At 41.7% G+C, this 144,179-nt stretch overlaps 3 protein-coding genes and 2 long non-coding RNA genes across 6 annotated transcripts in view; 2 read left to right on the top strand and 3 right to left on the bottom strand.

Annotated features, from left to right (window-relative positions):
* LOC128108993 (uncharacterized) overlaps positions 1-1,785 on the bottom strand; it is a 15,264-nt gene extending 13,479 nt beyond the window's left edge. The window contains exons 1-2 of one of the 2 annotated variants that reach the window (XR_008217629.1): positions 171-1,785; positions 18-56 (exon numbers count right to left, since the gene is read on the bottom strand). This is a non-coding gene — a long non-coding RNA (uncharacterized LOC128108993). The remainder of the gene's footprint in view (positions 1-17; positions 57-170) is intronic. The other variant, XR_008217628.1, reaches the window with a different exon arrangement.
* Positions 1,786-47,091: 45,306 nt separating this feature from the next.
* Nxf3 (nuclear RNA export factor 3) lies at positions 47,092-61,060 on the top strand. The gene is made up of 19 exons (XM_052749111.1): positions 47,092-47,107; positions 53,007-53,187; positions 53,376-53,532; positions 54,484-54,567; positions 54,672-54,776; positions 55,052-55,157; positions 55,318-55,406; positions 55,814-55,923; positions 57,423-57,459; positions 57,781-57,849; positions 57,920-57,975; positions 58,119-58,226; positions 58,352-58,410; positions 58,650-58,765; positions 58,868-58,910; positions 59,482-59,554; positions 60,053-60,196; positions 60,579-60,639; positions 60,746-61,060. Exons 1-19 carry the CDS (start codon positions 47,092-47,094, stop codon positions 60,797-60,799), a joined length of 1,668 nt encoding a protein of 555 aa, XP_052605071.1. The 3' UTR covers positions 60,800-61,060.
* A 6,528-nt stretch (positions 61,061-67,588) lies between these two features.
* Bex1 (brain expressed X-linked 1) lies at positions 67,589-69,215 on the top strand. Its single transcript, XM_052746261.1, has 3 exons — positions 67,589-67,721; positions 68,072-68,142; positions 68,576-69,215. Exon 3 carries the CDS (start codon positions 68,581-68,583, stop codon positions 68,968-68,970), a length of 390 nt encoding a protein of 129 aa, XP_052602221.1. The 5' UTR covers positions 67,589-67,721; positions 68,072-68,142; positions 68,576-68,580; the 3' UTR covers positions 68,971-69,215.
* A 1,126-nt stretch (positions 69,216-70,341) lies between these two features.
* LOC128108986 (uncharacterized) lies at positions 70,342-130,246 on the bottom strand. The gene is made up of 7 exons (XR_008217626.1): positions 129,983-130,246; positions 124,386-124,469; positions 88,929-89,128; positions 87,902-87,955; positions 85,525-85,676; positions 81,700-81,815; positions 70,342-74,114 (listed from the first exon to the last, which is right to left on the bottom strand). It is a non-coding gene; the product is annotated as an uncharacterized LOC128108986 (long non-coding RNA).
* LOC128108974 (signal peptidase complex subunit 3) lies at positions 104,275-106,012 on the bottom strand. The gene has a single exon (XM_052736003.1). The coding sequence runs from the start codon at positions 105,686-105,688 to the stop codon at positions 105,146-105,148; it is 543 nt and encodes a 180-aa protein (XP_052591963.1). The 5' UTR covers positions 105,689-106,012; the 3' UTR covers positions 104,275-105,145.
* Positions 130,247-144,179: the final 13,933 nt, after the last annotated feature.

Raw genomic sequence — 144,179 nt, 5'->3', positions numbered from 1 at the left:
AGTGGTAGAACACTTACCTAGCAAGTGCAAGGCCCTAGGCTCAATTCCCAGTACCACTAAAACAAAAAGATAGAATCAATTATTTTTGTCATTCCTGAAACTTGGTGGCAGAAACAAATACTAGGAGCCTAATTCCATTTAATAAGATACTTTGTATCCTTCTGATTTACCTTTATGTTAATCATACTGTGGCAGGAGAATAGAGGTTTGGAGAAAGCTACCTCAAGACTAGCACACAAAGAAAGCCTTTTGACAGAGAAAGACCGCAAGCCCTTCTTCTGAGCTTCATTGAACAAACAGAGCACACGGCAAAAGGTCAGCGTTCCAATCAGATAGGAGAGCAGGGTGCAATGTAAATATGCCACAAAGGGTCACATGGCTTCATGCTCCAGCACTTTTGGGGCTCTACCTGCAGCTCACTAGCTCATCCTCATTCTTGTGTTTTTCCTTTGTAATAAATAATCTCCATTTCTGCTTCTAACTTTATGTCCCTGGTCGAATTCATCAGCCTTGGAACAAGAACTAGTATTTCAGCAGGTGCCTCTGGACTCAGATCTACTACTATCACAACAGAAATCTATTTTTCTTTTGAGCTCTTAAAGTACAATAGAGGAACCAGACTGGTAGATCTGCAAGGTTAATGACCACCAGAGAGTACACTTTCAATGGGGCAGCTAAGGGAAAATGTTATTGAATGAAATAACAATGGGTCAAAAGCGTGGCCTTATTGTCTAGATCAAAGCTCCTCTGTTGGTCATTATTATAACCTATTATTTATTGGTCATGGTATCTTAGGTGAGAAGGCAATACCGTCAATTTCAAAAAAACGTAATTCTTACTAATAATACACTACTTTGTGCTACAAAATATTTCTCTTCTCACTAGCACACTAGAGGTAGGTACTGCTAATATACCCATTGTTCAGAAGAGGAAGCCAGAGAATTGCAATCTTATTTATTTACAAAATGCATGGTCAGAACAAGGGTGAGTGGAGATTCCAACCCAGAAATTATGTTTCCGTAAATGCCCTGCGCGCCAGGCATGCAGTGAGTTAGGCATGGAACACAAAATACAGAACATTAAAAATTACAAATTCAAGGCAAACACACCAAAAACGGCACACCGAGGACCGGAATTGGTCCAGCAGCTTATATGAGTCACGATAAACTATTCACACAAGAAAATGAGTTCCCACTTCAGAATGATTGATAACCTTGTGAGTCAACCTCGAACAAAAGAGAAAGAGGCAGGTCAGGCATTGTATGTGTTTTGGCATAATAGACGCCGGGCTTCAAGAATGAACTGGCCTGCCAATGCCCAACAACTCCCGGGGTCAAACCCTGGTTGGAGGTTGGAGCCGGCTGGGGATGCTTGCTGTGTGTTACTGTGTCCGGTGTGGTCCCGGAAAGATGCGGCGAGATTCTGGATGGCTGCGACCTTCGCAGAGGCGTCTGGGACTAAGCTGGTGTAGCTACTGCCACCGCCGCCGCTGCTCCCGGAGGCCGGAGGGGAGAGGGCTAACGGGGGAAATCACAGTGCGTTTTCCTGGCTCAAAACCAGAAAGAGGAAAAAAAGGGGAAAGGGTAGCTACTAGCGGCGTGGAGACAGGAGACTGGAAATGGGTACGGACCACGAGGAAAAGGGAGTAAGAATAGGGCTGAACTGCAGGCGACCACTGATGACGTCGGGGGGGCAGGGGCTTGTCGCTGTTTCCGGTGTGTTGGGGACTGGATTGATGGTCTTTTATTTGTGGCGGGCGAAGGACGGCATCTAGGATTGGAAAAGATGCTTGCAAGAAACGTGTTGCCTAACACACACACACACACACACACACACACACACACACACACACACACACACACACACACACACACACACACACACACACACACATCTCTGTCTCTCACATACACACCACACACGCGTACCCTCGCGGGTCTCTAGTAGTGGATTTTCTTGGTCCCTAGGTTCGGATTCAGCTCCTGGTGGGATCACTGTTTGGCACTGAAGATAACTGCCATTCCTGCTGTGTTTTGGGGATTGCATTAGAGGTTCGTTTTACCGTTTACATCCTGCCTGTTGCCATCAATCCTGCAAACAGGTTTTGACAACACAAGGGCTTAGTGATGCTACCCAGAGAAAAGAGTCAGCGATCAGCCTTCCCTAATGTAAGGCTTTAACATTTTTTTAGGAGGAAAGAAGGGCAAAACTTTCTTCTGCAGGCAATTCCCCCTGGCACATTTCCACCCTGTTTTAGCTCCAGGTGCAACAGCTATTTGGGGAGATGAGTAGCACATGTGATCCAAACTAGTGCGTTCTATAGAAAGGAAGAACTTATTCGGGAGAATCAGCCTTACTCTTTGTGAACAGCAGTGCGGCATGCATGGGTTTTGCTGGCTTGAGTATTTGATAGGTATGTGTACCAATTCTTTGTTATTTCTAGCCAACACAATACACAGCAGGAAATCTGGCACCTATCAGAAAACTTAAGCAAACATTAAAAAACCCCAACCTGCCGGGCGGTGGTGGCGCACGCCTTTAATCCCAGCACTTGGGAGGCAGAGGCAGGCGGATCTCTGTGAGTTCGAGGCCAGCCTGGTCTACAGCGCGAGATCCAGGAAAGGCGCAAAGCTACACAGAGAAACCCTGTCTCGAAAAACCAAAAAAAAAAAAAAAAAAAAAAAAAAAAAAAAAACCCCAACCTTTTCCTCATTAAAAATGTTATTAAAGTGTATAGGTGTTTTGCCTGCATGTAGCTCTGTACAATACATCCATGCAGTGCCCACAGTGGCCAAAGAGGGCGTCGGATCCCCTGGGAATGGAGTCGCAGACTGTTGTGAACTGCTGTCTCATTGCTGGGAATTCAATCAGGGTATTCTGGAAGTGCCCTGAACCGCTGGGCCATCTCTCCAGCCCCACCAAGTAAACTTAGTGCTTTAGAACCATCCAAACTGTTGCTTTGTTAATCGAGAAACAATATAGCATGTAATACAAGTCAGTAGTTTTCAGATTTCTCTGGGCATGCCAATCATCTGGAGGAAGACTTGTTAAAGCAGAGTGCTGGGTTGAATCCATAGGTTTTTTTTTTGTTTTGTTTTTTGTTTTTTGGTTTTTTTAGTTATTATGGGTTGAGCTTCAAAATGTAAAGTCTTCACAAGTACCCAGGACATGTAAACACCACTGGCACCAGGACGAGTCTCAGAGAAGTGGTGTTCTACACAGAACCTGATTTCTGTTCCAAATTACCAAGTTTTGTTTCTTCTGGACTGGGTCTGAAAACTTTCCTCCTTCCCCTCCCAGTATGCATTAACAAGAAACAAAACAACAAAAATTTATACATGCATGTAAAACTAAATCCACAGTTTTGACCAAAAGTGGGAAGAGAGAAACTCTCAGGCTGTTTACGCTTTGCTCCTAGAAATGTTACAATTTACGGAAAATATTAAATTTTGGGAAACATGTCCCTGTAGGTAGAGCTATGGACTCATATTAGCCAAAATGGGAAGTAGGTCTTTCCAATATCAGGTACTGTTGGGATGGTTCATTTTCATTCCTGACAAGACACTTCCTGAAGGAACCCTAATTCCCAGGACTCCTTACTAAATTTGGAAATTAGTTATGAAGTCTAGGCACACTCCCAAACGGATTCTGTTTATGTATGATATAGATAATATTCAGTTTTATTTGTATTTTTTCTTGTGTATTGACAAATTGTCTACAGTTATAGGCTACAGTGATATTTTATGTATGAATGTAATGTGGAATAATTAAGTCAAACAGATTAGCATATGTATCACCCAAAATGAGAGAGGCTTACATTTGCACTAGTCACAGTGTTGTCCTTCTAATACAAGTTATAGTTGTCCTTGTCTCTGCCAGGCCACTAAGAAGAATTTCTGCCCCTCCGGCCCGAGTGGAAATGGTTTGAGATCATTTAGTGCTCCCCAAGGCTGACGGTAGGAAAACATTCAGGGCAAATTACCTGGAAGTGTTCTAGTTAAGGCTGTGCCTCAGGAGCCAGAGTGGAAAGGTTGACTCATATTGGCTCCTCAAGGCATCCTTATTGAGTCCCAAACTGCCTGGCATGCCAATAGGCAAGTTAGCTGTTTGATCAATTGTCTTTTAGCTCAGCCACAGTAACAAGGAAGAGCCCAACAGCTGCCAGTTAGGGAATCAAGTTGCTCCATGTGCAAAGGACTTTGCTTAGGTAGAGGAAAATGCATATTACAGTGTTTCCAATAAGAACTCAACTTCAGCAGGGACACCAGGCATCTGCCTGCAATTCCAGCATCCAAGAGACTGAAATATCTTGGAAAGTGGAAGTCCACAGTTCTCCCTCACTCCCCATCTTGACATCTTCCTGCCACCCTGTAAATGTCCAGGACACATTTTCAGAAGTTTTACTAATTACTCTACACTCATGTCAGGTTGCTTCTGAAATACCTCCCCAGGAAAGTTACAAAACAAAACAAATGAAACCCCAGACCAAATAAAGAGACACATATCACAGAACAATAAACATGACCTGCATCTACATGCATCTTCCCAGAGGGCCAGCAAGATATTAGGCTATTGATAACTTCCCAGGAATAAGGAAACTCACTGGAAACACCAAACTAGCAGGGAAAAGTCCTCCCCAAAGAGCCTCTGTATACAGTTGTTGGGAACAGAGGGCCATACGGGCCAATGCACGTTTAGGCAACATGGTACAGACAAGAATATCTGGTACGAGTCAGTTAAAATATGATGGTATGTGACAGACACTAGACTATGATTATGAGTGAGCACAAAATGGCTGGCACCAGAAGTCTGGGAAACCCCCAAAGTAAACAGTGATGTAATTTGTTATAACTATTTTTGACAGAGTGCCACTTTTATGTGATTCTGTATAAATATGGTCTTGAGGTCAGGGGCCTGAACCTTTGCCTTTACCAGGCTGTTTCTGTGTGTTTGTAGCTCTATATGCCTACCACCATGTGGCTTGTGTGTCACAGGCCTGTGTATGTATCCTTTGTGTGCCAGTGGTTACCTGACTAGCAGCCTTTGTCGGGAGTGAATAAAGTATGTCTTATCTTTCTATGACTCCTCAAATTCTCTCATGATTCTCCTCCTTACCTGTACCTAGAACTCACAGCCTCAGCTGCAGGGGGGAAGTCAAGAGGTGGACTGGACCTCTGCCTCTCTGGGAAAGATTCCTAAGGTCCTGGTGAGCATCCTGATGACAGAGGAGTGCAGACCGAGACTGAGAAAGTCTACTGGCTATTTGACTCCACTAAAAGCTGGCTCTGAGGACATGTAGAGGTGAGAAGTCAAAGTGTGAGAGCTGTGAAGGAAAAACTTAAAGTTCAGCTATGTGATTTAGGGCATGGTAGACCCTTTTATTGAAAGAGAAGCAATACAGAGCCCAGAGGATTTGTTCCCTGTTCCTCTGAGTTGACAGGACAAATGGCATTTTACTGATGGTAAAGAAGGGGGACAAGTTAGCCTCTATGACCACCCACCTCACTTAAGGCAATGCTGACAGGTCTTAAGATCACAAAATCCTTTAAAACACTTGCTAATGTGCTAGGTGATAGCTGGAGCCCATTGCCGGCCAGCCTGCCTGTGTTTGACTATAGGCCTGTCTGTCTATGCCTGTATGGACTGCGTGTCTGTGTTGGCCTCTGTATAGCATTTGCCTGAGTGCTTGCCAGCATCTCTCTACATAGTAGCCTTCATCTAGAGCAGTGGTTCTCAGCCTTCCTAATGCTGCAACCTGTAGATGTAACCAACCTTCTTATTAAATAAGAAACACAGAACCAATGCAAAGAAGAAAGCCAAGAGGCCAGAGCTAAGAGCTAAATCCTTACCCTTCCTCCTGTGGTGGTCCTACCTCTCCGAACCAGAGCTACCCCTGTGTTAAAGTCTTTATATATAGTTTCTGTTCTGCCTTCTCATTGGTTGTAAGCCCAACCACATGACCGCCTCCTCACGGCCTGTCTGTATAGGCCTCCAGGTTTTCTATGATTGGTATTGAGATTAAAGGCATGTGTATCCAATGCTGGCTGTATCCCTGAACACACAGAGACTTACCTAGCTCTGCCTACCAAGTGCTGGGATTACAAGCGTACGCCACCACTGCCCTGCTTTCCTATGGCTTGCTAATAGCTCTGACCCTGGGCAACTTTATTTATTAACATACAAATAACATTTTAATACAAATAAAATATCACCATAGCAACCTTTTAATACAGTTCCTCACGTTGTGTTGACCTTCAACCATAAAATTATTTTCACTGCTACTTCATAACTGTAATTTTGCTATTGTTATGAATTGTAATGTAAATATCTGATATGCAGGATAGCTGATATGTGACTCCTGTGAAAGAGTTGTTCAACCCCCAAAGGGACCACAACCTACAAGTTGAGAACCATTGGTCTAGAGTGCATAAAGTATGTCTGTCTTAGTTGCTTGCCTTTGCTGTGATAAAGACCATGATCAAAAGAAACTTGAGGAGGAAAGGGTTTACTTCATCTTAGAGTTTATGGTCCATGTGGTGGTGTGAATTAAAATGGCCCCCATGGGTTCATAGGGAGTGGCACTATTAGGAAGTATGGCCTTGTTGGAGTAGGTGTGGCCTTGTTGGAGGAAGTATGTCATAGGGGGTGTGCTTTGAGGATTCAGAAACTCAATCCAGGCCCAGTGTCACTCTCTCTTCCTACTGCCTGTGGATCCAGATTAGAACTCTCAGCTCCTCTAGGATCATGTCTGCCTGCATGCTGCCATGCTTCCTGTCATGATGATAATAGACTAAACCTCTGAACTGTAAGCCAGCCCCAATTAAATGTTTTCCTTTATAAGAGTTGTGGTGGTCATGGTGTCTCTTCACAGCAATAGCAATGGAAACCTCAACTAAGCCAGTCCATCATGAAGGGAAGCCAGGACAGGCACTCAATGTTATATCCTGGAAGCAGGAACTGAAGCAGAACCATGGAGAAACACTGCTAATTGTTTTTCTCTCTATGGTTCTTTTATCCTGCTTTCTTTCTTTCTTTCTTTTTTTTTTTTTGGTTTTTCGAGACAGGGTTTCTCTGTGTAACTTTGTGCCTTTCCTGGAACTCACTTGATAGTCCAGGCTGGCCTCAAACTCACAGAGATCCACCTGGCTCTGCCTCCTGAGTACTGGGATTAAAGGTGTATGCCCAGCTTAGCCTGCTTTCTTATACAAACCAAGACCACCTTCCCAGGAATGTTACCACTCACAGTGGTCTGGGCCCTCCCTCATGGATCATGAATCAATAAAATGACTTACAGACTTGCCTACAGGCAATCTGATGAAGGCATTGTCTCAGGTGAGTGTTCCTCTTCCCAAAAGACTTAGCTTATATTAATTTGACACTCCCAAGGAACCCACAAACCTCTAGAGGAATAAAAGTTCATTAACATCATGACAGGGAGGAAGAGCAGCAAGAGGCAGACATGGTGGCTGGAGCAGCAGACTGAGAGCTCACATCTTGAAATGCAAATGTAACACACACACACATAGGCACACACATGGGGCAGGGAGAATATGAGAATATTAGGAATGGTAAAGACCTTCGAAACCTCAAAGGCCACCCACACTATTGTACTTCCTCCAGAAAGGCTACACCTTCTAGTATTCTCCAAAAAGAGCCACCAACTGAAAACCAAGTAGTAAAATTCATTAGTCTATGGGGGGACATTCTCATTAAAATCACCACATTCCACTTGCTGGCCCTCATATTCCCATGGCAATATCATAATGCCAAATGCATTTAGTACAACTTCAAAGTCTCCATATTCTTTCTTAGTCTTAACAGTCCCAAGTTAAAAGTCTCTTCTGAGACTCAAGGTGCTGTCTTAAATGTAACTGCTCGTAAAATAAAAGAGCAAATTACATACTTCTAACATATCATGACATAGAATATACATTACCATTCTAAAAGGGATGGATTCCTACAGTGGAGAATTCTGGAGCAAAGCAAACCAAAACCCAGCAGGGCAAACACCAAATTCTCTAGTCCCATGCTAAGAATCCACCCGATCATGTCAGGAAGACGTGGTAGCAAGTGGCAGGTATGATGGTTGGAACAACAGCGCTAATATCTTGAAATGCAAGTATGAAGCAGGGTAAGGGCATGGTAGCACAAGGCTTTGTACTTCAAAGGCCACCTGCAGTACTGTACTTCCTCCTGCAAGACTGGACCTCCCAGACCTCACCAATCAGCATCACCAGCTGGGGACCAAGTGCTCAAATAATAATCCTATGGGGGCAATCTCATTCAAATCATCACTGATGGATAATCACAATAATTAATACCACATTTTCCTTTGCAAAACAAGACGGGAAATTCTGAGGTGGATGAGATGGTGGGAGCAGAAATGTTTTCTTGAATGTGGTGTGAGCAACTGCTGAACCAGATAGATTTTATGTCTCACAGGAGAAACTTAGGGCCCTGAATTCCTGAAGTCAGGTTGCCCTTTGGTCCTGTGATCATGCTGCTGGTTGGACAGCTTTTGTCACTGTTACCAGAACAATCTTTGTGCATCTGAGGATGTAATGAGGAAGAAACCTAGGGGACCGTGGTTTACATAGTATTATAATGAAGCTGAGGTTTTCTTTTTACTCTGCAGTGCCTTAGTTAGTGCTTTCATGTGGGGAAATGTCCTGATAAATTAGTTTTCATAAAACAGGAACAGCCTGTTACTGGCCTAAGGAAGATTCAACTACAACAGGGTATCCTGACCACCAGGGGACTCAACTTCCAAGATACACCTGTAGTTTTCTTGTTACCTCGTATCTGATCCCTTTTTGATACCACTTAGGATTTCTTGATTGCTCTCATGAATGAGGGTTTGTGCCTAGGGTTATTGTAACTTGTTATGCCATGTTTGATTGATATCCCTGGGAGACCTGCTCTTTTCTGAAGGGAAACAGAGGAGGAGGGGATCTGGGGAAGAGGGGAGGTGGGGAATTTTGGGAGGAGTGGTGGTGGGGGAACTGTGGTCTGGATGTAATGTATGAGAGAAGAATAAATAATAATAATAATAATAATAATAATAATAATAATATAATAATAAAGAAATGTTGCATCTGGCTTAGGACCATTGTTTTTTAATTAATTAATTAATTAATTTTCGTTTTTTGAGACAGGGTTTGTCTGTGTAGTTTTTTTGGTGCCTGTCCTGGATCTCACTCTGTAGACCAGGCTGGCCTTGAACTCACAGAGATCCGCCTGGCTCTGCCTCCTGAGTGCTGGGATTAAAGGCATATGCCACCACTGCCAGGCACGTTGTTATTTTTAAAATGAAGACTTTATTGTGAAAGTTGGGGCCAGAATTTTACAATAACTTGTCAGGTTGTACAAATAGAAAGAGGGATTGTATATCATCTAGGTCTCCTCCCAGTTCCGTTGCTTATGTCCATATTTTAGTTAACAGTAGCAGCTTTTTCTTATAAAAAGTCCAACAACTCAAAGATATTGCAATGGTGGAGTCAGTAAAGGAAATCATGGTACAACCATATACTGGAACAATATTCAGAAGTGAGTAAACCAGTAAAGATTGGTTGCAGGACACTTACTTATTAACCTCGGAGCACTGTGGTTAATAACAGCATTTCAAAGCAAACACGAGCCTTGCAGAGTGGTTCATGCTTGCAATCTCAGCAATTGGGAGGCTGAGACAGGAGAATTGCCATGAGTTCTAGTTCAGCCTCAGCTACATAGTGAAATCATTGTCTGCCTGGGCTACAGTATAAGACCCCATCTCAAAAAATTGAATAAATAATACCATATGACTATGTCTTGTGCAACACAGAACTATGTACAATTAGCACATACAATGAAAGTTTAAAAAATTAAAAATGGAGTCAGTAAATGTTTAAGTATGTACCAGTGACATACATAACAAAGATGAATAGATATAAAAACACTCTAAATGAAAGAAGCTAAATCAAAAGCCCAAAATCAACTAAAGAATGTCACTCAGTGATGCTGTGGGATGTCTTTCTGTCTGCTGTGAATATGTGTCACTCCCATTGGCTAATAAATAAAACTGCATTGGCCTATGGCAGGGCAGGATGGAGCCAGATGAGAAAATCCAAGAGAGACAGTGAAAGGAGAAACGAGAGTAAGGAGAGACACCAAACTGCCTTCCAAGGAGCAACTTGTAATGGGATGCAGGTAAAGCCACAGAATATGTGGCGATACATAAATAGTTATGGGATGAGTTAAGTTGTAAGAGCTAGTTGTAAGATGTAGGCAGATCTCTGTGAGTTCGAGGCTAGCCTGGTCTACAGAGCTAGTTGTAAGAAGCCTGAGCCAATAGACCATATAATTTGCAATTAATATTAAGCTTCTGTGGGACTTATACTTAATTATAAGCTGCTGTGGGACTGCAGGACCAGGCAGAACCGGAGAAACACAGGACCATGGGACTGGGCAGGACACAGAAAAACTTCTGACTACACAGTAATTCTACACAAATTTCTAGGAAATGAATCCTGTAATAACAGAAGTGCCACACTTGTCTATAGACAGGTCATCTGGAGAGCCATGATACTGGGTACTACAGAACTGAAAAATGTTATGTCCTGGGAAATAACACTGAAGGTTTTTTGGTTTTGGGGGAACATAGCTGAGCTTGATTGTAATAGAGCAAATTACATGACAATATTTTAGAGATGAGCCAATTTTGATCTGATATTTTTAGCTACTACTTGATAAATCCCAGGCTTTGTTTCAAATAATTATTACCAAATGAGTAGAAAGTGACAAAATAGAGCAATGCATATTAGAACTTCATGGTTTTGTTTTTTTTTTTTTTTGGTTTTTCGAGACAGGGTTTCTCTGTGTAGTTTTGCGCCTTTCCTGGAACTTGCTCTGTAGACCTTGAACTCACAGAGATCCGCCGCCTGCCTCTGCCTCCCGAGTGCTGGGATTAAAGGCATGTGCCGCCACCACTGCCCTGCTTGAACTTCATGTTTTTAGGAAGATCAGCTAATCAACTGTTTGCTTAAAAATTTCCTGAGATATAGGCGAGATGGTGGTGGTGGCCCACACCTTAAATCCCAGCACTTGAGAGGCAGATGCAGGCAGATCTCTGTGACTTCGAGGCTAGCTTGGCTAAGAGCAAGTTCCAGAGCAGCCAGAGCTACACAGAAAAACCTTGTTTTGGAAAAAAAACTATGTATATTATATATTATATTATACTATATATATTATACATATATAGTTCTGAGGTGTATGTGGACATCAGTGAGGACTGTTAAGTAGGAGATAGCACTAAAGGTTTTGGAGATCCTATGGGTGAGCATTCTCATCCCCACTTCACAGAGGGACTAGCTGGGCTGAGAAGGAACCATTCCCTGTCATCAGCCCATGGACACCCAGCTTATACAAAGAGAGTAGGTTCAGAATACTTGGGAGCAGGATGTTGCACAGTCCCAAGAGATCCCTCAGAAGATAGCTTGGCCTGTAGCAGGAATCAGCTGACTTGCCTCTAGACTCTCCAAATGTCTTTACTCCCTAGGGAGGTTCAGCTCTCACCACTGAACATCTTCACCCTCAACTGAGCCCAAACACTTGCAGATAGAACTTTGTTCTTCCCATTAGCTTACAATAGCCTCCTCCCAAAAGTCATCATGAAAGCCATTATGAAATAAGTTTCTATGAGAACCAGGATGCACAGACTGTTTCCAAACCTGAAATAACCTCCACATCAACATTTCTCCCTTGCCCTTGTCTTTTACTGAAAGCAAAACAAATTCAGCCTGCAGGCCCTGTCAGGGATGCAGGCAATTGGCAGACTTTTGCTCAGCCCATGAGAACAAAGCACATTTGTGTTGTTAGCAATATTGTTTTCTATAAATGTGACTTTAGGGGAGTATTATTTACAGATAACCAAGGATGTCTCCCAGGACTCTTTGAATTTAGCTAGCCCTTTGAGGGGGAAATATGTAAGAGGATACATGTTCTACTGTGCAGTTAACCATCTGTTGAAGAAAACTAAGAGATTGTCCTCAATCACCAATGGAGAGACCAAAGGATACAACAATACCATTTTGAGGAATCTCACAGTTATTTCATGGATGGAGGCCTAGAATAATATGGTCTTGTAAAATCTTGTAAAAGGCAGAATCCTACTTGATTCAAACATATGTTGGTTTGTCCTCAGAAATGTATAGATAGAGACAGGCATACAGCATACAGCCACAGTCTTGCTAGGTTTACTTGCTCATATCGGAAGGAAAAACAAAAGTGACAAAGTTCAGACTCTTTCTCCCATCAAAACTTGGTGTCAGAGTACCTTTAAAGGATGCTTTATTTTGCTTTACTCCACAGAGAAGGGTTTTAGAATGGGTCCATCCTCGTGTGTGTGTGTGTGTGTGTGTGTGTGTGTGTGTGTGTGTGTGTGTGTGTGTGTGTATGCTTTTATAACTTCAATCCTCTCTGTTTTTACTTCATTGTTTGTGCCTTTAAAGGCACCCCAAGATGCCTTCTTGTTTCTAATAGAAATTGTACACTAACTGGAACTGTGACTAAATAATAAAAACATTATGTTGACTTTATTCCTTATAAACACGACTGAAGAGTGTAAATTTAAATTTTCTGTCAAGTGGAATTCTTGTAAATAGTCCCCCGAACTGGACAGATTTATCCACTCAGCAGTGCATCAGTGGGGCGGTCACAAGATCTCAGACTTGAGCGTAGGTCTAGCTGGTGTCTACTGTGTGTATGTGCCTATGGAAAAGTGATCTTTTTTTAAGCCTGGGCCAGGAAGCAAAGTTTCAAGGTAAGTTCTTTGAGAAACATTTGTCAAGGTGAACAAATATTACCCAGTTCTGATTGTACAATCACCAAACAAGTTAGGAAAGACCTCTCATCGGTTGGGAAAGCAGTTTGTAAAGGTCTCTCATTGCCTTAACTCAAGTGATTGCAATGAAGGCGTCCCTTTAGAGGACACTGGAAATGTTTAAAATTTCAAGAGTTTGTAAATGAAAACTTCTGAAGAAGCTGTGTTTGCAAAGACTGATTGACTGATTAGGATTGCAGTATTGTGGAGAGATTGGAATGTTGCAAGTCCAGAGGCTAATCTCCTTATCTTGGGCTAGTTCTAGCTCTCTGGAACAGCCATTCCTTGTCCACCTCTGTGACAGAAATAACATCCTGTGACGAAGAGATAGCAATTCTCTGGAATCAATTAACTAAGCAGACCACCAGCTTCCACCAACCCAAAAGCTAAGACTGTCATCAGATCATCTTGGGCCCATAGGAAAGCTTCCCCCATCTTGCTATAACCACCTCTCCCATGTACCCACCACTGTATTTTTGACTTGCCTTGATTTATGACTTTCTTCATTCTGTGAATCTATAAAACTTTATGAAACTGCTTCCACATTGGAATATGGAATTTGGGGTGACCTAAATCTGCATTACCTGGTCATGGTCACGCAAAATAGCTCCAAAATCAACTATCTCTTATTCCCTTTAAGGTGAGAATTGGTTTTTGTGTCAACAGTTGAAAAGCACATTTCATGAAAATTTCCCTGGGAAATCTCTTAAGAAATTGAGAAGAGTTCAGAAACACATTCATATATAAGCCAAATACACATTACAGTTAATGTGTAATTCCTGGTGAGGCTTAAATAAAGGTTCATCAATTTCTACTATTTTCAGTGTGAATAAAATCAGATACTTTTATACAGTAATGTAAAAATAAAAATTAGCTAATTTCAACGTTATGTTAATATAAAATATTATAGTATTCCTGTGTTTAAGAAATTTAGAGAATTAATAAAGAAATACAAATGTATCTGTTTATATATAAATAAGATTTTACATAAACTACTCTTCATTATGTAAACTATGGTAAGGGAATTAATTGTTCACCAATATACTGCTATTCATATAGTGAAACACCTAGACAATACAAAAATTAAAATTCGGTGTAAATTATATGTATTTGCTACAAGTAAACCAGGCCACAAAGGTGAAGGCTCCATATTTGCTAATGTAAGTCTCCAACTATTTATTCAGAAGTCTAAAAATGTATTTTAAAATGTTGAGGCTGGGCAGTGATGGCGCACTCTGGGGGCAGAGGCAGGCGGATCTCTGTGAGTTCGAGGCCAGCCTGGTCTACAGAGTGAGCTCCAGGACAGGCACCAAAACTACACAGAGAAAGCCTGTTTTAAAAACAAAACAAACAAACAAACAAAAACCCAAAAATGTTGAAATAATTGTTCTTCTCACATAAACATTTTCAAGCATAGAAACAGGCTGAAAATTATGTAATAATACCCAGTGTACCTTAATATCCTACAGATGCTGGCTTACCCACTCCGTTTTCTAGAAAGCTCTTTAAGGTGAGATTGAACCACATCTCCTGCCTCTTTACTGCCTGAGTGTTCAAGCTGCAGTTCAGGATTCTTCCACGAGGTGGCGCCAATTTATCTCAATCACAAACTCCACAACCAAGCTGCAAGGTCTATAAGGAGAAAAACAGACAAATACATGGTGTCTAAAAAAGATGACTGTAAAATAATATTTCCATGGGTCGTGCATACGATGAATACCAGGTAGCAGGGACAGGGCAGTAAGGGGGGGCATCTGAGGATGGGAGGTCTGGAGCAGAACATCCCTAAATTGAAACAACTAAGACTTGTGCAGCATCTGCAGAATGGAACTAACACGAGGAGAGGAAAGACAAACACGAAGGTAGTTTTTCACCATCATAGCACACTTTTATTGTTGATCTCCTCCTAAAGTGTGTGGTTGTGCTCACTGCTTGCTCCACTTCATAACAGTTTATTGACATTCTCCCAGACTCTGGTTCACACTAATCCCCAATGTCCCATTCCCCAAATCTGAAAAATCATTCTGTCCCACAGTTATTCATCTAAAACATGGGGATTAACAGCAGTCTCCCCCTTATAAAGGTGTGCTGAGTAGAAATCACACAATGAGCTGAAAAATCATTTGATACATACGGAATTGTTGCCAGCGTTTGAGTTAGGCATGCAAAGTGGCTCATGCCTGGAGCCCCAGCTGCCAGGGAGGCAAAATCAGGAGGATCATAATTTGAGGCCAGTCTGGGCCACGGGCAAAACCCTAACTCAGATAAACTTTAAAGGAACCTTGGTGCATTGCCTCATGCTTAATATTCCAGCACTCAGGAGGCTGGAACTTGATGGTTGCGATGAATTTAAATGCAGCCTGGTTACAGAGTGAATGAAAGCCTGGCCTGGGCTATGTTAGAAGAGCTCTTGTTGATGACCTAAGGGCTGGGGGTATAGATCAGTGGTACAGTAACTTCCTAGCCTGAGCAAGGCCCTAGGTTTCATCTCTAGTCCTGCAAAGAAAAGTTTGGGGGTGTAATTCAATGGTAGAGAGAAAAAAGAGGAGGTAAGACTTTGGGGGGAGTAGAGGAGGTGAGGAAGAGGAGGAGGGAGAAGAAGAAATAGAAACAGAGAGGAGCTCCAATATAAACAGTGCGCATTTGAAAGTAATCTAATCTAAGGTATATTTAGTGACTTATTAATTTCATATATTTTCCCATTTCATCTGCTATGAAACTATCCTGGTTTGGGCAACGAAAAGTAAGTTGAATAAGAAAACACAGCAAAACGAAACGTCACTACCATTCCCATTGGAAAACGGCTCAATGACAGAAGAGAGAGTACCTTGAAAACAGTGGAACTTGGTAAAAAGATGGGGTGGCTCTGACGCTGCTTCCTCATGCACCAACAGGCCAGGCCTGGGTGGGTGGCTTAGAGAAATCAGTTACCTAGCAGAAGGGCGGAAGCTTCTCTAGGATGGACTATGCGTTTAGCAATCAGAGCATGTCTCCTTTTTCTGGATTTCAGAAAAGGCCACAGATGAAAGGAATTTCCGGGCACGCTTCTCCCTACACTCCTAAACAAAATCCACTGAATACACAACAGACTTCTCTGTTTACTCACATAGTTAACCCAGCAATGAATTCACATAAGAAGAAATGAGGAGGAACTGTGTGGCAGGACCCTTTGCCCAGCTCCGTAGCTTCCAGATGGGAGCAATGCTTATACAACAGGATTCAGGGTAAAAAAGCTGAGTCAGAACAGCTTTGTAAGATCCGTCAACACACAGGAATCAAAACACCTCTGCAGAACTCACCTTGTGTGTCTGAAATTAATAGGAGAAAGGAAAATGCACACATGCCAATTCTGTAATGGAAAAGCAGACCACATTCTAAACAGGCCTTATCTCCTAAACAATGGCAGTCAGGACACAGTTGACAAGTAACTTCTGTCAACCACTGTTTTTACCGGGATGCATTCTAAATTCTAGATGCATCGAGCAGGCTTAGATGAATGTAATGAAAATGAAAGACAGACTTGGGGCTGGGAAATAGAAGGTGTTTCATCTTCAATACACTAAGACATTGTTTACGGCTATCTGAATTTGAACATATTGGGGGGCAGTGATTTCTCCAGCATACTAGATTGCATTACATAGGAAGGGTACATGTAATTTATCGATTAAATAAAAAATAAAATTCCAAGTGAATGACCAATGGTTTGGAAAGTAGATTCTGTAGAATCTGCTAGTGGTCCAAATGGTGGAAAAATCTGAAATAAAAAGGCAAGTGAGTAAGTGAGTGGTTAAAACAAATTGTGATGTTGCCATGTACTGAAATAGTATACTGAAATAAAAAAGAGTGATCTGAGGCCGGGCGGTGGTGGCGCACGCCTTTAATCCCAGCACTCGGGAGGCAGAGGCAGGCAAATCTCTGTGAGTTGGAGGCCAGCCTGGTCTCCAAAGCGAGTTCCAGGGAAGGCGCAAAGCTACACAGAGAAACCCTGTCTCAAAAAAAAAAAAAAAAAAAAAAACAAAAAAAAAGAGTGATCTGGGTTGGAGGTACAGGGTAGTGACATAGCATGTGCCTAATAAGCTGCAGGTTCTGTACTGTACTTATGGAGGGAAAGTTCATTGGGGGGTCAGGGAGGCTAGGTACTACAGAACAGGAAACCTCATTTACTGGGAACTAATGATAATAGTGTGGAGGTCTAGCTAGTTATTTTAGAGGACACAGTTGGCTAATGATATAACAGACCAATATGTATGGTTTTACTATTTTTTTTGTCTCCCCCCCCCCCCCGGAGCTGAGGACTGAACCCAGGGCCTTGCGCTTCCTAGGCAAGCACTCTACCACTGAGCTAAATCCCCAACCCCGGTTTTACTATTTTTGAAACTGCTTAATTTTGGTGTCTGACATTTTGACAACTTTAGCTAATGCTCGATAAATCCCCTAGCTTCGTAACAGTCATTAGAAAATGATTTTTTCACAATGGGAGGCTGGTGAGGTGACTGTCAAGACTGACTCCTAAGGTCATCCCAGGGACCTGCTCCACACACAAATAAATGTAATAAAATAGTTTAAAAGATGGTACCACGAAATAATACATATTAAAATCTTAAATATGCAAACAATGCCATAACTCAGTAACTATCTGGGATATACAAGAGAATCATTGACTACTGATCAAGTAGGTGTCCTGCATCCTGTGAGTGAGTGTTCTGATACCTAGTTGGGGAAGCTGAGCTGGGAACAGAACTGTTTCTTGTCTCATCTTCCTGTATTCCACCCACCTGGAAATGGAAAACGAGCCCAGGACAACCTGGAATATGACAGCACATTATTTGGGGGCCAAGAGGACCCCACTTCTCTCAGGAGACAATACATGACTAAGTCCCAAAGTGGAAAGCAGTTGACTTGGTTCTGAAATCCTTGAGCCTCTCAACTATTCAGAGAGGTTCAGCCACCACCATGGGGCACCCACACCTTTAGCAGAGTCCAAACATCTGCTTTTCTCACCACATTACATAGGTCTCCATCAAAATAGCATGTTTGGTTGCTATATTGACGTCAGGTTTCTATGACAACCGTGATTCACAGGATGTTCTAGAAACTGTAAATGTCTCTTTGTAGTCCTCCCTCTGTGCCCCTGCATTTCTCAAAAACAAAACAAAGCAAAACAAAACAAAAACACTGTCTCCATTCAGCCCACCTGAGAAAGCATATTCATTAGAGATATTGGGAAGGGAAGCAGATAATTAGCTGAAGAAATGCTCCAGGTTAACAAAGCATTTCCCTGTAAGCGGAGCCCTGCTCTTCTCGTCAAATCACCTTGCTCTCCATTAAGTGTTCTGGTTGTCATGGTTTCCTTGCTTCGGTCGTTACTGTGGCAACCATGATGAACAGGCTTATTATCACATAACTCTCCCTGTCTCCCTTTCACGACCCCCACCTCTGTTTTGAAAGCAAAATGTCTTCGCTCTGCTGACAGCTGTGTGAGAAGCATAATGGGAACGTCTAGGAGGAGAAGTAGGCAACTGACAGAATACTCTGGGAAAGCAGAATGCCCCTTTTATGAGGAATTTTGTTTGCTGTAAAAGTGACCTTAGTAAGTTCTATCTGTATACATTCATTCAGGAATATCCCCTCAGACTTTTGGAGATGAGGTAGCCCTTTGGGGGAGTGTTTATAAGACATACAGTTCAAACTGTATAGTTTGATATGTGTGGCTGAACACTAAAAGACTACTTCTAATCTTTGGACTACATGAACTAGAAATATTTTTTAAAATGTCATTTATGAAATCTCAGACTTATTTCAAGAAGGGTTGGCGCATTATCCTTATTTCATATGCAGACGCTTAATTATTCAACTGAATCATATTGGATTGTCCTGGGGGATTTCTCTATTGCCCTCATCTTCCCTTTAGCAATACATACACTCTTAAATTGCCATCCAAAGAGTCTATGATAGGTATATTCAAACACTCCACATAACCTGGAGTTGTAAAAACCTAATGTTACATACATAAGACGGAATTGTGGGAGGCTTTAGTAAATACAACCATGAGAGACCAGAATAGCAATGGTGAACATTATTTCTTTTTTTATTATTTTTTTCCATTTATTTTACATCTCAACCACAGTATTTTCCCCCTCCCTCCTCTTCTCCTGATACCTCTACCCACCTCCCCTCAGCTCTCCCCCATCCCCTCCTCCTCTGTTTCTGTTCAGAAAGGGGCAGGCCTCCCATGGATGTCAACAAAGCGTGGCATATCAAGTTGAGGTAGGATTAAGCTCTTCCTTATGTATCAAGGCTGGGCAAGGCAACCCAATGTGGGGAATAGGTTCCCAAAAGCCAGCTCAAGTGCCAGGGACAGGACCTGATCCCACTGCTAGGAGTCCCACAAATAGATCAAGCTACACAACTGTCACCCATATGAGAGGGCCTAAGTCGGTTCTATGCAGGCTCCCTAGCTGTTGGTTCAGAGTCTGTGAGCTCCTATGAGCCCAGGTTTGTTGTGTCTGTGGGTTTCCTTGTGATGACCTTGACCCCCCTGGATGGTGCAATCCCTCCTCCCTGTCTTCAGCAGCATTCTCAGAGACCGGTGCTTGGCTGTGGATCTCTGAATTTGTTTCCATCAGTAAATGGATGAAGGCTCTCTGATGATAATTAGGGTAGTCGGCATTATAATTAGAGGAGATGGATAAGTACTCTATCCACTATTGCTAGGAATCTTAGGTGGGGTTATCCTTGTGGATTCCTGGGAGTTTCCATGGCATCAGGTTTTTCTCCAACCCCAAAATGTCCCAATCCATCAAGACATCTCTTTTATCATTCTCCCCCTCCATTCCACCTCCAACCCACCCAACTCAATCCCTCATGTTCCCACCCCTCCCCCAGTTTACCCAGGAGATCTCTAGATCTCTTCTATTTCCCCTTCCTAGGGAAATTCATGCATCCCTCTTTGGGCCATCCTTGTTACTTAGCCTCTCTGGGTCTGTAAATTGTAGCCTGGTTATCATTTACTTTACAACTAATATCCATTTATGAGTGAGTACATACCCTGTTTGTCTTTCTAGGTCTGGGTGACCTCACTCAGGATAATTTTTTCTAGTTCAGTCCATTTGCTTGCAAATTCCATGATGTCATTTTTTTAAACCTCTGAATAATACTCCATTGTGTAAATGTACCACATTTTCTTTATCCGTTCTTTGGTTGAGGGGCATCTAGATTGTTTCCAGGTTCTGGCTATTACGAATAATGCTGCTATGAACATAATTGAGCAAGTGTCCTTTAGGTATATGTCCAAGAGTGATATAGCTGAGAAACTATATTTTCTGAGAAACTGCCATATCGATTTCTAAAGTGGCTGTACAAGTTTGCACTCCTACCAGCAGTGGAGAAGTGTTCCCCTTTCTCCACATCCTCTCCAACATAAGCTGTCATCAGTGTTTTTGATCATAGCCATTCTGACAGGTGTAAGATGGTATCTCAGAGTCATTTTGATTTGCGTTTCCCTGATGGCTAAGGATGTTGAACAATTCTTTAAGTATATCTGGGCTATTTGAGATTCTTCTGTTGAGAATTCTCTGTTTAGATCAATACCCCATTTTTAAATTGGATTATTTGGTATTTTGATGTCTAGTTTCTTGAGTTCTTTATATATTTTAGAGATCAGCCCTAGGTTCACATTATTTCTAATGGAGAAATAGACGCTTTTAAATAACATTGTGAACAACACATATTAGTAGTAATACTCTGAATGTATTGTACCAATGTATAATAGTATATTTCATGGTTTTGAAAGAACATTTATGAAAAAATTGTTGTAAAGCAAATATAAATACATTTGTACATATATGGGAAATTGTATTAAATTTCAGTTCATAACATTAAACATGGACAATATTTTTTAATTGATCTTAAAATTTTATGTACATAAGTGTTTTTTGCTTACATATGTACGTGCTTATATATAAGTTTTGCTTGCATGTGTACATGTGTACCACATGTATACCTGGTATCCTTGGAGATTCAAAGAGTGTGTTGGATCCCTTGGAACTAGAGTAATGGCCAGTTGTGAACCACTATGTGGGTGCTAAGAACCAATCTTGGGTGCTCTGCAAGAGCAGTAAGTACTTTTAAGTACTGAGCTATCATTCCAGCTCCAGGAACTAAAAACTTATTATTACAATAGATTAAAAAAAGGAGGAGGAGGAGAAGGAGGAAGAGGAGGAGGAGGAGGAGGAGGAAGGGACCTAGGAAGATGGCTCATCAGTAAAGTGCTTGTTGGGCAAGCATAAAGACCTGCGTTCAAATCCATAAAACTGTGAAAAAGCTGGCCATATCAACAGTGTGTGCCTATGATCCTGGAGCAGGTGAGAAGATATGTGAATCCCTGATGATTTGTGGCAGGCCTGTCTAGCCCAATTATTGAGCTCCAGGTTCAGTGAGAGACCTTGTCTCAAAATACATGAAGGATAAAATCAACATCAACTTTTGGTTTACACACACACACACACACACACACACACACACACACACCACACATGAATATGTACACACACATACCACACACACAAGCAGAGACTGATACTGAAAGACATTAGGTGTCAAATTCTGGTGTCCTCATGCCCCTGCACATACATGTATACACATATACAATCTGATTCACACACACACACACACACACACACACACACACACACACACACACACAAAAGAGAGAGATAAAAAGAAGCTAGGAATGCTAGTAGCTCCTGTAATTCTAGCCTTTTGGAGGTTGAGACAGGAGAATATGAACTTCAAAGTTAATCCAGGATATAGTAAGACCTTTTTCCAAACCCCAAACAAAACAAAATGAAAAGGAACTATAAAGAACAATGGAAAGCCAGGCAGTGGTGGCACATGCCTTTAATCCCAGCACTCAGAAGGCAGAGGCAGGTGGGTGGATCTCTGTGAGTTCAAGGCCAGCCTGATCTACAGAGTAAGTTCCAGGACAGCTAGGGCTACACAAAGAACTCTGACCTCTGACTCAAAACAACAACAACAAAATAAACAAACAAAAACAATAGAGATGCGTATCATCTGGGGGTTTGGAGGAAAGTTTGCGGCTTTGAGTGACTCATACCAGGGCACAGAGAAAAAGGAAGGGGAATAGGCTGAGAGTGTTCTGCACTTGTTGAGCTAATGGGAGGAATCCTACTGAAACTATCACAGGAACATCTGAAACAGAGATTACCTCCTTCCTCCCATCCGAAATAAGATGAAAGTGCACCTGGCAGTGCTCAGGGTCCCCTCGGGGTTAAGGGATGGACTCCGGCCAACCCTGCCACACACCTGGAGATGAGCCTGAGCTTGTTCATCTGTGAGAAAGGACAGGCCAGGCTTTTCCTACAGAGATGCCCCGAGGGGAACGGAGGAAATGTTCCCAGTGTGCATGGCACAGAGTGGGACACAGCAGCAAGGTCTGGCTAAGTTTTAAATCTAGAGCAGGCACTGTAAAATTTATTATTCCTCTGTTCCTTGCCTGACATCTACAGTGATGAAGCTTTCTGTCCTTGGGTCTTCATAATGTGACAAGAGATGTTTCACAGCTTGCTTCCAAACAAATCCAAATCAGGCCCCGACCTGGGAAGACAGGGCCCATCTATGCCTTGATCTGAGGAGCTGACTGGTGCTGGGTGGGCCTAGTGGCTGCCCCAGAAGTGTATAGCATGTTAGTAACATCTGTGTATAAAAATGCTGGACCTGCCCTGCTATCACCACATGTTAGTAACATCTGTGTATAAAAATGCTGGACCTGCCCTGCTATCACCACATGTTAGTAACATCTGTGTAGAAAAATGCTGGACCTGTCCTGCTATCACCACATGTTAGTAACATCTGTGTAGAAAAATGCTGGACCTGCCCTGCTATCACCACATGTTAGAAAAATGCTGGACCTGCCCTGCTATCACCACATGTTAGTAACATCTATGTAGAAAAATGCTGGACCTGCCCTGCTATCACCACATGTTAGTAACATCTGTGTAGAAAAATGCTGGACCTGCCCTAATCAGTCCTTGGATCTATCCAGACACATCACACCACGTGAAAATTTTACCTATGTCCTGACTGTGCAGGGACAAAAATTCAAGACTAACAGGCATTTATTTGACACACAATAGTCTGTTTTTTCATTTCTCAGCAACTAAATATTTCTTGAACACAAGACTTACACTGTTCTATTAGAGGTGTTCCACTAATTCTCTAGTAAATACAAAAGAAGAGGGATGATATGTGTGTGTGGGTTTTCGGTCTAAGATGAGCTCTCTCTCTCTCTCTCTCTCTCTCTCTCTCTCTCTCTCTCTCTCTCTCTCTGTGTCTGTCTCTGTCTCTCTGTCTCTCTGTCTCTGTCTTTCTCGCTCACCTTCAGCCCAATTCTCTCTCTAAGGTCAGAAATTTTCTTTTTAACACGAGATACTGTTAATTGTTTATAGAAATATGTCAACACATTAAATATTATTTTAATGGTGTTTTAACATATGCTCGATTGTACAGACCATTTCTCTCCCTTAACAATAAGTCTTTGACAGTTCCTCAGGCTCTGGAGTGCGATGTTCTGAGTGCAAATGCAAGCTGTCCTACTCTGTAACTCTGCAGCCTTGAGCACTGTCCTTCTCCTCACTGCCCCGTAGTGTTTCATCTATGCTGTACAAAGATGATCAGCAATGTTGCCCATCTTGGAAGTGTGCTCTGAGCAGTATATAATTTAATACTTTTAAAAGATAAGGACTTGAGGGTGTAGTTAAAATGGAACATGTACTTAACATGTGCAAAGCCCCAGGTTCAATCTCCATTACTAATTAACAGTAAATGATATGGTGGATAAGAATTTTTCCAAGTTTTATTTTTCACATTGCATATCTATCTATCTATCTATCTATCTATCTATCTATCTATCTATCTATCTATCTACCTATCTATCTATCGTCTATCTATTATTTATTCATGTGTGTGTGTGTGTGTGTGTGTGTGTGTGTGTGTGTGTGTGTGTGTGCAGGGTGTACATGTGGAGATCAAAGGACAGCTTTCCAGGGTCTGTTCTTTCTTTCTAATGTGTGGGTCCCAAGGGTTGAATGTAGACTGTAAGTGCCCCTACCCCCTGAGCCATCTCACTAGCCTAATTTTAAAATTTGTTTTTAATGTAGTGGATGTTACTTTCCTTTTGTGTAACAGTAAAAGTGGCTACAGACTGATATTTGTTCACAGTTAATGTCATTTGAGATATGTTGTTAGTAGTCTCATTCATTTCCTTTTCTTTCCTAGCTTTTGATCTTTATGGCACCATAACTCCAATCTGCCTCCTTTATATGGTCTTTTTCCATGCAATTTGGTACAAGAACAGAAACTGTTGAATTTAAAGCTTACCCTAAATCCACCTTCTCATGTCAAGGTCTTCAATCACGCACAGATTCCATTTCAAAATGTTTGCATCCACAGATACTAGAGATCCAATTCAAGGTCTCTTGCATGCTAGGCAAGTACTCTCTCATTGAACTATGCTCTCAGGCCAAGCTTTAACATTTCTGTTGTTATTACCACATTATTTGACCCTTACCATTATTTTTTGTTCTTTTGAGACAGGGTTTCTCTGTGTAGCTTTGGACCCTTTCCTGGAACTCACTCTGTAGCCCAGGCTGGCCTTAAACTCGCAGAGATCCACCTGCCACTGTGTCCTGTGTGCTGGGATTAAAGGCGTGCGCCGCCGCCGCCGCCGCCGCCGCCGCCGCCGCCGCCGCCGCTGCCGCCGCCGCCGCCGCCACCACCACCGCTCGGCTTGACCCCTTACCATTTTTGCTACAATTTTATTATTATGTGGACATATTATATTATTATGGTTGACATGGATAAATATTCAAGATGTGATTATTGTCATAAAAGGAAGTTTGTAAGGTTGTACATAGGGTGTTAGCTCATTTGTACTCTTTTGGTTGAGTTTTCATTTTTCAGACGAGGTCTCATGTAGCACAGGCTGAGCTCAAACTCACAATTGCTTAGAAGTCCTAATCTTCCTGCATTCTAGAATTATAAGGCTACATCATCACATCTGACTAATTTCTATTCTTATATAATTATGTTTACAAAGTAAAAAATTCTGTCCAAGTACATGCAGGAAGAACTCTGCTCTACTCATCTGGCCATGGAAGTTGTGATTAAAGAAGTCATCAAAGTCACCATAATTACATCACATTTCTATGGGAACTGTGATGTCCAGGCTGTTCTGCAAACTGGAAATGTCTCTGTACAATTCTCCTTTCTATGACTTTACTGGTCCCAGAAAGAACACTCCACCTTTCAGGTAACTTCGGAAAGCATGCTCATTGAAGAAGCTGTGCAGAGATGCAGATGATTGGCAGAACTCTGCCTCCCCCCACCACACACACTTTGATATCACAGTAAGCCCTCACCACCAAGAATTTTGTTGGGATTTACAGTGAAGGATAATGATTATTGTCAATATTCAGAAACACAGGGAAATATCCTAGGGCTCTTGTAGAAATGATAGCCTATTGACAGTTAACTTGTGCTGCTTGTGGTTCCCCTAGGAGTCCAACGTGCTTGGCTAGCCCTTTTCCTGTGTCTTTAAGACACATGGCTAGTTGTACTTGCTGTCTGAAAGCTTGTTCCACCCATTATAAAATTTCCCATGGGCACTTTGCCTCATGATTTCTGCACTCCCTGAAGATTTCTAGAATTGTGTTTCGCTAAGATCCACAAAATTCAACATTTCTGTCTTTGTTGATTAGGTGGAATTTCTATGTAAAAGAAACATTATTGCATGAGCTATTAGATTACATTGGCAATGATGTGCACAGATGAGTACATGGAATGATTAGCTATTTTTCAGTATTGCCACTTTTCAGAAGTCTTTTACTAAAAGACCTCCAGAAAATGAGCAGTGACTTTCCTTTGCATTTCTTTTGAATTTCTTTAAGCATTCATAGATATTTATATAGATCATGCATCTTAATTAAACACAGTCATATTATTCAGTGATCACATTGTTCTGTTTGGCTACTGGGAGTTCCTTATGCATTGTATATGCTTTTAATGATTTTATCATTTTTCTTTTAAAAAATTTTTAGTTGATTCATAAACATATGGTACATACTAATGGGGTTTCATGATTTTTCATGCTGGAATATTGATGGACGTGATCTTTTGCAGGTTTTACTCAGGCAACCCTAGCTGCTGTGTGTTCGTGAGTACAGCAGTTCTCCCACGTCCAGAAGATCTATCTCTGGTTCTTGCAAATCTTTCAACCCCATCTTCCATGATGTACTCTGAGCCTTGGCGGGAGCAGTGATCTGGGGACTCAAGTACTCAAGATGTGGATGGGCCTAGGAGTTACCAATAAACGTGCTAACACACCTAGTAGTTCAGGTATATTTATTGGAAACTTCTTGACTTGAGTTCAGTTTTACAGATGACCATGCCCAGGTTCACAAGAACCTAAATTATCCATCTAGGTAAGTGGATTGGAAGAGGTTTTGGTATTTCACTAGGGGAAATGTAACGGTCTCCATGTTAACAGATGGGCTTCCAGGCCTGAGGGATATCAGATGGTGCTACCCTACTAATGTAGCTGCAGAAGTCCTCATCTACAGACCCTTTTAGTGATGAGCATGGTACAGGAGAGGAAATCCACCCTTTGTGTCAGGAGACTTGAATATAGGACCCCAATGAGGTAGCTGATCCTTGGGACAAGTAAGTGAGAGGAAAGTTGTACTGAGCTACTTTGGGTCAATGCACTTTATATATCACCTGCTTTCTTCCTAACATCCATTCAGGTTATTGATTGTGATGAAAATAGTTTATAACCGAGTGCGGACTTTAGGTGAGTTTATGCAAGTCAGGTGAAAACGTTGGTGTCTCCTGGTCAACAAATAACCTCGGAATTATAAAAGTCTTTCAACTTTGTTTTTGCTTCTGTTGTTTATCATTATTATTTTATATTATGACATGCACAGTTTAGGAGCTACAATATTAATGAAATATTAAAAATATGTTGGGATTGAAAGCAAAAGTACTGGGGGATAGAGAGCTTGATCAGTGGTGAAGACCACCGACTGCTTTTGCAGAGGACCTGGGTTCGATTCCCAGCACCCACACAGTGGCTCACAGCTGCTTGCAACTCCTGTTCCAGAGGATCTGATTCCCTCTTCTGACCTCCATGGGAATCAGGCACACATGTGGCAAGCAGACATACAGGAAGGCAAAACATTCATACAACAAAAATAAATAAAGATATAAAATTTAAAAAGAAAGCAAGAGTACTGACACTGAGAATTGTGTGACAACCAGGGAAAACCTTTTTAAAACTGCACCTTATATATTGAGATATTATTGATGGTTTGTTTAACACACTTGAAGAGATCAATAAGTAGTTTCTACAGAGAATTAAAATAAAAATATAAAAGGAGAACGATCACCTTGACTATGCTCAAGTCAGATGAATCAATGAGATGCAAATACACACCCTGGGATGTGCATAATACAAAGAGAAAATGAGTACAATAATTTCACGTTTGGAAAAGACTGTGTGTAGGTATCGATATATACATTTACTTCACATAATGAAGTATGTGTAGAGAATATGTACGATTATATAGACAAGTGACTTTGAGTTGTAGGGTAAGAGTTGGGTCATCAAGAGATACAGAATAATTTCAATTTACAAATATATTTTCAAATACTATTTGAAGTTTTGCATTCTGGAATAGAATGTATTATTTAAACTATGAAATTGTAATAATTTATGTTAACACATCCAAAATATTATGAAAAGTACTCATTTCTCCACATATCTGTGATAGTGTATATGGTTACTGTAGCTAGAGTTTTCCTGCCTGACCCACAGTCAGGACAAATCTCTCTCACCTGCCAGTCCCACAGCCACTCAGACCCGACCAAGTAAACACAGAGACTTATATTGGTTACAAACTGTATGGCCATGGCAGGCTTCTTGCTAACTGTTCTTACAGCTTAAATTAATCCATTTCTATACCTTGCCACATGGCTCGTGGCTTACCGGCATCTTCACATGCTGTTTGTCATCGTGGCAGCTGGCAGTGTCTCTCTGACTCAGCCTTCCACTTCCCAGCTTTATTCTCCTCTTTGTCCCGCCTACACTTCCTGCCTAGCCAATGGCCAATCAGTGTTTTATTTATTGACTAATTAGCAACACATTTGCCATACAGAACATCCCACAGCATGTGGAAACATGTGAGAAACAAACAATACTGTACCATTGTTATTATTAAACTTTCCGGACTAAGTGTGTTGACAAAACTAAAGGGCTATAAGTCCCACCCCTACCTGGACTACACAGTGAGCTGCAGGCCAGTACAGTTATACAGAAAGATCCTATCTCAACAACAAGAAACAATAGAAAACGCCAAACAAAACAAGATAAAATCCAAAATTGAAATAAATATTCTTCTGTTGTCTTCTAAAATTCACCCTATGGCTATGAAAAATCAATTTCGCAGCCTCTTATTGTTAGTGTTCTGATATTGCTATTGTCTATACTGTATGTACAGGACCTTTTCAGATTCTGTATACAGTTATAAGGCACAGATCATGGTAGAGCTAATGTGATTGCAAGATGAGCTTAGTATATACTCTTTGAGACCACAAAACTGGGAGTATAATGTTAACAAAACATGCCTTGTACAGGTGTGTGTGTGTGTGTGTGTGTGTGTGTGTGTGTGTGTGTGTGTGTGTGTGTGTGTGTTTGTGTGTCTGTGTGTGTGTCTGTGTCTGTGTGTCTGTGTGTTTACATTCTTTGGCATTATGGTTTTGTTTTCCATTTGATCTCCTTCCTAAAGCCAAGCTATTAAGGGAAAGGAAGGAATTCTGAAAACGGAAATCTTTATAATCAGAGCCATGTACATATCCTTCAGTATGTCCTGAAGATAACTTTGTTATAGGAAAGTTGTTGGTATGAAGTACTGCCACAATGAAATATACAAGAGTCAGATTCCCAAGTAGAGTCTGATGAGAAGGTCTGGAGATTTGTGAAGACAGTAATAATCCTGAAATCATGTTACACAAGGGAGGCTCTGCACCCTCTTGTGGACCCATGCTTGGGGCATTGCCACAGTCAGAAAAATATAGAAATAAACAGAAATATGTAGAATTTTGCACCCAAGTGAGATCTGAGGTCACATGTGGGATGTGGAAGGAAAACAGTTACTTAGAGGAGCACAGAATATAGACTTTGTAGAGCTTGGCTGTAGCTATCTTTTTTTTTTTTTTTCCTGAGACAGGGTTTGTCTGAGTAACAGCCCTGGCTATCCTGGATCTTGCTTTGTAGATCAGGCTGGCCTCGAACTCACAGAGATCTACCTGCCTCTGTCTCTCAAGTGCTGGGATTAAAAGTGTGTGCTACCATCACCCAGCTCTAGCTGTCATTTTATACACATTCATGGTTATTTAAAACATGTACATTAAGACCTCTTTTTAAATAAAAATTTCTGGTATAATGAGAAAAAGAGAACTGTATCACATTTCTAACAAGTTAACTGGGAAATATTTTATAAACAATAAATTCATACAACACATTTGATGATTTTTATTTTTTAACTTATTTTTATTTTATGTGCATTGGTGTTTTGCCTGCGTGTATGTCTGTGTGAGGGTATCAAGTCCCATGGAACTGGAGTTACAGACAGTTGTGAGCTGCCATGTGGGTGCTGGGAATTAAACCCAGGTCCTCTGGAAGAGCAGTCAGTGCTCTTAACGGCTGAGCCATCTCTCCAGCCCCCATTTGATGATTTTTAATAACTAGGTAGAGTTGTACAACTATAACTTTTAAGTTTCAGACATTTTCACCATTATCTGGTTTCTATAGTTATTGAAAACAGTTAATCTTACACTCATACCTGACCTTGAACAGCTACTGATTTGCCTTTGATCTCTATTGTAGTGGGTAGCCATTCCAGCTTTGATCTGGAAGTTCCAACCCCCATTGAGACTTCGGCAACTGTCACGCCTACAAGGCGGGGCCAAGGGAGGCGCCTGGAGACCCGAGATCTGGATCGGGGAGCTCGTGGAGTGGCCTTAATAATTTCACCAATACTCTATGATTTGCTTGTTCTCAGCATTTCAGATTAATGGGAGATTGAGCTGTTTCTGCCTTGTGACAACTATAAATAATGCTACTACAAACTTTTTATGTACTTTTTTTTAAGTTCTGGGGACTCAACTTAGGTCCACATGTGTGCTAGGCAAGTGGTCTTTTGCATGACACTCTAGCCTTTTGTTTTCTTTATTAAGAATTTTTTTATTCATTTTACCAATCACAGATCCCCCTCTCATTCTTCCTCCTGCTCCCCCCACAGCCTTCCCCATCAACCCACCCATCATCCCCTCCTCCAAAAAGGTAAGGCCTCCAATGGGGAGGCAGCAAAGCCTGGTACATTCAATTGAGGCAGGTCCAAGCCCCTTCCTATGAATCAAGGCTGAGCGAGGTATCCCATCATAGGTAATGGGCTCCAGAAAGCCAGCTCATGCACCAGGGATAGATTCTGATCCCACTGCCAGGAGCCCCTTAAACAGACCAAGCTACATAACTGTCTTGCTTATGCAGAGGGCCTAGCCCAGTCCCATGTAGGCTCCACAGCTGTGGGTCTAAAGTTCATGAGTTCCCACTAGCTTGGTTCTATTGTCTCTGTAGGTTTCCCCATCATGATCTTGATGCCCCTAGCTCATAGAATCCCTCTTCCCTCTCTTCAGCTGCACTCCTGGAGCAGGGCCTGGTGCTTGACTGTGGATCTCTGCCTCTGCTTCCATCAGTTATTGGATGAAGGCTCTATGGTGACAGGGTATTCACCAATCTGATTACAGGGGAAGGCCAGTTCAGGCACCTTCTCCACTATTGCTAGTAGTCTAAGCTGGGATCATCTTTGTGGATTCCTGAGAACTTCCCTAGCACCAGGTTTCTCCCTAACCATGATGTCTCCCTCTATCAAGACATCTCTTTCATTGCTCTCCCACTCCATCCCTGTTCCAGCTCAACCATCCCGTTCCCTCATGTTCTCATCCCCCATCCCCTCCCATCTATTGTCCCCCCTCACCCCCAGTTTACTCAGGAGATCTTATCTATTTCCCCTTCCCAGGGCGATCCATGTGCCCCTCTTAGGGTCCTCCTTGTTTACTAGCTTCTCTGGAGCTGTGGGTTGTAGTCTGGTTATTCTTTGCTTTACATCTAGTATCCACTTATGAGTGAGTACAAACCATGTTTGTCCTTCTGAGTCTGGGTTACCTCACTCGACACTCTAGCCTTTATGTACAAGATTTGAAACTGTCAAATAATATTTTTGTTTCTTTTGAGTGTAAAAGTAGGAATGGAATTGCTGAGTCATGTGGTAATTCAAAGTTTGAGATGTCATAATTTCAGATAGTCATCTATATTCTGTACCTGGAAATGATTTGAGGAAAAGAAACAGAATAAACATAGATAGAGGCTAGTGAATTATCATTAAATCTCTCTGTCACAATGCTAGAAATTAATTTTCAAAATTATTTTCAATGAAGCCAAAGTGTGATAAATAATATGGGAAAACCTTTATTATTGAAAAGTACAGTATATATAGAACTCCTCATGAAGCCCCAAGATTGTACTGAACTCAGGATCCTGCTGCTTCAGGCTCCTGAGTGCTAAGATTACAGGCATGTACCATCACAATACGATGTCATCAGTGGCAACCCCAGTGTGGGTCTTAGAGGTTCCTCTGATTTACTGTGCACATGGTTCTCTGTACTAAATAACTAAGGTGGCCTATCTGTGGCTTGAGGAATGTGTACTTTCTGGGACTTACTTAGCTATGGGGAGGCATGCTAGCAGACTCTTATAGGTATCCTAGCAGATACTTATAGGAAAGTCCTGAGAAGAGGGGACTTTGATATAAGAGATAAAGGAAAAGTGTGGTCCTGAATCAGATAAGTCTGGTATGAGCTATGATGCCCAGTAATGAAGATGGTGCATTTCACCTCCTTGGAACCATCTGGAATTCCAGCCAAATCAGAGAGTGAAGCAGCCATGTCTGTGTGCCTTGGAAACTGGTTCTTGACATTGTGAGGATGGGCAGCATTGTTGTTGTTCCCATTTGGGGATGTTGAAGGTGGTCGTAGGGAGAGTTGACTCTTTTGAAGGACACAGGAAGGCAGGGCTGCTTTCAAGATTCCATTGAGATGGGACAGAACCTCTTGCTCCAACTTAGAAGAAGATAAGAGATCCAGCTAGGTGGACAACAGGTGGTTCTTAAGCAAAGATCTCTCACTTGTAAATAAGAACCTGGATCATCAATCATTTAATTGAGAGGCTGGCCTAGGCGCTATGCTTCTAAATGCTTCTAGAAAGTAGACACTCAAGGCAAGCCTGCAGAATCTCAGCATTGTGCTAGCTCCATTAGTTACTCTTGGGAAAAGGCAAGCCTGGTTCTCACCATCTTAGAGACATAGTTTTATGATCCATGACAAAGAATGGGATTAAGACCACTCCTTCACAGGGTGGTACTGAAGGTGGAATACCACTATGCTGGTACTGAGTACAAGTTCTATTCAAATGTAACCCCTTCTGTGGGTGAGATTCTGAGATTTTCAGAAAGTGGAGGGATAAAAAAAAAATGGTACAATTCACCAAGAACAGAAATTGCTGGACCTAATGGGTTAGGAACATGGAATGAGAGGCTTTGGTAGGAAGAGGATGTGGGCTGCTTTTAAGGCTGTTTTGGAGATATGCTTTGTTTACTTTTCTAATAGCATTGACATTACCTGGGGCCACTTTTCCTTCCAGAGTCTATATTTGACGCTGAGCCTCTGTTGCTATGCAACAGCCTGCCTCTGAACTCAGAGAATGATGCAGGGAAACTGGTCTGGGCAGCTTTGTCTAGAGCGTCCTGGAGACCGGATATTAGAGAGGGGGTGGGAAGAATGAGTGGGTAGCATGGACAAGGATGTGATCTTGGTGTGTTAATGAAATTCTTTCCAGAAGGGACCATCTCTGCAATGTGGCCATATTAGCTAACATTATGAGGAACAGCAGGAAAGCAGATGGTCAATGAATAAAATATATGATGCTAATAGCAACAGGATCTAATGTTTATGCTTTTAACACACATGGGAAATTTTGAAGCAGGACTGGCTGTAGATACTCCTCTAATTATTTTGTGAGTTAGTATAAGGATTGTTGTGAATTCTAATTTCAAAAACTAGGAGTTTTAATTTTTAGTAAAGAAGAACCAAAAGAAAAATATATAAATGACCTTTTGTTGGTCACATCCAGAGTGTCTCATTTGGACACTTTGTAGGAGTGACAGGGAAGAGATAGGGATTTTGGTATGGTTCTGTGGAATTTTCTACCCAGGAGAAGCAATCTTATTCCCATCACTTTTTTTTACATCTCTAAGCTCCAAGCCTGAGTTCTGACTAAGAGATGGAAAACCACACACCCATGAATGTGTGTCTAGGCAGACAGAGTTTTAGATCCAAGAACACAGAATACACAGTTTTGTTATATTTCAGCTACAGAAGCAGCATATGTGTACACACAAATACACACATGCACCTACTGTGTCAAAGGCAATTGTTTTAACCTTCTTTCCTCAAACTCTGTACTTCGCATCTATTTAAAAATCATTGGGTATGTATTTATGGCAAAGAACTCTCCCTAACCAAATTTACACCGGTTCTTCTGAACTTTTTTTCTTTAACTGTATATTATCTTTGTGTTCTATGTTTTGGCCTCCCAGAGTAAGTTTTAGCACAGAACTTTGCTCATTTCAACTCCTGACAATCTGATCATTCTTAATGTGTGATTGATTCATTTCCTCTATCCTCACCCTTGATTCCTGATCATATTGTCTTAATTTTATCAGGAACCTTGTTAAGTCAGTTTAGCAAGAATCCCTCTACCCTCCAACTCTGCTCTTTATCAAAAAATCCCTACTTATCTTCATATTTAAAATTTGAGCTTGGTTATGAACTAGTCTCTTTCTTCTATCACAACAGTAACAAGTGGAATGTCCTAAGTGCTTTAAACTAGTGCCTAACTGCACATGAGCATTTACTTGTGTCAATCCAATAGTAAGTTTGTTCTCTCTAAATTATTATCTTGATAGTTTCCCAAATACACTACATTGTAAAGAATAAGAGGATACTGTTGTGCGAACTTTTGTTGGGGAGAAGGATACAACTGTTTAGTCACTCCAGATAGGGAGCTGACAACAGACCAAAGTAATAATTCCACCCATCTTGGCAAAACAACATTTTTCTTGGACATATCTACAGAGCAGAGGTAAACATTACTTTAAGGTGTATGGGAGACTCCAGAACAATTGCATAACCATAAAGTCCTATGCAAATACAGATGACGACCTCGTGGAAGCTGCATCATGGAATCTGTCCTTTAGAAGTTAATCTTCTACTTCCTATGTACTCTAGCATTTCTTCAGATCACTTGCAGCAGGGGGACTGTAAAAGTCAGTAATAGTTGGAATCCCAGGTGAGAGTCCCATGACACCTCCCTTTCCACTAGTGTCAATTAACATTATCACATGGCAACTTCAAGATGATGATGGGGCAACTCTATTATGCACAGGGAAAAAAGGGTCATGTTATAATAAATGACAGGGACATAATGATAGGGGCACTTCGAATTCTATATTATAAGAACATATTTGTATTTGTTCTATAGGAAAGGATCCACATGCACACACTGAAAATGGTTTGTTTACTTTGAGTTAACCTTCAACGTGGATATCATCCAAACAGCTGGCTCAGGAGGAACGCTTAGTGACTTTGGTGTTTGTGAAACCCCCACCCCCTACCTCCCTCACTCTTACCCCATCATAGAGAACAGAGGAGGAGGAGAAAAGCACACACACCAAAAATCTCAGAGATAAGACTGGCCTCCTGATCAGAGGGGCAAGTCTAAGCTTTGGAATGATTGGCTGTCTTTTCTCCTTTCTGAATAGTCTGCTGGCTGAAGATAGACAGAGGGCAGATCCTTAGGCTGCTTCTCAGATTGCAGGCTCTCTGAAAAAAAAAAAAACAAATTAAGGATTTCATTCCTGGAATTTGGGCATGTCAATGGGGCCTCTTACACAAATACATATCTATAAAGTGAAATTACTTTGTATCACCTCCCCTGTTGATGTTCATTTGAAATAAGGCCTCTGTGAGTAGGTTGGTACATATTACTCAAATTGATTAGTCTTTGGATGGAAAATTAATTTGTATTTGTATATTTACAAATTTATATCCACATACACATATTCAAACTTATAATCACATTATGCATACTTATCTTTAATTGCCTTCTCATTGAATATGATTTATCTCAATTATTATTTACACTTCATTACTTCTTGTGAGCTTAAGATTTCTTTTTGGTGTGTGCATAGCTTTAAGTGAATTCTCTTTTGTCCATCTTTTTGTTAATGAATGTGTTTCATATTTGAAACATGTCATCCTAATATCAAAACTGTAATTTCCAAACACCATAGGCAGAATTTTTACACTCCTATAGACTTTGCATTTGTTTTGAATTGGAGGTTTTATCCTTGTGTGGTTTTGTAAACAGGGTCTCATCACGTAATCCATGCTGAGCTAAAACTCACCATCTTCTTTCCTTAGCCTCTTGTGTGTGGGAATTTCAGGCAATGGCACCACACCAGTTGAGAATGTGTTTTTAAATTGTTGTAATCATTTTATTTACATATATAGTTCATCATAATGGGAATTGAGCAACACTCTAGGGAAGTGCCCGGGAAATTAGAGCAGTATGAGCTGTGGAGGCTTCAGGGCACTGTGGGACAAGCTTTAGAATAATTCCAGATTTAATTACTTGTAAAGAGTTTTCAAGGCTGTTATTTTGAGGGCATTTGCTTGTAAGGTATAGCTACTGGCTTGAAGAGATAAAATTTAACCTAGATTTTATTTATAGTAACTCTAATATTTTTTATGAGTTTGCCCTTAAGAAAGCAATAACTGCACTCTCTGGGTCCTGCTCACTGCCTCAGAAATCATTATATGCATGTAATATATGTGTGTGTGTGTGAGTGTGTGCTAGCCTTTCTTCCCCAAAGGTGGGTCTTTATCTTGGTACCTGGTGAAATTCCAAATATGTTTTTATATATCTCTTTTTATTGTTTCTAAAATTCATAGAGATTACTTGAAAATCATAAAGATCATATAAGTATTGCTTGTTAATTCTGAAATGTTGCAAAAATTCAAAGCTATAGCAAATAATGCAGTAGCTATGAGCATGGATTAAGACATAAATTATTTCAACCACCACAGAGTCCTTAAGTCTACCCTCTTTTCATTGCCCCTTCCCTTCTTGCAGAGCTAGCAATTCTATTGGAATTCATAGTTATGATTTCTACTTTATGTGTATGTGTGTTCATGTTTGCATACTTGGGGGATGCATATATTTGTAGCTGGGTATGTGCATGCATGTGTGCGTGTGTGTGCAGGCAAAAGGTCACCCTCAGGTCACCAGATGCTGTATACCTTTGAACTTTTTTCTTAATTTGAGCCAAGTTCTCTCATTGGCCTGGAACTCAGCAGTTATGTTAGTTAGACAAGGCTAGCCTCCACTATGCTGTGATTATAAGCTTGTACTACCATGCTTGACTTTTTATCGTGTGGTCTTTGGGGATGGAACTCAGGTCCTCATGCTTGCCCATTAAGTACTTTACCTAATGTGTTATGACCACAGCTTTATAATCCATACCTTGTATACCACTGATTATATCCCTAATTAGAACAAAACATTCTTTTGCATAGCTTTAAATCTGTCTTTGTGTTGGAGTACTTTGTATAGATGTCTTTGTCTCTCTCTTGTCATACTTTGTATTTTACTCAGAGTCCTATATATGCTCCATTTATTGAATAATTGGAGAACTACTCCATTCATTGAGTGGTTGGAGATCTACTCCATTCATTCCCCATCGTTGTATGTGATTCTCTTGAATGAATATATTATAATATATTTTTAAGATAATTTACTAGCAATCATGTTCCTGCAGGTTTAATAAAACAAACAGTGTGGTAGTGAATGTTATTTCTCTTTTCTAGATTGAGTATCAATAGTGTAACTGTAGGGTTATTGTATAGGATCACTCTTAGTTTTACCAGATATTTGCTAGGTGATGCTATATTGCTCTCCAGAGTAGTTGTACACTAACCAGTGGTACATGCCATTTCTCCTTGCTCTGGTCAGGCTTCTGAAGAGGAGGGTTTTCTCTTGTATCCAAGTCTAGGCCGTAGAGTCAGAAAAACAAATACCTGATAATGGTAATCTCCCATTTCTCTGCTATTCTACATTTAATAGGGGTGTTACATTTATTTATTTATTTATTTATTTATTTATTTATTTATTTATTTATTTATTTATTTAGGTTTTTCTGAGACAGGGTTTCTCTGTGTAGCCCTGGCTGTCCTGGAACCCACTCTGTAGACCAGGCTGCCTTGAACTCATAGAGATCTGCTTGCCTCTGTCTCCCAAGTGCTGAGATTAAAGCCATGTGCCATCACCACTTGGTGGGATGTTTCTTCTTAACTTCAATAGCACCACTGTACTTCGGGTAAGTATTTGGAAATGTAAGAATTAACTGACAAACACAGCAATCTCTACAAATGGAATTGTGCCGTCTCTGTGATATACAGTGTAATCATTTGGACTCCGGAGGAATCATCACCACCTCAATTCTTTTGTTCCTGTTCTCTGTCGTGGCGTTTTGTGATCATAACAGGAGTGTAAATGATCTGGGTCTTATTGGAGCTCTAAGCAGAGATGGCCAGGTCTGCAGGAAGGGATAGTAGAGCTATAGGATGGAGATTTCCCTGAGCCCCAGAGTCTGAATTACCCCAGGATTATCTTCTTTTCTGTCTTAAACTGCTTGGTCACATACGTGTTCACTGAGCATCTTTCCCACTCTGCACCTCCAGTAGTCAATGGGGTGAAGAGGTCATAGTAGTCATATCGCTTAGTCCCTGGGGAAGTTGTGATAATCTCTGCAGAGCCACCTTAATACAGAAAAGAAGGAAGGCATCATTGAAGTCATTAGAGTTTCTTCAAAGAGGAGCTGGGCCTGGTGACAGGGTCAGGACTGATGGAAGTGGTTGGAAAGTGGGGTAGGGACAGGCAGTTCAACCTGACTAGAGTGAAGAGTTGGGGACTTGCAAGGGAGTAGTCCTGAGGTAACCAAATGGCTTTCCTTAATTTAGGCCAGAACTGTAAATAAATTAATTTTATATGTTAATGTCTTTTGCTATTTTCTCTAATGTAGGTGACTTTGGATTCATAACCAAGCTTTATATCTCAGGGGCTGTAGTTTCAGAAAGATGAATCCTTTCACCATGGCAACTATTTGCTCTCTTTGTCCCAATCATTCCTTTTACTTCACACTCCATACTATATCATAGATAATCTACCTGAAATTTCATGCAACTTTCTGTAACAGATTCTGTCACTCATAGATTTTTGATAAGCAATGAGTCCAGGTCCTGTGCAAACAAGGAATAACAGGATTTAGGAAACCCTGTGTGGCCACTCCAGGATGGCCAACCAATTGACAACAGAGTGTCTAGACACATGATCATCAAGAACACACCTGCAGCCAAGAAAGTGAAGACTACTGATTGCAAGAAGAAAAATGCACACCATAGAGAATGACAGAATGTCAGGCGGTGGTGGCGCACACCTTTAATCCCAGCACTCAGGAGGCAGAGCCAGGTGGATCTTTGTGAGTTCGAGGCCAGCCTGGTCTACAGAGCGAGATCCAGGAAAGGCGCAAAGCTACACAGAGAAACCCTGTCTCGAAAAAAAAAAAAAAAAAAAGAAGAAGAAGAAGAAGAAAAAAGAGAATGACAGAATGTCTCAATAAGATGGTATTGGGGTGACTTAGGGAACTTGAATTTGTGTCAGGTGGTTTTGGGGTGAGTTTGAAAAAGGTAGACAGATTGCTTCTGACTGAGGCTGTCAGTAAGTACCATTAATCCTCTGATTTGCTCATTAAATTTTGTCTAGGAGAGAAGAATACAATGAGTCCAACGCTGTTGTTAATAAAAAGCAAGAGTCACTTTGAATCTTTAGAGTGTGTAACCTAAAGTAACCATAGAAACCTGAAAAGTAGAACAGAATCATGGGAGAGGGAGGGAAAGGAGCCCTAGAAAGGGGTTCAGACACAGACACTATGCAGGGTTAAATAGGGCAATGAGAGAACTTTAACTGGGGAGGAGACTGGACAGAAATACAGAGGCAGAGGAAGGAAGGAGAAATAAATAACAATAAAAATGTTTGAAAAAGCCACAGGGACACATCACACACACACACACACACACACACACACACACACACACACACACACACACACACACACACACTGTTTACACCACATGGGGTGATATTGATTGCCCAAGAACCATAGCCTATCTAACAAAAACCCTACTACCAGGCAAGCGAAACCTCCCTTCTAGTTGTTGGCCAGAGGAGTCTAAGGGACTCTCCAAACAGTGTAGGCAATTGCAATTGCCCTTGGCTGCCTTCAATAACTTGAAGGTAAGATCCCATTGCTGAAGAAACCACACAGTTCAGACACAGGACTTGAAGTAATTGAGCTGGAACCAACCTGGAAGGCTCATTCCTGAGGACTAGTAGCTCTCACAGTATCTGAAGGTGCTATGCAAGGGAAAAACCTATAAACCACAACAATGACCAGTCAAGCAAGGTGTCTCCAGTGGTTCAATAGTGGCACTATTATCATAGAGATAACCAACAGTTGTCTAGTTGGACTGAAGGCCTTCACAATAGGAGACAACCCATGCATGTTATTGTAAACCTAGCAGAGGACCCATGGCTGGAAAAGTTGTAGACCCTAGAGGAGAACCCCTACTGCCACTTTCCTAAACCAGTATAATTCCTAACTGCATTCTAAATATGTATGTATCCTCAGATCCACAAAGAAGTGTAGCTCCTCATCAAAGAGGCTTCATTTTTGTGTGTGTGTGGTGGCTAGAGACGACTAGAGATTCACCACTGGCCAAAATAAAAAGAACAAATGACCATGAAATTCCCAATCCTAATTGATAGTATCTTCAACACAATCTCCTACATCTAAGGTTCAGGGGAAAATTGCAGATAGATTTTGGGAGCCAGAGGACCAGGATGCCTGCTGGTAGATAGTATCTTCTAGACATGACAGGGATGCTGTATCCCATGAAATCTCAATAATATTGTTGACTAAACAAGACCGGTATAATGACAACACTAGTTGACATCTTAACCTGGATGTGCGAAATGTCCCAAGGCTCCACTTATAGATAAAGAGCTACAGGCAATTCGATGGTTGCTGAGAGAGGGAGAATAAGTTTTCTATCGGAATAAGCTCCCTATATGTTATAGAGTCCTAAGTAGTCAACCCAAGTAGTCAACCCTAAGTACATATACATATGAGCAATAATAAAGATTCTGTATGGTGTGTGTGTGTGTGTGTGTGTGTGTGTGTGTGTGTGTGTGTGTGTGTGTGTGGAACAATAACAATTATAAAAGAGGCCAGCCAGGCATGTTGGCACATGCTTTTAATCCCAGCACTAGGGAGGCAGAGGCCCGTGGATCTTGGTGAGTTCAAGGTCAGCCTGTTCTATAAAACAAGTTTCAGGAAAGCCAGAGCTGTAACACAGAGAAACCCTGTCTAGAAAAACCAAAAAAACGAGGCCATGAACTTGAGAAGGAATGGCTTGAAGTAGTCAGAAGGGGGAGAGGGAGGGTGGAAATGATGTAAATGTAGTACTCATGTATGAAAGTCTCAAAATAAATAAATAAATAAATAAATAAATAAATAAATAAATAAATAAATAAATAAATAAATAAATAAACTGAGTCGTTCAGATTACTCAAGATAAGAATGGTCATTTCTGATTTTCATTGTCTTGGCTTCATTTTGCTCATTTCATTGTGGTTACAGAATGGCTGATGTTGATGTTGTCTGTGAATGTTTGTGTTTAGTAGAACACAAGAAACCAGCTGTCAATGCTAGACTATGAGTATTCTCAGTAGACCAGTGAGACAGTGCTAAATTTGATGAAGTCAGGTAAAGAGGGAGTCAGTAAAGATGACTAGATCAATAATATCAATAAAAGTCTTACACATTTTTGCTTACCTTAGTGCAATCTTGGACAATTTTCTATTTACTGCTGTCATAGAGAGAGACCAAATCTTAATCTACTTTACTGAACATGCTCCTAAACACCGAGATTTTGTGGCATCCTCCTTTACTAGAGAGTCCAGCACAGGAGGAGATATTCCACTCCATCAGGACACAGTTTTTGCTATAACAAAGTGAAACAACAGATGGATTTTAGACCGTGGCAGCCAGTTTTAAGGCTGAGAACTTCAAAGGTAGAGTTAGTGAAGTGTGGCTGCCTACGCTCATAAGAACACTACTGCACACACCCGGGATTTCTACAGGCAAAAATTGTCATGAATGAAATGTTCAACCTTTGATTTCTCATCCTGCTTTAATTCAGCATTCTAAACTCTGAATTTATACTTTTGCTAGTAAAAAGTCAGTGTCTCTGCTGTTAAGACATTTCTGTCTATACCTTTAACCATGACCCTGTACTCCTACAATTCTACCAAATTGTTTATTTTCTCAACCCCGGAAGTGGATTTTCTCAACAAGAGGGCAAAGATTACTTTGCCTTTAGGTATATTTATTTAATTAAAGAAAATAGTGGATAGTACTCACATTGGCTTCTGTATATCACCAAATTATTTAGATTTAAGTGTTTTTCCAAAAGTTCCCATGATGCTGAATGGAAGTATCTCAATTTGATATTAATTTCTGTACTTGTCTATGAAGAAATATGTTTTATGTAAATTTTAATTGTGCATTAAAGTGAGTTTTTAAATTTTATGAAGGTAAACTTTGACAATTATTTTGCCAGGTGCTACCAATGATATTTTTCAATAGTGATTAAGCATTGCTTTCCTTCTCCGGTAAAAAGTAGGAACTATGCAATGTGTCTAAAACCACAGAACTAAAAACTAAGATTGTCCCAATTATCATGCAGTGAAGCTAGGCTTTCTTTTGTAATGTCAGAAGGAAGCATCAAAAGGTTAACTATATTTGGGACTAAAGAGTGATTCGGTGTTTTAAAGCATGTGTTGCTTTTACAGAGGACCCAGGTTTAATTCCCAGTATTCACATGGTGGCTCACAACCATCTGTAATGGGATCTGATGTCCTTTTCTGACCTCCTCTGAGACTAGGCATGCACCAGCACATACATGTGTGCAAAACATTCATACACACAAAAATAAAATGCATCTAAAATTTTTAAAAAAGTTACCTCTGTTTGTCAGTGGTGTAGCTGGCTATTCGAATATTCCCTTTCCTCCTTCTATGTACTTTCCACTTTGTCTAAATTGGATGAGAATTCCTGTTATGGTCATAAAGAAAACTTATAAAAGTATACTCTAGTTAAAACAAAGACAGTTGAAGTAGTAGAAAAAAATAAAGGTTTTGATCACCAAATAGTTTCAGGTATCACTCTTGGTTCTGGAATATGTACTGTAGAGATGCTTAGGATTTCCAGACTCCCTGGTTCTCTACTCACAGAGGACTATTCCTCCTCTTATTTGGATTTGTCACATGATGTTAAAATAAAAAAAAATCCATGAAGATCACATAAGAGATATGACCTCATCCTGCCTGAGATGTGATGCTGTTTCCTCATCTCTAATGAAACACTTTATGCAAATTATGGGGCTGTAGAGATGCTTCAGCACTTAGGAATGCATACTGCTCTTGCAGAAGACCTGAGTTCAGTTCCCAGCATTCAGTTCACAACCATCTGTTAATCCATCTTCAGACTTATCCAGTACCTCTGGCTTCCACAAATCCTCTGCATACATGCATGCACACAGATATGCACAATTAAAATAAAATAAAGTAAAAATTAAATATATGTTATAATGTAGAATAAATAATAAACTATTGTGTATTATAAAGTCAGTGATAATTTAAAGAATAATGATTCCTAATCGAGGCTAAGTTTTGATTGCCTCTTTAATTTGTCCTCTTTTTCAAAAATAAAATTGAGGAGTCACAGAGATTGCTCAGTGGTTAAGACCATATGCTGCTCTTCCAGAAGACCTGAGTTTAGTTCCCCAATCTATGAGAGGTGTCTCATAACCACCTATAAATCCAGCTCCAGGGAATTGAATATCCTCCTCTAGTCTTTGAGGGCACATATATACACACACTCACACATACAAATGAATAAAAATAAATCTTTAGAAAACTTAAATATTTTGGAAATGTATTTTAGTAGCTATTCCATAAACTAAACTTTTTGAAACTTTCAAGCCTGTATTCTACCTGTAGAGACTATGTATGGACTTTGTTATACCAAACAGTGTCCACTGTAAAGAAGTTTTTCATTTCAATCTCCAAGAATCTTTGGAGGAGAAAGCATTGAAGTGTTGTGTTACCATAATGAAATACCTGGACAACAAACATAAAGAGTAAAGGATCATTTTGCCTCATAAGTTTAAAGGTCAACTCCATGATGGGGCAGGTTCATTGCTTTGGGCCTCTGGTGCAAGTGCTGGATGACAATGACAGATAGCCTCTGTTGGATCAATATGTTCATCTCATCAGCTAGGAAGCAAATGGCGAGAAGATCCTGGTACCCTAAAACCCTCTAAAGGGCTTATTCCTGAGCATGCAAGAACCTCCCACTAAGCCCCATTTCCCAAATTTTTGTACCACCTACCAATAGTGTTTTCATGTAATAAGGAAAACAGTACGTCTTTACCACATGAACCTTTGGGGTTCATTTAGACTATACATAGTAGTCTTACTTCATTTAGACCATACATAGTAATATACTATAGTAGACTATATGTAGCACGAATCTTGAAAGGTCTTATTAATAAAAACAAACCTGGAGCAGGTATTGGGGTGAATGCTGGAAGATCAGAGAAGCAGAACAAGCCGCAGCCACCACACCTTGATGATTCCTCAGCTGATCCTGTTTCCTCAGACTGGAGGCCTTTGAGTCCTTATCCAAATGGATCTCAGCTGAACTGCTTCTTGAAAGCCTGAAGCTTAACCAGGCTAAAAGATTAACCAGCCTCTAGTTCCTGGTCCTCATGCCTTATATACCCTTCTGCTTTCTGCCATCACTTCCTGGGATTAAAGGCTCTTGTTACCACGCCTGGCTGTTTCCAGTGTGGCCTTAAACTCACAGAGATCTGGATGGATCTCTGCTTCCCAAGTGATAGGATTAAAGGCATGTGTGCCACCATTTTCTGGCCTTTATATCTAGTGGCTGTTCTGTTCTCTGACCCCAGATAAGTTTATTAGGGTGCACAATATTTTGGGGAACACAATATCACCACAACTATACATAGTAGTTTGCACCCATTTAGACTATACCATAGTAAATAAACAACTGGAAAATGTTACTTATAGGTTTTATAAGTTTTTATAGGTTGGGGGGATTTTGTAGATTAAAGGTGTGGAATAATTTCACTCTTTTTCTTTCTTTTGAAAGAAATACTTGAATATAACAAATTGACAAAAAACCCTTCATACATTTGATGTAAAGAGAAAATTTTTTTATGAAGGATGGTAGCTATACTAATCTGTGGGTCTAAGGATAAGATTCAGAATGTATTTAGGAATTATGCTAGTCTAGCAAAATGGTGGCAATAGAGTCTCTTCTAAGATCCATGACCTCACTTGCTGTGGGAATTTGGCTAGGTGTCTAGTACCAGGCATGATTTCCCTCCTGTTGAGTTGGCCTTAAGTTCCATTAGACCCCTGTTGGTTACCACCAAAATATGAATGCTACTTACTGGACCTTTATGGATATCTTATCATTTGGGTCATTGTTGTGGGTCATAGGTTCCATGGCTGATAGGTCTATTAACTGCTTCTCTCCCTTGGCAGCTTGCATAGTATTTTCTGATACCACTGAAGCTAGCCCACAGGAAGGAGGCTCTCAGATTAGATCCAATTCAAATCCAAGTCCTGTTTCCTAAATGTGTGGTATGTTCAGCAATAGGGGCCCACCCTCAAACTCTGAGAAGCAAGCAAGGGCAGTTGCCATAGTCTGGTTTGCTTGGGGGTCACTTGAACTTCCCTGACAAACCATTTGAAAGGAGATTTCTTATACCTGGTACTGGAGTTTTTGTTAGCCTATAGTTATTATGGGGAACCTTGTCAGCCCTTGTGGCACAACTTCCTTTAGTGCCTCTCTCTCTCTCTCTCTCTCTCTCTCTCTCTCTCTCTCTCTCTCTCTCTCCCTCCCCCCCCATTTGCACTTACATATATTGTGTATGATTTTAGGGGAATGTAAAATAATGTTTCCTTGAGGCTTTATCAAACAGTCTCGGTGGTGTTATTTGTTCTCTCCTGTACTGACCTCCCACACTCTCCTCAGTTGGAGCACCCATCCTATTTTTCCATTTCTTGTTTCATATAGCCTGTATCCTAATATTTCCCTCTCATGCTCTCCAATGGTCCATTTATACTTTTTATTTCTGTGGTTACTCCATGTTGTATACTCAATCTGAAGATACAGAGCTAGGAACCATAGATGAAAGGGGATATGTGGCATTTGCCTCTCTGGGGCTGGGTTACTTCACTCAGACTCAGTACAATCTTTCCGAGGTCAATCCTCTTACCTGCAAATTTTATAATTTCATTTTTTTTGCAGCTGAACAGTATTCCTTGTATATGTGTACCGTGTGTGTGTGTGTGTGTGTGTGTGTGTGTGTGTGTGTGTGTGTGTGTGTCTGTCTGTCTGTCTATCTGTCTGTGTGTCTGTGTCTGTGTCTGTGTCTGTGTCTGTGTGTGTGAGTATGCACACACGCACCAAGTATGAGTCCTTTATTTAAGCCAGTGACTGACAGCAGGCTCCTGCCACGAATAACTCTGCTCAAAGAAAGCTAGAATAAGGTTTTTTTAAATGTACCAGCACATTTCCATTATCCATTCATCTGCTGAAGTGCATTTAGGTTTTGTTTCCATGTCTTAGCCATTGTGAAGGAATGACTTTGGGGGTTCTTCATACTGATTTCTAGAGTGACCGCACAAATTTGCATTCCCACCAACAGTGAATGGAGATTTCTCTTTCCCCCATAACCTCACTTGTTGTCCATTGTTTCATTGCTCTTGGCTATTCTGGCTGGGTTAAAATGAAACCTCAACTTTGAAAATATTTCCATCTCCCCATTTGCTAAGGATGATGAACACTTTTTGTGGTATTGATTAGCCATTTTTATTTCTTCTAGTGAACTCTTTATTTAGATCCCTAGTCCATTTTTCAATTGTGTCTTTTGTCTCCTTGACTCTTGTTTTTTTGAGTTCTTTATATATTTTGAGTATTAATCCTCTGTCAGATGTAGAGCTGGAAAAGACAATTTCCCATTCTGTGAGTTTCTTCTTCACTTAGTTGTTTCCTTAGGTGTACAGGAGCCTTTAGTTTTATGAGGTCCCATTTGTTGACCTTAATTCTGTGGCTAACGGAGTCCTGTTCAGAAATTCCTTTTCTACACCTATAACTTGTAGGGTACTGCCAATGTTTTCTTCCAGTAGTATTGTGTGTGTATGTATTTTAGTGTTTCATATTTCAAAATAAGGTATTTGGTCCACTTATATCTACTTTTTGTACAAGGTAATAGACATAGGTATAATTTTATTCTTTTATGTGGGCATCCTGCTTTCCCAGCACCATTTGTTGAAGATGACGTCTTTTCTCCAAGTGTATGTTTTATTGCCTCTGTCAAACATCAGATGGTTATAGTTACAAGTACTAATATTTGGATCTTCTAGCTTGTTCCATTGCTCTACATGTCTGGTTTTGTGCCAGTAGCATATTATCACTATAACTCTGTAATATCTCTTGAAGTCTGGAATGGTAATCCCTGAAATATTCTTTTTCCTTAGGATTGCTTTGACTATCCAGGTTTTTTTTTCTGGTTCCATATAAATTTTTGAACGAGACCATGACAGAATACCACAACTGAACACAATGTAGTAGAGATCAACAGATCATGGTGAGCCCAGCCCCAATGGATACATCTACATTACAGCTCCTGCACTTATGGCTCAGAAAACATCAGTGAAGAGAAGGTTGAAAATTTATGTTATAGGCCATGAAAGAAAGCTACAGACCACCATGGATATAAGACCAGGTATGAGTCCTTTATTTAAGCTGGTGACCAAGAGTAGGCTCATGCTACAAAGAACTCCTTGCCAATAGAAAGGCAGGGTAGGCTTTTTAAAACCTCAAATCACAATCACATCATACTAGAGGCAATTGGGGGTGTGGTCAAAAGCTTCAAAGGTTTCAATTAAGTTGTTTAAAACAATTTCTTTTATGTTGTAAAACAGTGGACCTCAGAAAGTGGTAGGTGCTCAGCAGGGTGTTCTCAGCAGGGGACTAGGAGCAATTGGGTGAAGTTAGTTAAAACTGGGACAAAATGAAGTTACTTTGGGCAGTTTAATTTTAAAAGCCAGAGTAGCAGGAAGTCTGTTATGAGACTGCCTCTCTTAGAAATGGCTGCATAAATAAGATCTGAAGAATGGCATTATCAATCAACATGCTAATGCAGAAAAGGGAAAGCCTCACGGAATTGCACCCCTGGACAAGGAAGTATAGGCAACTGACAGCTGCTAAGAGAAGGAGAGTCATCCTCTCCATGGATGAGTCCACTAATTGCTTGTCCCGTACAAAGTGGTCAGCCCTGAAACCATATACACAGCAAAAATAGCCTCAGCAGGTTATATTTATATATTTGTAAACACACACACACACACCACGAGAGAGAGAGAGGGGGGGTCTATTCAACTCATGCTGTGGCTGGGGTTCATTTCTTACAGCATACAGACCTAGACTGGACTGCCAAAAAGTTTGAGGAGAGGAGTTTCAAGAAAGTTCTGTTGATGCTCTTGAATCCAGACCCCCCTTCCTTTCCTTGTCTTGCAGAGAGGCCTGGCATGCTTGGAACTACATTTCTGTCTCTAATCAGTGAGACATTTATCCACATTGACTACTTTCACTCTAGTCTCATTGAAACATCACAACGATCCATAAACTTTGCTTGTTCCTTTATCTCCTCTCTTTGGTCTCTCCTCACCTCCCTCTCCTCTCCCCTCTTCCCTTGACGCTCTCTCTGAATGTTTGTGTGTTTTCTCTCTTGAATGAGCTAAAGGCAAATTCCAACCACTTGATGATTTTCAGAACATTTTGTTACTTTGTTCTAACTCAAGAAAACAAAGGTTGTTACATGAGTGTAGTCAAACTGGGCAGAAAGGGCTCAGCCTATGGCATGGTTCTTAGTTCTACTCGGTTTCCCAAGGTAACAGCTGAATGTCTCTAGACAAAACTTGTACCCCATTAAGCCTCCACAACTTCAGAGAGCTGGTGATTCTGAGATCAGATAATTTCTTGAGGAGTGGGGGAGGGGAGAGGAGATCTGATGTAGCAAGTACAGAGAAGTACAGTGCCTGGTTTACAGTGGTCACTCGGAGCTCTCAAAAAAATAAAGAACGCAGTGTAATGTAACCAATACAGAGCTGGGAACGCAAACTTCCCTGCATTTGTAGCAACAAGTACCAGAGTCCCAAGCTTTCAAACTCTAGTTGGCTTCTGGTGTAGCGGCGGCTCAGTTTGAAGCAGCTTCCGGGGTGTTTGACTGGTAGAAACGTTAGGCGGCAGTAAGAACAGGAAGTTAGTCTACTCTGCCCAACCCAGGGACCTCCTCTCTATGCTCTACTGGATGAAACTTCCTGTAAGGACTTCCATCTTGTAGCTGACGTTTGGAACCTGCTGTCATCTTTCTCGGCAGCTTCCCTCAGGTTTTCAGCTCTAGACCACACAGATTCTCCTCAGAAGAACACAGGACATTTGTGACAAGGTACTTCAGGACCTTTCATGGGTGAGTTGACCAGCATGAGGTGTTTGCCCAGTTTTTCTTAGGGCAGAGGTGATACTGCCCTTTCCTCTTCCCATGTGGCCCTTTGGTGACCTCTTTAGGAACAGGGTAGGGGTAGGGTGGCAGGGACCCTCAAGCTGTTTAGTTTCCACTCTCCAGAAGACAAGGTGAGTACTGAAGTGATTGTCATGTTTCTTTATGGAAAGCCTCCCTTCTTGTGGAGGTGAAGTGAAGTCGTCCCCCCCCCCCCCCCCCCCGCACCCCCCCCCCCACCACCCCCCCCATTGAGAAGAAAAACCTGAGCCTTAGCTCATCTTGGGTCTAGGAGTTGAGAAATAGGAAATATGACCTAGAATAGGGTTTGGTGGAAATAAATATTCTTTGGATTCACACTAGGCTAGGGGTTAGAAGAGGAACAAGGAAGCAACCATTAGTACTGAATCTATTCCAGTCATTCAGAACATCACATTATCCTTATAGAAGCTTCTAGATACTTGCTTTATGGCCTATCATGTGAACTATTTTGAAGTTTCTCACATATGTGTAGGGTTCCGTGTTAATTAAGTACATTTGTTATCTATGTATATATAATATATAAAATTGCTTTTTACATACATATGCCTATGTACAAAAATGACATCTCAGGCTGCCCTAAACTCTTGGGCTAAAGTGATCCTTTTGCTGTAGCCTCCCAAGCATCTAGGACTACAGGCATGTGATACCATGCCCGCTTTGTTTCTCAAAATGTTTAAATCTTCCTTGTGCAGATGAACTACTGTCTGATAGATTTATCTGTTATTTAATGTTGAAATTTTCCCCAAATTGTGTATTTGTCCACTTATTTTCCCTCCAGTCAATTTTCTTTCTTTATATTAAGAAATACATGCTAATGCAGACTTTAATACCATCTTCTTGTTTAATTGAACCTTTTATCACTATGAAATGTCCTTTCTTCTACTATTTCATTCTTCCTCCCTAATCTCTCCTGTTTGATACAGTGTTTCATGTAGCCTCAGCTATGAACTGTTTATGTAGGCAAGGATGACCTTGAACTTCTGCCTCTTCTGCCTCCACCTCCTGAATACTGGGCTTACAATCGAGTGCCATCACCCCTATTCTATCTATGCGGTGCTGGCCATGGAGCCTACAGTTGTGTGCATGTGAGGAAGGCACTCTTATCAACTGAACTACACCCCTGTCTCATAGAATTTCTTTCTTTAAAATGTACCTTGTCTATTTCCAATACAAACCTGCAAATATATATAAAATTATTGTTAACTATAGCTACTCCACTGTGTAGTGGAACATTAAAAATTGCGACTGGAGAGATGGCTCAGTGGTTAAGAACACTTGCTGAGCAATCATGTCAAATCGTGTTTTGGTCCTAACATTCATGTAGCAAGACAGGCTTCCTGCAAACAACTGTGACTCCAACTCTGAGGGATCCCAATGCTATTTTCAGGCATCTGTGCATGCATGGAAGTGCTTGTACACAGGTGTGTGCATATACTCATGTAGACAGACAGACAGACAGACAGACACACACACACACACACACACACACACTTGCACACACAAATCTTTTTTCTTTTTAAAAATTTAGCCTCAGGCAAGTTCTTTTTTTTGTTGTTAATTTTAAAATTTATTCTTCTCTCATATATTACATCCCAACCACAGCTTATCCTCCCTTCTCTCCTCCTAGTCCCTCTCCCTGACCCTTCCTTCATCCTCTCCTCCTCCATTTCCCTTCAGGAAAGGGCAGGCCTCCCTGGGATATCAACCAAACACGGCATATCAAGTTACAATAAGACTAGGCACAAACTCTCTTATTAAGGCTCGAAGAGACAACCCAGCAGGAGGAAAAGGGTCCCAAAAGCAGGCAAAAGAGCCAGAGACAGCCCCCGCTCCCACTGTTAGGACTCCCACAAGAACACCAAGCTCCACAACTGTCACATATGTGCAGAGTGCCCATGTCAGTCCCATGCAGGCTCCCTGGTTGTCGGTTCAGTCTCTGTGAGCCCGTGTGAGCCCAGGTTAGTGGATTGTGCACATACACAAATCTTAAGAAAAGCGTGTTAGGAGTTACTCCTCCTACTGTAATGGGTATCCCACCTTGTACACATGAATTAGTCTTTCTTCACCTCCTCTTCCACAGCTTCTAATCTCTGCTAACCACATCCTACTCTCTATTTCTATGAGGCCAACCTTTTAAGCTTCCGCATATAAGTGAGAATATTTTGCCTTTTTATTTAAAACTTTTATAGATAATTAGATTTTATGTGTTTAAAAGAACATTTGAAGAATCTTTTATTTGTTCTCAGACAGGGTCTCATTATGTAGGCCAGTCTGGCCTTGAACTCCCTAAGTAGCTAAAGCGGGGCTTGCATTTCTGATTCTCCTGCCTCTGCTTCCCAAGTAGTGACTTTCAGACATGTTCCACTATACCTAGCTGATGGAATTTTTTTTTTATGTAATCAGGCTCTGTCTGCCCTTCAATGAAATCATAGGTTTAATTTGGTACAAATATCTATTTGTTATATATTTATTTTTTATTCTTTTTTTTGGTTTTCATTACAGGGTTTCTCTGTGTAGTCTTGGCTCTCTTGAAACTCACTCTGTAGGTCAGGCTGTCCTCGAACTCACAGAGATCCACCTGCTCCTGAGTGCTGGGATTAAAGGCTTGGGCCGCCGCCGCTGCCGCCACCACCACCACCCAGCATACACTTATTTTTACCTGTCCTCAGACAATGCATGAACCTTGCACCATTATGATTCTATTTATCCTCGCCTGATTTGTCATGCACTTTCATTATACATGAGATATGAATACCACATCTTCTTTAATATTTCCCTTCTCTTTTTTCTAGTCTTCATTACAGTATCTATCCAAGATATGCATATGCATCCCAGAAGAAGTATTGTATTGTATACTAACTACTCAGATTTGCCTACAAATTTATCAGTGTCATTGAGTCTTTTTTACTGCATAGATGATTGTATATAGACCGGCTTGACCTTGAACTTGTGACAGTTTTCTTTGTCTCCTAGGGGCTGGGTATTATAAGTGTGTGCTGCCAGACCCCAAAGGGATATTTCTGTTTTTAAAACATTCATTCATTCATCCATCCACTCATTTATTCATTCAGTGTATGTGTGTGGGTACAGGTTTAGAGGTCACAGAACAACAGGAAACTTGAGGAAAACAGTTCTCTTCATCCACAATGTGGGTTTAGGGAATTGAACTCCAGTGGTCAGGCTAGGTGGCAAGTTCTTTACCTGCTGAGCCATCTCATAGCCTATTTCTGTTTTAGTTTAACTTTTTAAGGTTTATTTCTTTCATGTATGTGAGTGCTTTGCTTGCATTTATGCATATGCACCATGTGTGTGCCTGGTACTTGAGGAGATCAGAGGAACACATCAGATCCCCTGGAACTGGAGTTACAGATGGCTGTGAGCCACCACGTGGGTGCTGGGACCTGAACTCCCATCCGCCACAAGAGCAACAAGTTCTCTAAACTGCTGAGATATCTCTTTTTCTCAATGTACACTTTTGTTGTATTCTATTACTGTTTTTACTTGAACTTGATGTCTTTTTTAATGTGGCAACTTCTCAGCTAAGATATGTTAGATATGTTTACCATATTTCCTTTAACTTCTTCCCTTCTCTTTTACTAATCTTCACAATAATATTTGAGCAAGATACAATGTGCATATGTTGTTTTGCTTTATGTATCACTTGTCTAGCTCCCTTCTTTCAGGCAGGGAACTTGCCTGTGATCCTTGAACCATAAAAAACCTTCCAAGATAATTTTTACTATCTTCAAACAGGAGAGTCAAGATTGAGGAATGAAACATAATTTGTCTCAGATCATTCAGCCTGAGCAGGGTAAGACAGTTAGTAACATCATCACAGACCAGTTATTGAGCCCAAACCTTTACCTCTGCGTTTGTTCTCTCCTTAGCCATGAGTGCTCCCTTCCTTTCTCTCATACCCCAGGAGGTGGAAGCACAGTGAAGTCTTCCAATATTTTTTCACACTGCTTACAGATATTTTTTAGGGGTGGATTATAATAACTAACAACCTTCATTTGCCATTATATTTTCCCAGAACCTTCTTTTTGGTATTTATATGTTGATGTATTGATTTTAATTTAAGGGCACAGCTCCCAAACTAACCCTTTTCAAAGAAGAATGAAATGTCGGGGTATTTTCCGAGGGAGATTTCTGAACTCTACTGAACACATCAGAGATACAATGCAAATGCGTACTTCATTCTACCAGCAGCAAGATGGACAGCCAGCAATGAGTAATTCTCCCATGTACACTCGAAGAAGATAGTAAGTGACCAGTCGGCATGGCTGGAATATACTAGCTAGAGAAATGCATAACACTGTGGTTAAATATGTCATTTATATCTCCAAGTGGTTGAGCAATCTTTTTTTGTAGCATTGGTACAAGTGGGGCAAATGGTCTATTGGAGAATTTCTAAGTATATGTGGACTACTTTTACTTCATTTTCCAACAGCACTCCATATGGTATTCCATCCCGGCATCAGAGAATCAACTTATATAAACAAAACCAAATGCCTGTTAACAGGGAGGAAGAGCCAAAACCTCCAGAGAGAAAAATGCAGAAGGACAAGCAAGATGATGACACCTCAAAGAACTGGTTCAAGGTCACAGTAAGTACCCCAGCAAAATGGATTTAATGCTCAAAAGAAGGCGATCAGGAGGAGTTGTGTTGGACTTGTGTAGAGTCATTGGGTGCTTTCCTGGGTACAGTGGAGTTGACACCAGAGTCCACATGCTGGATAAATGAAGGGGAAAATCAGAGAGGCAATATAAAGAGAACAGGGTGACTGCAGGGAGAAGTCAGAGCATTGTGTATAAGCAAAGGAAGAAATCAATGCTAAGAAGGTAGGACAGCTCTACACTAGATGCCTCAGTTTTGCTAAAACTATATGTGTGTGTTGGGGAGGTTGTAGTTAAAGCGTCTTTGGGGTCCTTATTAAAGAGGAAATCTAGGTCTGCCATAGGTAAAAATCCCTTATTATGGCTTTATAAATGAACTTATGTTATAATCTCAAAAATCAGAGAGATAATAAAAAGTAATTAAAAATTTTTAAAAAGTTTATTTACATATCTGGAGTTTATTATTGAAGGAACCAACCTGAATGAAAGGAAAGGAGAGTCAGGAAATCCATAGGTGATATAAAAGAAATCATCAAATTTGTGCCATCTTTAGAAATTGCTTTAAAGCTTAAAAACAAGTATTTTACGGCTTCCTATTTTCTGGCTTTCTTGAAGAAAATTGACAGATAGTAAGTCCCGTGTTTTTAAAGTACATAACTTAACAACACGTGCCTGCACAGCCCTGAAACCATTATCACAGTCAACATGCCGGTCAAACACATCAGGAATCCTTGTCTCCCTTTACAGTGGCTCTCTTCCATTCTTTCCCCATATCACTGTTTTTCAAGCAACTCTTAATTAGTTTTCTACCCCAATAGATTTGTTCACATTTTCTAAACTTTTATGTAAACAAGCTCATGCATTATGTTATGGGCTAAACACTTTTGTCTGATTAAGTTTGACTTTAAATTCTAATGTGCCAATCTTTTCTCCTATCCTAGATTCCCTCTGGCATAAAATACGATAAGAAGTGGCTGTTGAATTTGATTGAGAGCCAGTGCAGTATCCCTTTCACACCAGTGGAGGTAAGAGAGGACATGGTGGGAGATGAGAGGAACCAGGACAGATGAAGGGCTCTATTAACCACGACATTTGCCTGTGTTCCATTTCTCTCACCGTATCCACACAGTTTCACTATGAGAAAATGCAGGCCCAGTTTTTTGTTGATAATTCCGGCATTGCCTTTGAACTGAAAAGTATCAGTGACAAGATTTGGGATGAGTCTAATAATAAGGTATGTGTCAAGAGTGTGACTGTGATAAAGTGCAAGCCAGGGTCAATATCATTTATGATCCTAGGGCTTCTCAGTTCTTAGTGTCAACACAGACTCTCATGTGTTCACTGCAGATAGCAATCTTCATCAGCCCCTGTGATGAACCCCACTCGGTGACAGAGCTGAAGTCAGAAAAGATGGATCAAACAAAGGTAATGTAGGCTGTCTTACAGTTTATATATCCACAGCTGGACCTATGTCTTTCTCCCCATCTGTTGTCCCTTTTATCACTTCAGCCTCAGAGTCACAGAACTCCATCTGTGATTCTGCAGCTGGCTATGAACCTACAGGTTGCTACTTCTCAGCAAGTTCTTAACATGCAGAGACTCCCCTTTGACCAAGGCATGACTGACAGTAGTAAGTTTGAGGAGATGAGGGAAGAAGAGGCTGGCTGGGGTGGAAATTTAGGAATTGTAAATTGAGGAGGGGTTGATGCTGACAACCCCTCTTTACCAGCCGGCTGCCTCTTAGCCTTCCAATTCTCTGTTCTTGCTTCCTGAAGATTTGATGGCCCATCCTACTGACTTGGCACTGAAACCTGGAAGGTACATGCCTCCTTCCCTGGATATCCATGAAGAGGACATGACCCAGGTAATACCTTACATTTGGTGCTGTTTTGAGAGCAAGTTTGGTAGAGATTTCTAGTACTTAGATTGGTCTCAAGTATTCCCTGTTGTATCATTTCACTCTGTTTTTTTTTTTTTTCCATCACCGTAGGTTTTGTCCTTGAACCAGAGTTACAGCAAATCATATCAGCTGTTCGGCTTGCTTGATACTATGGCAATGGCCCCTCCTGTTGATAACCTGAATGTCTCTAAAAATGAGGTGAGGCATAATACTGAGATATTTCTCTTGTGAGAAAGTAGAAGTGGTCATCAGAGTGTTGACAAGAGGCAAGGAAGTGGATTTACTGGTAGGGGAGCAAGGGGAAGAGCTAAGGGTTCGGGAATCTTCTGCTTCTCTTCCCTTGATCCATGTGTTAATTCTCATAATTGCAGGTGAAGTCTGCAGGGGAGAGAGTCAAGGGGCAAGACCCGAATCCAGAAGAGATATGTGCAGACAAAAACTCTCTGAGTACTACCATCCCGGATAAGCCCAGTAACATAAAGTCAGTTGTATCTTCAAGAAGAGCAGCTCTGCCCCTTTGGGAGGACCAGAGACCTCACCCTTCCCTCTGTCTGTATCCTCAGCTCTCCCCACACTACTCCTTTCCTTCTGACCTTCTCCTCCATTCACATGACTTGAGGTGTGATTCCTGTGGCTGAGCACCTAGTCTCCTCCAGCCTGCCCTCCCGCGCCTCAGAAAGATGGCACTGGACTCCTCCCCTAGCCTAACTGGAGCTCTCTTTTTCTTACTCTTATAAAGTCCCTTCATCTTTCTCAGGCTGCTCCGAAGGCCCTGTTACCCCAGGATGAGGTCAGAGTTTCTGGATGATGGTAACATTATTTACTTTGGGCCACAGTTGGGGACTTATTCCTCCTTGGAAAGAAACATGGGCTCTCTGAACTAAAGATATAAAAGTGGGCCAATGCCAAGGAGCAGAGGGCTTCCTGGAGCAAGAGGGTCATGTGGAGAACCAAAGAGGCTTCCATCTCTTCTGTCTTCCTTATCTACGAACTTACCTACCTTCCTCATAATCCTACCAAATGTAAAAGAGGATCCCTGCATAGCATGAGATAAGCAAGTTGATTCCTTGGATTAGACCCCTACTCAGACACGCACAGGTAGAGAGGAACCTCCAGGAGAGAACATAGTGACCAGAAGAGAGAGCTGCTTCTGGGGAATGTCTCCTTCCTTCAAAGAGGCTCCTTGTTCCCAGAGTGAGCCCAGCCAGCATAGAAAGAACTGTGAGCCTGAATTAACAGTACCTAATACTGTAAAGTCTTTGTTTCATTCCTGCTTTGGGTCCTGGGAACAGTCTGGAGAAGATGAAGTAAAGGACTGCTGCAGAGGATCCCTTTTCTCCTCTATTACCTGTGACCTCTGAGCTTTAGCACCAGGCCAGACAGAGCATCTCCCATTCCATTTGTGTGGCCTCCTTTTTCTCCTTTGCCTTTACCCTCTATGTCTCCCCCACATCTGCCTCATCTGCTTTCACTCCCTTTCCATTACCATCCCTATGCCTTCCTCTTACTGAGTCCTGAGCCATACCTCTCTTACCTCCCTGCCCCAGAGTCTCTAGAATGGTGGGCACTAACAAGGTGACAGACTCCTGGAATCCCATGCCATGCCTTGCTCCCTGCAGAGCCTCCCATAGGGACTGTGAGGAGGGGAAAGGAGTCCTTGGAGCCAGGCTCCTCCAGTGTGGATTCTTGAGCCTGAAGAAAGGGATTAGAGAAGTGAGTGTAGAAGGTATACAATAGGAAGAAGAGAGAGGAAAGCAGTGGGGAAAGACAACTAGGTCATTCCATAAGGAGGGTATTTTCACTTTCAATTATTTTTGTATGGTTTTATCTGTGTTCCCATATTTATATGTCAACAGATGGATAAATGCATTACAATGTAACCAGACATACTATCTAACATATATAAGGGAGTGCCATGCAATGTTTATATACACATATACACTGCATAATTCTTAATCAGGTTACCTTTTTTTTTGGTAGTTCAATTCTGGAATTGTTCCCCAAGTTATTAAGCCTGGTAAGTGTATTCCTTGATTACTGATTTCTCTAACTGGGGCTCTCACCACATCTAACCTGCTCTGAAAGCTAATAGGTCTTCCTTATGTTAAACTTTTTGAACTTGTCCCTTTTGCCTCAAAGAGATAGGGAGAAGCTATTCAGACTCACAGGAGAATTTGCCAAATGGCAAGTCATGATCCCGATTGCATTTCTACCAGGGACATTTTTAGGGCCCTTCTCACACCTGACCTCTGACCTCTTCCATTCTATGAACCCATCCCTTTCCCTCATCAACCAGCATCACCTGCCATCTCTGCACTGATTTTCTTGCCTCCCACAGGATGGACAGGAATCACCTAAACCAACACTCTGTGGCCTTGAAGACCACAAGAGCTTACCAACTTGCAAGGTGAGGAGAGAGGTTTTAATTTGTGTATAAAAATGGGTCAACACTTACATTCTGTTTGCTTTTATTTCAGGGAAGTTTCTTTGGGTCCGAGGCTGTAAAGACTCTGGTCCTACAGTTCCTGCATCAGTAAGTACCTCCAGGAACCTGATGAAGGGGAGAATGGGAGAGGTGGGGCTATAGCATTATAGTTCGACTTGATGAAACTTTGAACTCTCATTTTGGGCCCAAACCAATGTGATTATCCCATCCTATCACCCCTTCCCCAACAGGTATTACTTCATCTATGACAATGGAGATCGGCAGGGACTCCTTAATGCCTACCATGCTGAGGCTTGCTTCTCTTTGACCGTGCTCTTCAGTGCCGTGGACTCATCCTCGTGAGTAGCACAGTCAGCTCAAGCTCTGACCTAGAGCACTGCACCCCGCTCCCCAGCAGATGCAAGCAGTCCCTTGGAATCATTGCACTGGCTTGACCACCACATCTGTTTTCCCTCTCTCCTAGGAGCAGCTTGTGGGAGTACTTCAAGTATAGCAGAAATATGAAGGTTCTCAAGGATTCTTGTAAGTGTGCGGTGGATAAGACTGAGCAAGATAAAGGGGGGTAGAGGGCACAATCACAGACGCCAGAGGCTAAGACTGTTGTTGCCCTCTCCATTCCTGCCACACTCTCTTGACTCCAAACCAATCCTGCTTGTTCCTAAACCCTTTAGCATGTAACTCTGACTGGGGAATGCTGTGTGAGAGTGTAAAAAGTATATGCAACTCCAAGGACACATATCTTTCTCTCTCCCCCTTTACAGATATTCGGAGGCAGCTGCTGAAGCATAAAAAATGTGACATTATTTACTTTCTTCGTACATTGCCCAAAACTCAGCATGACCTCACCTCCTTTGTGGTGGACATATGTTTCCAGACAGTAAGTACCTGCTCTTTTCATGGGCCACATCACATACTCAGAAAGCTGAGGGTGAGTAGAAAGTTATGCAGGACCTGAGCTCATGCCTTGTTTCCCTTTTAGGAAACAATGATTTGCTTCTCTGTTAGTGGATTGTTCAAGGAAGGTGAGTGTCTGTAGAATCCCCTCTTCGGACCCTATCCTGCTTCCTGCCCTGGATGTGCACCCCTGAGAACTCCCCCAGCTCCCCCAAATGTGTGCCTTTCCTTCTTGTCCCCCTTTGTGCTCTCCTGCCCACAGACCATCCTGGTCTGCCCGAGGGCTGTGCCTGTCTGCCCCACAGCTCAGGAGTGAGGGAGGATAAGGGAGCTGTGGGGTTTGTGGCTCTCATTCCACATTCTTACTCTGACTTTGGGTCAGTTGCTTAACCTCGGCATTTCCACATTTGCAAATGGTGCTAATTAAACTCCCCCTCCCCACCTTAATGGAAAACAGACCAAATGAACATTGGAAGGGATGTTTCCCAGGGTCCAGCATGTGATAGGGGGCCCATCAAGGGGAGTGGATCATTTCCATGGTCACCAGCCCTCTCCATTCCTGCCACATTCCCTTAACTCCAAGCCAAATATTGAGTGGTTCTTGGCCCCTTTTGGTAGAAGACCCTGACTGGGGAATGCCCTTGGGGGTCTGAAGTGGTGACAACTCTAAAAGTGCATTGTTGTTTCTTGTCCTTGAAGTGGAGGGCAACTCGCAGGGATGTGCTCATGCCTTCACTCGGACCTTCATTGCTACCTATGGCAACAGTTCAGAGTAAGTGCTGTGCTGTGGATGGGCTCTCCACCCCAGCCGAGGGCCAGCAGTGTGACAGTGCTGTGCCCGGGGTATTACCAATATTGTGGAAGGCCAATGGGTAGATTCAAGGAGCAGTCTAGTGTAGTGGTTAACAGTGTGGACTTTGGGGTCAGACTACCAGCCTCTTCCTTGCTTATTTCAGGCTTATGCTGTGAATTTAGTCAAGTCACATTGCCCATTTGTAGTTCTGTCTTGTAAAAATGTTGATTATACTGTCCACTCTTTTTAGTTGATAAAACCATTTTTAATTAAAGTTAAACCTGCCATTCTATTTATATAGACAGTCTCCAACAGTGTGCTCCTTCTCTGGGAGTGTTGTAGATAACCAGGGAAGAAAAGCAGGGCAAAGCAGGAATATGAGAACAGTCTGGTTGCTGCACAGTGAGAGCGTGACAATTGTTGGGAAGTATATTTTTGTCTCTTTTCCCATCCATCTCAGGAATGTTTTTCCTCCAGCCTTCATATCATCAATGACAAGCTGTTTGTGAGAAACGTCCAAGGGCTTCCCAGTGCCTCCATCCCTGTGGCCACATTGCCTGCCCTCTCTCAAGATCAACAGAAGATGGTGCAGTCTGGGATGAATGCTGAGGGATCTCCGAAGTGAGTGTTGGGTGTACCCAATGATGGAGTATGAGGTAGGACAAGGAGAACAAGTTCTGGAACATACAGGCTTCGCTTCTTCATTTCATTCATTGTCTTACTGAACAGTTTCTTCTCTTCTCGGTAGACAGTAGGCTAACTAACCATTTTAAATAGCTATTGGATGATTCCCTGAAATCCATGGACTCTTCTGTTCATTTAATGAGAGACCTTTGGATTTTCAGGAATTTTCCCATATTATGGCACAAGTGTCATCTTGCTGAATGTCTTGAAATACACGTAGAGGCATGTTTCTGTCACACAGGTCAGGAAATGCCTCTGTGTCGTCAGTGTCTCTTTTCTTGTGTCTTGATGGATGCTGTCTGCTCATCCTCTATCACAGGTGCCTTAATGATGAGCAGTGTGATTACAGCAAAGCCATACAAAGCCTGGCTTTACTCAAGGTGAGGTTTGGTAATTGAAGCCAGGTGAGAAATGCCAAGTGGCCTGGAAATGATGCTAGTTTCTTGGATCTGCTGATCTCCCAACTGTGTCCTTTACTTCCTCCAGGTAAAGGACGTGAGCCCAGAGGATACCTCCATACAGCCAGGTCCAGGATCCTAAGAACAGCACACCAAGAAGAAATCCCTGGGTGTCACTATCTTATTTCCTCAAACCTCTGTTGTGATTTGGTTCTAGTACAGTAATTTCCATTTAAATGAATTGGGACATCTAGTTACATCCTGGAAGCTAAGGCCTAGCTTGTGAATCTAACTTTCATGTATCTAAATGACCTGTGGTTTGTGTACTTGCCACATATTTCAGGATCCTTGTTTCTTATATTTTCTTTTATTATCAATTTTATTAAATTTGTTGAGCATTTCATGGTTATGTAACACATTCTGGTTACTCTCACTCCTCCTCACCCTGCACATCTCCTTCCTACCCCTCCCTCTTCCCTCTGCGTCCCTGTCTCACACTCATGTCTTTTGTTTTGCATTGTGCCCCTCTGAGTATGAGCAGGGCCATCTATGTGGCCATGTGTTTGGAACTGTCCCTTGGCCTCACCTGTGGGTACATGAGTAAAGACAATGATTTCCTTTCCTCTAGAATCCATCAGTAGCCAATAGGCTCCATTCACTGACTAATGAGAGGTCTAGTCTTGTGCAGGCCCCGAGGAGGCAATCTCAGTTGCTGGAAGTTTGTGATAATTGTGTCATGCTCAGAAGATGCTGTTGATGTTGTCAGTTATGTTAAATCCCTTCAAAATACACTGGAGGCAGACCATGTTATAAGAATGAGTACCTCTAAGGAAGAACTGCTGTAGAGACTGAAGTCTAAACCCAGTCTTAGGCTGTACATTTATGCTCCTGTGGGCTATATGGCTTCCTATGTTGAGCAGACTCTCTAACCCTGTTAAAACTGAGTACTGATGTTCTATGTGCCTAAAGTATTCATCAAGTATTTCATGCAGATAACAATATTCTTCTATTAGCTATACAAATTTATTCAAAATTAAAGCCAGCGTAATTGGTAGGATATAACATTAAAGGACACATAAAAGCTTGTGAAGAAAAATAATTCCCATATATGAAAGTGTCATATTATAAAAATCCTTGATATAAAAAGAGGCAAGGGTAAGGAAATTATGATTAACTTTGTATTTTTATTAAAAGAAATAAGCCAGGTGGTGGTGGCGCACGCCTTTAATCCCAGCACTAGGGAGGCAGAGGCAGGCAGATCTCTGTGAGTTTGAGGACAGCCTGGTCTACAGGGTGAGTTCCAGGACAGCCTGGGCTGTTACACGGAGAAATCCTGTCTCAAAAAAAAAATATCCTGGAAACCTATGAAAATATGTTTCACCACTAAAAGTACAAAAGTAGCCACAAATACTGAAATGATTTAGAAAAGGAAAATAAAGATGATGATGATGATGATGATGATTATTTGGTTTTTCGAGACAGGGTTTCTCTGTGTAGCTTTGCGCCTTTCCTGGAACTCGCTTTGTAGACCAGGCTGGCCTCGAACTCACAGAGATCCGCCTGGCTCTGCCTCCCGAGTGCTGGGATTAAAGGCGTGTGCCACCACCGCCCAGCTAAGATTATTATTTTAAGAAAAAAAAGTGTCCATCTGTCTGGTCCCAATGGAGCCAGGCAAGCCTGTGGTTTTCTTTCCCTTACAGGGCAGCCGGCCCTAGGCGGGCGTGTAGCTAGAGAAACTTGCAGGCCTGCCCAGTGCCATTAGGACCAGACAGGTGAGGGTCACCTACATGCCTGCCTGGGGCCGCCTTCCCTGGGCAGGGAAGAGAAACTGCAGTCGGGCACCATTATGCTGAGCAAATATATGGTGGAGTATGGGAGAGAGAGAGGGGAGGGGAGGGGAGGAGAGGGGGAAGGAGAGAGAGGGAGAGGGAGAGGGAGAGGGAGAGGGAGAGGGAGAGGGAGAGGGAGAGGGAGAGGGAGAGGGAGAGGGAGAGGGAGAGGGAGAGGGAGAGGGAGAGGGAGAGGGAGAGGGAGAGGGAGAGGGAGAGGGAGAGGGAGAGGGAGAGGGAGAGGGAGAGGGAGAGGGAGAGGGAGAGGGAGAGGGAGAGGGAGAGGGAGAGGGAGAGGGAGAGGGAGAGGGAGAGGGAGAGGGAGAGGGAGAGGGAGAGGGAGAGGGAGAGGGAGAGGGAGAGGGAGAGGGAGGAGAGGGAGAGGGAGAGGGAGAGAGAGAGAGAGAGAGAGAGAGAGAGAGAGAGAGAGAGAGAGAGAGAGAGAGAGAGAGAAGAGAATGGTTCATGTCCTGTGGAGAGACGCAGATCTGAAGACGGGAAGGTGGTGAGGAACGGGCTGATGTGGGAGGCCTGCTTGCCATCCGTGGTCAGGGTGACCTCTGGGCCTGGGCTGCTGCCAAGGGCCATGTCTGGGTCTGTTGCCCTGCAGCAGCTGAGATTTGTGTTGATGTTCATGGCTCCTGCTGCCACCCAAGGCTGTGAGGATGCTGGGATCTGGGCTGACATCTGAGGCCATGTTGGTATCTGAGGGTCATGCTGCCACGGGGGCCATCTTGATCTGGGTGGCTTGCACTGCCCCCAGGGCCATGGAAACATCCAGGCCTGAACTGCAGCTGAGGGCCATGTCTGGGTCCGTGGCCCTACTGCAGCAAGGTTCTGTGTTCATGTCTGTGGCTCCTATTACCACCAAAGGACATGCAAATGCTTGGAGTCTGTTGGTATTCGAGTATCATTGTGCCACTGGGGCCATACAGATCTGAGTGCCCTTCGCTGCTACCCAGGACCATGGTAGCATCTGGGCTCTGGCTGTGGTTGAGAGACCTTGTCTGGGTCTGTGGCCCTACTGTAACCAGGGTCTGTGTTAATGTCCGTGGCTCCTGATACCGTTGTAGGCCATGCAACTGCCTGGGTCTGGCCACCTGGGGCCATGTTGGAGTCTGGGGACCATGCTACTGATGGGATGCCTATGCAGATCTGAAAGTCTTGTGCTGCCACCAGGGGCCTATGATGACATATGGGCCCAATCTGCTGCTGATAGCCATGTCTGGGTCCTTGGTTCTAGGGTAGTTGGGGTCTGTGTTGATGTGAATTGCCTGTGTTATGACAGGGACCCATGTGAACCATGCGTTGAACCATGTGTTAAAGTATAAGGGCCATGCAGAGATGTCTGTGACCCTTACTGGCCAGATGAGAGCTGACTCCACCCCTCACCACAGGCATGGGAGGTCTTGCTCTGCCCCTAGCCTGAAGGGGGTGTTTCTAGAGGCCCAGACTGACCAGCTTGCCTACCATCCAGGCCCACCTGCAGGGCTTTGAATGGGCACTCCCAAACATCTATCCCATCTATGACCTGCTAGGTGCATGAAGGGACTGGTCCTGTGGAACCATAACTGCATGATCTCCATGATTCTGGGCAACAGCAGGATATCTGGGAGGAATTTTGATGAGGGACCAGTGATGATGGTGTGCCAGAGGCCAGAGGCCTTGAACATGACCAACAACATGTTGGATAATGAACATTTGCAAGTAAAGCTGTTTGGGAAAAAGGGTATATATACTGCATGATACACAGCAGCTCCCAAGGGCACTGAGACAAATGAAGAAGCCATGGAGAGGCGGGAAAGATGAAAGAGTAAAGTGAGTTTTGTTGTTTGTTTTTTTGTTTGTTTATATTTGTTTGTTTTTAATTCATATTCTTATTTGTATTATTTATTACTTATTTTTAAGTTTTCCTTTGGGGGGGAACGCTACAAGGGTGAAGGGCAGATATGGAGGGACTGGGAAATGAATGGGATGGGGTGCATGATGTGAAATTCCCAAAGGATCAATACAAAATTATGTTTAAAGAAATACTTGTGTACATATGTAGGCATACATAAGTGTGTATCTTTATGTGGGTGTATATAAAGTATGTACTGCACACTGGGTAGTTTAAATCTACAGAAATTTATTTTCTCATAATCTGGAGGTCATAAACCTCAAACCAATGTATTAAAAAGACCATATACACCTTGTAAGACTTTCTTTTTAATGTGAGGCTCTTTTAAATATACAATTGTGTTCTCTGTGAATAGGGATAATCTGACCTCTTCCTTTCTTTTTAAACCCCTTATATCTTTCTCTTGCCTTCTTCCCCCAGCTAAGACTTCAAGAAATCTATTGATTTAGGAGTGGAGAGAGTAGGCACCTTATATTCTTCCCAAATTTGGAGAAAATGTTTTTTTTTTTTTGCCACATTTAGTATAATGTTGACTAAATGTTTGTCACAACTCGCCTTTATTGTTTTGATTTCTGTTTTGTCTAGTGCAAATTATTCCAGGACCTTTTTGTAACTTCAAGCCATCAGTGTGCACTATTTCACCATAAGAACTTTGGGAGACTAATACATCACTGTAGAGACATATGCCTGTACATGCATATACACACTGACATTTTTTTCTGAAAATAACATAATTTTTCATTTATAAATTAATAATTTAATGCCCCCATCTTTGTGTCCTCTTTTAAAAATTTAATTGCTCATTCCAATTTGTGTTGACCATATGCTTCTCATTATAGAGGCATTCATGGAGTGTGGTTGACCTACCAGGAGCCTCACCCTTAAATAACTCCCCTGGAAGCCATCAATTATCCATAGTTCCTTAGTTAGCAGTGGGGGCTCAAGATCCCTTTCATGTGAATGCATCCGTCCCTATTGGTTGAGAAAATTTGTATCTATGTTCATCCAGGAAATTGGCTTGTAGCTTTCTTTTTCTGTTATGTCTTTATCCAGACCTGATGTCAGTGTAAGAACTGGCTTCCATTTCTATTTCGTACAACAGTTTGAGGAGTATTAGTATTAGACCTTCCTTTAATGTTTGATAGAATTCATCAATCTGTCCAGTTCTGGGATTTGCTTGGTGGAGAGACTTTCAATTACTGTATCAATTTCATTGCTTTTTGTGTCTTTTTAATTTGTTTATAACATCTTCTGCATTTAATTTTAGCAGGACATACGAGTTTAGAAATTTATTCATTGTTTTTAGGTTTCCCATCTTTTTAGGATAAAATTCTTCAAAGTATTCCATAATCTGGACCTCATTGAATTCTGTTTTAACAACTCCCCTCTCATATCTGATTTTATTTATTTGAGTTTTCTCTCTCTTTTGTTAGTTTGGTTAAGATGTTGTAAGTACTGTTAATCTTGAAGAACCGACTCTTTGATTGGTTGGATGTATTGTTATTTTAGTTTCTATTTCATTAATTTTTGCCTTGATCTTTATTATTTCTAGCCACATGTTACTTTTTTTTGGACAGTATCTCAGCTGACCTGGCACTTGCTGTGTTTACCAGTCTGGCCTCAAACTCACAGAGATCTTCCTGCTCAGTGGTCTGGAGGTGAAGCAATTATGATAAATATCCTAGCAGTCCACACCTCCAATGCTCCATAAGAGTTAACAAACAGAACACAGACAGGATGCTACCCAAGCTGGGTGCAAAGAAGAGCAGGCAGTCTTAGGATTCCTCTTTCCCCTCACTCAACAGACACTTGTTATTTTACATGGAATCTACAAAAGTTTAGGATACCTTTGTGGTTTCCAGTACGGTCACAGACCTCTATCCTATGCTAGAAGGTAATTCACTAGGGAAGGACTAGAAATCCAAAGGTGATTTCTCCATGTGACTTGGAAATATGCAACAGGACCCTGAACATAGGAAATTAGGGGCTCTGGAATTTGGTGGGAGGGAAACCAGCACCTTCTTAGCCTCTTTTTAGAGCAGAGATGATCTATCTTATATCCCTCAACTTGCATGACTACCTCACAGCTTTTCCCCTTTGCTTAGATCCTTAAAGTCACCCACAGTAATAGCCATTAACTTTCAGTTGCTAGCAAAAGCCTTTCTATAGTTAAAAATGAAGGTAATCATAGGATAAAACAGAACAGTATTATTCAACACTTGGTATTGGTTCCAGAAGGGAAATAGATTCTGCTTTCATAAAATTGCTATGCTCTAACAACTGAAGTTGTCTCTTAAGATGCACTTAACTGATTTTAGAAACACAGATTGTGTTCAAGGAGATTCTGTTTAAAATTTTTTTTTTTTTTTGGTTTTTCGAGACAGGGTTTCTCTGTGTAGCTTTGCGCCTTTCCTGGAACTCACTTGGTAGTCCAGGCTGGCCTCGAACTCACAGAGATCCTCCTGGCTCTGCCTCCCGAGTGCTGGGATTAAAGGCGTGCGCCACCACCGCCCGGCTAAAATTTTTTTTTCCAGAGAAACATTCAAGCAAACTAGAATGTTCTAAAAATAGTTTGTGGCAATTGAATAAATGCATTGCATCCAGCACAGGTGAACATGTTGTGTGTGTGTGTGTGTGTGTGTGTGTGTGTGTGTGTGTGTGTGTGTGTTACCGTGCCAGTTTCAAACATTGGGTTCAAAAATAAAATTTCCTGCTTTTCAAAAATTGAGGTATGAAAATTTGTTGTTTTGAAAGAGGGTCTCATTCTGTGGCCCAAAATGACTTGAAATTTACTATGTACTCCACACTGGTCCTAACTCATGGTGAATCCCCTACTTCAGCCTCCCTAGTGCCATGATTTCAAGAGTGAGGCACCAGTTGTGGCTGAGATTCATTAATGTTTAAAAAGAAAATAAAGATAAATTAATAGAAAGAATCTATACAGATGTAAAGAACGGAGAAAGGAGAACACCAGGGTGAGGGTGTGGTGGTGCTGAACCAAGGAGGATGGTGTCGACTCTCCCTGGTAACAGGGAAGGGAGAAGTCCAACCTCCAGACGGTGAGGCCACTTGTGGGTACTCAGATTGGCGAGGATCTGGATGAGTGACGGGTGGGGCGTGACTTGCGCGCTTGTGGCGGGGAGCTGGGGCGGGGCCTCCTGTCGCACTGGCCTCCTGAGCAGGGGAGCTAGCTTGGCAGTGACGCGGGGCCCTCACGTGACCCGGGGCTGCAGAGCGACGCAGCCTTGGGTGCAGTCGTCACTTGCGTCTGGTCTCCGGCTCCGCGCTTCCCTGCGCAGGGCGGGCTGGCATCGGGCCCTGGGCGAGCGGCGCAGGTAAGGGGCCCGCACGCAGCGGCCCTGACGGCGACAGCCTCCCGATGCGCCGGAGCGCGCTGCAGGACGGCGCGGCGGCCCCGCGGCTTTCTGCATGGCAAAGGGAACCGTGGCTGCGCCCGGGGAAGGGGCGCCCCTGCTTGCGGGCGGGGATGGCGGGGGTCTCGGGGAAGGGCCGGCTGGGCCGGCTGGCAGAGGCCAGTGCTAGACCCAGCCCTGGAGAGCATGGAAGGGACGGGCTGTTGGTGGCTGTGGGAGGCGGGGAAGGATGGGCAGTGGGGGTGCGGGCGGAGGAGGGGGTGCGGTACTGAGCTCCGCGCTGAGTCGCTCCGATCCCACCCTGTCTGCAGGTCTGCAAGCCGAGAGTCGCGGCGGCGAGAATTGAGAGGAGGACTCGGCGGGCGGCGAGGGATAGGCCCAGGTCGGTTCAGGGCAGTGTGTGTGTGTGTGGGGGGGGGGGGGGGGCGGAGTGGGGGAGGGGAGGGCTGGAGGAGCGTGCGGAAAGCCCTGTCTGGGACGTCAGCCCCCCTCGCATCCATTCCTTCCCACCTTCCATCCCATCCCCCTCGTTCTACCTCCCATCTCCCCCACCACCTCCCACCATCCCCATCCACTAGCTCCATCCTCCATTTTGATGCCTGCAAAAGCCTTGGAGATAGATCAACGGGGAAAATGGTGGGTTGTGGGGAGAGGGGATGGGACTGGGGGCCCTCTAGAGGGCGTGTTGGGCCTTTCAGGTAGGAAAATAAAATTTGAAAAACAAAGTAAACATATGGACACCCAAAATAGTGAATGTTGGAAAATGGGCCTCTGTCCTCGGTGCTGAACCTTTCAACAATTCCCTTGTCTTCTAGGAGAAATGGAATCCAAAGAGGAACAAGGAGTAAAAAATCTCAACATGGAAAATGATCATCAGGAAAAGGAGGAAAAGGAAGAAAAGCCACAAGATGCTAACAAAAGGGAGCCGCCTGTGGCCCTGCCTTTGGAAACAGGCGAATACAGCGTGCCTAGAGGAAGTCGCAGACGGTTCCGTGTCAGGCAGCCCATTGTGCACTATAGATGGGACCTGATGTATAGGGTTGGAGAGCCCCAGGCAAGGATGAGACAGGGGAACATGGAAAGGTTTGGGGAGGATGTGAGACAGCTCATGGAGAAGTTGAGGGAAAGGCAGCTGAGCCATAGTCTGAGGGCAGTTAGCACTGACCCCCCTCACCGTGACCATCATGATGAGTTTTGCCTTATGCCCTGAATCCTGAAGTGTTCTCTGAAGATAATATGGGGACCCCTGCTTCTAAAACTTACATGTTTGTGATGTACTGTTGTAAAATTTTTGATGTTACTTGTTCCCCATGGGTCTCCACTTCCCGCCAGCTTCTAATTGAAACTTGTGTTTTTGATTCAGTCTTAAAATTTTTTTGTTAGCAGAATTTATCTAATGCATGGAAAGATGCTCATTATATATTGTGGAGCTAATAAAGCAGATTTAAAAAGCAATCTTAGTATTTATTATTTAACGGCTACTTATATATACCACACACAGTGGGAAAGTGGGTGGAATTCAATTGTAAAAGGATTAATACTGGGACTCATTTCTGTGAGAGTAAGGCAGACAAACAAGAGACATTTTAGTACCCTGGGGGCCCCCATTTGGTTTTGGTTATACCCATCGCCCCATGGTATAATAATACACTTTGCAACCTATTCCTTTCACCTGTGTGTGGTTTATGCACTTCCTTCTCCTCACAATGCACCCAGAAATACCTGAACCCCTTCAGGCCCTCATCTGCATTCGTCATGGTACACATCCTCCCATCTCTGAACAAACAATAGTGTGTTTTCCCACTTACCCCTGGTAACAATCACATTTAGATCATTTCTATTTAAGTGAATTCTCAAGGTATCTGGGTGTGGAGAATAGAAGGGCTGGTTCTTCTGGCTTAGACTGGTTTGGGGGTACATGCACAGTAAGGCAAAATTATATCCTGCAGTAAAATTTTAAGTATAACCCCTTATTTACCATTGTATGCCTATATATAACTGGGCATGCATATTATTAAAATCAGATGCACGTGGGAAGGGACATGCGTATTAGGGAAAATTAATGTATGACTTGATCTGTCAGCCAAAGTAAGAGAATCACCCAAACAATGCCCCATAGTAAACTTCCCTTAAATCCCATAAAAGGAAGCCCTGAACTATAATGGGAACCTTCAGTGTTCTTGATCATGTGGCTTGCTATCAATCCTGACAAATGTATCCCTCTATAACCTACACTATTACCTTGCTTTGAACAAAATTCATCTTGCTTCTTTAGTAAATTTGTGAGCCCTTTTGGTTAAGAAATCTGGGAGGCAGAGCCAGGCGGATCTCTGTGAGTTCGAGGCCAGCCTGGGCTACAGAGTGAGTTCCAGGAAAAGGCGCAAAGCTACACAGAGAAACCCTGTCTCGAAAAACCAAAAAAAAAAAAAAGAAATCTGGGACCTGGGAACTCTTTGCCCACATCCCAACCAGTACCAAAAAAGCTATGATCTTATACGTTTTGCCCATGTTGTAAAATACCTGTTATGAACAACTCAAAGAGAGAAAGAATTTATTTTAGTTCCTGGTTGCAAATATTTCAGCCTATCATTGTGGGGAGGCTGTTGTACAACAGAGTGAGTAGCTCACAGCACGGTGGCTGGGCTGCGAGTTGGGGGAGGGAGAGAGAATGAGCACCACTGTTTCTCTGCTTTTATTCTGTCCCAACACCAGCTAATGGGACCATGCTGGCTTCCTGAGGGGTGAGATTTTCCTGTTGTTAATTTCACTTTCGTAGAAACAGAGGTCTATTTTAGCAATTTTCTAGGCACTTCTCAATCCAATCAATTTGTTGTGAGAAATATAGACTGACAGACTTGGTGGTTTATTTTTCTCTGTACTTGGGGGAAAGAAATACAATACCTTTAATTGCTTTATAAAAGGAGAAAGGTCACTTAATACTCATTAGCAGAAACTGAGTCTCATAGCCACACAGATAAGCCAAGAAATTTTTTACCAATCAAGAGTGACGTTGCTTTCACACAAGTAAAGCAAGGTCACGAGGGTATGGTTTACCTAGTTTTCACCCGGCCTCACCTACTAGGCAAGAGCCCTACCTGCATATCATTCTCTTTAGGTACTAAGCAGTTTCGGAGGCCAGGTCGCAGTAGTCTGGCATACCTTCTATGTCCTGATCAAAAATGCAATGTCTGCTGATCATGCTATGATTTCTGCCTGACTAGAGCAGGCATGTTCAAAAGGAGAAAAATAACGATGGAATCTGGAGCCCTGTTTTTTTTCTTTTTTCGATCTGAGTACAGTTGCTAGCTAGAAAAATAACGTTGAATGTATAACTTCCTTTTATGGAAGAGATTGCATGCAATTTCTAAAAGGACATTGAACTTATTTAGAAATGTCTAAATGCTCTTGGCAGTATGTGAATTTGTTACTGGTACAAGAATCACTTGGAGTCTATTAAATTATGGATTTATACATGGATGTAAGGCTCCACTCCAGGTTCACTAAATAGGACTTTCATTTTTAACAAGCATCTTTGGTGATTCTGCTGCACATTAATGTCTGAAAGATTACTGATATGTATATACTTACTATCCCCATTCTTAAATAGGAACTATAATTAACTTCAAGTGCTTTTCTGTGGATCATATAGTGATTAAAAATAATATGCTTATTACAATCACCTACCTTTCTTATCCATCATTGCTCAAGCACTGTCTGAAGAGATACAGACACAATCTTTCCACTGTAAATCTGTATTTGTAGAAATACTATCTTAGTTGGATTTCTACTGCTGTAATAGAATACCATGACCAAACATAACTTGCGAACAAAAGATTTTATTTCACCTTATAAATTGTAAGTCCTGAGGGAAGCCAGAGCAGGAACTCACGGTAGGAATCTGAAAGCATAAACAGATGCCCAGACCATAGAAGAGTGCTGCTTACTGGCTTACTCTATGGTTTACTCATACAGCTCTCTTATATACCCTAGAACCACTTGACCAGAGGTGAAACCTCCCACAATGGGCTGTAAAATGCTAGGCCTGGTCTACATCTCCATTGCAGCTTTGTAAAAGACCTTGAGGCAGAGGACTCAGATAAATCACCCTGGACTTCTGACTTAGAATCTTTGGGATCATAAAGTCATATTGTTTTACATGTTATGTTCGGAATTAATTAGATACAGAATAGGAAATAAAACATGTTTTTCTTTTTATGTATATGTAAATATGGGGGTTGTACATGTCTATGTGTGTGTGTGTGCGCAGGTGTGTGCAGACATATGTATGCATGTCTGTGGAAACCAGAGGACAATCTTGAGTGTTGCTCTTCATATAATGTCTACCTTTTTACTTCTAATTTTATTTAATTATTTTACGTGTATAGGTGTTTTGCTTGCAAGTATGTCTGTTCACTATGTCTGTGCCTGGTCCTGAGGAGGCCAGAAGAGGGCATTGGATCCCCTGGCACTGGAATTATAGACAGTTGTGAGCTGATTGTGGGTGCTGGGAATTGAACCCAGGTCCTCCAGAAGAGCAGCCAGTAGTCTTAAGTGTTGAGCTATCTCTCCAGTTCCTATCATCTTCATTTTTAGGATAGGGTCTCTCACTGACTTAAACTCATCAAATAGGCTAGGCTAGATGCCCAGTAAGGCCCAGGGATTGATCCATCTCTAGTTTCCCAGCACTAGGTTTACAATCACTTGACATCATGTCAAACTTCCATATTTCAAAAAACATTGGCTCTGATGATAAAACGCAGGTCCCCATTATTGCAAGGCAATTTCTCCATCCAAAACAGAATATTGCTTATTAAAATAAAATAAAAAAACTAGAAAAATATTTTTGCATATTAAAATTAACAATTAAGTATTCAAATTCTCAATAGTCTCATAAATTTTAACCCCAAACATATAAATTAATATAAAATAAATTATGTGTCTAAGGAATATTTTTCGCCTCATCAGATTGTAAAATAGCAGGAGCAACCTATGTAAATATTTCTACTAATTCATAACTTTTTCTATAAAATAACATGTTTTAAAAGAGCTGTCTCCAATTTAATATAGACCTGGAGCTACAGACTCGGAAAGCAGTAAATTCTAGGAGAAAAGCCAATGTTATATGCAATGAAAAGTAAGGATCTATTGCGTGTCAGTGAGGGGTTTCACATATATAACAGAGTAATAAAAAAGATTCTTTTGAGCTAGTGGTGGTAGCACATGCCTCTAATCCCAGCACTCAGGAGACAGAGCTAGACTAGTCTCTGAGTTCGAAGCCAGACTGGTCTACAGAACAAGTTCAAGCCAGCCAGGGATACATAGAGAAACCCTTTCTCTAAAAATCAAAAACCAAACCAAACAAACAAATAAAAATTTCGCTTTATAATATATCTTATTTTGCCAACATTTGATAAAAAAAACCTTATATTTAACTAGATTTCTTAAAATAGCCTGTTTATCCCTACAAGGAGAAAAGAATTGCTAGAAGGCTGGGCGGTGGTGGCACATGCCTTTAATCCCAGCACTCGGGAGGCAGAGGCAGGCGGATCTCTGTGAGCTCAAGGCTAGCCTGGTCTACAGAGTGAGTTCCAGGACAGAGAGAAATTATGTCCTGGATTTCTGTTACACAGAGAAATCCTGTCTCAGAAAAAAAAGAAAAGAAAAAAAAAGTTGGATATAAAATATAATATTTATATCACCATAAGAACAAACATATAGGCAAATAGAATGGTGTATTTTTAAATATTTATACTCATCTTCAGTCACACACAAAAAATCAAGGGGTGCAAAAGCATTAAGTAAAGAAAAATTTAACTATGGAGCTTCAAATAAACTATTTGTAGTGTTAACCTATCTGCACTGTGTAAATACTGTGACAGCTGACTTCATGGTAGCAATATGGTATCATTTAGTAGAGAATTGAGAAGAAATGTACACAGTTATCTATCAGGAGTACACCGTCAGCTTAGCAGCCTCCCACACAAAAGGGATGAAAACAGGTCCAATACCATGCAAGGAAAAATGAGTGATGAAGATGAGAAAGTGAAACAGCATTTGCAAAGGAGATCTAGGATAGGCTAGGGGAAACCAGATCAAGCCAGACCGGCAGACACCAGACGCATGCCACAATCTCGGAGAAGTGGCCACAAGAAAGAGCACAGGGTACATGGACAAAGTGTGTGTGATGGGGGAGAGATTACACAGACACAGCAGTCATTTGAAGGTGTGTTTGAACAAGCATAGACTTTGGAGTGAGGAGGCAAACCATAGCTCAAATATTGACACCGCCACTTACAAGTCCTATGACTCGGAACAAAGTTGCATAACCTCCTCCCGTAGCTGCCGTTTTCTTACCTGTAAAACAGAACATGTTCATTGAGATGCATATCATATGTCAAGTTCTAGTAAATCTTAGCTCTTAATATTATAAAACATGCAAAATGAAAGCAAAAAGATTTCATTCACTAAAATGAGTAGCTTAATGTTTAAAAGTTAAGAAAATTTATGGGATTTAAAAAGTATTTATTGATCCCAGCTGTAATAATTTGTCTCACAGAGTGGTGTACATTATTTGAGTCATTGATGAACTGCTTAGGAAAACTGAGATTTTTGTGTCTAGTTCATATCAGTTATAATTATCAAAGTAAGGCAGTGCTTCAACAAATGATTGAAATTCAGACTGATTAGGTATTCAAGATATTTTCCCCCCCAAGTCTACAGTGAGCATAAGCCATGTGTGGCTATTGAGAATTCAAAATGTGTATAGTAAAATTGGAGATGCACTAAAAGTGTAAAATGTACACAAAATTTCAAAGCCATTACTATCTTGTTGATAGTTTTTCATTAATTATTTGTTAAATATCATGCCATTTTGAATATTCTGTCAAAATTTATTTTTCTTTATTCTTCTCTTACACAGTACATCCCAACTGCTGCCTCCCCCTCCCTCCCATCCTTCCATGCCTCTCCCCCTCCCCCAGATCCACTGCTCCCATGTTTCCCTTTAGAAAAGAGCAGGTCTCCCTGTGATATCAACCGGACATGGCATAACAAGATGCAGTAAGACTAGGCACAAACCGTCATATCAAGGTTGGATGAGGCGACCCAGTAGTGGGGGGAAGGGTCCCACGAGCAGGCAAAACAGTCAGAGACAACCCCATTCCCACTGCACAAATATAAGGTATATGCGGAGGACCTAGCTCAGACCCATGCAGGCTCTGTGATTGCTGCTTCAGTCTCTGTGAGCCACTACGCGCCTTGCTAAGTTGAATCTGTGGGCCCTGTTCTCCTCTCTACGAGTGTCCTTGACCTTGCTGGCTCCTACAATCCTTTCTTTGCCTTTGGGTTCTCCTGACTTTGCCTAGTGTTCGACTGTGGGTCTCTGCATCTGCATCTGCTCCCATCAGCTGCTGATGATGATTGGGCTAGGCACCGATCTATGAATATAACAGAATATCATTTGGAATCATTTCATTGACTTTTTTGTCAGTTGTGTTTGGTTCTACCATAAGTCTTTGAGCCATCCAGCTTCTGATTATTAAAATTAATTTCACTTGAATACCTATACCTTTAAAATCTGTTCATACCACAAAACTCAAAATTAGACATGGGATTCAAAATATATTTCTGTTGAACAGCCATCAGCCTAAATCATTTTAAAATATACTATATTTCAAATTATTTTTTTTAATTTCCCACAAGATGAATGATATACATTCATTTTAAAACACAAAACAACATTAAGGAGAAAATACTAAAATATTAATATTAAAATCCTAAATTTTGCTAAATATTCCAATTTCTTTTGTGGTAAACATAATTTTATTGCTGAAAAAAATCTCTATTTTTCTCTTTGTATTATATATTTCTTTGTTGAGATTATATTTACCTTTTCCATTTAAATTGTTTATTTTTTTCAGAATATCACATGTGAGTAGCATACTTACATCATTTCTATCATTCTCCTCCCTGCCAACTCTTCTCATTCCTCCCACTCCCTTATTGACTGCCCTTCTTCAAATATTTTATATGTACACACATATATACATATATATGTGAATACAGGGTCAGTTTAGTTTTGCTCATGTATATTTAGGGCTGACCACTTGGTATTACCTAACTATCATTAGTCTTGCCTCTAGAGAAAATAGGTTTTCCTTGTCTCAGCAGTCATTAATTGCTTGTAGCTCTTCATCTATGCATGAGGTCCTGTGGTATTTCCCCATTCACAATGGCATGCCAACTGATATGGTCATTACGCAGGTCTTATTTAGGTGAACACATTGTTGAGATTTCATGGATGAACATATTCATGAGGTTTTATAGTTTCCCTGTCATATCTAGAAGACACTATCTAGCAGCAGAAACCCTAGTCCTCTGGTTCTTATAATGTTTCCATTCCTTCTGTGATGCTTCATTTGCCTTAGGTATAGGAGTTGTGTTGTAGATGTAACAACTGTGGCTTGGCTCCCCACATTCATTTATTCTCTGTATTTTTACCACTTATGGATCTCTGTAATAGTCTCCATCAGTAGAAGTAAAATGAAGTGCTGGTGACCATGTCAGAGGAGCATCAGATGGCAGTTGACTTCAGGGTGTCAGCCCACCAGGAGGTGAATCCCTGATGGATGAATCTCAGATAGACAAGGCCTCGAGATCACAGACCACAGAATGTCTTTTGCTTCTGCTACCTTTCTCTGGTATCTGGCATGGTGTTACTGGATATACGGAGACCCCCCGCCCCCGCCACTGCCTGTAATGTGTAGCTAGAGTTTTCCTGCCTGGCCCACAGTCAGGACAAATCTCTCTCACCTGCCAGTCCCACAGCCGCTCAGACCCGACCAAGTAAACACAGAGACTTATATTGGTTACAAACTGAATGGCCGTGGCAGGCTTCTTGCTAACTGTTCTTATATCTTAAATTAATCCATTTCTATAAATCTATACCTTGCCACGTGGCTCATGGCTTACCGGCATCTTCACATGCTGTTTGTCATAGCAGCAGCTGGCAGTGTCTCTCACTCAGCCTTCCACTTCCCAGAATTCTTCTCCTCCTTGTCCCACCTATACTTCCTCCTGCCTGACTACTGGCCAATCAGTGTTTTATTTACTAAGCAATCAGAGCAACACATTTGCCATACAGAACATCCCACAGCAGTAATGTGTGTTTATCTCATGGAAACATCCCATTCTACTAGGCATTTTTACCTATGGATTATTATGAAGATGATTTATTCTCAAGATATACTGTCTAATTGATAATAATAATGTTACTTATACAGAGTTTTGATATAGAAAATATAAACAAGGGAGTGTCACACAGCTAGAACAGATGAGTTTCTATTAAGGAGCTGTACAGACTGTAGTTTAGGTCAATGAATAAGAAAAACAATTGAGTCCCAGTAGCCCAGCTAGTTTAAATTCTTGTCTTAATATTGGGAGATGTGTTCACAGGTTTTGGGGTGCAGCATAGCTGAAACAAAGCTTTGAAAATAACTTAAAGTTAGACTAAGATGTTTTGTCAAATAGCTTTGAGGTGAAAAACCCAAGAAGACAATCTAAAGTTCTAGAAAGGCACATAGTTGAATGAGGAGCTCATTAAGGTCAGGGGACGAGAACAAAGTAGCCCAATTATTACTAGCTGACACACTTTTCTTGCTAGGATTGGGTGATGACCAATGGGTATAACTCCTTATACCTATTTCTGCCCTCAATCTCCTGACATAAAAATCTACTTATGAGTGAGCATGCACCCTAAAGATTTAAAGTAGAGCTGACTGATTCTTTTTCATATATAAAAGTTTAGATTTGTGACTACTTTAAGATTCTTTATAAGATTAAATTTCAAGATGAGTAATAAAGTGATTAGTCCTTTTTTTTTTTTGGTAACTGCAAAAGACAGCCTGCCAGTAAAATACCTGACTGAGAAGGATATTTTCCTTTCCTACACAGTTAACCTATAACAAGTTGCTTGGGTTTGAATGTATGTGAGTTCTTGGGATAATTTGTTTTTCACCTGTAATACGCAAAATGTTTAATCATGTTAAGGGATACAGAAAACATGCTGTTTTTTACTTGCAGTTATTGTAATCATTCACTTGAAGAACAGAATGTAACCATATTGTAATTTTCATATTGCCTGAAAGATTTTGCTGGGGTATATAAGTTTTAAGGGAAAGAATAAAGAGAGAGTTTAAATGGGTTAGAAGGAGAACATCGAGAATGAGAGAGTTAAATGGGAAACATCAAGAGTAAAGATAGAGTTAGAAGAAAGACATCAAGAGAGGCAGAAGGGACATTTCTGGATAGAGATAAGAAAAGAGAAAAAGAATACAGAATGAAGAATAAAGAAGGAAATCATCAAGAGAGTGTGTGAATGTCTTTCCCCTAACTCCCTCAGACAAAAACGCCTAGTACACTTGAACTCTGTGGATCCCCTTTCAGGCCTGCGCTGTTGGGGGATGGCCCCCCAGGCAGTGATAATGAAGATTCTTTGATAGGAATGAGACATACTTATTTTGGGCAAAATAATAACATATTTATAATGCAGTTAAAACTTATATTGGTTTAGGAAATTGTCTATAGTGGAATCCTCTCTAGGGTCCAAGATCTCACTCACCATCTACCATCGCATAATTGGCTAGGCTAGGTTTACTATGTCAGACAAGAATCCCTTCCTGTTGCACAGGCCTCAAGTCAAATTAAACAGCTGTTGGTCACCACCAAGATATAAGTGACACTATTGCACCATTGGTGGGGATCTTGCCATATAGTTCATTTTTGTGGTTTATAGGCTTTACCCCTGAGTAGGACTGTTGATTAGTTTTCTCTTTGGCAGCTTGTATAGTACATTTAGGTACTATGAGAGCTAGTCTTCAGGGAGGAGGATTACAGGTCAGTTTTAGTTAGATTCCTTCAAGTCCTGTGTCTGAAGTATGTGGTGTCTTCGGCAATAGGGTTTTACCTTCAAGTTCTGGGAAGAAACAAACAGCAATGGCAATAACCTATATTGTTATGAGTCTCTTGGACTCCCCTAACCAAAAACTAAAGGGAGGTTTCCCATGTTTAGCACTAGGTTTTTGTTAGTCTATGGCTCTGAAAAACACATATTTTTATATCTATCTATCTATCTATCTATCTATCTATCTATCTATCTATCTATCTATCTATCATTTTACATCCTGGCTGCAGTTTCCTCTCTTTCCTCTTCTCCCAGTACTTCCCCCCACCCTCAACCTGTTCCCACCCCCCAATCCACTCCTCCATTTCTGTTCAGGAAAGGACAGGTCTCCCCCATGGGTATCAACAAAATATGGCATATCAAGTTGCAGTAAGCCTAAACACCTCCCTTTGTATTAAGATTGGGCAAGGTGACCCAGTACGAGGAGTAGGGTCCTAAAAGAGTCAGAGATATCCTCTGCTCCCACTGTTAGGAGTCCCATAAGACCACCAAGCTACACAACTGTAACATATATGCAGAGTGCCTAGGTCACTTCCATGCAGACTCCCTGGTTGTCAGTTCAGTCTATATAAGCTCCCTCGAGCCCAATTGATTCTGTGGGTTTTCTTGTGGTGTTTTGATTCCTCTGGCTCCCACAATCCTTTCTCTGCCCCCCTTCTTCTGCAGGATTCCCCAAGCTCTGCCTAATGTTTGACTGTGGGTCTGCATCTGTTTCCATCAGTTGCTGGATGAAGCCTCTCTGATGACAATTGGACTAGGCACCAATCTATGAGTATAGCAGAATAGCATGAAGCATCATTACATTAACTTTTTTTAAACTCCAGTCATGTTTGGTTCTACCCTAGGTCTCTAGGTCATCCAGCTTATAGTGCTCCAGGCAGTGTCAGGAGTGGGCTTGTTCTCCTGACATGGATTTTAGACTGGACCAATCATTGGTAGGCCACTTCCTTAATCTCTAGGTCATCTTATCCCAGCACATCCCATAGGCAGGATGGACTGTAGGTCGAAGATTATGTGGCTGGGTTGGAAAGTTTTGTCTGGTCACAGAAAATGACCAGTTCAGGCTCCATATCTGCTATCGCTAGGTGTCTTAGCTGAGGTCATCTTTGTAGATTCCTGGGAGAGTCTCTTGCTCCAGGTTTTTACCTGATCCTGAAATGCCCCTCTCTTCCAGCAGTCTCTTACAGTACTCTCCCCCTCTGCCTGCCCTTCCCCCACAACCTGATCTCTCATGTTTCCATCTCCACTCATGGAATCTCATCTATTTCCCCTTCCCAGGGAGATGTAGGCATCCCCTCTTGAAATCTCCTTGTTACCTACTCTCTGTGGGGCTGTTGATTGTAGTATAGTTATCCTTTATTTTACAGCTAATATCCACTTATGAGTGAATACATACCGTGTTTGTCTCTCTGAGTCTGGGCTACCTCATTCAGAATGATTTTTTTTTTGCCTGCAAATTTCACGAGGTCGTTTTTGTTGTTGTTGTTTTTTGTTTTGGTTTGTTTTGTTTTTTAACAGCTTAGTAATACTCTATTGTGTAAATGTATCACATTTTCTTTATCTATTCCTTGGTTGAGGGATATCTAGGTTGCTTCTAGGTTCTACTACAAATAAATCTGCTATGAACATAGTTGAGCAAGTGTCCTTGTGAGCATCCTTTGGGTATATGCCCAAGAGTGATATAGCTGGGTCTTGAGGTAATTGATTCCCAATTTTCAGAGAAAATTGATTTCTAAAGTGACTGTTCAAGTTAGCACTCCCACCAGCAATGGAGGAGTGTTCCCCTTGCTCCACATTCTCTCCATCAAGAGCTGTCACTTGTGTGAAAATACATATTTTTAAGTAAACATAAATCTAGCCAAGGAAGTGAAAGACTTTTTTTTTGTTGTTGTTTTTGGTTTTTTTGAGACAGGGTTTCTCTGTGTAGTTTTTTTGGTGTCTGTCCTGGATCTCGCTCTGTAGACCAGGTTGGCCTTGAACTCACAGAGATCTATCCACTTGGCTCTGCCTCCTGAGTGCTGGGATTAAAGGCGTGCGCCACTGACACCTGGTGTGAAAGACTTCTATAATAAAATTTTTAAATCTGTGAAGAAAGAGACTGAAGACACTAGAAGATGGAAGGTCTCCCATGCTCAGGGTTGGTAGAATTAATATTGTGAAAATGACCATCCTACTAAAAACAATGTACAGGTTCTAGACAATCCTAACAAAAATCCCCATCACAGAAAGAGAAAAGGAATTCTAAAATTCACATGGAACCACAGAAGACCCCCAATAGCCAAAAAAATCCTGAACAAAATGCACAATGCTGGAAGAATTACCATACTAGATGGTCAAGCTATAGTACAGAACTATAGTATTAAAAACAGTACAGTACTGGCAAATTAACAACAATAACAAAACCAGATATGTAGTCAATGGGACAGAATAAAAGATTCAAACATTAACGCACATAACTACAGTCATCTGATGTCAGAAATGAACGCTGTAGAAAAGAAAGCATCTTCTACAAATGGTGCTGGGACAATTGGATATCTACATGTAGAAGAATAAGATTAGAGCAATATCTACCACCTTGCACAAAAACTAGCTCCAAATGGACAAAACATCTAGTGTGAAAACTGAATTGCAGAAACTGCTAGAAGAGCATACGCAGTAACCTACAAGATATATGGACTTACTGAATAGGACTACATTCTCTCAGGAATTAAGGCAAACAACTGAAAAATGAGACCTCATAAAACTACAAAGCTGCATAGAAATAAACAATAAAGAGAGTGAAGAGGAAGCCCACACAGTAGGAGATAATCTTCTCTTGCTATACATCTGACAGAGGATTAATAACCAAGATATACAAAGAACTCACAACATAGAGTCAAAAAACAAACAACTCATGCAAATGGGGTGTGGATATGATCAGAAAGTTTTCACACATACAAAGAAAGAAAAGAACAGGAAAGAAAGATAACTAAGAAATACCTTTTAAAGTGTTCAGGCCAGGTGGTGGTAGCACACTCCTTTAATCCCAGCACTCAGGAGGCAGCCTGGGCTACAAAGCGAGTTCCAGGAAAGGTGGAAAGCCACACAGAGAAACCCTGTCTCGAAAAACCAAAAAAAAAAAAGTGTTCAACATCCTTAGCAATTTAGGAAATGCAAATTAAAATTACTTTGAAATTTCATCTTACCGCAGTGAGAAAGAATAACACCAAGAAAACAACTGACAATAAATGCCGGCCAAGATGTGAGAAAAGGGATCCCTCATTCACTGTTAGTGAAAGTGCTAACTGGTGCAACTACTAAGGAAATTAGTGTGGAGAATTCTCAAAAAAGCTAAAAGTAGATCTGCCATATGGCTCAACTGTGTTATTTCTTGACAAATGCCCAAAGTGCTCGATTTCCTACTCCACAGATACATGCTCAGCCATGTTTAGTGTTGCACTATTCGTAATAGCTAGGAAATAGAGACAACCTAAATGTCCTTCAATATATAAACGTGATACATGTGTACAATAGACTTTCTTTTTCCGTAAAAATTGAATTATACTGTATATACTATTTTACATACTTACTTTGCACTCAATTATTCAGGATAATCTTTTTACAATATCCTTAAAATTATGTGAGCTGAGATTATTTGCCAGGGTCTAACTGGGTAAGTCATCCTGATCCTAGCCGCTGTGCATCTTTCCCATGCCCCCAGGTCCCACATTCAGTGCCCTGGCCTAGTTTGGCTGCTGCTACCTTCACCACCCCTGACTTCTAGGCTTCTGCTTGGACCTTCGCTGCCTGCCACCAACCTACATGCCCCTATCATGTCACATCAAACCTTTCCACCCATCCAGATCCTGCACAAACTTTGGCAGAGTCTGGTCAGGTGAATTTGTCTGATTCTGCCTGCCATACTCCTCCCCCAAGCCCCAGAACTACTCCTGCAGACTTATACCAGGATGCACATCCTGCAGGCCAGACCAGTCTGCTATATGTACCTGACTTCATTCCAACTAAGCCATATCCATTCTGCAGGCCTAACCAAGGCCACCCATCCTGTATTTTGCCCCAATCTGCACTGTCAATGCCAAAGAACTAACACAAGAAGTCCACATGCGCAGATCACATAGAAAAATACAAACAGTAGGAAAGATCAAGGCAGTATCTCCCTCCTCAAACTGTCATATAGAAATGTTTACCAATGATAATTTCCTAGATGAACTCCAGGTCACAGAATTTAAAACAATGATCGGATACTTATAAAAGAAGGAAGTTGGATTCACTCCATATAAGTCAATAATCAGGAAAATGCAAATGAAGCAAGAACATTCTCCTTTTTTGTTTTCTTTCTACACAATCTCACTCTTTAGCTTAAGCTGACCTTGAACTCACTATATAGAACACACTGGCCTATGACTCATGTTGATCTTCCTGCCCCAGCCTCTTGAATGCTGGGATTCCACATGTAACCTACAATAGCCAGTTAGAATAGCTAACACTGCCTTATCATTTATGTTGGAAGTGCTTTTTGCTTCATGTTACTCAGGTTCCTTCACCATATATCTTACAACTTACAGATACACAGATATTAAAATAAGGGGAATGAAGTTATACATCAGAAGCCACAGCCTGAACACAGATAGTGGACTCCTCATGCTGTCATTGAGCAACTTCTAAAAGTGATGATTCTGAAAAAAAATTAGCACTTTCATGAATTGCTGGTGACAGTGAGTGAGAACTTTTCAGAAAGATTATTTGGAAATGTGTATTAAAAGCCTTACAATGCCCAAATATATAAGTATACCTTGGAGGGGCCATCAGTTTGAGAGGGTGGGGAGACAGGAGAGAGACTGGAGGAAGTGGGCATGGGCAGTGTTGGAAGGAGGGAAGTGATAGGATGGAGTGTTGTAATTAGATTTTAACCCAAATTTTAAAAATTGTGAAGACAAAAATCCTTAGAACAATTCTGTAACCTGGACATTTTATGATTATTACTGCATCCCAGGTGAGCAGTCACAAAAGTGACCTGTGTAGAGGCTGTGATTACAGCAGAAGGCAACTTCGGCTGTATTGAAGAATAATTGACTGAAGCAGGTTTGAACTTTGAGGAAGTTTATGATGTCGCATTGCTAGCTGATTGGGGCTGAGAGACTTAGCAAATAAATGATGTCACCAAACACACAAGTTCTCTCTCTCTCTAGCCAAATTTTGCCATGCCAGGTGTGAGTTTCATCCTAAAGCTGGGTATTTCTCTCTCGTGTAACCAGATGGTTTAGGATTATGGTAATTGTGGCTACATTTGTGTAGCTAGAGTTTTCCTGCCTGGCCCACAGTCAGGACAAATCTCTCTCACCTGCCAGTCCCACAGCCTTTCAAACCCAACCAAGTAAACACAGAGGCTTATTTTGCTTACAAACTGTATGGCCGTGGCAGGCTTCTTACTAACTGTTCTTACAGCTTAAATTAACCCATTTCTATTAATCTATACCTTGCCACGTGGCTCGTGGCTTACCGGTATCTTCACATGCTGTTTCTCATCGTGGCAGCTGGCAGTGTCTCTCTGACTCAGCCTTCCACTTCCCAGCTTTATTCTCCTCCTTGTCCCGCCTACACTTCCTGCCTAGCCAATGGCCAATCAGTGTTTTATTTAATAACTAATCAGCAACACATTTGCCATACAGAACATCCCACAGCACTTCCCTTTTTTTTTTCAGAAAGGAAGGTTTTAACCTTAACAAAGTAAAATTACATATAATTTGGGAATTTGGGCGTAGCTTCTCTTACTACTTCCTGCTGGAGGGGGGTGCTGTATCTTATGGGGAAACAAAGAAAATTTTAGGATTATGGAATAGTCCATGAGGCTGTATCGTCTGAGCCAGTTGCCTTGAAACCATTCTGGATGTTGGATCATCTGGGCCATGGTGTCATAGGAGACCTTTCAGGGGGTCTTGGCTGGTCAAACCTGATGTATCTTAATCTTGAACAAATCCATAGCCTCTGGCTTTCTGTGGAAACAAAAGAGACTCTTTTCCAAAGCAACATATCCTTATATCCAAATTTTGAAGTCAAGGTACCTTTAAAGTATACATTTTGACATAACTCAACAGCTTTTACAATCAAATGTTTTTCTGCAGTTAAAAGTCCCAAAGACAACACAATCCAGATTCTCTGTGTAATACTCATCTTTACGTGGCTTATTTTTTATATTAATATTACTGTCTCTTTAAAGACTTTATTTTTAAAACTATGTATTTGTTTATATAACTTTATATATCACCTTTTTTGTCTCTTTCAAGCCTACGTATATTTTACACACACTATAAACTATTACATCTGAATCTGTCTTATTGTGAATCTGTTGCTTTAAACTGCAGCAGCTGTGGCTGCTGGCTCCGCCCACCTCAGCTTCCCAACATGGCTGTGGTTTACCGCCAGCTCTGGGAGCTATCGTGGGTCTATGCTTTTATCCAAGCAGCAAGTAGCCCAGAAACCTCTTTTTTTTTTGTTTTGTACTAGAAAAGGCTAAATCCACAACACAGCTTAATGTGCCACTTGCAGAGGCCTCATTCCCGCCATACAGCAGGTCGAGCGCGCACTCTAGGAACCCACCAGTAGCTCAAACAGGCAGCTGCCGCTCATTTGAGAGAGACAATTAGGAACTGTTTTTAGCTCCGTTTTAGAATCTTTTTTTTCTCAGGTTTTAGGTGGAAACTCTTGCCACCACGTTGGACGCCACATTTGTTTTTATTTCTGTCCCTCAGGAGATGAGGGACAAATCTTTCTTGCCAATTATGGGATGAAAAAGCCATCTCTTACATATGATTGATCCATTAGAAGATGGTTGGTCATTTACAGCCAATAATGGTCTCCAAGTAAATTTTATGTCCTGGCTCATCCAGAATAGTTAAGCTCTGTCTCTTTAAATGAATCGGGAGTAGGATGGTGAGGGATGCATCTGGATGGCTGTGCTGTTGAGGAAGAATGGAAAAACTGATATTGGATAACTGTATACTACACTAGGAGTCTCAAAACTGGGAATGGCCCAGGATAGTTTGGACCCTCAAAGAGGTCTCTGGGCAGGAAGTAAATGGCAGCAAGAAGACAGGCCAAATAACTTTAGGAAGGAAAGAAGGTAAGGCATAAACAACTGAAGTAGTTCAGACACTCAGGGAGAGGAATCAGAAGGGGAGAGAGAGAAAGAGCATATGAACTAATTCAGCATAAGATCCTTATGTGATAGAAATCTAAGGAATTCGTGGGACCCTGGAAGCAAAAACCAAAAAAGGGTTCAGTTCAATCAAGTTACCAGGTACGATAAGGCTTCTTCTCATTCAGGCTAAATGGAATTCATGTGTCTGCACCCACATAAAACCTACAAAAATATTGAGCTGGACCAAGTAAAGGGAACTCCGAGGAGAAAGTCTTTACAGTTGTCCCTGTTGTCACCTACACAAAACCTCTTTCTTAGAATGTTGTCCTCCTTGAAGGACCAGTTCCAGATGCACTAGGCTCATCTTTTCCTCCAGAAGTAGGTAGAAAGTAGGCATGGAGTGCCATTGCACAAGATCCCTGGAAAGAGAGCACTCTGGTTGTCTTAGCTTCAAATCTCGTCAGGGTTTTCAAAGGCTTTCTGGGCATTGTTTGTTCATTTAGCAGGTTCATAGCATACACACTGTCTTAGAGGTTCTATTGCTGTGAAAAGACACCATGACAAAGGCGACTTTATAAAGGAAAATATTTAATTGAGGTGGCAGCTTACATTTTCAGAGATTCAGTCCATTATCATCATAGCGGGGAGCATGGTGACATGCAGGCAGACATGGTGCTGACTATATTTTGGCTTGCAGGCAACAGGAAGTGGTCTGTCACACTGGGTGGTATCTTGAGCATATATGAGACCTCAAAGCCAGCCTCCACAGTGACACACATCCTCCAATGAGACCACAACTACTCAAACAAGGCCATGCTTCCTAATAGTGCCACTCCCTTTGGGGGCCATTTTCTTTCAAGCCACCACACACACCATAGTATAAGCTATTCTCCTTCCTTCAGTCTACCTTTCTAGGACTCTTCCCTACCAAAGATATTCAGTATTACTCATCTCTCAAGGTCCAACCCATCATCTTCCCTCATGACAATTTTACTGAGTCTATAGATCCTCCCCTTCTTTGACTCCAATTTATCTGACAGGACCTTATAGCTTGAAATTATTTTTTTTCTAGAAGTTGTTATACCCACCCAGGTGCCATATGTTTCCTATGTTCACTCTTACCCCATGAGTAAGGTCATGGATAATATTTTGTAATTGTTTTCCACCTTTCATAGACCTTTTAGGCCATTGAGTGATCTGTGACTTGGTTTCTCTGTTTCTCTGCTTGCCATTTCTTAATCCAGCCTCCATAAGGAAATGAGTATACTCCTCCTCTTGGATATATCCACTAAATGTCTCCATTGCACTCAAATACTTATTACAGATTAAATATTTGCCATAGTGTTCAGGTCCTGCAAAACCTGGACCATGGCCACCCAGCTAAAACCGCCACTTCACCCCTCCATTGCTAAGCTCCAGTTACACTAGTGTTCTTTGGCTCTTAATGGCCAGGTGCTTCACTGTCATTGAGGCTGATTGTCGGTTGTTTATTCTTCTGTTAGGCTGACTACCCACCTGCATCTTCTACTTACCATTTAGATTAGTGCCTGCTTAAAGCCCTCCTCTCGCTTTCTGGTCTAAATTGCTATGTTGTCATCACACAAATTCCTAGAGCTGAGCTAAGGATACAGTCTGTGGGTAGAATGCTCGCCTAGCATGCATGAAACTCTGGGTTCAATCCTCATCCCTACATAGTGTGGTGGTACACACAAGTAATCTTAACACTTGGGATGTGAAGGCAGGAGGATCAATGATTTAAGGTACTCTTCAACTGCACAGCAACTTTGAGGCCTGTCTGGTATATTGCATCCCTGGAAAGAGAGCAGAGGGGGAAACCCTGCAGCTGGGTGTGGTAGCAAGTAATCCCTGCACATCAGAGCTGGAATCAGGAAGATGACTACCATTTTATGGTCAGCCAAGATCCACAGTGATATGCTGATTAAGTACAAATCTGCACCTCTTATTGATCACTTTGTTTACTGTATCCCTCCTCCACTGGATTGTATATTCCATGATTATAAAGACCACACCTATCTTACTCACCTGGGAACAGCCAGCAACTAGTCCAGTGCCTGGCAGTTGATATACTCCAAGAAACTGTAGGTCAAAAGGTAAGTTGTTATTTTTACATTAAAACTGCATTCATCTCAACAAAAATAAAGAATGAGTCAGGCAAACTGCTGAAGGTAGAGCATTAGAATCAGCCTAAGGAATGGCTCACTTTCCCATTTTATTATCTAACTTATTTTTGGATCTTGAGTAAGCACAAAAATATGGCTGAGGTGTTGACCTGAGATTTTTCCACTAAAAGGCCCCCATCTGATCCTGGTCGAGATCTTCTCTCCTGAGGGAACCCCTCCCTGTCTCTGCCTTGAATCCCCAGGCTCCTATGCCCCTGCTCCGACTCTAGTCTCTCTCCTGTTCTTTCGTTAATATCCTTGGGTGATTAACTCACTAAGAGCATGCAGACTTCTTCGTGATGTGTCTTCATTCCCCTTATCTGCTAATAAATGTGCAAATGTTCTCTGCCAGGTCATTATGTTATTTAGTTTATCCAAATAGGACGATGAGTCTCTATGACTGCATATGAGTGTTCTGGGTTGATTTAGGGGAACTTGTTCTCCAGATGGGTCTCTATGTAATTCATTTCTTTGGCTAGTGTTTTCTAGAACAATTCATGCAATCTCTTATTTATTGGATATTTATGCAGTACTATATAACAAACACTGGAAGGTCAAATCAATAACTCTATGTTAAATCTTTTTCTGAGCCCAAATTCTGTTTTGTTCAGATACTAAGGTTATTATTCTAATGTTTGATTTCTTTTAGTTCCAGACTATAATTTTCTAATTTTGTTTAGGTTTTTTTTTGTTGTTGTTGTTCTCCTGATGCTAGATTTTGTGATCCCTTTTCTTTTTGCAATGTGTAGCTGATGAATGTCAACAGTTACACGACTTCTGTTATTGCTGAAACAGGAACATGAAGGAAAAGTGGGAGAGCCAATGGTTTCAATCCTTTAGCTTCTCCTTTTTCTCCAATTATAGCTTCTCCATTTCATGCTATAACTTACCTCTTTGAGTAATGAGTTCCTCTGATTCTTGTGCCTGTTCTTGTGGCTCTTTTCCTTCTGTTTGTTTGCCTTGTGCAACCAACTTTGATGTGATGGTTTTTGTTTCACCTTATATTTTATTTTGTCATGTTTGGTTATTATCTCTTAGAAGCCTGTACTTTTCTAATGAGAGATAGAAAGGCAGTGGAGGTGGCGATGACCTGGGAGGAGTAGAAGGAGCGGAAACTGTAATCAGGATATATTGTGTGTGAAAAGAATCTATTTTAAATAAAGGGAAAAAAAGAAATTCATTACAGTCTAACTGTCCACAGTCTTTCTCTACTATCTGTGTATACTTATTTCAAACAAATAGGTTCTGTTTGGTACATGAGGTCCAAACTCACCTTACTAAAAATAGATCATCGGGTTGTCACTTGATGCTGCTGAGTTTTGTTTCTTTTGTTTTTCCTAATTAAGTATATTTTTCAAATCCTGGTTTCTAATCTGGAAGCCAAGAACTTAAGTCTGCATTTTTATTCTAAAAAGAATTTAAATCTGATAAAACAATTAACTGTTCTTAGACTATCAGAAAATTGAAGTCACAAAACAAATCATTCCCCCAAATGAGAGAAAAACAGTTGTATTCTGAGAATAACTGGATCAGAAGTCCAAAAGCATAAACCACCTCCAGAAACAGTGGAAAAATTCAAATCGTTGTTGACAAATAGATGAAATTTGTATGTGCTTTTCATTTTCACATTATCTTTTTCTTCATTACATATTTTGTGTTGGTGAGTATTCACTGTACAAAGTCCTGGCTAGGTGATTAAAGAAATTTCTTTCAAGAATATCTCATGTTAGTACTTTGACCATACTCACCCCTAATACTCTTCCCTTTCCTCTCCTCCTCTCTTATTATTTATTTATTTATTTATTTATTTATTTATTTATAGACAGGGTTTGTCTGTGTAACCTTGGCTGTCACGGAACTCTGTAGACCAGGCTGGCCAGAGCTCACAGAGAACTGCCTGCCTCTGCCTGCCTCCTGAGTACTGGGATTAAAGCCTGCACCACCACTGCCTGACTCCTCCCCTCCTTCTCATTCTTCCCATAATTCCCCTTTCTTCTCCTAGTTTTTCTCTGATTTCATGTTATTACACACACACACACACACACACACACACACACACACACACACACACGAACACACACATGCACGGTTTTTATATATCTGTGTAAAATCCAAGTTCTATAAATGAGAGGAGAGGTGATATTTGTCTTTCTGAGTCTGACTTATTTCATTTAATTTGATAACTTCCAGTTGCATCTATCTCCAGCACATGACATAATTTCATTCTTCTTCATGGCTAAATAAGACTCCATTGTGATATTTCATGAGTGTAGTTACTGAAATTTCTAGGAAATACAAGTTCCTCTGGATCTTACAGTATTTCTGTCCCCATTTCCATGATGATTCATAAGCCTTAGGTGCAAGAATTGTTTTGTAGATATATTCACTGGGACTGCACTCTACAACTCTGCATTTTGATTGATTGTGGCTTTCTATAATGGTGCCAGAAGTTATTATAAAGTCTCACCAACATGGCCTAAAAATGACCTGAAAAGGATGACACTAACAGACAGGCATATGTGGATGGGGGTGGGGAAGCTCATGAAGCCTCAAGCCTAGACAAAGAAGAAATGTAATTATACCATAGTCATAAAAAATAAAGAAATAATTTTTAAAACTCCACTGTACATATAATCCACATTTTATTTATCCATTTATCTGTTGTTGGACACATAATCTGATTCCATAATTTGGATTTTGTGAATAGTGTTGTAATAAATATGGATATGAAATTATTTTTATGGTATATTGACTTAGTGTTATAACCACATGTGATATAACTGGGACATAAGCAGTCTGTGTGTGTGTGTGTGTGTGTGTGTGTGTGTGTGTGTGTGTGTGAGAGAGAGAGAGAGAGAGAGAGAGAGAGAGAGAGAGAGAGAGAGAGAAAGAGAGAGAGAGAGAGAGTCATTTGACTGTGCCATGGCTTCCATTTGGAGGTTAAAGGACAACTTTCAGAGTTGGTTCTCTTCTTCCACCATGGGTTTCAGGGATTGAACTCAAACCATCAGGCATGTGAAGGAAATAGCTTTACCAACAGAGCCATCTCACTAGTCAGCCTCCATATGGTAACTCCAACTGTAGGTTTTGAAAAACTCTCATGATGATTTTCATAATGGCTGGAAAAAAATCTATATTCCCACCAGCAGTACAAAGGGCTCTTTTTTCTGCATTCTTACCACCATTTGCTATTATTTATTTTCTGAATAAAGTGAGATGAGATCTCAATTGTGCATTTCTCTGATGGCTAAAGATGGCGAACACTTTTTCACATTTTTATTGAAATTTGTGCAGGAATGCCTTTACTGGGTATAAAGAAGCCAAATACAAAACAGATTGCAGTATACTATTCCTTTTTTACGAAAACTTTAAAAATACAGACATGTTAATCTGATGTTTTAACAGAATAATAGTGAACTATGCACAGAGGTGGTTGAACAACAGTGGACTATGCACAGAGGTGGTTGAACAGCAGTGGACTATGCACAGAGGTGGTTGAACAACAGTGGACTATGCACAGAGGTGGTTGAACAACAGTGGACTATGCACAGAGGTGGTTGAACAGCAGTGGACTATGCGCAGAGGTGGTTGAACAGTGAACTACAATAATGGCATCATTCTGTGTCTGTATAGAGGTTATAATTCATTTGGGGCATTCATTAAAATTACTGCTGATGCACTCAAGTTCTTAGAATCTGCAGGCTTCATTTTTTTCAGAGATTAAGAAATTTGTTAAGGATTTTTACTTTACACGTCAGGTGGAAGCTTCCTGATGCTAACGATGCACTTTTTTTTTTTTTTTTGTCAACTTAGATCTGTGAAGACTTTAGGGAAAATTTGTAAATTGTCTTGCATTTGAGTCTGAAGTCAAAAAACAATAGTTACTCATTTCGGACCAGAAAATCCAGGCATGACTGCCCAAGCCTAACGGTAGGTTTTTTTTTTTTTTTTTTTTTTTTTTTTTTTTTTTTTTTTTTTGCAATACAATTCAGTTCTACATATCAGCCACGGATTCCCTTGTTCTCCCCCCTCCCGCCCCCCTCACTTTCCCCCAGTCCACCCCCCATTCCCACCTCCTCCAGGGCAAAGCCTCCCCCGAGGACTGAGATCAACCTGGTAGACTCAGTTCAGGCAGGTCCAGTCCCCTCCTCCCAGGCCGAGCCAAGCGATCCTGCATAGGCCCCAGGTTTCAAACAGCCAACTCATGCAATGAGCACAGGACCCGGTCCCACTGCCTGGATACCTCCCAAACAGATCAAGCCAATCGACTATCTCACCCATTCAGAGGGCCTGATCCAGTTGGGGGCCCCTCAGCCATTGGTTCATAGTTCATGTGTTTCCATTCGTTTGGCTATTTGTCCCTGTGCTTTATCCAACCTTGGTCTCAACAATTCTCGCTCATATAAACCCTCCTCTTTCTCGCTAATTGAACTCCCAGAGATCCACCCGGGGCCTAGCCATGGATCTCTGCATCCATATCCCTCAGTAGTTGGATGAGGTTTCTAGCACGACAATTAGGGTATTTGGCCATTCCATCACCAGAGTAGGTCAGTTCGGGCTGTCTCTCAACCATTGCCAGCAGTCTGTTGTGGGGGTATCTTTGTGGATTTCTGTGGGCCTCTCTAGCACTTTGCTTCTTCCTATTCTCATGTGGTCTTCATTTACCATGGTCTCCTATTCCTTGTTCTCCCTCTCACAACCTAGATGCCCTTCAACTGAAGAATGGATAAACAAAATGTGGTACATATACACAATGGAATACTACTCAGCAGAGAAAAACAATGACATCATGAGGTTTACAGACAAATGGATGGATCTAGAAAAAATCATCCTAAGTGAGGTAAACCAAACTCAGAAAGACAAACATGGTATGTACTCACTCATAGCAGGATACTAGATGTAGAACAAGGATGACTGGACTGCTACTCACATCACCAGGGAGGCTACCTGGAAAACAGGACCCCAAGAAAGACACGGGGATCGCCCAATGACGGAGAAATGGAAGAGATCTACATGAACAGCCTGGACATGAGTGGGGGTAATGAAGGGCGAGGGTGGAGGGAAAGAGAGCTTGGGGGAGCAGGAGATCCCCGCTGGATTAACGGCAGATTTTGGAAGATCTCAGCTCAGCTCTTGTATTTGTTTCTCTTGCCCATGCTCAGCACTATAAACAAACAATCAAACAACAAAACCATGGAGACCCTAGTGTGCAGCTATGTTTGGCAACAACCAAGTTATAGGATTGCTCCCTGATTCAGAAACACGGTGTCTGAGGCTATCACAAACTTGGCTGCAGCCGTCTCTCTGCCATTACTCACTGAATCCACGTGGCCCCCATTTCACCAACACCAAATGATCCTAAGCACAAAGTGCACCTGCATGCATTTCTCTTCAGGTTCACGAGACAGGACAGTTTACATTTGTATCAACATACAAGAGTCCACATCAGTGCAAATTTTCTAAGGCTGATATTTTACTGAATTAATTTACTAGTAAATACAATAATCTACCTCAATATCCTATACCTATCCATTCCCCTTTTTCTTTTCTAAAGGAGAATACTGAGTCCAAATTTTATTGCTCCACTCCCAACCCTACAACCATCCATCCATAACCCTGAGAAAAATGAAACATTTGGGAGTGGGGCGTCATTTTCTTATAATTACTTCCTGCTGTTTAGGGGGCAATGGTATCTCTGTGAGGTCCTGTAAGAAAGATTAGATAGTTAGGTCTCAACAGGGCTAGCCATAGAGTCTGCAGCCAGTCTCAGTAATGTGTAAGGTTGTCGGAGATTCTGGCTAGAAGTGTAGTATGATGGACCATCTCATCTTAGAACTGTTCTGAGGAGTTTTCAGTCCAAAGCTGATCACTGAGTAATGTTCTTAGGTACCATACCATCTTTCTGGACTGAGTAGAGTCATAGTTGTGGGGTCCCATCTTCCTTCTGGAGACTTCAGAGATTGCTATTGGGAAGACTTATTTTCACTGTGGAAAACTTGAACATTATTAATATCAAAACGGAAAGTTTAGATTTAAAGATGGCATGACATGTAAGAAAGGATTCTGAGAAATCAAGAATAAACATGGAGAGAAACAGAATTTTGATAACAATGGTCCTCAGATTATTGGTTTTCTTCTGTCTTACACCAGTTAGCTCTTCTGATATATGATGGAATCTCTTCATTTTTTTCTTTTAACAACATACTTGGGTTTAGAGAAGGAGAGAGCCACATTCCAACTCCAAAGCCAGCTTGAATTATAATTGAATTGGGACCACAACTATTCTAGAGTTAAAGAGATATTGACATTAGGCAGTGAGATATATTACCCAAAGAGTATATTGGTACCAATAGGTTCTTTCCTTCTGCTGTAGACTTCTGGGTGTCCAGGGCCTTATGATTTCTTATTTTTTTTTCAGAGCTGAGGACCAAACCCAGGGCCTTGCGCTTGCTAGGCAAGAGCTCTACCACTGAGCTAAATCCCCACCCCAGGCCTTATGATTTCTTAAAGATGGGTATTCCTACTATCCTGTAAAGACTAAAAACAGAACTCTGCCCCAACCTTTGTTTGTTAAATTTTTCTGACAACTTGTAGGGATGTCACATCAGTGGATGAGCTTTTACTTCTCCTCATCAAGGTCTTTCTCCTGTTCAAATCAAACTTTTATTAATTTTTGTTGGTATCCATTGTAGCTGGCCCACAGTCAGGACAAACTCTCTCACCTGCCAGTCCCACAGACGCTCAGACCCGACCAAGTAAACACAGAGACTTATATTGGTTACAAACTGTATGGCCGTGGCAGGCTTCTTGCTAACTGTTCTTACAGCTTAAATTACTCCATCTCCATTAATCTATACCTTACCACATGGCTCGTGGCTTACTGGCATCTTCACATGCTGTTTGTCATCGTGGAGGCTGGCAGTGTCTCTCTGACTCAGTCTTCCACTTCCCAGCTTTATTCTCCTCCTTGTCCCGCCTACACTTCCTGCCTAGCCAATGGCCAATCAGTGTTTTATTTATTGACTAATTAGCAACACATTTGCCATACAAAACATCCCACAGCAATCCATAGCTTTTCTTCTCCTGCAGAAACAAAAGCAAAACCCCTTCAACAACGTAGGACATATCCAGGTTTCCATTCTGAGGCCAACACATCTTTGACATTAACCGGTTGGTTTAGCTCAGAAGTTTTTTCTGTTGTCCAATGTCTGTCCGCAGCTGTTGTTCCTTTCTCATCAGCATTGAGATCACGATTACAGAACGGAGTAGACAGCAGAAGTCATCCTCTGATCTGACCAGGAGCGAATCCACTTTGTGGCAGAAGTGATGAGAAGGGGCATGTGACCCTTCTGCAACTCCTTATAAGAGATTACATACAACTGCAGGGTGCCCCTCCTCCTGTATAGCCCAGGGTCATGGGTGGAGCAAATACCACTACAGGGGAGGCGCTTAGTCTTACTGCAACTTGATATACCATGTTTTGTTGATACTCATGGGAGACCTGCCCTTCCTAAACAGAAATGGAGGAGGAGGGGATTGAGGGGAGGGAACAGAGGTGGGGTGGGGGTGGGACTGGGAGAGGAGGGAGGGAAACTGGACAGGATGTAAAATAAATAAATAAATTAATTAATTAAAAAAGAATAACTTAAAATATGTAAAATCTCATGTGTATTTGTCATTCACAGAGTTATTTTCTTTTCTATATTAATAATGTTTATGTTTGAAATTTTAACAATTAACTGATAAAAGAACAAAAAAATTGTGCAGTAAATTGAGACAGAAATATCTATTAAATCAGTAAGTGATAATTTTATAGGTATCCTAAGTTAGTTTCCCTAACTTAATATTTGGAGAGGTAGGGTCTCACTATTTTTCCTATGATGATATGAAATCTCCAGACTCAAATAGTCCTTTTGCCTCACCCTCCTGTGTAACTGAGACAACAGACATATTCAACTGCCCTTGGTTAACTTGTGTGGTCTCATTTCTACCTTTCTTTGTGCTGCGGATGGATCTACAACCTCAGGCCTATTAAGTATATATTCTACCACTGAACTAAATCCCAGCTTCTTACAGATTCTAAGATGAACTGGAGTAACTTAAGAAGTCCAGTTTAGTCCATCTTTCCATGATGATCTATAGGGAGTTAATGGTTGATGGAGAGAGAGCCTTTGTGTGTCAACTGATGAGTTGCCCATGTTCATGTAAGTAACATCTCACCCATGATCATGTAAGTAGCTCCAATGAAACTTACTAGTTAACAAAAAACAAACAAAAAACAAATAGGGAACTAGCTGGGGAGAGGAAAAGGGTAAGAGAGGGTTATAGAGGGTGAATATGATCAAAGTGTGTGTGATATATATCATATATATATATGAAAATGCTATAATGAAACACATGACTGTACTAATTTAAATATGCTAAAAAGAATGCTTGTTTGGGGGCTGGGCATGTATCTCAGTGCTAGAGTGCTTGCCTAATGTGAGCCAGGCCCTGGATTCAAACTTCAGCATTTTCAAAAAATATAAGTAAAAATAATTCTGGTTTCTATGTCATATTCCAGACTCACTATGTTAGCAACTCCAGAGTATAACCTAGAATTTGGTCCATCATTTAGACCAGATTACTGGTGCCCCATTACCACGAATACCTCCAGGAGATCCAACGAATCTCTCCTGAGTAGAAACACATATGTTTATCTGTTTCAAGACTGGTGTTGATTCCAGCACCCACTTGTTCTGGCCTCTAATTATGAGAGCTTATACATTACTTTAAGGGGAGACTATCTGAAAGGCAGCAATCAGAAATGCCAAGTGGAAGAATTATGAAAAGCAGAAAAACTTAGTAGATTAATTTCTCCAGGATGCTATTTAGGACCTAGGAAATTGGAAAAGAGGGCCACCTAGTGGCACTAGAGGAGGGTGCGTTACACTTGCATCTTCACAACTCCAGAATAAGTTTAAGTTCCTGGAGAAAATTGTTTGATTGGGTTGTTATTTGTTTGACTAGATGTGTGTATGTGTGTGTGTGTGGTCCTGAAAGGACCAAGCAGACGCCATAACAGGCTGTTAGTCTTCTCTCAGAGATCAGGCCTCAATTTCAGTTTCCTGAGACTTGAGCAAGCAGTTTCTGGGAGGGCTGCAACATAGTCATTGCAGTAGCTCCCCTTCTGCATGTACTCTGATGCTCAAAGTTCAGCCAGTTATTTACTGTCTGGGACCCCTCACCAACTTAGAGCTATGTGCGTGAGTCAATGTGAACTTGTGAGGCCAGTCAGCCCCCATGGCAGCTCAAGGGACTTGTCCAGGCCTGCCCCAAAATAATAACTGTAACTCCCAACCAGTAAATTCAAAGGTTACATACCCTCACCCAATCATATGATGCCAAGGCTTGTACCACCCTGTTTGTGGTTTTTCCCTTTAAAAACTCCTCATCCTGGGAGCTCAGGGCTGTCCTCCTCCACCCGCTGTGTCGGATGTTGGACACTGACCAAGCCCAGGTTTGCTTGTTATCAATAAACCTCTGTGTGTTTTGCATCGGATATTGGCTCTGTGGTGGTCTTGCTTGGGGGTCTGGCGATGCGGTCACAACATTTGGTTCCCACTTATGGAGTCGAACAGACAGGGGTTTATTGATATTAAGCAAGCTCAGGCTTGGTCTACATCCAACAGTCCCTTCCCAAGATATTCAAGAATCATCTTCTTTCTGATATAAAAGTTTATAACAATATTTGCTGAAGAAGAACGCTGCTAGCATTAATCAACTAATATGCAATCTTGGTATTTATTGTGTAGTGGATTAAAACATGTCATATCATGCTGTCCAGGACAAGGGTGGAGAAAGAATGAAAGTCCATGCTAGCAGCCTTCCTTTTTCCCCCTTCTATTTGGATCACAAACTATGTCTGGGCCCATTGCCTATATTCAGGGAAGGTCTTCCACTCTCAGACAATCCTCTCAGGGAACACTGTCGTGGACACATTTAAAATTATGCTTAGCTGAATTCTAGATGATTCTCAATCCAATCAAGTTAACTAACAATAAAAGAAATTACTTGAAACCACATAGGTTGTCTTGAATGTATATTGCTTGGAAGCATAATGCATGCTTTTTAGGCATCACTCAGATAGCAGTTTCATGTTGGGTAGTCTGGTGGTTTGAATAAGAATGGCCCCCATAGGCTCATAGATTAGAATGCTTGGTCCTCAAGAAGTGGCACTGAAAAGATGAGGAGATGTGGCCTTGTTGGAGGAAATGTGTCACTGGGGGTGAACTTTGAGTTTTCAAGGTCCCACTCCAGGCTCAAAGTTTCTATCTCTCTCTTCCTGCTGCCTACAGACCTAGATGTAGAATTCCCAGCTAATTCTCTAGCCCCGTGTCTGCCTGCATGTGGTCATGCTTTCCGCCATAATGAGGATGAACTAAACCTCTGAAGCTGTAAGCAAGCACAATTAAATGTTTTTTTTTGTTTTTTTTTGTTTTTTTTTTTTTGGTTTTTTCGAGACAGGGTTTCTCTGTGTAGCTTTGTGCCTTTCCTGGATGCTCAGTAGTCCAGGCTGGCCTTGAACTCACAGAGATCCGCCTGGCTCTGCCTCCCGAGTGCAGGGATTAAAGGCGTGCGCCACCACCACCCGGCTAAATGTTTTCTTTTATAAGAATTGCTATGGTCGTGGTGTGTCTTCACAGCAATATAACACTAAGACAGATAGTTATTGGATTATTAGCTGAAAAGTTTATTGTTTCTATAGGATGCAGGAAATCAAGTAGCAGTAATGTCTAGCATATCAAGGATAATGTTCTTCTCTTACTTTGGAATTTTAAGAGGCACTTATTACAAACATGAAGTGATAATTAAAATGGAATCTTGTTTTTGTTTGAGTTTAGTATTAACCTAAAAACCCGACAATTCCTCTGAGATTTTACTAGACTGTAATATGTCACTAAAACCAACTACTGATTATGATCCTGTGGATTTCACATAGGGAAAAGAAAAAGAGATGAGGAAAAAAGAAAAATGAACACTCTTTAAAGCTGATAAAGTCTCAATCTGTAATCTTGGGAAAATTGCCCACATCTAGGATGCCATCAGTTTCTAGGTAAACCTTTTAGCATACATTCTATAACAGGTGTATGCTAAGAGTCTGGACAGCTCACTGTTAGTCGTGAGATATACATCCAAGATTTGAGATTTAGAAGCATCACTGTAGCCTGAGAGGTGAGAAGATCTTAGTATCATATCTTCCCAAGATGTTCAAGAATTGTCTTCCTTCTGATGTCATGTCCAAAAGGCACAACCTCTGGGTCTGTATATAAGCATTTGCTTGTTCAGTGACTATTTCATAAGGAGTTAATTTGTGTTTTCCAATGGAAATGTGTCTGATTGTCATTAAATGAAAAAAGAATTCTGGAGAGATGGTTTGGCAGTTAAGAGTAGTGGATATTCTTTCAGAGGACCTGAAGACCCAAGTTTGGTTCCCAGCACCCACATGGCAACTCAAAACCCTAAGTCGCTCTATTTCTGGGATACGTGATGCACTCTTTGGCTTTTGTAGTCATAAAGAACACACATGATGCACATCTGAACATGCAGGAACTCACACATATACATAAAAATACATCTTTTTAAGCCAAAAATAATGCATTTGATAAAGATAATGCAGTAGATTCAATTAATTCAGCCAATTTCAGGTTTCAAAATGTCATGTGTGTTTGAATATTTCCAAAGAGCCAGTATACCAGGAACAGTGATAACAGTTTCTAGTATCATTCATTTAATTGATCTTATAAAATGAGTACCACTATCATCACTGTAGATTTCTCCACAAAAGATACATGTTTTCAGGACTGGAGAGATAGCTCAGCAGTTAAGAGCTCAAACTGTTCTTCCAGAGGACCCAAGCAGGCATGTCAGTCAGACAGCTCATGACTGCCTATAAATCCAGCTCTGGGGAATCTGGTGTCTGTTGTGACCTGCCAGTGGCTATGGCTGATGAATTGAAGTTGAGTTCAAGATTCAACAGAACCAGGGGATTCAAGGCTAATGCTGCTCCAGAGTTCCTTTACTGGCAGTATATGAAACCTTTATTCCAGATAACTCCAAGTTCAAAGCAGGGATAAAGAACATACAGGGAATATTCCATCACTATCACCAAATGTGCTCCGGATACAGAAGGCCTTCTGGCTGAATGAGGGATGTTTGTGTAATGCCCTTTAGCTTGCTAAGCTGCATTGCTGAAGCAGGGCATCTTGCCCATAGCATCCCATGGGCAGGCGAAGGCATTGCTCCCAGTGGAATAAAAAAAGTTCTATGGGAACAGAGTTCATACAGCAGAACAGTGTAGCAAAGTCTATCATATCCAGGCTACAGATGGCCTTTACTGGCGTCTGTGGACACTGCAATCATATACACCACATAATTAATTAAAAATAAAATATTTTTTTGCAAAAGAAATATGTTTTCAGTCAGGCAGTGGTGGCGTATGCCTTTAATCTCAGTACTAGAGAGGCAAAGTCAGGCGAATCTCTGATTTTTTTTTTTTTTTTTTGGTTTTTCGAGACAAGGTTTCTCTGTGTAGCTTTGCGCCTTTCCTGGAACTCACTTGGTAGCCCAGGCTGGCCTCGAACTCACAGAGATCCGCCTGGCTCTGCCTCCCGAGTGCTGGGATTAAAGGCGTGCGCCACCACCGCCCGGCTGAATCTCTGATTTTGAGGCCAGCCTGGTCAATAGAGCGAGTTCCAGGACAGCCAGACCGCACAGAGAAACCCTGCCTTGAAAAACAAACAAACAAAAAAAAGAAACATGTTTTGTAATAACCTGTCATCTTTCCCACATGAGAATACATCTACACAGGAATAAAACTCATAAATTGTTGTTAGAAATACTGGTGCTTCATTGATGGTGGCAGTTGAAGTCTGTGTGTAAATATCCGAGTGGTCCACCCTGTAGTGGATACACACCACCTATCTTCTACAAGCTTTATAGTCATTGGTTATAAGTTGCTCAGCAATTTGATATATTCACCACACCACTACTTTTGTCATAATTGAGTTCATTTTATCTGCTTCATGAGTTGAAGAGTGGAGAACTTTTAGCAATGGGAGCATAAATGATTCGGCAAAGATTGATGAGCCACCTTGGTTCTTTGTCAGTAGTTTGCTAATGTTGTATTTATATACTTCCAGACTTCAGTTTTACTTACATTGTTTCAGATATCAATTTTGTTTTTCCAGTTAAGGTGTATTGTGCTGTTTATTAAATAGGTCATTGTAGGAGAGCAGTGTAGCCATAGATGGGTCATGTTTAGAAAAAACATTTTTTTCCTATGTGATAATTCTCCTGTAAACACACTAGACTTACTTTCAGAGCATTTAAGACTCTCCTGAGAGGGAGCTGGGAGAGATGGCTCAGTGGTGAAAAGTACTTACTGCAGAACCTGAGTTTGGTTCGCTCACAATCGCCTGTAACTCCAGCTCTAGAGAATTCAATGCCTCTAATCTATAAGGACTCGTTCTCTCTCTCTCTCTCTCTCTCTCTCTCTCTCTCTCTCTCTCTCTCTCTCTCTCTCTCTCTCTCATTCTCTCTCTCTCACATTCTCTCTCTCTCATTCTCTCTCTCTCTCTCTCGCACACCACACACACACACACACACACACACACACACACACACATATAAAAAACTAAAAATAATTTTCAAATCTTTTAAAAATATTCTCTTCAGAGGAAGAAGAAATAACATGGGCTTTCAACTCTCTTGAACCACAACTATCACACTGTTTATGTGCAGAAATAGGTAAGATCAAAACTCACAGTTGTGATAGATACCCTTACCTTCCTCAAAAGCACCTGAGTGTTTATGAGCATCTTCTATTGATATAGGAAGAGGCAAAGGTGCATCAAATATTTTTAACCTTTGTGTGTGTGTTGTTTATTAATGCACATATACGGGGCTGTGCACATGTATGGGGCTGGATCAGCACGTGGAGGCCAGAGGTTGATGTTCTGTGTCCTTCTTTATTGTTTGCCCCCAAGCATCTCTCAGTGACCCTGTAGTTCACAGATTGGGCCAGACTAACTGGGGTCATCCTGTCATCTTTCTACTTCTCTTCCTCGCCAAACTCTAAAAACACAGACCTGTCAAAAATATAATTAGAGTAAATTTCACCATTCCTCTGTACCAAACCAACAGATCCACTCATTGCAGCAGTACACATGGAACCGGCATCAGGGTCTGGTTAAGATCGCAGGCTTCTTGTGCATGTCTTCCTCAAAGGAAACAACCAACACATAAGACTAGGTAACTGCAGATTTTAACATTTGCATGTCTAGTAGCAGTAGAGAGGTATTGGAGTTAAATGTTTTTGTTGGTATACAGACTATAAATAAATTCAAATTTATAAGAATGATCTATGGTCCTTGCTTGTCTTCCTGTCTGCACATTACTAAAGTGCTTCCCTGTTCAAACTTCTGTGAATAAGCTAAACAAAAGGCACATGTATGTCATGTGAAAGGACCACCATTTATGTTAACTTGTCCAATTTTGTCTTTTTATCAATAAACAAGTGAAGACCCTAAAATCTTTAATGAAAAAAAAAAACAGAAGCCAAAGCCATTTTAGTGGGTATGATGCTACCTATGCCTTTGATGCTAGTTGGAAAAAATTCAATCCTGCATACTTCTCCATGAACTGTACAGCTACACACACATTTGTTGGAACAAAGGTAATTAGTGATGTATTCATATGAGATAAAAGACAATAACATTATTTGCTGTGGATATCATTCTGTATAAATAAAACACTGATTGGCCAGTGGCCAGGCAGGAAGTATAGGTGGGACAAGGAGAGAGGAGAATTCTGGGAAATGGAAGGCTGAGTGAGGGAGACACTGCCAGCCGCTGCCATGACAAGCAGCATGTGAAGATGCCGGTAAGCCACGAGCCATGTGGCAAGGTATAGATTTATAGAAATGGATTAATTTAAGATATAAGAACAGTTATCAAGAAGCCTGTCATGGCCACACAGTTTGTAAGCAATATAAGTCTCTGTGTTTACTTGGTTGGGTCTGAGCGGCTATGGGACTGGCAGATGACTGATTTGTCCTGACTGTGGGCCAGGCAGGAAAACTCTAGCTACAATTATTATTTTGTTTTTAATTATCTTACAAAATAACGTTTCCTCGTGCCGTTTTCATACACACTTGGATTTGGTTGACTATGCTCCCACCCTTTCATCTCCCCATTTGCCCGGACCCCACCCTGTCTAAAGCCTTCCACCTCCAGTATTCTATTCCACACTCATGTGTTCTGTTACCATGTCCACCCCCTCCTTTAAAGCCTCAGTTTACTCCTTTCCTGGGTCCCTTACTGGTCACTTGGCAACCACATACACTCATTCCCCCCAAAATACCCACATGTAAAACTTAGACGCTAAGATCTCCTTTAGGCATATACCCAAAGGACTTTATATCCTACCACAGCAACACTTGCACATCCATGTTTACTGTTGCTCTTTTCACAATAGCAGAAAATAGTCATCCTAGATGTCCATCAAGGGATATGAAAACGTGGTGCATATACGCAATCTAACTTATGCAGCCACAAGAAAACATGCATTATTTGTCTTGTTGAGACTGTGATGCCTCTCTAATATATTTCAATTTCACCCATTTCCTGGACAATCTCACCTTATTTATGGATGCATAAGTTAGATTGCGTATATGTACCACATTTTCATATCCCCAATGGACATCTAGGATGACTATTTTTCTGCTACTGTGAAAAGAGCAGCAGTAAACGTGGATGTGCAAGTGTTGTTGTGGTAGGATATAAAGTCCTTCGGGAATATGCTCAGGAATGGTATAGCTGGGTCACAGAGCAGTTCAATTTTCATGTTTTGAGAAGCCTCCATACTGATTTCCATAGTGGTTGCATAGTGGTTCTTGAAATAATAATAATGTGTCATCACTGATGGTGAAACTATAGTGTTTCTCCTTGCTTAAATTATGGTTTCGTTCTGTTTTCATATCACCTGTGCTGTATAACCCTTCCCGACCCTCTCTTTCCCTTGAAGCTGCCCTGTAAATGCTATCTTGGAGATTATTGATTTTCCCACAGCAGAAAAAAAAGTATCAAGTCATATATTTAATCATGTACTTCTATATATAATATCTAAATTATTTTGGATATATTTGGATTTTTATACTTCTATTATAAAGAAAAATACACAGAGAGTGAAAGGAAATACTATTTCTATAGCAGTTTTTATTTATAACTTGAGCACAAGCTACTTTTACGTAATATCCGAAACATCAAGACAAAAGGTTTCAGGGTTACAAAAACACAATGGAAATTATAATTAAATTGTACTACAACGTCATCTCAGGCATAAGAGATGGAATAGACTCAGGGAATCAGAATATCTGAGATCGAAGTTTGACTCCATTCTTTGCTGACTATTTTAGCTTGGATTCCCCAAGCTTCAGTGTTTCACATTCTTCATCTGCAAAGAGCCTATGTTTGCATTATATCCATCACTAGATTATTGGCAATAGAATACAATAAGAAAGTTTGTAAATTGAAATTTTAATATGAGTATTAACTCCAAAACTTATGAAAATGGAGACTTTCCGAGAATTGTACACAATTAGCAACTAGTGGCAGTAAGTATACACACGGAAACAAGCTTCAGTCAGTCAAACAAGTCATGCAAACATTTTCAACTTTCAATGATAATGTAAAAAATTATTTTTAAAAACATGTAAAACATGAAACCTTTTGTAGGGAAAACCTGGAAAGACCAATATTTCTTAGACACACAGCCATTAAAGGTGTTACAATGATTGGCATGTTAAAGATGTATTCACTTTTCAGAAAAAGTTATTAGTCACCTTATTTCCACCACTTATAGCATCTAACAAATAATCATATTAGCTGTTTTTCAGGAAGCAAGCATGCTTTAACAAGAGATGAACAAAAGACTGCTTCTAAATCACATTCAATGTGAACATGCACGAATGCTACACATAAAGTAACCGGTTATTATAACACGAGTTCCTTCAGATTCTTGACAATTTTTAACTACGGTTCCTTAACACAGACGCAGAGAGAGTTCTTCAAAAAGTCGTGGCAATTTCATACGAGTCTGGAAATGGGACAGACACGCGTCCAGATCCAGTCACAAGAGGCAGAATCCCAGCAATCGGGATAACTTGCCAGGACAGAGTCAAAGTGACATTCCTGTTTCCCTTGAGACCGTGCCCGTCGTCAAAGAAAAAATACTTGCTTTTGACATCTTTCAGATCCAGCTTGGGGTTCTCGCCTCGCAGAAGGATCTTGTCCCAGAGGACCACCTGGTTCACAGCGTTGCTTTTGGTGGAATATTCTGCCGAGAGGTAAAGGAAGAGCTGCTTGACGTTCCAGTCGAAAGTCTTCTCCAAATCCGCCGAGATGTGGAAGGTGATGAAGCCCAGGTCGCTTTTTTTTCTGGGTCCGGTGAAGTCTTCCACTTTTTTGAGCAGGATCCTGGAGACGTGCAGGCGCACTGGCGCGCTTCTGTCTTTGAAGGCGGTGGTGAGGATGCAGCCCAAGGTGAGCGCCGCCATGACGCTCAGCGTGAAGGCGAACAGCGAGTTCGCCCGCGACAGCAGGGTGTTCATCTTGCGGGCTCAGCCGGCCGCTCCCTCCTCGCGGGCTCCACGGGCGCTCGCTGGCTGCCTGGCTCGGGCTGCCTGGCTGGGCACGGCGGCGTGCAGTCTGCTCGCGTCCCCTCTGCCTGCCTCTGGCTCGCGCAGAATGCTGGGTGCGCGCACGCGTCCCTGGAGCGCGCACCGCCCACGATGCCTTTCCTTTCTTTCTTTCTTTTTTTTTTTTTCCCCCAAGTCACTGGTTAACCCTACAACCACTGTCTGACGATAGTCTAAGGCGTTTGGAGCATCTGATAGGAAACAGCAGCACCGTGTCTCTGCGTGGCTAAATAACCCCGGGAGGGCTTGAGCTGCCTCATCCCCCACACCCAGACACAGTCACTGAAGGTCCCATCTGCGCCCCCCAAAGCCCTGTCCAGAGAACCCCCTCCCTCTGCACACTGCTGCATCATGGCTTCCATATATCCTAGCCCCTCCCCTGGCCTTCTGCAACAGGCTCCTGATGGCTGGGCCCCCTCCCCCACCACACACACACACTAACTCATGCTGCCTCTCTGCAGTCCATTCTCTGCACAGAGAGCAGCCATCACCTGCGGGTCATGTCCCTCCCCTACTGGGATCCTCCACGCCCAAAATACAGTCATAGCGTCAAGTGTGTGGCCCAGACTCTGTGCTGCATCTGCCCTTCCACCTCACCCCATCAGCCTGTGTGTTGTCCGCCAGGCTCCAGCCACTGGGCTTGCCCTCTGCTCCTGGATCAGCTGGAGCACACAGTGCAAGCTACCGAAAACTGTCCTGTCTGGGCTGGCTTCTTCACTCAGGACTCGGTTCGAAAGCCACTTCCAGGAAAGGCCTTCACTGACCACTCTCTCTGTAAGCCCCTGTTCAAGAGGTTTTCTGTTTATTTTCCTCTAACATAAGTCCCCACCGAACTTGCCTGTTTAATGGTTTTCTTACACAGTTTTGCCAGTCTACTATGATGACCGATCCAGGACCCTTCCTATCCTGTTTTTTTTTTTTTTTTTTTTTTTTTTTGTACTGCTTTCCCAGTGCCTCAGACAGCGCTTTATATACACATTGTGAGCATTGTGGCTTGGATGGAATTGTAAGTGTTCTGGCAATCGGGAGCCAAGGAATACCAAGTGTCACAGAAAGCATAGCTTTCCCTGCTCCAGGGAAAGGCTTCCCCAGTGTAACAGCTCTGCTCCCCTAGGGGAAGGTTTCCCCACCGAAAGTGTTATAGCCTTGCCCCACCCAGGCGAAAGTCTCACCCAAACCTCCTTCAAGAGACTTATTGGGAGGGAGGAATCCGGGAGAGTGGCTGCCTCAGCGAGGGTGGAAGGCAGCAGGGAAGGGGGCCGGAACAGACACAGGGCTTGTAAAGGGCTTCTTAGGGGCGGAGTTTTTCCAGGGAGATTTTCAGGAGGGAATTGGTCAGATTACAGTCCTTGAGCCCAGAGTGGCTAGATCTCGTGCTCAGGGATTGGTTGGTTTTCTGCTTAGTTGGCCAAGGGCAGATATGGCTCTAGTTCCAGGGCCAAAGTGTGTTTCTTTCCCTTGACCTTTTTGGCCTTTTGGCTCTAATTTCAGGACCAAGGCACATTTCTTTCCCGGGCTCTGATTCTAGGGCCAAAGTGTGTTTCTTTCCCTTGACCTTTTTGGCCTTTTGGCTCTAATTTCAGGACCAAGGCACATTTCTTTCCCGGGCTCTGATTCTAGGGCCAAAGTGTGTTTCTTTGGCACTGGTTTCAGGGTCAGAGTGTATTTCTTTGGTTCTGGGTTCAGGGCTAAAGCGTTTCTTTCGCTGACTTGGGTTTCGGGGCCAAGGTGTGTTTCTTTCACTGGCTCTGGTTTCAGGGCCAGGGTGGGTTTCTTTTCTTTTTTTTCTATTTACTTTTATTTATTTTTTTTCTGGTGAACTTCCAGTATTTATTTCCCTATAAACTCAATAAAGCCATCTATACATGATTATAATAATCTACTCTTTGTCCAAACTATCCAAATGGATACATTTTATTTTCCACATTTTTTTTAAAAAAGGATTTATTTATTTATTATGCATACAGTGCTCTGCCTGCATATGTCCCTGCAGGTCAGAAGCAGGCACCAGATCTCATTACAGATGGTTGTGAGCCACCATGTGGTTGCTGGGAATTGAACTCAGGACCTTTGGAAGAGCAGCCAGTGCTCTTAACCTCTAAGCCATCTCTCTAGCCCTATTTTCCACATTTCTAACAAGAATCCATGTAGTACTGATTTATCCTGATACTGAATACCCAATGTATCTCCAACATTAATGTAGTGTTTTTTTCTTTATTAAGAAATTTTCTACTCACTCCTCATGCTATCCACAGACCCCCCTCCTCCCTGCTCCCACCCCCCCAGCCCTCTTTCCCAAGCCACCCCAGATCCCCACATCCCCCAAATCGAGGTCTCCCATGGGAGTCAACAGAGGCCAGCTCACTGAGCCTAGGCAGGTCCAAGCCCCTTCCCACTGCACCAAGGCTGTGCAAGGTGTCACATGACTATGGTGATATTTTATTTGTATTAAAATGTTATTTGTATGTTAATAAATAAAGTTGCCCGGGGGTCAGAGCTATTAGCAAGCCATAGGAAAGCAGGGCAGTGGTAGCGTACGCTTGTAATTCCAGCACTTGGTAGGCAGAGCTGGGTAAGTCTCTGTGTGTTCAGGGATACAGTCATTATTGGATACACATGCCTTTAATCTTAATACCAATCATGGAAAACCTGGAGGCCTATACAGACAGGCCGTGAGGAGGCGGTCATGTGGTTGGGTTTACAACCAATGAGAGGCAGGACAGGAACTCTATATAAAGACTTTAACACAGGGGTAGTTCTGGTTCGGAGAGGTAGGACCACCGCAGGAGGAAGGGTAAGGTTTTAGCTCTTAGCTCTGACCTCTTGGCTTTCTTCTTTGCATTGGTTCTGTGTTTCTTATTTAATAAGAAGGTTGGATACATCTACACATGACAGGCACCGGATTCCCAGAAGCCTGCCCATGCACCAGGGACAGGTCCCGATCCCCCTGCCTGGGTGCCCCCCAAACAGTTCGAGCCAAACAACTGTCTTCCGTACCCAGAGGGCCTAGTCCAGTCCCATGGAGGCTCCACAGCCACCAGTCCACTGTTCATGGGCTTCCACTAGTGTGGCCAGTCATCTGTGCACATCCTCCCATCATGATCTCGATGTCCCTCGCCTGCAGTATCTCTCCTCTCTCTCATCAATTAGATTCCCAGAACTCAGCCTAGTGCCTGGCCGTGGATCTCTGTATCTGCTTCCACCAGTCACTGGACAAAGGCTCTATGATGACAGCTAGGTTATTTGCTAGGCTGGTCACCAGAGTAGACCGGTTCAGGCACCAGGGTGGGTTTCTTTGGCTGGTCCTTTTACCCTACATACATCACTGGATGACTATTAATAAATTGAAGGAATTACTGACACTCAAGAAAAGATAGAAATTTTACAACCAAGAACAAATAAATAATACACCAAATGATTTAAGATACTGAACAATCTTGTTGCAAACAGGCATCAGTACTTTTCAAAGCTCAATGAATATCAGAATCAGGTGGAAAGTACCCACCCCAATTTCATGGTTTTTCTTCAGAAGATTTGGAATAGGCCCAAATATCTTCAAGTTTAATAAGCACCAGCAGAAGTGTCAGACCATGGGTGAACAATGCCTCGGGGGAATTGTGAGAGAGGCTCCAGGACAAAAGGGCCTTTTACCTCAGCTGCATTTTGGTTCCCTGGATTGTTCTTGGATGTGATTTTGGGCCCCCTGTGACAAACATTTACATTCAATTTATAAGACATGTTTATTTTTGTTGGATGTCAGAATATAGCTATAGTTCCCAATTTGGTCAGTGTCCCCTAAATCTGGATATGGCCTTCTGCCTTGCTTTCATGCTTCCCAGATATATCTATAGTACGTGCCATGTAATTGTGCTTAAATTGGTCTGTCCAGAGACAGTTCTGGGAAAGGGCTGCTCGGTTAATATTTAGTATATGCTTACTGACGTTTATTTACACGTTTTTCTGAACTCAAACAACCTTCCTTGGATCATTGTTTTCTTTGTTACATTTGTGTATAAATACACTGAAACTGAAGTAAGGTTGTTTACAGAATTAAGACTGGAGTCCGCCCCATTCTTTCAGGTCCAGCAGACAAGATCTGCACAGGTTGGTGAAAAGTCAACAAGAAGATTTTTGGTGGAAGGTACCACACTTAGAGAAATCCTGACTTCATTTGTCAACATTTTAATCCAACAAATTTAATGGCACCATGCAGAGTTCTGGGACAACTGGAAGACCTTTATTGATGTAAATGATCCAAGTGCCCTGGTCACTTAATCCAGCTGAGAACACAAGGTTCTTCTCCCCCGGGGATCACAAAACTCTAGAGAATAGTCCTGTTCATTAGAAGGATTGATATTCTTTTGTTTAGTCAAGACTGGTTCTGGGTGGTTGCTAACCCAGTGCCCTAAAGATGGAACTCTGGTGTCTTCAATCTTACTCTTTTGACATGTGTCACAGAGTTGACACTTCATCGACTTCTGTATGAGAATCTTCACCCTTGCCTGTCCTAAACAGAGCAAGTTTACATACCATTGATTTAATGCAGAGTTCTGGGAGTTCTGAAGCATCTGCTGATACAGTTACTCTAAAGAACTCCCTGGTCCTTCCCTCCACCTGAGACTGACAGGGTGCTTTCCCATGTAGGATCTCAACTCCAGAGTATTCCTTGTGGTTCCAATATGTCCAGAATTATTTGCTTGTGTGGAGGAGACTGGTGGAAGGGTGCTGTCTTACTAAAAGTGTCCCCATGATGAGGACTCAAGGAACCTATCCAATTAACTCTATATCAGACTGAGCCTCAGATTCTGCAGTGCAGGTCAAGCACTCTTCTCTGATGTTATAGTAAAGACAAGGGGAGGAAAAAGAAAGCAAGTGGAATAGAGGTGAAAGCAATAGATGGGAAAGGGCAGACTCAATTCATTGGAAGCTGTGCAATGATGCTTTTCCCCTTCCCAGCTTTATCCTACATTTCCTCTTACACACTAAACAATGGAACCAAGACTCACCTAACAGACATGTGGGCTGATCCATGCTTACTATGTAGTCAGTGCACGATATTGATGTCAGAGGTATTGCTTTGACTGAATAAAGGAGGCAAAATGCAGGGAAGTACCATATGCTGAGGACAGACAAGATACCATACACTGTGCATTGCTATTTTTAGACATTTTTAAAAGCTATCTTCTGAGATAGGTAGTGTTATTATTTCCTTTGTACAGATGAGGCAATAGTTTTAGACAACAAAGTATATGCTCAAGGAATTCTGAGAGGGAAGGTGTCAACTTAATATTGATGGTATCTTGAAGGGAATTTACTGGCTAAATGGTTGAAAAAGTTAGCATATATGTAATATATGCATGAATAAAAAGGGAGTAACTTCTGAGAAAAATGTGACTCAAATTAGGTTGACTCAAACATTATAAATGAATAAATGGGCAGGAAAAATCTCTACCACATCTCAAATGGCAAACAATAATTTTAGAAGGAAAATCATAATTAGAAAAACAACACATGATGACACCATAGTGATAAGTGATTCAGGCAAAAATCATAAGTGAAAGCATAGTTGGCACTAATTTCCACAGCAGGCACTGAGTTGTTATGGTAACCACATTGGCCAAGGAGAACTGGGAAAACAACAGTGACATTAATCTTATTTTCTAATATGTGTTAGGATCCGAATAAGAATGGCCTGACTGGTTTAATTAATTTCAAATATTCCATATGATAAACATTCCTGTAACATAAATATCCATACATTCATATGATCACACATTCCCACATACATATGTCTTCCCTTCTCTCTCACCACCCAAGATCCTGGGAATGTATTATAGTGAATTTACTGGAAGGTAAAGAAGTGAAACCACACCTTTCAACAGATTCATTTTGAACCACATATATGCATTAAATCCTACTGAACTATGTTCTCTCAACAAACTGAGTTTTCTATAGATTGTCAACAGATAAAAATTGGGCTGGGCGGTGGTGGCACATGCCTTTAATCCCAGCACTCGGGAGGCAGAGCCAGGCGGATCTCTGTGAGTTCGAGGCCAGCCTGGGCTACAGAGTGAGTTCCAGGAAAGGCGCAAAGCTACACAGAGAAACCCTGTCTTGAAAAACCAAAAAAAAAAATTGGTACTTTGATCCATAGTTTATGTATATTTTCAATGACTTCTTAAATCAGATGTGGATGTACAGGAAAATGCATGTTGAGCAGGAAGTACTTTTTACAAGCTAGACCTGTGCTTCTAACCATTTTTTTCCTTAACAGCTACCATTATATATTTGGTCACTGAAAATTTGGGAGAAATATATGATAACCTGCATTTTTATTTTAAAAATACTGTCATTTAAAAATCACCACAAAATATGAAGTATCTGTATGGATAATCTATCTACAAGAAGTTATGTCTATAGATTAAATACTTCAAGATGTTGCTACAATAATTAAAGACTCAATCAATTGGAAGGTACATCTTGTTCATGGGCCAGAAGACTCGGATTATTTATATGTTAATTTTCCCCAATCTAATCTAAAGACTCACTGCAATCCCCAAAAAAATTATTGTTCTCCATTCTTGATATGCTCATCTATTTAAAGATGCTTCAGTCATGAACCAAATTCCTGCCTCTCTATATATCATGCCTTCTATGTCATGGCAATCACTTAGCTGATTAATGCATTTGCAAGGGTAACAAGGAGTTGGCTCATCCCAAGCCCTCTCCCTTCAAAACTCTTGAAAATAGTCTGCTCTGAGCAAGTGTGTGTTCTGCTCTGCATCTCAAAGATGGGTCTTACAGTAGGCTGCCAGCTCTCTCTCCCCTTCTCTCTTTCCTTGTCAGCATCAAGGCAGATTCCATGCTATATACATGTATACATTCATGTCCACTTCATCTTTTCTCCCTACAGTCTTGCTCTGTATTGATTGTATCATTTTAAGATCTCAAAATATAATTTCACATTTGAGCTCTGAGCCAATTAGACATACAAAAATGTATGAAAAACAATACACCCATCCACTCTATGTATTGTAATAGTGATATTAGAGTGAGGCTGGAGAGACGGTACTTCAGGTAAGAGAACTTACAGTTCTTACAAAGAATTTTATTTGGTTCCCAGCACCAACATGAAAGCTCACAAGCACCATAACTTCAGTTCCAGGGGATCAGATGTCCTCATGTGGATCCCGTAGGCACCAGGTACAAATACACAGTGCACATATATGTATGCAAGCATTCACATAGTCACGTGAGATATAATAAATAAATCTTTGAGAAATGGTGATATTAGAGAGGGCTGGTGGTTAGACCAGAAGGAAAAATGCTTTTTATTAATAAAACCCAAAACTGGAAAATGTATTGACCTTGTGATGCTGCATGGGACAGTCAAAGAAGTGATCTCCTCTTTGAAAGATTCCTGTCTATATGTGCCAAAACAAAGGAGCTTCCTTGTAAGGTTGTCCTTAAAACAGATGATAGACAATGTTTCAGAACATGTGTCTTTCAAAAACACTTCTCAATACAAACTTAAAATACTTATTCAGATAGAATGTTAACCACGCCATCTCCTCGGGTTATAGCTTTCTACGAACCTAATGGGGCCCCTAAGGTTAGAAAACTAAGCACTGTTTCATGTCAGATGGGCAGAAATAGATAAATAAGACATACAACCCGAGAATCCAGCAATGAGACAGAATTTTCTGCTTGAATAGATGAGTATATAGAGAAATATCAAGGAGCCTAAAAGAACCAAGGCAGCTAGGGAAATTGTTAGCGAATCCTAGATGAGTAAAGATGGATAAATAATGATGATAGGAATCTATAATGGCTGAATCTGGGGACGGGATGATTCCATAAGGTCTTCTTTGTCAAAGATCATGAATATTAAACTTAGTCTATTTGAACTCAATAATGGTCCAACTTCATGATTCTTATCACCTGGAATAATTCTAGAATTCGAAAAGAAAACCCAGTCAGACTTTGTGTATATGCTCCATCTTCCTCAAATGGAAAATGTGAACCATAAACACACACAGTTCTGAGGGATGGCACACTATGACAATCTTCATGGAAACATTTGGCAATACCTACAAGTGAAACAAGCAAGTTATCTGTCACTTTCTCCGTCTTAAATCCAGACTACAGAGAATCACTCTGAATTGACTCCACATAACTCTCATTTTTTTTTTTTTTGAGACAGGGTTTCTCTGTGTAGCTTTGCGCCTTTCCTGGAACTCGCTTTGGAGACCAGGCTGGCCTCGAACTCACAGAGATCCGCCTGGCTCTGCCTCCCAAGTGCCGGGATTAAAGGCATGCGCCACCACCGCCCGGCCACCCTCATTTTAAAACTAAAAAATGGGCAAATAGTTATACTTGCATAATTTTCTCACAATGAAATCCTAGTTCTTGGAAACTTTCATAACTCTTACATGCCTAATAGTGTAAATAGAAAAGAAACTAGAAATCAGTACAGTAGTCTTACTTTGGAAAAGAAATTCACTTCATCTTGCAGAAAACCCTGAGGTGCTAATACCAGGAACTTTCTTTTTTTCTTTTTTCTTTTTTTTTTTTTTGGTTTTTTTCGAGACAGGGTTTCTCTGCGTAGTTTTGGTGCCTTTCCTGGAACTCACTCTGTAGACCAGGCTGGCCTCGAACTCACAGAGATCCGCCTGGCTCTGCCTCCCAAGTGCTGGGATTAAAGGCATGTGCCACCACCGTCTGGCTGGAACTTTCTTAAGAAGGGACCTATCATGCACAAATATTCCACCATACTGGTTTAGCAGGTAGCTGCTTCACAAACCAGACTTGGTTCAGTGGAGTGACTTTCCTCATAGCTGTCCCACTCCTTGAGAGCACTGCACCATGGGGGCAGGGGTTGTTGTGAAGTGTGTGTGTGTGTGTGTGTGTGTGTGTGTGTGTGTGTGTGTGTGTGTAAGATGCTGTATTCAAGAACTGAGGAATGGGGATACTGCCCTTCGATATGATGGGAATGGCCAGGCATGTGTGGTTTCATTAAGGTGTCAGCGCATAAGGCTCCTGTCACTGTGGTTTCTACCATCCCTGTCCTAGTGCTGTTCATGCGCCCCTGTCAATAACCAAGCAGAAAAAGAAACATGTGGTTTCACTATTATTGTGCCCACAAGGACATTTTGGGAAGGTTTCAACCAATGTTTTTAGTGTTCTGTATATCACTTCTGTGCTGATTAACTTTACATGAACTTGACGCAAGCTACAGTCATTTGAGAGATGGGAACCTCAATTGAGAAAATGCCTCCATAAGATTGGGCTGTAGGACATTTTCTCAATTAGTGATTAATGGGGGAGGGCCCCGCCCATTGTGGGTGATGCTATCCCTGGGCTGGTGGTCCTGGGTTCTATAAGAAAGCAGGCTGAGCAAGCCAGGGGAAGCAAGCCAGTAATCAGCACTCCCCCATGGCCTCTGCATTAGCTCCTACCTCCAGGTTTCTGCCTTGTTTGGATTCCTGTCCTGACTTCCTTCAATGATAAACAGTGATATTTAAGTGTAATCCAGATATAACCCTTTCCTCTCCAACTTGCCTTTTGGTCATGGTGTTTCACCACACCCTAATTAAGACATATAATCTTTGTTTTTATGTTGCTATAATAAAGCATTCTGGTTTGAACAATCATGGCCCTCATATCCTTATGTATCTGAACATGTGTTTCAAAGTTGGTGGAAGTTTGGCAAGTATTAGGAGATGTAGCCATGTTGGAGGTGTGTCCCTGAGGGTGGGCTTTGAGGTTTCAAAAGCCCATGCCCCCCCTTCTCTCTCTCCCTCTCTGTCGCCTGCCCTCTGCCTCATGGTTGTAGATCAGATATAAGCTCTCAGCTGCTGTTCCAATGCCATGCCTGCCTGTCTGTTGTTATACTCCCTGTCATGCTGACCATGGATTCTCCTACCCTCTGTAACTGTGAACCAAAATTAAAGGCTTTCTTCTATAAGTTGCCTGGTGATGGTGCGTTGTCACAGCAGTACAAAGGTAACTAAACACAGGAGGGACGGTTTATTTGGCTTACACTTCCAGATCACAGTCCATCACTGAAGGAAGTCAGGGTAGGAACTCAAGAAGAACCATGGAAGGACACTGCTTACTGGCTCACTCCCTAGCTCATGTTCAGCTAGCTGTCTTATACAGCCCAGGCCCACCTGCCTAGGGATGGTATTGTCCACAGTAGGCTGGGTCCTCCCATATCAATAATCAGATAAGGTAATATTCAATTGACACGGCTACAAAGCAATCTGATCTAATGAAGGCAATTCTTCAATTCAGGTTCCCTCTTCTTGGGTGACTCTAGGTTGTATAAAGTTGACACTAAAAGCTAACCATGAGGCAGAGGTTAAGAGTGCTGACTGCTCTTCCAAAGTTCCCCAGTTCAAACCCCACCACCACATGATGGCTTACAACTGTCTGTAACTACATTACTAGGTGACATGATGCCCTAGTCTGGTCTTTGTAAGCACCAGGCATGCATTTGATGCACAGACATACATATAGGCAAAACATCCATACACATAAAATAATTTAAAAATTTAAAAATAAAAGTCAATAAAATAAGAATTTAAAAACTAACCAGGATAACCTAACTTCTAAGGAACACAGAGGTTTCTGGCCTAGTTTTACTCTTCCTCACTTCTATGATCATCTTAGCTGAGAGGAATTATGCCTGGCTCCAGATGCAGCTTATTACTGCTTAATCTAATTCCTCGTGAGGACTACAACTCAGAGACTCAGTAACACCCTAGCCATTTCTCTCTCTCCAGCCATATACAGCTGTAGGAATGTGTGTGTGTGCGTGGGGGGGGGGGGTCGGGGATCTGATATCCCACTTGTGAGTGGAGATGACCACAGTAATAGCAGAAAAGACTAACAGAACTTGTCCTACATTCACACTCCTAAGGATCTCCTGTGTGTGTCATTGGTATGCATTTTCCTATCACTCACTGAAAAGACTGGGCAAAATTACCACAAAGTAGTTTGAGTTCTGCCTCCTTCCCTATGAAGCACTCAGAACACTTACTAGAATAAACTCAGTGGACAAGTGCTTCTGATCCCTTACTGCTACTGGAGCATCCAGTATCAGCAACCCTTTCCAGTAACATAGTCAGTTATTAATAGAGCCCAAGGAAACCCAAATCATGCCATCATTCTCATGGGAGTTACTACACAGGGTGTGTCCCATACACTGTGATCTGCCACATCTGTCTATCTGAATTGCTGGAGTGTTCTCACTCTTGGGCAGCCAAGAGACATTTGATTTCTCTAACTTTGACACAGTATATATACTGTGCACAAACAGTAATAACAGAAAAGGAGACTCAGGAATGGATGACCTCACTGCTGAATTTAACAAAACCTTTAAAGGCTAATGCTGATGCTTCTTAAACTATTCCACAGAAATGAAAGAGAAGGAACTCTCCCAAACTCATTCTGTGAGGCCAGTAACACCGTATCACCCAAACTTAAAAAAGACACAACAACAAAAAGAAAATATAACAGATGAACATAATGCAAAACAGTGTTCAACAAAATAATCATATATGTATAAATATGAGCCTGAACTTGTTGAAACAAGACTGACCTTGTTCTTCTCACAGAGCTGTTTAACAGTAACTAAGAACTGTCCAGTGTCTATGGCATGGAGTGAGACTACAATGGTCTTTCAAATATTGGAGATGTCTTAGTATCAAGGCTAAGACAGGCATCATAAGACTCATTTATTATTGTTCCTCTCCTCATAAGAACAATTTACATGGAGGGAAATAAAGCCTATTTGTCTTTGAGGTGCCTTGGGTTCATAACTTCAAAAGCAAAAGGTAAGGTCCATTCTTTGGAATCTCAAAATCTATTCTGCAGCGTGGCTCAAAAAGCACATATTGTGATTCCCTGTGAACCTACTGGCTACAGCAGTCAGAGAAGGAGGTAGGTATCTTCAGATCTTCACTCTCCCTCCTCTTCTCCAAAGCCAATCCCCCAGTCTCATCCCCAGCTCCATAGCAGGACACCTGCTTCAGCCTCCCCTTCCCCTATACCCCCATCTCTAGTGGATCACACAGATCTACAACCTTCCTCATCACCCCATCCCTTTGCCTCAGCAGCCAACTCCCCACAGGCATTCCCTAGGAACCCACCAGCCACGCCAGTCAGGGAAGCAGATAGGCCAGGGAAACAGATAGGCAATCTTCAGGTATCATTCTCCCTCCTCTTCTCCAAATTAAATCCCCCAGTCTCATCCTCAACTCTGTGGCAGGCACCTACTGTGGCATCTCCTCACCTCCATTCCCAGGGTACTAAGCAGATCCTGGTGGCACACCCTGCTTTTCTCCCTCCTGTGGACTCTCTCAATCCCCCTCCCCCCATTCCCACCCCTAAGTGTCAGCTCCCAATACCTAGAAACACATTCTACCCAGAACCCTCAGTGACCACATCTGGCAGGATCCCAGAAGCATTCTCTGCAACCCACAGCCACTACACACTTCTAAGAACCAAAGAGGACAACAGAAACCAAAGAACAAATCATTCACTAAAAAAACGCAAGACCATGTATCGGCACTAGATTTATAGTCACCCCAAATCTAGATGCCTAGAGGCCAGCAGAAAAACACAATCAATAACAGCCAGGACAATATGTGTCCTCCTAAGCCCAGCTATCCCACCACAGCAGGCCCTGAGTATTGCAACATATGTGAAGCACAAGTCAAGGACCTTAAAATAGCTTTTATTATTGTGTTAGAGGTCCTTAAAGAGGAAATGAATAAATCCATTAAAGAAATCTATGAAAACACAAACAGTGAAAGGAGATGAATAAAACAGTTCAAGACATGAAAGTGGAAATAGAATCAGTGAAGAAAACCCAAACCGGGGGAAAACTTTAGTAACTCAACCAGGAACTTTAGAGGCAAGCCTCACCAACAGAATACAAAAGATGGAAGAGAGAATATCTGGCATTGAAAACACTATAGAAGAAATAGATATCTTGGTCAAAGAAAATGTTAACTCTTTTTTTTTTTTTTTGGTTTTTTCGAGACAGGGTTTCTCTGTGTAGCTTTGCGCCTTTCCTGGGACTCACTTGGTAGCCCAGGCTGGCCTCGAACTCACAGAGATCCGCCTGGCTCTGCCTCCCGAGTGCTGGGATTAAAGGCGTGCGCCACCACCGCCCGGCAGAAAATGTTAACTCTTAAAAAAAAAGTACACATTATTACCTGTCCTGGTCAGTTGGTTAGTTTTTCTATTTTGTCAACTTGACACAAGCTAGAGTTATCTGGGAAGAGGAACCTCAACTGAGAAAATGTCTCCATCAGATAGCCTGTAAGCAAGTCTGTGTGGCATTTTCTTGATTAATGATTGATTTGATAGAGCCCAGTCCACTGAAGGGGATGCTAGTCTTGGGCAGGTCCTGGGTTATATGAGATGCTTACATAGGTCTACATCAGATGGGATCCCGGAGCTGACAGGAGAAGTGGACCCATGCCCCCATCCCTAATCCAGAAACTATCTCCAATTGATAAATACTTGCGAATGAAAATTTAGTTTCTTCTAACAGAGTTTCGCTGTGGATACAAACTACTCTTAAGGGCAGCAGCATGCCCAGCAGTAGATGGTCAACAGAAGACAAACAAATGGCATATATGAAGGTTTCTTCTCTCATAATGTTCCGTCAGGATGTTTTCTTTTTAAAACATTTTTATTTTTATAATTTAAAAATAAATCTTATTTTCTATTTTTTATTTTAATTATATTTTATTTATGTATTTTCTTCACTCTTTATACACTACAGGTCCTTTGTGTATATATTATGGGTTCCAATGTAGTGTTTTTATAGGATTCCTGAATGTGTGAACGAGTGGGCCTCTGATTCTTGTGACTGCTCTTGGACTCTTTTCCTTCTGTTTGTCTTGTACAGTTCTGATGTGTTAGTTTTTGTTTTATCTTATTATATTTTATCTTATTTGATCATTATCCTTAGAAGCCTACTTGTTTTCTAATGAGAGACAGAAAGGGGGTGGATCTGGATAGGACAGGAGGTGGGCAGGTCCTGGGAGGAATAGAAAGAGGGGAATCCATAAGCAAGATGTATTATGTGAGGGAAAAAAACCCTCTATTTTCAATAAAAAAAGAAAGCTAGCTGAGCAAGCCAGGGGGAACAAGCCAGTAAGTAACACTCCTCCATGGCCTTTGCTTCAGTTCCTGACTCCAGCTTCCTCCTTGAGTTCCTGCTCTGCCTTTTCTGGATAATGGACAACAAGCTGTGTGCTGAAATGAACCTTTCCTCCCCAAGATGTTGTTGGTCAAAGTGTTCTATCACAGCAGTAGAAACCTATCTAGAGCATTACCAAGCTGGAAGAGAGGTGTGCTAATGAACCTCCCTAGAGTACTCAGCAACAGATCACAGTGGGGAAGCAAGGTGCAATGGAGGTCCAATGGCTGCTTCTCTACTGCTCAGTGTGGTAAAATCTTGATGGGAAAATACAGCACCAATCCCACAGTCACCAATTCAGGGAACTTTTCTTCCCCCCAAACAACTCTTAACTGTGCTCTAAGCATTGACTGAGTCAATATAGAAAAGTCTATGATACATAAAAAATTTCTATTAGTGTATGTTAATCATATCTATATTCCTGTACTCATCAAAACGTGTGATTCATGTTGAGGTTATGTTTGGTTTGTAAATTTAATTTTTTTGAGATTATAATACAATGACATCATTCCTCCTTCCTTTTCTTCCCTCCAAATTCTCCCATATACCCTTCCTCTTTATTTTTCAAATTCATAGCCTCTTTTTCATTAACTATTTGTTTGTGTGTGCACGTGCTCAGTATGTATACTGTTACTTGCATTTGTGTCTTCAGCGCTGGCCTTTACTATAAAAAATGTGCAAATATATATGAATTCACAGGGACCATGGCAAAAATATTTGCAGCATGCACAGGGCTTACACAGGTCTAAGCCAGATGGGATCCTGAGAGGAGGAGTGGATACAAGCCCCCATCCCTAACCTAACAGCTATCACCAAATGACAACTGCTTGCAAATGAAAAATTGGTTCTCTCCAGTGAAGTCTCACTAGCTATACAGATCACACTTAAGGGCAGGTCCCATGCCCAACGGTAGATGGCCAAACACAAAGTGAACTCAATGGCATTTTTGGAGGTTTTTTTCCCCCTCATAATGCTTTGTCTGGGCCCTACAGGTCTTTTGCTTGCATGTTATGGTTTCCAATTTTGTGCCTTTATGGGATTTCTTTGTGTGTGGACTTGTCTCTGCATCTATATGTGTTTCTTGTGCTTTTTTCTTTGGCTTTTTTTCCTGATCCTTTGTTTTGCTTTATTCAGTTTTGCTTATTTTTATCTTATTTTATTTTTTCTTTCCTTTTCTTTTTGATTTAGATGCCTGCTTGTTTTCTAATGAGAGAGAGCAAGAAATGGTGTGGATTTGGGTGAATGAGGAGGTGGAGAGGATCTGGAAGGAGGTGGGGGAGGGGAAACATAATTAGAATAGATTGTATAAAAAATCTATTTTCAATTAAAAACATTGTGCAAGAAAAAAACACCACACACTGATATTAACTAGACCTAAAATATGTACCTCTCAATAAACTTCTATACAGATATCCATTCTGAAGCTATGGAGCTTCACATTGGATTTTACATGTTCAATAGCAAATATATTTTTATTCATTTGTCAACCACCAAAAAATGAAAGATCCATGACAGAATTAGAACTAGAAAAACAATTAACTTGATATCCTCTTTCATAAGTAATGTTCATTACTTGCATTCACTCCTTAACCTGAATTCCTTCCTTCCTCATTTTCTAAATCCCATTATTCTTCTGTTTTCTACATGTTATACTGTACTTATATGTATATTTGCTTACATATATACTCACATTATTAGCTAGGCTCCTATATAAAGAACTTGTGGGTTTTTTTCTTTCTTTCTGAAGTAGTATCACCTGGGTTAATAGTATATATTCTAAATCCATCAATTTTCCCATAATATTTTATTATATTTTTCTTTAGAGCTTAATAATATTCATATATGTTATTTTCATTAACCATTCATCTGTTGATGAACAACTGGATTGATTTCAATTCTTTGCTATAGAGAATAAAGTAGCATAGAATAAACATGGAGATGCAAATATCTCTATGGTAGAGTAGGAAGTTGTCTGGGCATATACCCTGTTAGTAAACTGCAAAAACTCTGGGTTTGGTGTCCCAGGTTTTGGCACCAAATGTTAGTAAACTGCAAAAGCTCTGGGTTTGGTGTCCCGGGTTTCAGCACCAAATGTAAGTAAATTGATGGCTGAAACTGCGAGGAGACAGTTCAACCCTAGAGGGCAAGGTATCCCGGACATCTCAGAGCTACTTAGAACAAGAGCTCTGCCCTGAAGGTGTCCCGGACACCTGAAGCTGTTTAGCACAGCAGTGATGGCAGAACTGTAGTTCAGCCCTAGAGGGCGAGGTATCCTGGACACCTCAGAGCTACTCAGGACAAGAGCTCTGCCCTAAAGGTGTCCCAGACACCTGGAGCTGTTTAGCACAGCTCTGATGGCTGGGACTGCAAAGAAACAGCCCAACCTTGGAAAGGAAGGTCTTCTGACTTCTCAGGAGAGTCAGGCCTGGAACTACTTCAGCAAGGAAGGGTATCCTGACTCTTCGGGAAAGTCAGGATATACCTGGTATGATGGGGGATGGTCTCCCCACAGGACACAGCAATCCTGCTCCTCTCCTGGAGAGACACAATCTCCAGCTCAGTGTTACCAGCTCTTTCTCACTCAGTCCACTATGGGACGTCTTAGCAAGGCTCTTCTGTTCAGCTCCCCCTTGCTCATTCCACTATGGGATGTCCCAGCAAGGTTCTTCTGTTCAGCTCCCCCTTGCTCAGTCCACTATGGGACGTCCCAACAAGGTTCTTCTGTTCAACTGTCAATGAAGGTCTTCACCCAATACTCTTTTGAGAAAGAGGTTTATTTGGGAAGGAGGAGTCCAGAAGAGTAGCTGCCTCTACCAGGGTGGAGAGAACAGCTCACAACTGACTGGGCAGGGCAGTTTATATAGAATGTCTATGGGGCGGAGTCAACTGTGATTGGTTAGTTTATTTTCTGCCAGGGATTGGCCAGTTTTGTGAGCAAGGGGCAGAGATGGCCCTGATTTCAGGGCCAAACTGTGTTTCTTTCACTGGCCTTTCTTAGCTTTTTGACACCACCTCTAAGGCCAAGGCATATTTCTTTCACTGACTCTGATTCTAGGGGCCAAGAGTGATATTTTGGTACTAGTCTCAGAGTCAGGGCATATTTCCTGGGTTCTGGGTTTGGGAATAAAGTGTTCACTTCTCTGGCTCAGGTCCCAAACACAGGCTGTGTTTCTTTCCCTGGTCCTGGGCCCTAGGGCCAGGATTCTACTGTCCTGCTCTGTGATTGGTTGTTTTCACAAGTGAGTTGGACAGGGGCAGAGATGGCTCTGATCTGAGCTAAACTGTGTTTCTCTCACTGGCCTTACTTAGCTTTCTGTCACTACCTCTAAGGCCAGGGCACATTTCATTCACTGACTCTGATTCTAGGGGCCAAGAGTGTTTCTTTGGTACTGGTTTCAGAGTCAGGGCATGTTTCCTTGGTTCATTTCTCTGGCCCAGGTCCCAAACACAGGCTCTGTTTCTTTCTCTGGTCCTGAGCCCTAGGGCCAGGATTCTGCTGTCGTGCTCTGTGATTGGTTGATTTCACAAGTCAGTTGGACAGGGGCAGAGATGGCTCTGATCTGAGCTAAACTGTGTTTCTCTCACTGGCTTTATCTGAGCCATCCTTCCCTAATTCTGGGCTCCAGGGTCAGGGTGGGTTTCTCTAGCCAGCCCCTTTTCCCTACATACCCTATAGTGAAACAGCTGGGCTACATGGTAGTTCTATTTTTAATTTTTTGATAACCCTCCAAACTGATTTCCACAATGACGGAATTAATTTGCACCCCTACAAACAGTGAATAAGTGTTCCTCTCTGTGCATCCTCTCCAATTTTTGTCAGAATGCCTATCATTAAGCATTGATAGGCATTCTGACTGGGATGAGGTAGTATCCCAAAGTCATCCTAATTTGCACTTTCTTTTTTTTTTTTTTTTTTTTGGTTTTTCGAGACAGGGTTTCTCTGTGTAGCTTTGCGCCTTTCCTGGAACTCGCTTTGGAGACCAGGCTGGCCTCGAACTCACAGAGATCCGCCTGACTCTGCCTCCCGAGTGCTGGGATTAAAGGCGTGCGCCACCACCGCCCGGCTGCACTTTCTTAATAGCTAGGGATATTTAACACCTTTAAATATAGTTATTGGCCACTTGTATTTTTTTTTTAGAAAACTGTTTACTGTATTCATTTACCCATTTGTTAATTGGTGGTCTTAGTTCCTTGGCATTTAATTCTTTCAATTCTTTGTTAGAGCAACAACAACAGACTGCTGGAATTCTGATTTCTGAGTTTCCAATGGTCACTGCAGGGCCTAGACGGTATACTGCTGTCATTCCAGAGGTTACTTTGGGACTATGGCTCTACGCACAGTCTCTAGGTAGTAGACAGATGTCAGTGGACGTGAAATTTGTATCCTACCTCCAGTAGGTTCATAGAATCCAAGGGTTGAGTTGAGTCCATCTGGTTATCTAGGTGCTGAATGTCCAGATCCACACTTCATTCCTGTAGGCACAAAGCCAAGATGGGATCACTTAAGCAACTCATTTCATACTGAACACCAAGTTTCCCTGGTCCCCACAGCTGAATTTCATGCAGCTCTCCTCTAAGAAGAGCCATAGGAAACAAAATATCCCAATTGGCTTGGAATAAGAGAAAGTCAAAGCCAAACAATTCTAGCAGATTCATAAAACACAACATAGGAAAACAAAAAATATGACATAACCATAACTCATGACATGGCCTATCACCAATCAACTTTCCTATAAGGGAATAAAGAATTACAGAGAAAGTTGAAATGTCTGAGAAAGAATTTAGAGCTTTAATTTCACATATTTCTGTTTATTTTTCAATGTTTCAATCTCTTTGCTAAAATTTTCCTCCATATTTTAAACTTTCTCCTCTAGTTAAATTGTTACATTCACTTTAGAGATTGTCTTGTCAAGATCTTGGATAGGTTTCCTTAATTCCTGAACTGATTTATTCAATTCTTCTATATGATCACTAATTATCTGAGACAATAAAGCTCTAAATTCTTTCTCAGACATTTCAACTTTCTCTGTAATTAGTGATCATATAGAAGAATTGAATAAATCAGTTCAGGAATTAAGGAAACCTATCCAAGATCTTGACAAGACAATCTCTAAAGTGAATGTAACAATTTAACTAGAGGAGAAAGTTTAAAATATGGAGGAAAATTTTAGCAAAGAGATTGAAACATTGAAAAATAAACAGAAATATGTGAAATGAAAGAGATGTTCAATTAAATCAACAACGTTATATTATCATTAGTAGACAAGACCATGCAGAAGAATGAATTTCAGGGACAGAGGACAAAATCAAGCCAATAATACAAGCAGACATATGAAAGGTGGAAGCTAAGGATCATGAATAATAATTTCAAGAAGTCTGAGTCACGTTCAAGAGGCCAAATCTGAGAATTCTTGGTGTATAAAATCAAATGGAATAGACAAACTATTTAATGAAATTAGAGCAGAAAAGCCAATTTTACAGAAAGAGATGAGTGTTTGGGTAGGTTTCCAAACACAAGAGGCATGTAGAAGTGCAAACAGACATGACCAGAGAAGAAACTCTCCATGACATAGTCAGGATGTCTAAAATACAAAATAAAGAATCCTAAATGCACCATGAGAATAATGACAACTCACAGACAAGGTAGAAATATCAGAATGACCCAGACTTTTCATCAGCTATCAGAAAAGCCAGAAAAGCATGGAACGAAATAGTCCAGTCTCTGAAAGTAAGCAACCTTGAACCAAGAATGCTATACCCTGCAGCACTGTCTTTCATAACTGATGAAAAACAAAGGTATTCAAAGACTAACACAAATTAAGGTGATCTATGACAACCAAGTTGGAATTGTTTGAAGTTCTTAATGGGATATTTAAGAGAGAGGAAGATGAAAATAGCCTTCTTCATGGGAATACATGAAAGCCTACACTCTGAAAACTACAGATAAACTAGATGTGAGAAGGAAGCAGCCATTTCTAGCACAACAATGCAGGCTGTGATTGCATTAACTTCCTAGGGTTGGCACAACCTTTATGTGTTTATCATTTGCTTCTTCATTTGTTCCTTTGTTTTCTTAATTTTTTTTATTAAGAAATTTTTTATTCATTCTAAATATTCACCACAGATCCTCCCTCATCTCTCCTACTGCCCTCCCAGGCTTCCACCCCAGCTACCCCCCATCCCCTCCTCTGAAAAGGTATGGCCTCTCATGGGGAGTCAGCAGAGCCTGATACATTTAATAGAGGCATGTTAAAGCCCCCTCCCCATGCATCAAGGCTGTGCAAGGTGTCCCACAATAGGCAATGGGCTCCAAAAAGCCAGTTCATGAACCAATGGTAGATCCTATTCCCACTGTCAGGGGCCCCTCAGACATACCAAGCCATACAACTGTCTCACCCATGCAGAGGGCCCAGTCTAGTCCTATGCAGGCTCCACAGCTGTTGGTCCAAAGTTCATGAGTTCCCACTAGCTTGGTTTGGTTGTATCTGTAAATTTCCCCATCATGGTCTTGATCCCCAAGGAATGCTCAATCATACCACAAGGACACATGCTCAACTATGTTCGTAGTAGCATTATTTGTAATAGCCAGAACCTGGAAACAACCTATATGCCCCTCAACTGAAGAATGGATAAAGAATGTGGCACATATACACAATGGAGTATTACTCAGCAGAGAAAAACAATGACAGCATGAAATTTGCAGGCATATGGATGGAACTGGAAAAATATCATCCTGAGTGAGGTAACTCAGACTCAGAAAGACAAACATGGTATGTACTCACTCATAAGTGGATACTAGATATGAAGCAAAGGATAATCAGGCAACAATCCACAGCTCCAGAGATGCTAGCTAACAAGGAGGACCCTAAGATGGACGCATGGAATGCCCTGCGAAAGGGAAATAGATGAGATCTCCATGAGTAAACTGGGGGTGAGAGGGGGCAGTGGAGGGTAGGGGATGGGGGATGAGAACATAAGGGAACAGGATGGAGTGGAAGAGCAATGAAAGAGATATCATGATAGAGGGAGACATTATGGGGATAGGGAGAAACTGGGTGCTGGGGAAATTCCCAGGAATCCCCAAGGACGACCCCAGCTTAGACTACTAGCAGTGGTGGAGGGGTACCTGAGCAGGTCTACCCCAGTGATCAGATTGGTGAATACCCTAACTGTCATCACAGAGCCTTCATCCAGTAACTGATAGAAACAGATGCAGAGATCCATGACCAAGCACCAGGCCGAGCTCCAGGAGTCCAGTTAAAGAGAAGGAGGAGGGATTCCATGAGCAAGTGGCATCAAGATCATGATGGGGAAACTTATAGTTCCTTTGTTTTCTTAAGACAGAATCTTACACTGTAGACCAGACTGGCCTAGAGTTCACTGTATAGCCCAGTCTAGCCTTAGACTCCTGGCAATCTTCACACCTTCACCTGTCCCAGTTCTGTGCTGGGGTTACAGGCATGAGCCACCACCACAGCTGGTATCTTCATGGCTTTAAATCAGAGATTTATTTTCTTTGTTGTTGTTGCATTTGTTTGTTTTTTTGGATTTTTTTTTTTGGTGTTTGAAGACAAGGTTTCTCTGTGTAGCCTTGGCTGTTCTGGAACTTGCTCTGTAGATTAGGCTGGCCTTGAACTCACAGAGATCCTCCTGCCTTTGCTTCCCTAGGGCTGCGATTAAAGGCATTCTTCATCACTGACTGGCTTCTTTGTTCTTAAGTATAAAAAAAGCTAAGAATATTAAACTTAAATCATGCAGGGCCCTGTTCCTGCATGCTATAGGCTAAAATCCTACCATAGCTATTTTGGGTTCTAGTGGATCCTCCTTTGCTTAGTTTGTGATGATGCTACCACAAGATTTGCCTTCCTCTTCACCTTTGTGTATCAAATCTCACTCCCTTTCCTAATGGCACAGTTGTTGGATATAGAGATCACCACATTGGGAGTACACAATTCCACCCAACATGATGAAGTAAGCAAGATCACAGGATGAATGTGATTAGTTATAAATACATAACACACACACACACACACACACACACACACACACACACACACAGAGAGAGAGAGAGAGAGAGAGAGAGAGAGAGAGAGAGAGAGGTAAAAATCACTGAAAGGGATGGGCGGCCTGTTACAATTTGAAATATTAGTCTTTCCTCTTCTGTGTCAACTGTTTTTACCCATAACATGCACCTACTCTTGTAAATATACAAATGACTAAAATGGCTGTGAAGTATAATTATTCTGTGTTTCTAAAAGAAGATCAATATTAACTACAAAATGGGAAGAGAGAATTTTTAACAGGGTAGGGAGCACTTTCTGGAAATGCTTCTGCTAAATTTAAAGTGTTACTACCATTTTTTCCTTGGTGGGTGGGGAGGACAGAGAGACAAGGGAAAACAGTACTAGACAGTGGCCTCAGCCACTGCTGGGTTTCCTTTTCTCCTGGATGTTCCAGTGGGTTCCACAGCCACCCAAGCCTCCAGCGATGAGAGGCTAGGTGTTCTCCGGTTTTGAGAAGTTGTGAAGCATGGGGATTTTCTCATCTTTCCTCTAGGCCTTTCCTTGGCCTATGTGGAGACAAGAAGAAGCCTGCTTTGAGGCCCAGTTGACCTTTTCTCACCTCTATTTGACCACCCTTGTTTGGAATGGTCTCTAAATGGGTACCATTGCATGCTAGACCTGTCACATCATTGTGTACTTCTCCGAATGGTGTGGTACCTAACATGTGCAAGGACATTGTGAGAGCACTTGGAGCAGATTCTGTTAAGTTGAAGTAGTGATACCTCTTTCTCAACTGCAATCCTTCTCTTTCTTGTGGTTTTAAAGCACTAGGCTGATCCCCACAGCCTCCTGGGTGCCAAACAAGTGATCCATCGCTTAACTACATACTCTCAACTGTAGCTAGAGTTTTCCTACCTGGCCCACAGTCAGGACAAATCTCTGTCACCTGCCAGTCCCACAGTTGCTCAGACCCAACCAAGTAAACACAGAGACTTATATTGCTTACAAACTGTATGACCGTACCAGGCTTCTTGCTAACTGTTCTTATATCTTAAATTAACCCATTTGTATAAATCTATACCTTGCCATGTGGCTCGTGGCTTACCAGCATCTTCACATGCTGCTTGTCATGGCGGCGGCTGGCAGTCTCTCTGACTCAGCCTTCCACTTCCCAGAATTCTCTCCTCCTTGTCCCGCCTATACTTCCTCCTGCCTGACTACTGGCCAATCAGTGTTTTATTTATTAACCAATCAGAGCAACACATTTGACATACAGAACATCCCACAGCCTTTTGGATTTTTAAGGACTGAGCCCTTCTTACCACTGTACCCAGCTATAAATTACAATAGACATCATCCCCCACTTCCTTCCTACTTCTGCTTTTTCAGTGCTGGGATCCGGTGAGTACTACCAGGCTAGGCACACAGGGGTTTAAGCAATTAAACAAACAAACAAACAAACCAGAAAAACAAATACTCCCAGTCCTCATCATAGGAAAGGGCTTAGTGTCTATTATGTGAATTTGTTTTTTCTAGGAAGAGGTGGGAAAATATCTACTCACTGCAAATAGGCACCAGTGACTGAAACAAAGAAACAATTCCAATAAAGTGTAGCCTCGAGAACCAATAGGTTTCATTACAGGAGCATGGGTGACAGATTACTTACTGGAATTTTGGTAACTTATGGATGGCCATAAATCTTTCTCCTACAGTAACTGTTAACTGTCAGTATAAATCCTTTGGTAGAGGAAGGACCTTGTGAGTAAGTTAATAGGCCCAATCTTTTGCAGTTCTCCTTTGGGTAATTGCAAGTGCTGACAGTTAAGGAGGGCAACACGGACTAGTGTTGCACAACAGTGTTAGAGCTGGGGATATCCTTAGGCCAAGGATATTTAAGCATTAGCATCTCAGAACAAATGTATGAATCTGTTCACAGCAGTTTAAGAACTGGGAAGCTTCAGCTGTGGATTAAAATACAGCTACCTAGAAGATGGGTGGGCACTTCTCTTAGATAAGCTTTGCATTCATCAAGCAGTCAAAGCATGTCTCCACTTCCCCAGATTTCAGCGAAGGATACAAAATGAAGTGCTGTTTCTCAGGCTGCTTCTCCAGGCACTCTCCAGTTAAAGTCCCCTGTATTGTCAGCAGGCTCCTCTGTTGACCCACCAGGTCCTCGGTCCAGCAATGAATGACCCCACAAAGGAGGCAAGGGTGAGAATCTGTAGAAAATCTACTTAATACTCAAGCTCCACAGCATCCAGGAGAGAGACTGTAACAGCAGGGATTCTGGGTAAAAGCTGAGTCAGCCTGGGGCCCCAGGAGGGATCGCATATGAAATTAATCCACTTTCACAGGAAATTCTTTGTGCTACTGAAACTCACAGAAGAAAGTGTACACTGTTCAGGACTTGTCGTGCAGAATCAGATCAAGTTCTGTGTAGGTTGCACTTTTAAACCAGTCGAGTGGTCTGAACACAAGCAAATCAACTCCTAGAAAGCTTTGTCTTTAAGTTGCATGGTGAAGATTGGGTTCTGGAGGTACGGAAAAAAATTTGAGGAGCAACAGTTTGAATTAAAGATGAAAACATTAGACAGGGACAAATGGGAAGATGTTTTACAGTCAAGATGCACTGATGCATTGTTACTTGAAACTGTATGGCTCTAAGCACATCCACAGAATAATGTATAAGAATTGCACCTAAAGATTCTGTCAATGCTTCTCACAGCATAGAGACTGAAAACTTTCGTAATGAGTCTGAACATAAAATGACATGGAGGCACATGTGGCTATTACTACTGTCAAGAGGTAAAGATGTATGTATACTTTCTTTTTCTGTTTCTTCCTCCTGCATGAGTAGTGACCAAACATTATTGATAAAAGCATAAACATGCTACCAAGCAAACTCTCTAAACCCCCCCTCTCTCTCTCTCTCTCTCTCTCTCTCTCTCTCTCTCTCTCTATATATATATATATATATATATATATATATATATAATACTAATGAGATACTAATAAAGTACACTAATTATGTGTTGACAAAACTATAAAGAAGCATCTTAAAAATAAAAACTTCAAAGTCTGTAGAGCGTTAGTTCTGGGAAGAAGGTTAATGTAATGAAGGATGGAAATGTGAGTTTCTAATGCATATGTTACGTTTTATGTGCTATGATAAGCATATAGTCAGCTCTCATATTCCATAAGGGTTGAATGTCTGAAATATTTTTTTAATTTTTATCTATCATTACCATTATTATTTATGTTTGTGCATATGTGCAGGCGGGTATGAAAAAGTTAAAAGATTGGCTAGACTAGCTTACCAATAAGGGCCAGAGACCCAGCACTGGTATACAGGCATACTCCACTGAGCCCAGCTTCGACACAGACGCTGGAAGTAGACCTGAGGCTCTCACACTTGCATAGCAAGCCCGACTTGGGTACTGGGAACTGAACCCAGGGACTCTCTAAGAGCAATATGTGCTCCTAACTGTGGTGGTTTGAAAGAAAATGCCCTCCAAAGGAAGTGGCATTATTAGGAGGTGGGGCCTCATTGGAGGAAGTGTGTCACTGTGGGGCAGGCTTTGGGGTCTCTTTTCCACAAGCTTCCTTCAGTGTGACAGTTGGTTGACTTCCTGTTGCCTGCAAGATGTAGGTCTCTCAGCTCCAGCACCACATCTCCCTGCATGCTGCCATGCTTCCCATCATGATGATAGTAGATTGAACCTCTGAAACTGCAAATGAGCCACCCCAAATAAATGTTTTCTTTATAAGAGTTTCCATGGTCATGGTGTCTTTTCACAGCAATAAAAACCCTAATTAAGACATTAACCATGAGCAACCTCTCCAGATCGATGTTATTTCTTTTCTGATACAGAGTATTTCTGTATAGCAAAGGTTGTCCTAGACCTCACAGTGTTGCTCAGGCTGGCCTTGAGTTCATGGACATCCTTCTGCCTCAGCTTCCTGAACGTTGAGACTACAGAGGTACATCACTGTTACTACATGTAGTTTTTTTTAACATGATTTATCTATTGATATATTTGCTTATTATTAATTACTTGGAATTATCTTTATATTAAGGAGATTAGAGGTATAATTTAGAAGTTAATATAGAAGTAGTTCCACAGCTGAGTTGTTGGCCAAGGGCCATGGCAATCCACAAACAACACAGGCTGTTGTTAAAATAGCGAATGGGTTGCTCTCTACAAACTGACAGCAGGGGTCCCGTTGCTGAGGACAACACTCACACAACTCATTGAACATGAAGTTGACCTGGAGCCTGCATAGAGCTTTCACTCTCTTTTTTTTTTTTTTTTTTTTTTGTTTTTCGAGACAGGGTTTCTCTGTGCAGCTTTGCGCCTTTTCCTGGAACTCACTTGGTAGCCCAGGCTGGCCTCAAACTCACAGAGATCCGCCTGGCTCTGCCTCCCGAGTGCTGGGATTAAAGGCGTGCGCCACCACCGCCCGGCGAGCTTTCACTCTTATGTTCTAGTATCTTTGGTGTGGGAAGGTACTTGGCAGGCTACCAAAAGAGAAGCATAAACACCAACCCAGCCACAAAATTTTTGACCTACAATCTATCCTGCCTGCAAAATATGCTAGAGCAACGGTGGCACAGAACTTGTGGGAGTATCCAACCAATGTCTGATTTCACTTAGGTTCACTTGACGAGATAGAACCCATTACCCTACTCTATTTGGGTGACCAAGAACCAGAGACTAGCTAACTCAGAAACCTAGGGTAAAACCAAATACTACTGGTCTAATAAACTACAACAATAAAATGACTCCTAATGATATTCTGCTGTACTCATAGATTAGTGCTTTATTCAGTCATCATCAGAGAAGCAGGTGGGAACAAATACAGAGACTCACAGCCAGACATCATGCAGAGAAAGAGACCTTGGAACACACAGCTCTTAATGGTATATCTCCATCAAATCCTTCCCCTCAGGACTCAGAGGTCCCCACAGAAGAGGAGGCAGAAAGAGTGTACGAGCCAGAAGGGATGGAGGACACAAGGAGAACAAGACTCTCTGAATCAACTGAGCAAGGCTTATATAAACTCACACAGACTGAAGCAGCATGCTCAGGGCCAACATGGGTCTTACTAGGTCCTCTGCATGTATACTATAGCTTTCAGCTTAGTATTTTATGGGACTCCTGAGTGTATGAATAAGTGGATCTCTGATTCTTGTGCCTGCACTTGGGGCTATTTCCTTCTGTTGGGTTGCCTTGTTCAGACTCAGTGTGGTTGGTTTTGTTTTATCTTATATTTTATTTTGTCATGTTTGGGTGTTATTTCCTAAAAGCCTGTTCTTTTCTACTGAGAGACAAAGGGAATGTATCCAGAGGGGAGGGGAAATGGGGAGGAATTCAGAGGAATAGAGGGAGGGGAAACTATAATCAGAATATATTGTATGAGGAAAGAATCTATTTTCAATAAATGAGAAAAATTTAAAAAGACAAAAAAGTAGTTCCAACGATAAAGCAATAAATACTAGAAATGCCAAATAAAAAGAGAAAGAAACTAAAAATACCTAATCTAATGTTGTGTGTGTGATGCATATACAATGCAACACAACTGAACCTATATGAAAATGCAAATAAGTGTATATACAAAAATGCAAATAAGTGTAACATACCTATTAAAAGACTATCTGAGGCTATTAACAAGTAACAGTTGTTAGGGAAGGAGAGTCAGTTTTCTTCAAGGATAAGGCCTATGAAATATTACCCATACCCCAGTATGTATGGTCCTTTGTTCACACATGTACTGATGATTCTAAGTGGAATCAGTGGGGTTTTATGTAGTTGTGAGGCCTCAAACTAGTGGTAATCTTCCTGCTTCACCCACCAAGTGTTGGGATTATAGGTGTAAGCTACCATGCACAGCTATGAAATAGTCTTAACAGTACTAGCAACACAAGTACACAGCACATCAAAATAGATTATGATTTTTATGGAGCTCATTCTAATTATGCAAAGGACTTGTATTGGTGAAATTATTAAGGCCACTCCACGTAGTTAAAGGGAGATTTATTTAATGGCATAACTTACAAATAAAGGGATAGGTAGGTCGCGGGGTCTGGGGAAGGTGTATCACAGTCCAGCGGTGTTCTCTGGAGCTCTGCTCAGTCCACCTCTCCAGTCCAGGGTCCCGCAACAGAGAGCGCCCGCCGATCCAGATCTCGGGTCCCCAGGTGCCTCCTTTTGCCCCGCCTTGTAGGCGTGACATTTGCCGAAGTCTCAATGGGGGTTGAAACTTCCAGATCAAAGCTGGAATGGCTACCCACTACATCTCCCCCTTTTTGTCTAAATACGAAAGTTCTAACCTAATACAAGACTATATACAAAGGAATGGTTATCAAATATTGTCCAGGAATAATGAGGGATAATGACCTAGATAAGATGGAAGTACAACCAATGCAAACAATATCAAGCAAGAAACACATACTAAAATCCAGAGAAGTATAGAGCATAGGTAAATGGCATGTTACAAAGATCATTCCAAAAGGTGTCCTATCCTAAAGAACCTGAATCTAATACTTAATATGTTCTATCTACTAAGTTGTAACTATAACTGCTAGTCTTCAATCCCATCAAAGACCTGAGAAGGAATATAATGGTACCTGAGAAATGGTAGATGGATGCAAGCAACTTTCGGGAATCTTGCGAGAGTAGACTGAGACAGCTGGCAGCCTGGACAGTCACCTAATGTTTCTCAGCATTGTTGGTGCATTCAAATTGGCTGCAGGCCTAAAGTATCTGACAGACCATTTTCAGAAGCAGGAATTCTGAAAGACCATCTTACCCTGTCTTGGCAGAGTACAGTGGTCGCTTTCCTTGTGTCCCGCTTGTCCAGAAAGGATAAAACCTTAAACTCACAAATATAAGATAGATATCTTCTTTTATATTGTAATTATAATTCTTACTCGATAAGTATTTTGTTATATGTAATATTACTATGTTGAAGTTAAAACCTTCCTTTTTGAAAAAGAAAAAAAAAAGGGAAGTGCTGTGGATATTGCTTGATATAAATATAGCACTGATTGGCCAGTGATCAGGCAGGAAGTATAGGCGGGACAAGGAGAGAGGAGAATTGAGGAAGGAGGAAGGAAAGGGAGACGAGTTGGAGCCACTGCCAAGACAAGGAAGCTGTAAAGTACCGGTAAGCCACGAGCCACGTGGCAAAGTAAAGATTAATAGAAATGGGCTGAATATAAGAGTGAGAGCTAGACAATGATAGGCCTGAGCTAATGGCCAAGCAGTTTAAATAATGTAAGAGTCTGTGTGTTTGTTTTATAAGTGGGCTCTGGGACTGGCGGGACTTGGTGGTGGGAGGTGGAGAAAAATTCTCCAGCTACAGACTTGCACTATCAGGAAATCCATTAATATAATTTGTGTATTAATGTATCCCAGGAAATAATTGTAAGGCTTATGCTACACATAGAAAGATATTTATCAGCATTGCTATTCACAGAATATAAGTCCTAGTTTCTTAAGAAAATAAATTAGAAGTGTTTCTTAAAAGTCTAAAAGTGTTTGAGATCTTTCTTAAAGAGTTTTAACAATTTGCAGAGAGTTAATTAAGTCAAATAAATTGCAATTAAAATTACAATGAGGCACTTATGCACACCTACAAGAATGATGAAAATGGGAAAGAGGGTTTCTTTGTGCTCCAACAAGGTATCTATGTCTGGGTGATTTGTAAACAACAGAAGTTTATTCTTTCAAAGTCTGGAGTCAACAGAGTCCAAGATTAAGATCTGAGTATTTATAGATTTCTTGCTCTATTCTTACAAATATAGGGTATGAAGGGTAACAGAGTAGGGACCCAGTCCTTCAACTGTATCTCATCTCATAACATTGTTGCATTGAGGACCACATTTCCAACAAGTGAAATTAGGGAAGCACTTCCAAACAGAAGTTTCTGAATGCTTACAAGGATATGAAGTGCCATAGTGCTCACATACTGCTGATGAGAACACAGAGTTGAACAACCACTCTGAAAAGTTGCTTGATGATATCTAACCTGAACAGACACATGCCCTTATTCAAAAATACTACCCTTCAGTCTGCACCCAAGACAAATGAAAACAAATGTCCATCCAAAAATATATGTACAAAAATGTTCTAGCACCATCATTCAGAACTCAAAAATTGAGAAATATGTAAAACGGCATCATACAGACACATATATTCATATTTTCATATATTAAGATAGATCTACATACTATAATACTGGACACCAGTAGGAATGACATTTTATGATTATGGACAGCATAACACAAATAATATATTTATGTGTGTATTATGTTGACTGAAAAGAAGCCTGACACAAAAAAAGCACTTTTTGATTCAAGGAATTTTACTTCAAATCTTCCAAAAGATACGAAGCAAATCAATACTCAATTTTTGCTTTATTTGAAGGCACTTACTTCTTTCTTGTATTACTTACAACTGCAGATGAGCATTCATTAACTAAGGCCTTGAATGGCTATTTATTACACATAAGAATAAGACTAATATCTTGGATAGACAACCAAACAAGTAAGAGTTACAAGAGTAATACCTAGGCCAGTCTTACCCCACTCATTCTACCTGACATACATAAACATACAATGAAAAGCTCTGCTCTATCCTCAGGTGATAATGCATAATTGGATAAGTATCTTCAGAGTTGTGAGTGGTACATGGTTACATCATGATGATAACTTGTTCTTGTAATAATGATAAAGAGATATTCAATCTTCATGAAATCCTATAGTGGTTACTCAGTGGCTAACTTTAATGGCCAAGGAAAGCTGAGGGAAATAATCACCATCCTGATTTGTTTGTAGTATGTGCTAGAAGTTAAATATGACTGACAGTGATCAGCAATTAACCTCAAGTATTGTTTACACAAGTCACCTGACAGCTTGAGAAATATTAATATATACATTCATGTATACATACAAACACATGTACATACAAGTTGCTTCACTCAAGAATCCAGAAATTGATGGAGATAGATCATTGAGAAAAAAAATTTGAGATTCAACAGACTCAGTTTTTTAGAACATAATTCTTTATTGATTTTTTTTTGGAATTTCACATCATATACCCCAATCCTGCTCACCTCCCAGTCCCTCCATATTCCCCCTCACCCCTGAAGCATCCCCCACAAAAGAAATCCCCCAAATCAATTCAAAACAAAACAAAAGAACAAAAAACCCACCTTGCTCCTCCATCTTTCCAACACCTCTTTATTCATCCTAGTGGCATTGGGTGCTGTGGTGTCACACAGTTACACCCTTTTGTCCAATCAGCCACACCCACAAAATGTCCATTGCAATGAGTCATTGGTCTGGTTTATGGCCTCTGGCACACCATCATCACTTGGACCCACATTGAAACTCCTCTCAGTAACCCTGTTGTTGCCTTGAGGCATGGAGATCTTGTAGTTATCATTCTGCAGGACCAGCCCCTTCACAAACTTTAGATAGATGGGGTAGATGTTAGGGTGAGCCCAACCAAGGTCCAGGATGTGGGTTTGGGTGGTAGCTGAGCTGATTGGTCTGGACCACTGGGACTTCCCCCATCAGGTGAGGGGCAGAGCCAGCTCTCCTAGGCCCATGCCATTGGGGCCAGCTCTCTCACGTCTATGGTGAGGGGTGGGGCCATCTTTCCCAAGTCTGGAGGCCAGCTGTTTCATGGGGTGTGACCAGCTCTCCAGCTACAGTGACCAGTGAGGGGCAGGGCCAGCTATCCTAGGGCCAGTGAGGGGTGGGGCAGGCTCAGCACAGCCCTCAGATATCAACATGTATGGTTCCTATGATCCCCTGTGGCAATATAGGCCAAGGACATCATCACAGACACCAGCTGCAGCAGGATCATAGACCTAGACATGGCCTTTGGTAGCAGCTTGGGCTCAGATGTCACCATGACCACAGTGGCAGCACAGGCCACCCAGATCAGTATGTCCCTGGTAGCAGCAAAGCCCTTGGACACCAGCATGGTCTACATGGCTGTCCAGACCCCAGGCATTGGCTCAGCCCTCAGTGGTAACAAGAGACATGAATATCAACACAGAACCTGGCTGCAGTAGGGTCATGTACCCAGACATGTCCCTAGGTAGCAGTCTAGGCAGAGACAACACCATGGTCTCATGTGGCAGCACAGGCCATTCAGATCAACATGGCCCTGGTGGCAGCATGGCCCTCAGATACCAATATGGCCACAGGTTGAGGCCTAGACCCCAGGCATCCATTTGGCCTTTGGTGGCACCATGGGACATGGACATCTCAACACAGACCCTGACTGGGGTAAGACCACAGACCTAGACATAGTCCTCATCAGCAGCCCAGGCTCAGATGTCACCATGGGCCCAGGTGGCAGCACAGGCCACTCACATTTGCATGGCTCCAGTGGCTGTGTCACCCTCAGACACAAACATGTCCCTGAAAGTTGGCCCAGACCCCTGGCATCTGCATGGCCTTTGATGGTATCGGGAGCCACAGACATCAACACAGACCCTGGCTGGATGAAATCATGGCACCTTGCGGCAGCACAGGCCACTCAGATCTGTATGACACCAGCTGCAGCATGACCCTCAGATCCCCACCTGGCCTTGGGTGATGGCCCAGACACTGGGTATTTGCATGACCTTTGGTGGTATCAGGAGCCATAGACATGAACCCAGACTCTCACTACAGTAGGGCCATGGACCCAGACATGGCCCCATGCCAGACATCACCATGGCCCTGGGTGGCAGCACAAGCCATCCAGATTAGCATGGCCCTAGTGACAGCATGGCCCTTGGAAGTGTTATGGCTCTGGAGGGAAAGATATGTTGGCTATTGGAAGTCAGGCTATACCTGCAAGTGTCACAGCTCTGGAGGGAAAGGTCTCCGGACTTGTTGGGAAGTCAGGCTATACCTACAGCTGTGAAGGGAAGGTATCCTGGATACCTACAGCTGTGAAGGGAAGGTATCCTGGATACCTACAGCTGTGAGGAGATTTATCTTGGAGGGAGGAATCCTGGAGAGTAGCTGCCTCTGCTAGAGTGGAGAAGGACAGATGCCAACTGAACAGGCACGGGGCTTATATAGGGCTTCTTAGGTGTGGAGTTTTTCCAGGGAGAAGATTTTCAGGGTGGGAGTTGGTCAGATTTCAATCCTCTTGAGGTTGGACAAGCTCAGATGGGCTGGACTTCATGCTCAGGGATTGGTTTGTTTTCTGCTCAAGGACTGGTTGGTTTTCCTGCTCAGGGATTGATTGGTTTCATGCTCAGTTGGTCAGGGGCAGATTTGGCTCTTGTTTCAGGGCCAAAGTGTGTTCCTTTCACTAGCCCTTTTTAGCCTTTTGACTCTAGTTTCAGGGACAAGGTGTGCTTCTTTCACTGGCTTGGGTTTCAAGGCCAGGGTGAGTTTCTTTGGTTCTGGTTTCAGGATCAGGGTGGGTTTCTTTGGCTCTGGTTTCAGGATCAGGGTGGGTTTCTTTGGCTGGCCCTTTTACCCTTGGACACCAACATGGACTCAGGTGTTTCACTAGACCCTGGTCATCTGCACAGCCTTCACTGGTTACTGAAGTCATGGACATGAACACAGACCCTGGCTACTGCAAGGCCACGGACCCAGACAAGCTCCACCCCAGCAGCTCGGGTCAAATGCCACCTTGTCCCCTGGTGACAGCACAGGCCACTCAGATCAACATGGCCCCATCAGCATAGCCCTTGAACACAAAAATTGCCACAGGTGGTGGCCCAGACCCTGGGCATCCCCATGGCCTTGGTGGTAACATGGGTCATGGATGTCAACACAGACCCCAGCTGAGGTAACACTACAGATCCAGACATGGCCCTAGGCAAAAGCCCAGGCCTAGACGTCACCCTGGACCAGAGCGGCAAGCAGGCTACCTACATCTGCCCATTCCTCACCTCCCTCACCTCTTCAGAACCACCTCTTACCACAGCATATGAACCATTCTGTCTCTCTCTCATTTCTCCACCATATGCTTGCTCATTTTAATGGCACCCACCCACCCAGTGCCTGCTCCTGTGGTCCTGGGTGGGCTTGTAGATGCCTTCAAGCAGCCCAGACCATGAGGACCCAAGCTACCCTGTGGGTATCTTTTGCCTGCCTGAGCCCCATGGCATCAGGTGGGCCTGTGGATGCCTTTAAGCAGCCTGGACCATGAGGATCCAGGCTGCTCCATGGGAGAACAGACTCAATTTTTACTACATATACAGGTAAAGCCACTGAAATGGTTTAATATGGAATTTTTTTTTTTGATGATGATGTGTAGAATTGACTCTAGGATTTTTCTGTCCCCACTTTTGGCACTTTGCCAATGATACCTAAAAGCTGATGTGGAAGTGCAAGCAAACACACGTTAAGCATCAAGTACTTTTGTATCTCACAGTCATTAGCCTGAGATTTTAGCTTAGAAGTTTCTATACAGCTACTTTTAAGTATTGGTGTGTTGACAAGTAATACAAAGTGTAACATAATATATATCAAATATATAATACATTAAATTGAAACTATAATCTAAAATGCTGCCGTTGTCTTGAGATTAAGTCCTGCAATAAAGGCTTCCCTATCATATGTGAGGTCCTGAGTTCTATCCCCAGAATCACCCACATGAAATGCTGTCATTATATCAGTTATTGTGGAACAATAAGAAAACTTTTGCCCACAATTATAGGACAATTAACATGAAAACATATAGCTTTACCTAAGTTCTGACAAACAAATTGGGGACTTCTGGGAGCAGAAAGGTTTAAACAGGAAGTGGGTAGGGTGATGGAAGACATAAAGACATGGAAGAGAGGATGGACCAAAATGAGAGGTGTATGAAAAACACATGTAGAAACGTCTCCTGCAATTCAGTTAAAAACATAATTTCAAGCCGGGCAGTGGTGGCACACGCCTTTAATCCCAGCACTTGGGAGGCAGAGGCAGGTGGATCTCTGTGAGTCGAGGCCAGTCTGGACTACAAAGTGAGTTCCAGGAAAGGCACAAAGCTACACAGAGAAACCCTGTCTCGAAAAAAAAAAAAAACAGCTTTAAAAAAAATTTCAAAATATTTTGAAAGGACTTACCCTGCATAGCTAGATAATGTTGCTCCTAGATGCAGTGGACTTCTAAACAAAATCCTAGTGCCAGATGTTGAATTATTTCTGCATGAGTTGTTGATCAGGGGGCCTCAGATGTCCCTCTAAATAATACAAGCTCTTGTCATTCCTCTAGGTTGCTGTCTTAATTAGGACTTCTATTGCTGTGATTAACACCATAGTAAAAAGCCACTTGGAGAGAAAGGATTTATTTCATTTTACAGCTTGTAGTTCATCATCCAGGCAAATCAGGGCAGCAACTCAAGGCAACAAGCTTGGGGGCAAGAACTGCTGCAGAGTCCACGGAGGATTGCTGCTTACTGGCTTGTTCCCCATGGCTTACTCATTCTGCTTTCGTATAGTACTCAGGACCACTTGCCCAAGGAGGGCATCATCCACACTGAGCCGGTCCTCACCACATCAATAATTAATAAGGAAAATACTCAACAAACTTGCTTCTCCATGACAAACTAGGACTCCATCATTCTCATTGCCCTTGACATTATATCTAAGTTCCTGCAGCAGCTCATTAAGTTTTGAACACTCAATGGCTTTTCTAGCCCAAAGTTCCAAAGTCCTTTCACAATTCTCCCCAAAACATGGTCAGGTCTGCCACAGCAATATCCCATAAACCTGATACCAATTCCTTAGGTTGGGTTTCTATTCCTTTGATAAAACACCACGATCAAAAGCAGCTTGAGAAGGAAAGGATTTATTTCATCTAATATTTTCACACCACAGTCCTCCGTGGACTCTGCAGCAGTTCTTGCCCCCAAGCTTGTTGCCTTGAGTTGCTGCCCTGATTTGCCTGGATGATGAACTACAAGCTTGTATCGAGTTGACATAAAACAAAAGAGCACAGTTGCTTACTAGAACTAGCTGATAAGACTGTTGCTGAAAATACCACATACCTTGCTTGCAAGATCTAGAGAAACGAAGATGAATTGGCTAGAAACTTGATCCCCACTGGCTAGGTTTCATGGTGATAGACAGTGTTATGCAAGCTACTGGGGAGAAAAGGTATCAATGTCTTATTGTTGAACCCTACAATTTATAATACCAACCTGCTGGGCAATTTGTGCCCACTTTGAAATAGTGGCACAACTGTTATGAGAGTACCCAGTTACTCTATGATTGGATTTGAGGCCTACTCTACAGGAAGGAATCCATGTCTGGTACTGTAAACCTGGTTAAAAAAAACACCCGTGGCTGGGGAAGACATAGGCCCTGGGGGGACTTGCTATCGTTGTTTAGTTGAACTGAATAGCCTCAAAGTATCTTCTAAATATCCTTTTGGGGGGGTTGCTTATTTGTTTTTCAAGACAGGATGTCTCTGTGTAGCCCCTGGATGTCCTAGAACTCTCTCTATAGACCAGGCTGGCCTTACCTCTGCCTCCTGAGTGCTAGGATTAAAGATGTACATCACCACCACCCAGCTTTTATTTTTATTTTTATTTTTATTTTTTTGGCTTTTGAGACAGGGTTTCTTTGTGGAGCCTTGGCTGTCCTAGAACTAGCTCTGTAGATTGGGCTGGACTCAAACTCACAGAGATCAGCTTGTCTGCCTCCTGAGTGCTGAGATTAAAGGCATGTACCACCAAGCCTCTATTTTTTTTTATGTACATGGAAAAATGTTACTCTCAGTCTTAATTGGAGAAGCTTCTCTTTACAGTGAATGGTGGATGAGGAGATGGAAAGAACATAAGTTCCAGAACATCAAGAGAAGGTCTACAAAGCACAATTGCAGAATGTTCCCTGCGCCTTAGAGAGAATGGTATAAAGGTCATATTTAGAGATGAGCACTCAACCATCATTTTTTTTTTCTCAGAACCCTGAGTATTCAGGAGTCTTTGCATCCACTTCTGCAAAAAGAGTTAATAGTTCAACAGGGAAGGGTAGCACTCCATGAGCCAGTCTGCTAGCCATGACTGTCTGTCGGCAAGGCTATCTTTGCACAGGCCCAGGGCAAGTAAATGCAGCTGCTGTGAGTTCATTTGTTTACCCATGGTTGAGTTCACCAACCTCCAGTGAATAGTTCAAAATCCAGGATCATCCTGATAGCCCTGCTAAATGCAGTGGATCATAAACTGAAAGACCAGAATAGGAAGCAGATTTGTAGGGAAAGGAAAGATTGATGAGGAAAGTAGGTTAAGTATGGGAGCTGATAGTAATCATAACTCATTATATACATGTATGGTACTGTCACAGAACAAATTTAATTAATAAAAATAATAATGTCAAATTATGATATCCAGCAAAAAAAAATACAAGGGATCCAGGCTGTGGTGGAGCACACCTTTACTCCCAGCACTAGGGAGGGAGAGGCAGTCTGGTCTACAGAGCTAGTTCCAGGACAGCCAGGGCTATACAGAGAAACCTTGTCTTGAAACACCAAAAAATGTAAATAAGGATATATAACTAAATGACATCTTGCATACCTTAATATGTTTACAAATTCATGGTAAATAAAGTATTTAGTATATAAAGAATTAAAAGGAAATTTAGTAAATTGATACATTACTTTCATGAGATGGAAGCCCCACTATTGTTACATATTTATTCTCTAAGTATATATACACTCAGTAAAATCTCAGAAAAAAGCTCTAAAGGATATTTTAAAAGAAATTAACAGGCTAATTTTTAAACTTATATGAAAATGTAAAGATACTAGACTATTAATCAACTCTGAGAAACATGAAAATTGGAGAAACACTACCTCCTTTGGAAACGTTTATAAACTTGCATTACTATAGAGTGGTCTATCAGCATCAGGGTAGAAAAGCAGACCATAGGAACAGAGTAACAGTTCCAGAAATGCACACACACACACACACACACACACACACACACACACACACACACACACACACGACAGACAACTGAGTTTGACAAATATGCAAATATAACTTGGTATAATAGGAACACTTTTTCCAACAAGTTGTATGAGAGCTAGTGGATATCCAGCTTCACAAATGTAAGTTATGACTCATATTGGGCTCATAAACAAAAGTCAAGTGAAAATGAGTCATAGCCAGAGTGGTTTTTCTTTCTTTCATCCTTGTTCTTCGAGAATGGGATGTAGCCT

This window comes from Peromyscus californicus, unplaced genomic scaffold, assembly GCF_007827085.1.
Source record: "Peromyscus californicus insignis strain IS unplaced genomic scaffold, ASM782708v3 Scaffold_10__1_contigs__length_136768540, whole genome shotgun sequence".
Classification (NCBI taxonomy): Eukaryota; Metazoa; Chordata; class Mammalia; order Rodentia; family Cricetidae; genus Peromyscus; species Peromyscus californicus.
The sequence above is the reverse complement of the archived record's forward strand: the minus strand, read 5'-3'. Positions and strand labels throughout refer to the sequence as shown.

Excerpts from the sequence above, each read along its gene's own strand:
- Nxf3 (XM_052749111.1), top strand. Across the intron at positions 53,188-53,375 it reads ATGTACACTCGAAGAAGATA|CACTCCATATGGTATTCCAT; the intron begins GTAAGTGACCAG and ends ATTTTCCAACAG. Across the intron at positions 55,407-55,813 it reads ATGAAGAGGACATGACCCAG|GTGAAGTCTGCAGGGGAGAG; the intron begins GTAATACCTTAC and ends TCATAATTGCAG.
- Bex1 (XM_052746261.1), top strand. The coding sequence starts at position 68,581 with ATGGAATCCAAAGAGGAACAAGGAGTAAAAAATCTCAACATGGAAAAT.
- LOC128108974 (XM_052736003.1), bottom strand. The coding sequence starts at position 105,688 with ATGAACACCCTGCTGTCGCGGGCGAACTCGCTGTTCGCCTTCACGCTG.